Source organism: Lynx rufus, unplaced genomic scaffold, assembly GCF_022079265.1.
Source record: "Lynx rufus isolate CCGP_SWC_20201006 ecotype Redwood Valley unplaced genomic scaffold, mLynRuf1.p SCAF_3, whole genome shotgun sequence".
NCBI classification, from domain to species: domain Eukaryota; kingdom Metazoa; phylum Chordata; class Mammalia; order Carnivora; family Felidae; genus Lynx; species Lynx rufus.
In genome coordinates, this window is record NW_025814845.1 from 168,069,669 (window position 1) to 168,213,348 (window position 143,680).

A 143,680-nucleotide genomic window follows, 5' to 3' on the forward strand; every position below is an offset into this window, starting at 1 on the left:
ACATTAAAAAAATTTAATAAAATAAAATAAAAAATAAAATTTAAAAAAAAGTTAAAAGAAAAAAAAGTCTGGTGTCTCTGAAGACTATGGGCATGTCCACATTTGCCAAGATTCCTCTTAATCATCCAGAGGGTGGCTTCTCTCCACCAGCATCACCATTGCCAAGTTCAGAAGGCTTCTCATCCATTAGGAGACTGTCTCCTAAAAAAGAGTGATCTAGTTTCGTTCTTTCCACTTTTTAAGTTATAGAGATAATAAAAAGCATTATTTAGGTCTGAAAAATACAGTAAAAATACCTATAATCCTACATCACTATCACAATGACCACTTCACTCAGTCCATGTGCATATTTACATCTTTGTAAATGTCATCTTTATATAATTTTGTTTTGTTTCTTCACTCAACATTGTATCATAATCACTTCTCATCTTATGGTGTAATGTAACCACAATTTTTAATGGTCCCATAATAGTCCACTAAGATACAAATTATAGTTTACTCATCCATTCCTCTCTAGTGGAACATTTCAGTTGTTTCCAATTATTTAGTACTATAAATAATATTTTGAAGGGGAGCTTACGCATATTAAAACTTTTGTGGCACATTGCCAGAAGGGACAATGGGCCAAAAATATGTATTGGTTAAAAAGTATCATTTAAAATTCTTTTAAAAAATTAATTAATTTTATTTCAGAGAGAGAGCGTGAGAGAACATGAGCAGGGGAGAGGAGCAGAGAGAAAGAATCTTAAGCAGGCTCCACAGCGCAGAGCCCGACATGGGGCTCGATCCCCCGACCCAGGGATCATGACCTGAGCGGAAATCAAGAGTTGGTCATTCAACCGACTGAGCCACCCGGGCGTCCCCAAAAGTATCATTTTTAAATGAGTATCAACAGCTTTTGGTGAACGTTTTTTAAAAATCACCTACAGTAAAAACAATTTTTTCTCTGGCGATCACTAAACAAAGAGCTTGCTTCTTCTACCTATGACATCCTTAGCACTCATCTTGGGGGCTACTACTGGCTGCTACCCAAAATGGGAAACTGGTGCCCTTGGCCTTGAAGTCTTAATTGACAATGCTCACATCGCTGTACCTAAAACCCCTGGGGGGGGGGGGCTGGGTTGCTGTGACCTGAATCTTGGAACCAGGGTGAGGGCAGAGTCGGTGCAGATCTTCAGGATCTCCCCCACCCTTTCCTATCTCTCAAGGCACAGCTTTCCTGACCAGAAGGCTTCCCGGGATAAGGTGTCTGGTGCTTCACAAGTGCCAGGTCTTAAGCCCCAGAATGAGCACATTTAGATATGCAGATGCCATGCTTTCATGGAGGCTTCCAAAGACAGGTCATTCTCCTACTCTCTGATTCCTCCCCTTCCCCCAGACAGAGCAAGACAACATTGTTTAGGTTGAAATAAAGCAGCCTGGTTACACTTGAAGGAGTCCGTTTCGGATGAGTTTAAGAACCAGGAGAGCAGAGTCTTAAAAGGCAGGTAGACGCGATGCTGCAAGATATTACTCGGGGCCACTCTGCACCCCACCCAGAGATCAGCCTCTAAAGACCTTCCAGGCCTGTCAGTCTTGAGGAAAACGTGCTGAAAGGCGTTCTGATGACTACCCATGCCTTGATCAGTCCAGGGCAAGGTGGCGTTAGCCTCTTCGTGAGAATAAGAGAACAAATTTACCTCTATATTACTTGTTTCAGTGAGAGAAAAATTTTTGATGAAATGGGCGCTCTCCCCAACAAAGCAGCTTAGCACAGGCCCTTGAGTCTAAACTCTGTCACCTCCACGGTATATGCCCTAGTGTTGCACAAAAGGAGGTGGTGCTCCAGTGACACCGCGCAGTGCGTCCTCATTTCTAGAACTTCACTCCACACACACACACACACCCGCCCCGGGTGCCCCCCTCCCCCATCCGGCCATCATAAATGCTCCATAGATGGCATCCACAGGAACTGCCCCCACTCCAGGCCTTAGGAATGCCAACGCGTGCTGAGTAACACTGTTTGCAAAACTCCGGGCTCTGGGGGAAGATTACCCGTTGTTCCTGATCTCCCTTCAGCCCTGGGCACGTCCCTCTTGCGGTCCGGCTGACGCTGCCCAGTGACCACCCGCCCCCCTCCGCCCCGCCCGCCCCAAGGGCAGCAGCAGCAGCAGCAGCACCCTGGAGGTAGTACAACTTCCCGGGACACCCCCATGTCTTCTCTCGCCCCCGTCCGGTTGCTTGGAAATTTGCACTGGACAGTGACGTCACACAGGAAGGCGGGTCCCCACTATCCCGCACACCAATGGCGGGGCCGCGGCTGGCCTCTTCTTTTCCAGCGATTGGTGTCTGGGGCCCCTTTGCTCCACCCCAGCCCGCCATGGCGTCAGGCGCCGCAAAACCGGGGAGGTGGTTCCCACTTTAAGAAGTGAAGTTTTTCGCCCCCTCCCCCTCCCTGCCCACCTCCTGCAGCCTCCCGCGCCCCGCGGAGCTGGCGGATGGAGCTGCGCCGCGGCGGCGTAGGGAGCCAGGCTGTGGGGCGCAGGATGGATGGGGACAGCCGAGATGGCGGCGGCGGCGGCTGCAAGGACGGCGGGTCGGAGGACTATGAGAACCTGCCGACCAGCGCCTCCTTATCCACCCACATGACAGCCGGAGCGATGGCCGGGATCCTGGAGCACTCGGTCATGTACCCGGTAGACTCAGTGAAGGTGAGGCGCGAGAAGACTGTAGGCACAGAGGGCGCAGAGAGGGGATCGTGCGCGCGTGCGTTTGCATCCCGCGCAAGAGCAGCCTGGGGGAGCGCCCCGAAAACACCTCTCCTCCGGGCTGTGGCGGGCGTGGGCCCGGCGCCCCGGCTCTCGCGGCGAGCGCGCCACTCCTTCCGCCGCGCGCCGGGGCCCCGGGGGGCGCCCCTCTGCCCACGGGGGTGCTCCTGCCGGCGCCCCGCACCGCTGCCTCCGCCGCGGGCTGCTCGCGGCGCTGCGGCGGGGGGAACTGGCGAGCGCCCCTGCTCTCGGCGGCGGCGGCGGCGGCGGAGTGCCCAAGGAAGCGATCGCTGCAGCTCTGCACAGTCTTACCACGTCTGCCCACGCGACCGTAGGGCTCGGGGGGTCCTAGCTCTTCGTGGCTCCCGCCGGCGCGCCCCCTGTCCGAGCCGCGGCGAGAGGTGTCCTCTGGTCCGTGCAGGGCGGCCAAGGCTGCCCACACGTGCGCAGTTTCCGAGGGAGCTCGCCGCCGGGAAGCGCTAACCACGCTGGCGCGGAGAAACGTGGCTCCGGCTCGGCCGCGCGCCCTCTGGCCCGAGTGTGCTTCTGCTCCTGCTCCTGCTCCCCGGGTTTCTGGGGAGGCGTAGGAGTGGTAGGGGTTCTCTTGGTTCTTAGCAGCTCTCTTGGAGATACCGGTTCAGCGACGTCCTTAGGTGATCCCCTTCTCACGGGGTTTCTGCACCTCTTCCCCAGGAGTTCGGGCAGCTGAGCAGCCTAGAGGCAGCGAGCCCTGCGTTGACATTTGCCGTCTCTTTTTGTTGCAGGGAGGCGGGCAGGCAAGGAGAGCGTGAGCTCTACCACTCTTACTGTGGGTTGTGTAATAGGCACTCGGTTTACCCGTCACTTCCCCAGGTAGTTTTACATGCATTTCTGCAAGGAGGCAGCGTTAGCCAGGAGTTTTCCTGTTAGACCGAGAGCTGCCTTCTGTCCGCCTATCCAGGACACCGAGTGGCAGGAAGGTAATACGGGTATTGACACATTTGCACTTTTGTAAGCATAACTCCACTAATTCATCCAGCAACCCAGGGATTGACAGATGAAGAAACTGAGGCAAAGAGATAGCGAACTGATTAACCTGCCAGGCTGATACTCCACCTGCCTCCTCGGACTCCAGCCCCAGTGTGCTTTGGTGGCACTTATCTTGAAAGGCAGGGCTCACAGCGCTCCCTCACTGCAGCTGGTATCTTCTTGCTGATGCTGGCCCCACACTGGAGGTGTGAGGACCAGAATGTCTGACTCAGAGGGTTTTCCCTGCACTGGACAGCTCTCCTAGAGCTAGCCGTCAGTGGACAGATAGACACCAATCCAATGAGAGAAAGCGTGAGCCTTTGAGGAAAGGTGAGGTCCAAGCCTTTAACTGTGCCGCTGAGCCTGAGCCATCACACCTTTGGCTCGTCCAGCAGCCAAGCAGGGAATGAAGGGCATGGTCCTTGCTGCCAGGGTTATGGAGGGCAGCGGGGAGATCTTGCCACTTAGGCTTTCAAAGCTTCTCCAGGGAAGACCCTGGACAGATACCAGGTGGCATTTGTATAGCAAGGAATCCCTCACATGTAATAAAATTTCCCATATTTGAAGCTGTTGTCTCCAGTGCCTTTGGACAGAGTATCTAAAAAGTTAGGGGCAGGGAGGTGTTATTGGAGCAGGCACCAGACCCACAGCATCTCAGAGATGAACGTTCTATCGAGGAACTCTACCGTTTCAGAGATTTTGCGGAGTTTGCTTTAGCGCATCACTGTAGCTTATCTTTAGGATTAGAAATAATGAGTCATGCCTTTTCAACTCCCTTTTCAACACCCTAAAGAGGCATTTGTCTTACATGTTTAAGTTGTGTGTTCTGTTTAGTTTTTTCCCTGCCCCTCCTCCTGCCCTGTAGACGTTGTCTGTTTGGCTACAGATGTCACTGTGTACTTAGTGTTACTTTACTTAGCAGTTTTCACCTGTGGATAGAGGTAACAGGGTGCATGCGGTAGCTGGAGCTGGTCTGGCTGTCCTAGATAAGTCACTCGCCTTACGGGGCTTGACTGTAAACTGAAGGCCTGGGTTAGCTAATCATTAAGGAGTTCTTCTGTTTTTAAGCATGCAGGTTTGCTTTTAGAGCACCTCGCTTTTCACCACCACTTTCCCGGAAGCGGGTAGCAAGGATTATTCTTTTCATATTTCAGCTGGGAAAAAAGGCACAGAGAAAGTTAAGTGGCATGAGTCATCTCATGAGCCCGGGGGGGGGGGCTGCAGCAGAGTGCCAAGGTCTGCCAAGATCAGCAGAATTGTCCGTGCCCAGCATGACCTATCAGGGATGCGTCCATGCTTCAGTCATGGAAAAATGCTCCATTTGGGGAGACCTCGACTGTGTGCTTAAATGTTTTGGGTGATGGAGACTGTGAGTAATGGAGTCAGAAGCCCTAGGTCGGGTTTGCAGCCCTGCCCCTAACTTGCTTCATGACTTAGGCACTGTTCTGTGCCTGAGTTTTGTCATTGGAAAGTGGGGGCAGTGGACCAGTTCAGTATGTCTCCCCATTCTTAACCTGTCCCCCTTTATATGTACACAGAACACCCATCGTCCTCCTTTATGATACTTGACATTCCCAATAATTATCACGGTTGAAGCCAAGTCAGTGTGAACTGTAGGTTGGAAGAAAACGTTTTCTTTAATTTTATAAGGCACACAGTTTGAACTTTGATCATGTGACGTTAAGTGAGAGTATTGAGTGGGCCTGCTTTTTCTAGTTTTTCTGTCCTAGATGGTGGGGATCATGGAACCTGGTGCTGGCCGCTTTCACCACTGAGCCTGTCCTCCTTGCTTTTGTGGTCACAGGGGCAGAAGGCCAGCCTTACTAATGCCTTAAAGTATTATGTTCACTATGCCTTCCCATGAAGTCCCATCCCCTCCCCCCCCCGTGTCATTTTAATGACCTGTGTTTTTCAAACTGTGCGTTGTGACTCATTAATGGCATCAACATTTTAAGAAAGACAGATTGGCGAGAGTTCAGAATTTAAGTGCGTGTGGCATGCAGTAAGAGTGTTGCTTAGTGAAATTGGTGTGTGTGTGTGTGTGTGTGTGTATTCCCTGGCTGGCTGTGCAAAACACTCTTCCGACTGGGGTTTATGGCCCCAGAAAGTATGAAGAACACTGAACCTGATGGGCACTAATGCCTCTTGAGCTCCAGTCGCGACAGCCTGTGATTATTAAAGCATTATTTGGAAGACCTTCCGCAAACTTTCACTGCTTCTTCCTGTGCCTTCTTCTCTCAGTCCCCAGGGGTGGAGTGTGAGTGCTTACTAACCCATGAAGGGTCCGGCCACCCTGCCCCCCCATCCGTTCTGAGCCCCTGCATCGTACCAAGGTAGGGAACACGAGGGTTCTGCAGGGCTTTTGCCAACTGGTAGCGATGACTCATTCCTTTCCAACTGGGACTTTTGCAGCAGGTTCCCCACGATTCTCTAGCCGGCGCTCCACAGTGGCAAGGGGCATGGTCACCTAGACCAGCACGTGGGGGTGGCGGTGAAAAGCCCTGGTCGGGAACGCTCGAGACCGTGGGGAGAATGCCAGGTGGGTGGAGGAGGAAATTCCATCCAGATTAGGCACACCACTCTAGACCATGCTGAGTCCCGTGGTGGTGAAAGCAGGGGCAAAAGGAAACAGGAAAGATTTGAAGCGAGGGAACTTCCGCTGACCCTTTCTCAGACCTTCGTTTGCTTTGCTAGTCAGGGAAATGCTGCCCTTCACTCTGCTGGGAGAAGGCCTCCTGCCCAGCCGGGCCCGTGGCGCTGATGGCGAGGGTGTGAGGCTCAGGCTTCTCTCTAGGAGCCCGTGGGTGCTGAGCCTGTTGGAAAGCTCGGTTGGCCTCGGGGAGGCAGGGGGGTGGTTCCGTCGCTGGCCTTGCTGAGCTCTGAGCAGGAGTGAGCCAGGCAGGTGCCAGGAGGGCTTGGCATTCCTCACCCCGGAGTTTGCTCCACCGGGGCCTAGCCGTGCAGGCTGACTGGTAGGAAGGGTGCTCAGGCAGAGTCCCCTCCCATCCACGTCAGAGCTTTCAAAACCCAGTGCAGTTCAGTAGATGCCATTCAGCTTCAAAAGGGCGTGAAATCCCAAATTGCTCTAGTTCTTGCGAGAAAATTACAATGATTTTTCTGTCTCTCTTCTCCTGTCTTGTCTCCTTCGCGTCCCTCCCCTCCGTTCTTTTCTGTCCTTAAGTGGGAGGTGCTTTTCTAAAAGGTGCATTTGGGAGGGCCAGGGAGTCAAGAAAGGAGTGCCCTTGAACTCGGGTCCTGTTCTCTGCCTCGTGAGCACCCGTGCTGCTGCCCAGAGCCGGGATCTGCACCATGCAGGCCTGCTGCTGGAGGAGGGGGCGGATCTGACCCAGCCCCGTCTGCCCGGAAGTGGGGGAGGGGTGGGCTGGGGCAGAGGGCTCCAGGGGGCGCCCCTGGGATTCTAGTGGGCAGAGACGGCGCCTTCACCTCTAGAGAGGGGCAGTGGGGGCTTCATGGGGGATTTCACCGACTGGGTCCTTTAAAGCACTCAGGGGTGTGCACATGTCACAGGGGAAGAGAGGGCGTTGCTCTGCGGAGTGTTCTTCCCCTGCCTTTTCCTGGTTTTCATTTGGGCCTGTTTTCACCACCTTTGGCCATCTCATTCATGAGGACTTTTGTCCCATCTGCTCTTTGGAGCAATGACCAACTGTAGTCCCACTTTCCCTTTTTTTTTTTTTTTTTTTATGGGTTTTTGACCCCCCCCTTCCAACTCCAGTTGGGCTGCCCTTCCCCAACCCACTGGATGAACTGGCTTCTGTGTGTTGAATGAAGCCTTTGGCAGTCTCTCGTAAACCCCAGAACATTCTGGCTCTCTTCATATCTCTCCTAGTACCCAACATTTCCTTCTCAGAGAGTTTTCTTTTTCTTTTTTTAAACCTCAGTGAGCCCTCTGGCCTCATGGGTGCTGGCTGCAGACACATCGCTACAGTCATGCTGTTTTTTGCCGGGCGCTTCAGGAAGCACCGTGAGCCCTAAGCCGGCCCTTCCCCTCCCCTCCTCCACCTGGGGTGTTCACGGCTGACATTTCTCATAGGGCAGAAGTATCTCATCCCCTTGTCTTTATATAAGCCTTCCCTCCATCTCTTTCCGAGCCGGATGTCTCACCCTCAGAGAACTATCCTGGGGAGATTCAGAGCCCAGTCTTTGACTTACTGGTTGGGGCAGGACACTTAGCTTCTCTGAGGTGTCATTTCTTTGTAAAAGGCAGACACTAACTTTCTTGCTGCTTTCTCTCTCCTGACCCAGCTGTCCATTGCTTTCTTCTTCCCTCGTTATCGGCCAGACCCTACGGAAGTTCCTTGTAACAAGCTCCCTCATAGCCTCACCCTGTGCTCCTTCTGCCTGCCTGAGCTGAGAGAAATTCAGCTCTTCTCCTGAGGCCGCTCCTTCCTGTAGGATTCCCATCAGCTCCAACCCAGGCACCGTTAGCCACCAGCCTCTTCTCAGCCTCTCCTCCTTTGATGCTCCTCTCCTCCCTCTTCTCTCCTGTCGCCTGCTCGCCTCCGCCTCCAGCCTGACTTACGCTGAGGGGCAGGAGGCGGACTTGTGAGGAGCAGGGACCCTTGAGCCAGACTGTGTGCACTGGGCCCTGGCTCCCCTTAGTGTGGCCTTGGGCAAGTCCCTTCTCCTGTCTGTGCTGTGTTCCCTGTTTGTGAAAAGGAGGCATGCGCTACTGCTGCCTGTGAGTGACTGTGAGGGTTAAGTCCCTAAAGCACCGAGGACAGTACCTGCGGTGCAGTGAGTGCTCCCCGGGGGTCATAGGCACCAACGTGGTTTTGCAGCCCCTTCCCCCCCACCCCCGGGGCTTTGGCATCTGGCCCACAGACTGCTCCCACCTCGAATGAATGCTGTCATCACCCGAGAGTGTCCCCTCCTGGCCACTGCCCGACTAACATCCAAATCCCTGCGTTCTTTATGCCCCTCAGGCTGATGGCGTCTACCTCCATGGGGCCTCGTCCTAAGCCCCACCTTTTCCACCTGGAGGTCTTGAGTCCACATGTCTCAGCCAGGCCACTCTGGGCTAGGTCTCAGCCTCTTCTCTTCCCTCTCAGCCTGTCCCTGTCACCTTCATCCAGACCGGGGCCTATGACCCACTCCGTGCATCCACTCCGGGGCCTCTCGTCTCCTGCCTTCGGTTCTTCCCGCACCTGCCTGCCCACACCCCAGTCTTGGATGACCCGTCGACCCACGGGGCAGCCGAGCCCTTCTGGAGAAAAGCCCCATATTGCCTCCTTTTGTGCCGTGTATGCCCACGCCTCCGGGGCCCTCAGCCTGTCCTGCTGTGGGTTCTGGTCAGTCTCAACAGTCGTTCTAGACCATGCTCTTGCTTCTCAAACTCCCATCCCTCTGCTTTTTCAGCCTCTGCGCGGCATCTTGCTTGCTCTAGTTCATAGAGAAACCAGGACCCCAGTCAAGCTCACCTTCCTGTCACTGTCCTTCCAACCAGTGTGCCGTTCCCCACCTTCCTACTGTCGTTAAGGTAAGAGGGCCCTTCCTCTGTCAAAGATGAACCAGCGGGCCTAGGGAAAGGGGGTGTGTGGGGACCTTCCACATACACCTGCGTTTCAGTCCTGGCTCTGCACCTGGGGCACATTAGGGGCCTGTCTCAGCTCAGTCTCCTTGTCGGCAGAGTGGGGAGGTTAATGCCGAGGCCTACCCGGACAGAAGGCTGGGACAGACTTAAACGAGGCAGTGCAGATAAAGCTCGTGCTGCAGTGTCTGCTGCACCAGTGCTCTATGAATGGTCACAATGGGAGTCGTTTCAGTCGTCTCCTGAGTAACTCAGTTTCGGTATCTTTCGCCTTCCCCCCGACCAGCGATTCCCTCCTAAAAGCATCGGTACAGCCCAGACTTGTCCCGTCTTAAATAACAGACAGACCCCACACATCTCACCTTGACCCCTTGTGCCCCGAGGGTTTTTCTCCGTAAAATAACAAGTGTTGTGAGAGGAACGCGGGCACTCGGCCTCTCCTTCCTCACCTGTCCACCCCCTCCCCCCCTCCCCCACCGGCCAGGCCTTTGGCTCTGGGCCCACCGCTCTGCTGCACCCTCACGGAAGCTGCTGGTGATCTCCTTGCTAATAAATCCAGGCGTCGTTTTCCTGGCCCCTCTGATGTGGGGCAGCCGCCTGGTCTTCCTTGGAAGCCAGCCCACCACCCTCTTTTCTTCCCTCAGGACACGTGTCTCCGTTTCTGCCTGGGTCCTGATAACTCGTAGTTGGCGGACTGGTGTCTCCGGTCCCGTCTTCCCGGGAGCCGGCTGTCCTGTTGCCTCACAGCCGTGTCGCACACTTGGCTGTCTCGGTGTCCATGATGGCCACGCTCCCGCCTGGGCCCCCTCCCTCAGGAACGTGGCGACTGTGGTCAGCTTTCCTCTCGCCTCTGCCCACTCTCCCCCCTCCCCCTGTATGTTTCCAAGACCCTTCCGTTTCTGCATCTGTGATAGCTCTTTGATTTGTTCTGCTCCCTCCCGCTGGGGCCACCTTGGTTCAGGGGACTCACTGTCTCCTTTGCAGTGATGGCTTCCCTGACCACCCGAGTCACGACTGAGTACACCCTCCCTCTCCTCGCCCCCACTTCCCCGTTGCCGGGCTCTGCTGTTTTTCTCCACCGCGTGTGTTACCTTCTAACACACAGTGCCCTTTACTTTTATTTATTGTTTGTATTCTTTGTACATTTATTTACATGTTATTTACAGTTCGTCTCCCCTTATTTGAATGTAAGCTCCCGGTGGGCGGGAATCTTTTAGCTCTTTTGTTCTCTCGTTTGTTCCCATTGCCAGAAACCACACCCGGCACATAGTAGGTGCTCAGTTAAGGATTTGTTGAATGAATTACTGTCAGTCACTCCTGGTCATCCTCACCTCTGAGGCCGCCAACTTCTAGGCAGGCTGCAGTTTTCTTAAGCAGGGAAGAGTCACAGTGCCCGTCCTGCCCACCTTTCAGGTCCAGTTACTGCCTCTAAGAAGAAAATGCAGCCAGATTTGCAGTGAACCGCGCTTAAACAGTGAACACAATTTAAAAAGTATAAAGCTCTCTGCAGGTGCCAGGGCATGACATTATCAAACTGGGATCCTGTTAAAAGGTAAGGTTAGCTGATTGGAATGGAAAATCCAGCCTGTTCTTCAAGTGCCGCAGAGCCCACAAGGGGGGCTGAGGCCCAGCCCCATCGGCTGCCTCTCATGTCACATGGTGTCTCTCTCCTCCCACTCCCCCAGCTGTCCTAGTTGCTTTCAGAATAAAGCCTGAACCTTCAGTGGTGTGCAGATACCCAGAGCCTCTCCTGCTCTGACGTGCTGGCCAGAGCAAGACGGATAAAGGTATTCTGTTCTGTGAATACCGGTTGAATGGACGCAGGCACGGTTGTTTTACAGAGACGTGGGGACGAAAGTGCTTTGAAATATGCTATTAAAAAATGCTAGTTTTAATTTTATTTGTGTGTGTGTGTGGTTTTTGAATCCATGTGGATCTTACCCACAGAAAGACTTTCTCAGCCCTTTTGTCTTTTTTTTTTTTGCAGTAGAACTCGCAAGTCTCAGTGTTTCCCCAGTGAGGCTGTTAATTCATCTGGCCACCCACTTCATTCCCCACTTACTGAGCTCCTTCCCTGCCAGGCTCGGTGCTAGACATCAGGCAACAAAAATAAGTCCCGGCCCCTGTTCCCAGGGCATTGCTCCCTATAATTAGACCTTGAGCTAAGGTGGCAGGACTGGCTCTCTCTGAAAAGAAGAATGGCCCAACTTGGTATTTGCTTTCAAATAGGCACAAGGTCTGGAGTGTCTGGACTCTGGACCTCAGGCTGCCATCTTGCAGGTCTGGAGCCTGCCGGGAAGCATTGTTTTGGGCTTCTTTGCTGAGCAATCTTGAATTGGCTCCTTCCCCTGGAGGAGACAGTGGCCCTCAGTTGTACCACCCGCCCCCCGCCCCCCCGCCCAGTCCTCTTCCTTGCTCCTGAGGTCATTAGTCATTCTGGAAGCTGAAATCGGCTCCCAGAAGGTAACTCTGAAAACATCCTCCACCCTACCAGTAATGCCAGACGGTCGGGAAGGGCCGTTGTCTGGTCACTAAGAGGTGTTATGGTTTCACATTCATGCTTTCTCTCTGAAGAGAAAACAAAACGTGTTGAAATAGAGATCCCAGCAGCAGCTTGGTTGAAGCAAGAATTGCATAACAGCTTTAGAAATGTCTGGCCCTTGTTGGGTCAAGTTGAGGGGCTGCAGCTTTGTGTCACTTGAGGGGACTTTCTCTGGGGCTTCTGGATCCATGGGACGTATCGGGCGAGAGACACAGAGCAGTGGCACCCGAGGTCTGGCTGGCAAAAGCCCTGCCCTGATCTCTCATAGTGATTGCTTTTTTGTTCCCTGGTCTGGCTATAAGGGCTACATTTGAGATGCTCCTTTGGGCAGGGATGTGTGTGCGTTCAGGATTGTGCTGGCCTTGAGGCCCCTAGAAAGGGCACCCAATTGGGGCAGGGTAGGCCCTAGGAAGTTAAGTCCTGGTCCTGCCATTGGCCAGCTTTGAAACGTTGGCCAAGTTACTTCTCTAGGCTAGTGCCTCCTTGTCTAATAGACTAATACTAGTCTTTTCTTTTTATGTTTTATTTCATTTTATTTATCTAAGAAGTTTAAAAAAATTTTTAAATACTTATTTTTGAGAGAGAGAGAGAGAGACATAATGTGAACAGGGGAGGGGCAGAGAGAGAGGGAGGCACAGAATCTGAAGCAGGCTCCAGGCTCTGAGCTGTCAGCACAGAGTCCAACGTGGGGCTTGAACCCATGAACCATGAGATCATGACCTGAGCCAACATTGAATGCTTAACTGACTGAGCCACCCAGGTGCCCCTCCCCCCCCCAGTTTTTTTTAATGTTTATTTATTTTTGAGAGAGAGACAGAGTGTGAGCGGGGAAGGGGCGGAGAGAGAGGGAGACACAGAATCCAAAGCAGGCTCCAGGCTCTGAGCTATCAGCACGGAGTCCGACACGGGTCTCAAACTCACGGACCATGAGATCATGACCTCAGCTGAAGTTGGATGCTTAACCAACTGAGCCACCCAGGTGCCCCTATTTTTTATTTTAAATGTTTAGTTATTTTGAGAGAGCGTGCATATGCAAGTGGGGGAGGGGCCTTAGAGAGAGAGAGAGAGAGAGAGAGAGAGAGGGAATCCCAAGTAGGTTCCAAGCTCTCAGCACAGAGCTGGACACAGGGCTCAATCTCAGGAACTGTAAGATCATGACCTGAGCCAAAATCAAGAATTGGAGGGTCAACCAACTGACTGAGCCACCCAGACTCCCCTAATATTAGTCTTAGACTAACATTGCTGTTTCCCTATTTGACGGGGCTGGGATCAGGTGGGATCCCATTTGTGAGCAGCTTTTCTAAACCCTGACCTGCCCAGATAATGACAGATCGTATCAGAGGCAATACACTTAATGATTGAGGGCAGCTCAGGTTAACAGCGCAGGGTCTGGGGCCAGACTGCCTGGGGATGGTGCCCAGACAAACCTCTTTGTGCCTAATTTTTCTCATCTGTAACAACAGGGATAATAACAGGACCCACCTCAGTGTTGCTATGAGAATTATGATATTGAATTATGACACACCTAGAGTGTTAAGAATAGCGTCGGGTACCTGGTAAGCACTCAGTTCGTTTTAGCTCCTATATCGTTTCTAAAAGCGTTATTACTTGAAGGCCTGCCTATGCCTGTATGTCGTTTCTGCACTTGTATATTGCAGTATTTTTGTATTGTTTCGATCTGCATTCTGTCTTTTGATTCTCTTAGCTCTGCTTTGAAGGTGGGAAAAGGCATGTACTGTTTCACGTTTCACACATGAGAAAACTCAGCTTCAGAAAAATAGCATTTTCTGCTACACCAGAGCTAAGGGGGGAGAATGTGGAAGGGAGCAGGTGAGAGCAACAAGTGAGGTGGGGAGTAGACTCACACGTTAATGGCAGCAGAGCCCCTGGGCTGGGTTCTGAGAGGAGCAGATGATGCGGCCCCAGCCACGTTATTGGGAAGGAGGGATTGGAATTAAGGGAGAGCCAGCAGGGAAAGTGTGGTGTGGAATGCAGGGCTCCAACACATACGTAGGAGTTCTTTGGTCAGATACTCCAGTACAGAGGGCAAGGGGATGATGACAAATGGTTATTGCTGTAGGTAAGTCGTGGCTTCACTCTCTGGAGTGAATTGCAGAGGCACCTTCTCTTTTCAGCAGGGAGTTGAAAAGTTGGGCTCAGTATAGTGATTTGAATTTGGACTGGCCTGAGAATCGTTTTGCAAATCATGATGGACTGTTGGGATGAGCTCTATATCAGAGTTCCGTGATCTAGGGCAGCAGTTTTCTTATCTTACACGGGGAAGAGTAGCGATGCCTGACTTACCTTCCTGGTAGGTCTACTTAGTGCATCCAGGAAGAAAGGATGGCCAGGCTTGCAGTGAACGAGCCTTTCTGCTGCTGAAAAGGTATAAAGCTGTCTGCAGGTGCCAGGTCATGGTATTTATTATCAGACTGGGATCCTGTTAAAGGGGTAAGGTTTGCTCCCTGCAATGGAAAATACGGGCTCTTCTTCCAGCCGCTGTAGGATTCGCCGCAGCTGCGTGGCCGCGGGCACTTCACCTCTCTCCTTACACAGTGTCTCCCATCTGTTGAGGAAAGACCAGCAGGCGGGAGCCTGCTCCCGCCTCTTTCGCCGGGTAGTACTCTGAGCATGCTCAAAACAACACACCCAACACTGACTCTGTCGGGCTGGCATGGAGAGGAGCTGCGTGTGGCTCCTGAGATTGAGGCTAGTGAGTGACCAGGCCACGTGCCGGGGACGTCGGGCCCCGTTCATCTCGGGGGGTTCGCATTTTACGTGCTCGCTTGTCCTTTTTTTTAAGTGAGTCCGCCCCTTGCGTGCCAGGCAGATGGGGCTGGGGATTTTCCCATCTCGGTCCCTCGTGTCTCGGTTTTCCTTGTTTGTTCACGACTGCGGTCACAGGAAAGTAAGAGGGGAAGGAGGGAGGACACAGACGCCTTTGTCTCGAGGTCCTCCGGTCCTCGTCTCCTCGTGCTGCCCGCTTTGAGGGCAGTGCTGGCGCCTCGCTTGCCCGGGGCCTGGCCGTAGACGCCAGCAGCCCGCGGGAAGCTTGCCAGCCAGGCCTGCTCGGGAGGGGGACGCGCCAGGCCTTGCCTCTGGCTTGCACTGCTCCACTCCCCTGGAGCGGGGCATGTCCCGGGGATGTCCCAGGGCCGTCACGAGCCTGGACGAAAGGAGCTGACGGGCAGATCTAAGGAGTCCGACCAGAGCAGGGAAGCCTTCCCAAAGGAAAGACGTCGGTGCGTGTGTACGTGTGTGGCAAACCCGGGGCGTGTCTTTAACTGAAGAACTGAGTCGGTCTCTTTCCTTAGTCACTGTCTCCACGGCTTATTTGCTAAATGTGGGCTTGCGTCAGCTCGGTTCGTAGAAACGTGGAAGAGCTGAAAGGCATTTGCAAAAATGTAACTTCGGCCCCTGGACTTCACTCGGTGACCAAATTAATTAAGGAGGGGGGCACGTGGAGAGTGAGCACGGGTGCTGGGCATGAGGGAGCCAGAAGGCTCGAGACACCTCTGCGGTCTCTGCCCACGGAAGTCCCTGTGTGGCCCGGAGGACAGACGTATGGATGAGTCGTTCCTGTAGGAGGTGTTGAGCCTGTCCTCAGGGGCCCGGAACCTCATCTAGAAGAGTCAGGAAAGGGCCCCTTGGGGCAATGGCTCAGTATCCATATCTAGACCAAAGGAGACAGAGATAGTCGAACAAAACCATGTGATTCTCTCCCCTAGGCTGTCACTTCCTGTCCCCGAGGTGCCTGGCCATAAGCAGGACACTCGCACCCCTCTGACACTCTGATTTTGGGGTTCTGTCCTGAGCCTCCTGGCTGCAGAATCTGCAGAGACAGTTTTTGTTGTTTGAGGTCACCACACTGGGGCCTCCACAGGGGACCTGCGCCCCCCCCCCCCCGCTCTGAAATTTTCTCCCCCTGTTTTCTGAAATTTCTTCTTTTCCTCCCCCGTGTTCTGGGATTTTAATTCCGTTTGGCCCACTCAGCGACTGCCTGGTGGCTTTTCCTCCCTGAGTAGGAACTTTTACCGCAGCGCTAAAGCCCCGAGGAGGGCGGAAACCAGGAGGAAGGGAGGAAAGCTGTCATGTCAAAGGCATTTCTGCTCATAATTGGTTCATAATTAATGGGTAGCATTAGTGGCAAATGCCAGCAGCAGCAGCAGCCAGAGAAGTGGCTAAAAATTAAATACAGTCACATGACTCGTGGAGGTTTAGGGTTTGCCTGAATGACCTTTACTGGCACAGGTCACAGTTTGTAGGGTTATGAGAGAAAGACTCAACAAACAGTGAGATTGATCTGGAGCCCCATAGCACCTGGACCTTTTCTTGAAACTCAGTTTCTCATGTCATTCCTTAGCACTTTTTAATAATTTTTTTTAATGTTTATTTATTTTTGAGACAGAGAGAGACAGAGCACGAACGGGGGAGGGTCAGAGAGAGAGGGAGACACAGAATCTGAAACAGGCTCCAGGCTCCGAGCTGTCAGCACAGAGCCCGATGCGGGGCTCGAACCCACGGACCGCGAGATCATGACCTGGGCTGAAGTCAGACGCTCAACCGACTGAGACACCCAGGCGCTCCTCCTTAGCACTTTTTAAAGGCAACTATGTAGCTGAACACTCTACCCTGTCCTCTCTTTCCTTTTTAGCCTCTCTGGCTCCGGTGGTGGTGGTGCTTCCTATAAAACGCAGAGTACAGTCCCTCGGCTCGTCCATCAGTCTCTGGCAGTTTTGATAAAGAGCCTGAAACTTGAGGAGTGTTCCCCTGGTGTCTGTATGAGGCCAGGTTTAGACAGAAGCTCCTGGAACTCGCAGCTTCTGGAAACCGAGTCCTGTTTCTGTAAAAGGCCAGTCCGGTGACATGGACAAGAATCGGCTGACCCCGAGGCCAGCCCTCTGTTTCTGTGTCTGCGGATTCCCCTGGCACAGGAGGTCTTTGTTACCAAATCTATTTGCTGAGTGTTTTGAAGGAGGACGTGTGTGGGCCTTTTCAGTGTCGTTAGACAATGCTGAGCTGTTATCCAGAAGAAATGGTCGGGATAGAAGCCAAGATTTGATCTGGTTCAAGTTATACCATAGAAAGTGCCCGGTCGGGACAGGAGCCATCAGTGAAATGGTTAAAATCCTAAAAAGTACGTGAGACTAGAGAGCTCTCTCTTAATGTAATTGTGTTAATTTTTTCCCCCTGGAATCTTTGATAATAAACTTTTTCCTGGCTTCTCAGATAATAAACTGAATTAACGTACACGTATTCACGCAGGCCAGGAAGGGTGAAGCATACGTGAACTTGCTTTGCAAATTACTGAATATTTATGGTTGGCACTTAGAGCTTTAAGAATATCAGCCTCAAAAGTGACTTTTCACTGTAAAAACGGTGTAATAACAGCAAGGAGTATATTGACACGTTGGAAGACTCCTAGCTCCTTCGGTGCTTCTAGAAGAATCTTCCAAGTTTCCGAAGGAGGTGGAGGAGGGGCTGAAGTGCGTGCAGTTTGTGGTGATGGCGATGTAGCCAGGATGGCCTCAGGTGGTAGCACCTTCCATTACTGTCCTTCCTCAGGCTGCTGAGCCCGCTGGTGGTGCTGCCCCTGACCCTGAGTTGGAAAGTCTCGTTTCAGACCTCCCGTGGGTGTCTCTTTCAGGGATCTTTTGTATTTTCTGATAATCCAGTCACAAGAAAGTTTCTGAAATTCTCTTCTAGACCCTAAGAACCGAAAGTCACTGCAAAGCTGGACTTTTACCAGGAACTGCTTTAAATTGAAAACAGATTTCTGATCTGTGAGCAGCCAGTTTAAGGGACAGGGAGAACTTTGTCAACTCAGGACTTGAGCTTGGAGGGCAGGGAACGAACTGAGAAAAAGGCAAGGCAAAAAAGCCTTTTCTTTGTGAACACAGGCACATGAAACATTTGTATTTTAGGGTGAATTATAATTAGCTTAGGATAACCAGGGGCCCACCAGCTGAGTGACCTTGAGAAAAACATGTCACTTGTCCGAGTCTCAGTTTCTTCATCTGTAAAATGGCAAGATTCTAAATTTTTTCCACTCTTTCTTTTTTTTTTTTAATGTTTATTTATTTTTGAGAAAGAGAGACAGAGTGTGAGCGGGAAAGGGGCTGAGAGAGGGAGACCCAGAATCTGAAGCAGGCTCTAGGCTCTGAGCTGTCGGCACAGAGCCTGACGCAGGGCTCAAAACCACGAACTGTGAGATGATGACCTGAGCCGAAGTCGGACGCTTCACCGACTGAGCCACCCAGGTGTCCCTCCACTCTTTATTTCCATGGGGCAGTATTACTTTTGGGCACCCCCTTTTGACTTGGAATGTATAGAGGGACAAGCACTTCTGTTTGTAGGAGGACACCGGAAGACCCCTGCCCTGGAATGCTAGGGGGGCTGAGGAGCAGGGACCAGAGTCAGCTGCCAATATACCATTTGGGGTCCCTGCATCCCAGAGTGCCTGCCTAGAAATTATAGTCTGTTTGATTTACTTAAACCTCCAAGTACAATGCTTAAAGGCTGCAAACCATTCATTCGGGCAATTCCAGAAATGCTGAATGGTCACAGCCCCACCCTGGAATCAAGGGGAGACATGTAGCAGATGCTTCTGGAAGGCCCTGTTTATGACTCTGACTGCTTCCTGCTGGGGACCTTTTACAAGTTCACTACCAGGAAGCTGAGTCATTGAGGGGTCAGCTGGCATGGCCAAGGTCACACAGCATTGCCAGAAGCATGGATGAGTTAGCCCAGATGACCCGAGCGTTTGTGGGGAGCGTTGTGGTAAATGACAGGTTGGGGGGGGTTTCTCACTTGGGAGGCTCTCAGGCGTGTCCCCTCCTGGTGACAGGAACACCTCTGCTCCTCATGGTTGGCACTCCTATTTGGATTTCACAATGAGAAACGTTCTCCTGTGTTCTTCACCTCCTTTCTTCCTCCTCTTCTGTTTGCAAATCCATGGCAGGAGGTCAGGACCGAACAGACTGAAGGATAAAATGATGTTTTCAGGACACCCGTGGGCTCTGTGTCCTTCTGTGCCTTTCTGGGCTCATCCCCTGGAACTCAGCAGGCTGCCAGTGACACAGCCTTCTCAGGGCCTCTGGCCGCCCCCCACCTGCACTAGCTGTGCCTCACGTAGCCCCTCTGTCCTGAGCTCCACTTGGCCTGACTCACCCAGCCTCAGTTCTTGGCTTCCAAGTCACTTCCAGGACCCCTCCCCACGTATAAATTAGGTCTCGTGCCTTTGCTGTCCTTTTGCTTTCCTTCAGCGTCCTTAGGCTTTGCCATTTTTTATTTGTGCGACTTTTGGTTTACTCTGCCTGTGCCTGCCTGTTCCTTGCTAGACGACAGACTCGTTGCAGGCAAGGACCTGGTGCCCTGCACCACTCAGCCCCAGGACCCCTGTCGGCACATTGACGACGTTTATGGAGTGGGGAGAAAAACCCTGCTGTTTTACCACTTTCAGGCCATTCACTCGCGTCCCCCGTGCCGGTCTTGTGCTCTCACTTCTGGAAACCCTTCTCATCAGATGGCTTTGGCTTATATTTTTTTCATTTTTTTTTAATGTTTGTTTATTTTTGAGAGAGAGAGAGAGAGAGAGACAGATTGCGAGTGGGGGAGGGGTAGAGAGAAAGGGAGACACCCGAAAGAGGCTCCAGGCTCCGTGCTCTAAGCACAGAGCCTGACACGGGGCTTGAACCCACGAACCGTGAGATCGTGACCTGAGCCGAAGTCGGATGCTTAACCGACTGAGCCACCCAGGCACCCTAAGATGGCTTCAGTTTAAATCGTACACCCAAGTTCTCTTTTCCAGGATGAGGGTTTAGTCGGCATGAAAGCTCACCCATGATTGTAGGTTCCTGCCCTTCCCTTCGGCATCCAGTAAAACTTAAATATGACTCCCCCAAAAGCTTATGAAACAGTTTGTACATGCAGACATTTGTGCATGTGAATGGGTTCCAGAGGCTGGAATGTGAATCTTCAGGATGTTTCCTTCGGTGTCTTTCCCCTGAGACGCTTAGAACTTCAAGCCTGGTGTTTCTGGTGTTTGGTTTTCTTTCTCTGTTATTGGCTGGTGTGCAAGGTGTGTGAAGAGCACAGGAGAACATCGTCTCCGGCTGTGACCTGACCCGACCCACCTGTAAATCAGCCAGCATTATGGAGATAATTTGATCTTAGCATTTGTGTGAAATCTGGCTTTCAGTAACATCTGGGAAGTTTCCCCTGAAGCCCTGCTGAGACCTCCAGCGTATGCTGAGGATACGCTCTGGAGCTCGGCTCTGATGGGGCTGCCCCTCTATGTGGCAGGCCCCAGAAGATGATGATGTGCATCGTGCTGCAGGACACAGCACGTGGATAGCAGGACACAGCCCGGAGACAGCTGTCGGCGGGGTTTCAAGTGCCTACTTTGTATGTGCCTGCGGGTAAAATTTTGTGCACCTCTGAGTTCTCGACAATCGCGTATTGATTGTCTGTTGCAGAAAGCACACTGCCAGGGCCCTGAGATCACAAATGCCATGAGGCTGTTAATGGAAGACAGGCATGCAGACACATCACCTGATATAATTATAAGTAGAGAAATGAGCAAGAGAAGGCTGGCGACAGGGCTGCTTGGAAAAGTCTTTTCTTCCTGTGGCTAATAGGCTAATAGTGGGGCATGCTTTAGAAGGTGTGGCCTCTGTGAAGGGTGTGGAAGCTGCTGTTGCAGAAGCTGACAGGACCACACTTGACGTGAGAACTGTATGCAGGGCTTCAAGGTGCCTGGCTCCCTGGGCCTGCGGGAGTGGATTCCAGGAGAGCCGTCACCCACGGCGCTCAGGGGGTCCCCTGCACTCCCCGGCTCTGATGGCCTGCCATCGGTGTGGTCACCCGGTCCGTAACATACAAACACTTGGCTGGTTTTTGGCCTGAGCAGTTGGGGTACTGATTCCTGGGATACTATCTTTTGGGGTGGGCATGGGCCAGTGTAACAGGGAACCACTGCATCCTTGAGGCTGGGGGCCACCTATGGGAAGGGATGGAGATTCAGATTCTACATCTTAACCATTTCTGCCTTCTGTCCAGGAGTCCCCGGGCTCACCTTCCGGGTGCTTCCTTCCAAGGCGGGCTCTGGAGCCGGAAGTATTACTGTGTCTAGGGGATCACGCTGTGCCTTTGAGACCCCTGGTTGCCTTTAGCAAAAACATGCAAGCAAGCAAACAAACCAAAAAACGCTATTTCAGGGGTTAGAGGAAGGTTAAAGGTGTTAGAGGATTACGTGATTGTGACAGGATCTCAGACTGTGAACAGCATGTGGAATGAGCTATTGATTAGATTGAGGATTTTAAAAAGGTTGTGTTAAATACATATAATGTGAAGTTTACATCTTTTTTTCTTTTAACGTTTATTTATTTTTGAGACAGAGAGAGACAGAGCATGAATGGGGGAGGGTCAGAGAGAGAAGGAGACACAGAATCCGAAACAGGCTCCAGGCTCTGAGCGGTCAGCACAGAGCCCGACACGGGGCTCGAACTCACAGACCGTGAGATCATGACCTGAGCCGAAGTCGGACGCTCAACTGACCGAGCCACCCAGGCACCCCTGAAATTTACATCTTAACAGTTTTTTCTTTCTTTTCATTTTCATGAGGTTTTAAATTTTAATTCCAGTGACGTTACCATACAGTGTTATGCTAGTTTCAGGTGTCTAATACCATCCTAATGCCCTTAAGTGTGTCGTTCAGTAATGTCGAATCCGTTCACACTGTTGTGCAACCAATCTCCAGAACCGTTTTCGTCTTCTCAGAGTAAAACTGTCCCCTTGAAACAGCCACTCCCCATTCCCCACCCCACCGCAGCCCTTCGCAGCCCCCATCCCACTTTCTGTCTCTGGATTTGGCTATTCTAGGTGCCTCGTGTAAGTGAAATCATACAGTATTTGTCTTTTTGTGACTGGCTTGTCTCATAGTGTCCTTAAGGTTCATCCATGTTGTAGCATGTGTGAGAAGTTCCTTCCTTTGTAAGGCTGAATGATAGTGTTGTACAAGATACCACATTTTGTTCAGCCATTCACCCACAGATGGACGTTTGGGTGGCTTCTACCTGTTGGCTGTTACGAATAATGTTGCTATGCACACGGGTGTGCAAATATGTCTTTGGGACCCTGCTTTAAATTTTTTTTTTTTTGTTATAAACCAGAAGTGGGATTGCTGGATCATATGGTAATTCTATTTTTAATTTTTTTTTTTTTTTGGAAACCACTGTACTGTTTCCATAGGGGCTGCACCATTTTACATTCCTACCCACAGTACACAAGGCTTGCAATTTCTCTTGTGTTTCATTTCATTTTTTGGTTTCTTTTCCTTCCCTTTCCTCCCTCCCTCCCTTTCTTTTTCTTTCTTTCTTTCTTTCTTTCTTTCTTTCTTTCTTTCTTTCTTTCTCTTTCTTTCTTTCTTTCTTTCTTTCCTTTTTCTTTCTTTCTTCTTTCTTTCTTTCCTTTTTCTTTCTTTCCTTTTTCTCTTTCTTTTTTCTTTCTTTCATTCTTTTTTCTTTCTTTCTTTGTTTCTTTCTCTTTTTCTTTCTTTTTCTTTTTCTTTCTTTCTTTCTTTCTTTCTTTCTTTCTTTCTTTCCTTTTTCTCTTTCTTTTCTTTCTTTCTTTCTTTCTTTCTTTCTTTCTTTCTTTCTTTCTTTCTTTCTTTCCTTTTTCTCCTTCCTTCCTTCCTTCCTTCCTTCCTTCCTTCCTTCCTTCCTTTCAAATACAGGTAAACGTTTTAACGCTGCAAGTAGGCCTGATGGCCAGTAAGGTAGATATATAGATTTATCTCCCTGCAAGTAAAACACACCCGCACACGTTTGTTTTTCAAAGGATTCTTTTCCAGTTTCGTAGATTTAGACTATGTGAGCCAAAAAGGACATCCTTAGAGACATCACTGTTAACTCCCGTTTATCCGTTTGACAGATAATTTGCAATTGTAATAGATCCGTGAACAAAACAGAGGAAATTTCTCACCCTTTCTGGTGTTTACCTTCTGGTGGAAACCTGTTTTGATACCCAGTTAGCTAGATTGCTCCCAGTTCCTCAGGGATTTGAGGGCAGGGCTGGGCAGGAGCCTAGGTCTTCTGACTCTTGGAACAGGGCTCTGTCCCTTCATGCTCACATTTAAATGCACGGTTTGGGAGGATTGCCCCTGTTTAGGAAAGTGAGACATCCTCGGTGGAGACATCTGTGCCCTGTAGCACCACGTGGATGTATCCTCCGGAATCTGGGGGACCTGAGCACCTGCCCACACCCACAGTGGGGGCCCAAGTCCTGCAGGGTGACGGTGCACCACAGGAGAGGGGGCAGAGCCCACAGAGGGTTCTGTGGTTCCTCTTGGCCCCATCTGGCTGTTTCCCTGCAGTTCAGAGAAGAGCAAGTCCTTGAGCACAGGAGGGCCCTTTCCACAGTGGTGACCTCCAGGAAATGGGCTGCAGCCAGCAGTGTCAGGGAACCTTGGGACTTAAGGCTCCTGCTCAGCCCAGCCCGGACTTTCACACTGGTTAAAGGTCTCCAGAACCGCCCTTGCTTCTGAGTAACCAGGCCAGGTGAGCGAGCCTCCCAAGGCACTGCCATCTTGGACCCTTGGCGCCTCTGTAAACTGACACTGGTGATTTCCCCTCTCCCTTTCAGGCTGCCCAGGTTCCCTTTGTTACATAATCAGGATTAATGTAAGCAGTCGGGTCCAGTCTAGAAACCGAGAGCCAAGAAAGGTGAATGTGGAAGTGGGGTGGGAGGGACAGAGTCCCTTGTGCGTGCTGTGGGCAAGTCCCCTGGCTTTTCCGGGCCTCAGTTTCTCTTCAGTTAAGAGGGCAGCAGAACTGTAAGCTGCTCGGGCTGTCCAGATGATGACTCAGGTAATCTAGTCTCAGTGTGCAGTCATTGTGGGGGGCGGGGGTTGCTCCCTACCAGGGCTGATCTTGAGGGCACCCTGCTCCAAGGGAATGAGAATTTTAAGAAGGAATTAGAATAGAAGTTAGATCTTCCTAGGAATTCGCTGTTTCTCCAAAAACAAAACAAAACAAAACAAAACCCAAACAAAAAAACCATCCAAAAACCCAGACATGAATGAGAGCAGTAGCAGCTGTATGCCAGACCCCAGGCAAAGGGCTTTTCATTCATTTGTTACTTCCTTTAATCCTCACAGAGACGTTAGACATAGGTGCTATTATGATCTCCCATTCACAGATAAGGAAACAGGCTCAGAGAAATGAAATAATTTGCCAAAGGTGCAAAGGTATGAGGAGGAAGCAGCAGAATGGGGTTTAGACCCAGGCGGGGCCCTCGAGTCTGCGGTGCTGGCCTTGTGGGCCTGGACGCCAGTGGGAATGGGTAGGCCCCTTGCTTTTTCCAGCCTCTTTCTTTCTTTCTTTCTTTCTCTTTCTTTCTTCCTTCCTTCCTTCCTTCCTTCCTTCCTTCCTTCCTTCCTTCAGCTTATTCATTTTATTTATTTTGAAAGAGAGAGAGAGAGAGAATTCCAAGCAGGCTGCATGTTGCCAGTACAGAGCCTGATGTGGGGCTCCAACTCATAAGCCCGTGAGATCATGACCTGAGCAGAAATGAGGAGTCAGATGCTTAACTGACTGAGCCACCCAGGCACCCTCACCCAGCCTCTTTCTGATCAGAGGGGCTGGGGGTTAGGTTTCACTCCTGTCCGTACCTTGTGTGGTCGTAGGCACTGGGGTCTGTTGTGTGAGTGGTTTATAGCCTATCCTACTCTGTCATCTGATGTTCAGTTCAGACCTGCAATGAGATCCTTCGTGCCAAACAGCCATTTGTCAGCAAGCAGGAGGAAGGAAAAGCCTCACACCTTCTTGGCAAGATTAGGTCAGTTTTTGGTGGTGGTTCTTATTAAGATTTCAAAGCCATTTGTGTTAACATAGGTGGTGGTTAAGGAATGTGCTGGAGCCCTTATAAAAATAATGACTAAGATGATAAACATTTGTGGAGCACCTCCTGTACTGTGCTAGGTGATCTGTGCGCTGAAAAGTTTTCTCATGTATCCATTGCAGGAAGCACGTGACGTCGGGGTTTTCACAGATGAGGGAACCGAAGTTCAGAGAAGTTGAGTAACTTCCTCGAAGAGCATACAGCTGAAAAATAGAATAGGACTTCGATTGTGAGGTGTTCGGGGACAGGGGACATCTTTGTGTCTTCGGGCGCTAATCACAGAGTCAGTCAGGCCTAGAGTAGAAGCCCAGAATGTCATTGTTGATTGAATGGATGAACTCCGCACCCCAAGAGACTATCCGAGCATCAGGCCGGCGGGTGGGTGAACAAGGTATTTTTGAGATTTCCACAGTTGGAATCTTCAGCAAAGTGTGGTGGCAGGGCTGGGTCTGGGAGTGTTGGCCAGTCCTGGCACAGTGGTGACCAGCTCTGGGAGCTTGGGCAAATCCCATAACTGTTTCCTAGTTAGGGAAAACTAAGTGGAGGTTGGGGGATAGGTGGGTGGCAGAACTCTGAAATCAAACAAAAGCCCACAGGGAGCCCCACCACGCAAGGCCACAATGGCGGAGCGGCCAGGGCTGAAGGAGCGAGCAGGGACCAGAATGGTCGTGTGGAGAATCAGTGGCCGCATCCTGTTCGTCTGTACCCAGGTCGTCCTGGTGCCATGGGGTGGCTTTGTGTTCTTCTAGGGTACTTCCATGTGGATTCTTGCATTAAATTTGTTCTTGGATGTGGCGTTAGGGTGCTTCAGCGAGTTTACCTCTATACGAGGAAAATAAAACACTTTTGAGAATGAGGCGTTCCTTCAGTTCTGCCTCTGACATCTTGTCCTTACTTGTAGGTGGGGTGTTTATAAGCCAATGACATAGACAAGGCTGCTGAGTCAGGGAGGCCCCGGGGAGGCCAGGGAATAGCAGTGAATTAAATTCTTCCCTGAAAGCGGCCTGAACTTTGGAATATTCAGTGTTAGCTTTTGAATACTGAGAGAGCGCCAGGCTTTCATCCATCCAGATGCCCCTCCTGGCCGCAACCTGGGCGGGCAAATGGTTCAAGCTCTTTTTGAGTGACAACAGGTTCGTATCGAACGAGCCCCTATTACCCTGTTCCCCTTGGAATCAGCGGCCAGGCTGATGGCCAGCGATGGGAAACAGGGAAGCTATGCGAGCTCCATGTGATTGGGCTTGTGACTGTCTGTAAGCTGGCAGGCTGGACACAGATCCCTTAGGAGCATCGCGGTCTTAAGCAGTGAAGATTTAGGTGACTTGGACATAGTCAGGGTACTATTCCCTCTTCAAAGAGGTCGGACACATAAGGACTAGTGTACATTTATGACTTAGCATGACAGGAGAAACAGAGCACATCAGAGACAGGAAGGTAGTTAGAGATGACCTGTGATCCCTACTGTCCACCCCCCAGGGAGAGGTCGTGTGGCCTCCTGGTTCAGAGCATGGCTTTGGAGCCAATCTGCCTGGCTTTCATTCCTGTGTGTACTCTGTGACCTTGGAGCAAGTTGCTTATCCCCTCTGTGCCTCAGTTTCCTTGTTTGCAAAATGGAGATAGTTGTTGGTATGACTTTTATTACTATAATTATCTTGTGAATAGAGGCTTGGGGGCTCAGAGAAGCCAGCTGACTTGTTGAAGGCCACCGTAGTCCTTAATATCAGGCGTAGGACTAGAACGCAGGACCCTGGGCCCCTGCTCGTCTTGCTAGGGTCACCAATCCCGTCCGTGAACTCCGAGCCCTCTTACCTGGAATCTTGGGAATTTTCCCACGTGTAGGGCAGAAACAATTTAATCCTTTGGGCTGGCCGCAAACTGGATGTTTTGAGTATTTCCTGGGTATATTGGGTCTGAGCCAGGCATGGATTCTCTCATCCCTGCCTCCATCTGCTGGAGAGTTTTCTAGAGAAGGGCAGGAGTGACCAGGGTTAGCTCCTAGGACGAAGGGATGTGGGAATGCGGTGTGCCGCTGCCAGTGGGTGTGAGGTGGCCTTGTGGTGGCCTTGCCTGTGGCCGTGGCTTTGGAGAGAGCGGAGAGAGGCCAGCCTGTGATGAGACCTGGTAGGGAGGGCTTCCGTTGCCTGGGCCTGATCCCTGCTCCGGCTGCGAGAGACCCCATCTGTACTGCTTACTGCGTGCCTCTCCGTAGCTGCCGTCACGCGCAATACGTAACCGTGGAAAACACTTGACTGTAAAGTAAATTCCAAGCTCCTGAGCAAGCCGTTCCCATCGTCCAGCCCCAACCTGCCTTCCTCTCAGCAAGCGTTTATTGATTGTCTAGCGCCCAGCCACCCTCCTGAGTCCAGGGCGACCTCTCCACCTGCACCTTACCTCTGCATTTACCCTTGAACATAGCCTTGGGCCATACCTTCCCGTTTCCCAGAGCCACCCGCACAGTCGCGTCCCCCGTTGGCAGAATTGTTCACTTCCTCTCCCTGCCCTGTTTGCCTTTTATTTTTCAATCAAAGTAGCACATGCACGAAGTCAAAAAGTCAAATCGTAATAGAAGGGATCGTAAAGACAGCTCCATTTTTTTTTTTAGCAGTTGAGGTACCATTCTTCTCTCTAGGTACAGGTCCCATGGCCCCTCTTGGGCCACCCTTTCTGAGTTGGATGTGCTCTGGGGTCTGACTCCTCACACCGTGGCCTGTTCTCAGGAGAAGTGCTGTGGCTCCTTCCCTGGAAGGCCAAGGAACTTGGTTTTGGTGGTCTTGGTGGAATTCGTATTTTCTACTGAATACTGAGTCATTTTATCCCTAGAAACAGCAGTGACCCCGAAGCACACCCCTCATGGGCCCTGAAGGTTTCAGGATTTCGTCTGGCCAGTATGAATGAGAGATGTCTCAAATGCTCCGCAGGCCAGGCTCCACACTTTAGAGGCAGCAGGTAACCAGGAACGTTGGCGTGTGGCTGTTCTGAAAACGGGCCTCCTGTGGGGTGTAAGCCAAAAGGCAGAGCGGCCGCTTCGCTGGTTTGTTGTCTCGTGTGTGTGTGTGTGTGTGTGTGTGTGTGTGTGAGAGAGAGAGAGAGAGAGAGAGAGAGAGAGAGAGAAAGAGAGCCTGCCTGCTCCCTCCCCACCTCCCCTGAGCATCTGGGTGGCCTGGAGCTGAGGGGAGTCTGGACCTTCCCATGGGGGGGAGGGAAATGGATGCAAACGCGTGTTCCTACCCACTCTCATCTCTCCGCCTCGTCTTGGTACCGCTCTTCTGACCGATAGCACAATGAACTAGCCCTTTTTCTTGCTCTAAAATGCTGGTTCTCACCAGGGGCTTTCAGAATGTATGTGCCTGGAACTCCCCATCACCACACCATCACATGCTTCTTTCTCCTTCCCCCCTTTTATCTGGGGGGAAGGGAGAGGGAGGCAAGGACTTCTTTGAAGGAGTCATTTTTCTCCTGCTGGTTCCTAAACTTGAAGAAGATCAAGGGGACGGACGCCTGGGTGGCTCAGTCGGTTGGGCATCCGGCTTCGGCTCAGGTCATGATCTCGTGGTTCGTGGGTTCGAGCCCCGCGTGGGGCTGTGTGCTGACGGCTCAGAACCTGGAACCTGGTTCAGATGCTGTGTCTCCCTCTCTCTGTCTGCCCCTCCCCTGCTCATGCCCTGTCTCTCTCTCTCTCTCAAAAATGAAAAACGTTAAAAAACTTTTTAAGAGGATCAAGCTTTCCTTTTAATTAGCCAGAGAGAGACAAGGTATATTCTCTTCATGTGGACACCTTTGCCAGTTTGGGAGATTTAAAAAGACATGATTTGGAATCTTGAACTGGAGAATAAACTTCGATGTGCCTCTGCTTGTCACAAACAGCGTGGTTCTCTGTGAAGCATTTCCCGCAGTGCTCTGTTCCTGGTCAGTGTGTGCGTGGGAATGGTACTGAGGGCCATCGTCATGTCTCATTTTTGTTATGATTTCGACAGCATTTTTCAAAGGGCCGGGGCACAATCGTCCGCCTTCTGTGTCAAACATGGAAGGACGAGATTCTGAGTTGAGACCCAGATTCTGAGTCGGAACACCGGCAGTCTTGAACTCAAGAGTGCTGAAGGTTTTACTGTGTGTGCATGTTCTCCTTGATGTGGTTTGGGTTTCTTCTTTGTTGTGTGTGCCTCCTAAGGATTCTGGAAGGTGAGGATAGGACTCTCTAGGCCCTTGATGAGGTCCGTGGCTTCATTCCGGAAGGCAGTTCTTTCCCGACAAAGCACTGTGCCAAAAGGCCTCTCTCTCCCGGCTGCCCGCGGGGATCTGTGTGCCTGCATGGGAAGAGGCTCCTGGCCTGACACTCTCTGCCCTGTGTGGTTGTGGACGGGAAGCTGGAGTGGCATCAGTGGGCCCCAGTGCAGGGGGTACACAGTGCCATAGATGGGCAGGGGGTGCCAGTGGGAGAGATTTGGGCCTTGGGCCGAAGGGTGAGGCCGTGCACCTGTGGCAGGCTGGAAGCTAGGGAGGGGGCTGCAGTTGGGACCTGCAGACCTGCAGTCTGGCCTAGGCATTTCCCTGTGCTTCTACTTAGTGACTGTCCATGCGACTTGGGAACAGTTGGCGCATGGGATAGAGTTAAATTTACGGGTTTGATTGCTGATTCTGCAACAGACACTGGGTGGCAGACGCTATTACTATTTGGCATTTTCCTGGCATTCAGTGGGTGCCTGAACTGAATTTCCTTTCTCTGGGAAAAGTCTGGAACAGAGACCCCTGCGTAGCCTTTTGGGGCGCAGCCCTGGTCTGGGCATTGTGCCCACCCGTTGTGCTGTGATGTTCACACCATGAACTTGGGAGCCCCTCACATGCCCGTTGCTGCGGTGTCTCTGCACCTGCCTCAGAGTAGGAGCTTGGCAGATGCTTTTGAATGGATGAATGGGTAGATTTCGCATTATCTTCTACTGATCCTGAAAGTGCATGTTTTTCGATGCGGGCATTTTTTATATCCTTCCTTCCTTCCTTCCTTCCTTCCTTCCTTCCTTCCTTTTTCTTTCTTTCCTTCCTTCCTTCCTTCCTTCCTTCCTTCCTTCCTTCCTTCCTTCCTTCTTGTTAAAGTAAGCTCTGTGCCCAGTGTGGGTCTTGAACCCAGTACCCTGAGATCAAGAGTCACGTGCTCTACCGCCTGAGCCCCCCAGGGGCCCCCCACTTGTTCCTTATTGTTGAGAAATACTGAGAAAGGAGGACTCGGAATCCGGGGCAGGTGGGAAGGAGGACTCGGAATCTGGGGCAGGTGGGAGGACAGTGGCTGAGTGATGCTGCAGGTCCTCAGGTTGGGCCATCCTCTGCAGGAGACCCAGGGAGGGCAGAGGTCTCCCTGCCAGGCCCAGCTTGCCCCCTTTGCTTTTCTTGCTGGGTGCCAGTTTCCTGTCTGAAAAAGCAGGTGCTGGGCTCCGTGTGCCCTCTGCCCAGGGCCCCTGCAGCTCCTGTCATATGATCCTGTGAGCTCACCTGGGGCAGAGCACACATTTTCTGCTCTCTCTCCACCTGCCTCCTCTCAAGAAGAGAACAGGCCAACAAGGCAGGCTCGTCCTGATTTGTCTTATTAGGGGGGTAGTTGGGGCAAGGGGCTTGACCCCTCGCTCCATTCTGGCCTTTCCGGAAGCGTATGGAGCTGGTTTAATGCAAATACAGACTTTGTGTCATTGAAATGGAGTCTGATCTAGAATTGCCCTTCTAGAACTCTGGGAGACTTGCTCAGGTCACACAGTGAGTGGCAGAACCAGGCCAGAGACCCAGGTCTCCTGATTTCTGGCTGGGGTGCTGGAGTAACAGGCCCAGAGGCTCATCGGGCTCTTTTTCCTTGCTGCTCCCCTCTCAGGCCCGTCTTCCAGCCTACTCCTGCCAGCCACTCTGGGCCTGGGCCTCCGGGGGTCCTGCCGACCCCTGGATCAGATCTCTGTGCTTCCTGCTTCCAGGTCCCCCGCCAGCTACAGCTGTTTTCTCAACGTGTGTTCCCCAAGATGGAACTGGTTATTCTGCGAGATAAGGTTTCTGTTGCCCAAGACAAACGTTTAAGAAGTGCCTTGTGGAACAGAATCCACTGGCCGCTTTCCTGAAGGACTTCCCAGAGCCTTTAATCTGCTCATATGCATTCTGAACTTCCAAGGGTGTGGAGAATTAAAATGCGCAGGATGGGGATTTATTATAAAGAAAGGGAGAGCCTCGCAGCCAGGCCTGAGCAGGAACTGAAACCCGGGGCAGGAAAGGCAGTTGGTGAAATTCTCCGTCTCCGTCTTCTTGCTTTGTTTTGGTTGCGTTTTTTTAATCCCTGCCCTTTCTCTGTGGATCCTACAGCATTCATTTTCCTTCTCTCCACCCTCACACCCTGACTTAAGAAAACATTGCGGTGAAACACATGTGACAGACAGTGAAAGTACCATCCTGACCATTTCTGAGCGTATACAGTTCACTGGCATTAAAGTACGTTCGCACAAGTGTGTACATCTTGCAAAAGTGAAACGCTGTGCCCGTTGAACAACCCCCTTCCCCTCCCCCCCCACCGCCCCTGGCAACCACCATTCTACTTTCTGTTTCTATGGTTTTGACAAGTCCATGTACCTCCTGTTATGTGGAATCATACAGTATTGTGTGTGTGTGTGTGTGTGTGTGTGAGAGAGAGAGAGAGAGAGAGAGAGAGAGAGAGGGAGAGACAGGCTTATTTCCCTCAGCATTAATGGAGCCAGTGTCAGGAATGTCCTTCCCTTTTAAGGCTGAGTACTATTCCGTTGTCTGTGTGGACCACTTGTTTATCCATCCATCCATCGAGGGGTGCTTGGGTTGTCTCCACTCACCCCCAACTTCTCCTCTGGTCCCCAGGAAGCTAAAACAGTGCCTGGCTCGCAGTTGTACATTTTACAAGTAGAGTCACTGAAGAAGAAAGAGAGGCTACACTGGTGGTCGCCCCCACTCTGGCCACTGCCTGGCCACCTTGGCTTCCGTCAGCCTCCCTTGTGAGGGGGCTCCGGAGACCATACTGGTGCACGCTGGCCACTCCTCCCTCTTCCCTGAGCTCCCTCGTGGCACCCGGACGGTCAGTATGGGTCATTCTCCCCTCATTTCCCACATTCCTAGTTATTTTTTTTTTTTAAGTTTCTTTATTTTCGAGAGGGGTGGGGTGCACACGAGTGGGAGAAGGGGAGAGAGAGAGGGAAACACCGAATCCGAAGCAGGCTCCAGGCTCCGAGCTATCAGCACAGAGCTCGACGCGGGGCTCAAACCTGCGAACCGTGAGATCGTGACCTGAGCCGAAGTCAGACGCTTAACCGACTGAGCCACCCCCAGGCGCCCCTTGCATTCTTTGTTCTTGACTTCCCCGTCAGTTTTTCCTCTCTGCATCCTGGTGCCTGTCGAGGGTGGGCTCTCCCTGTGGGCAGGTTGAAGAAATGAAGGTGCCGTAGGACTGAAGTGGCTCTGGCCCGGAACTTGGCCACGGTGGGCCCAGAGAGGCCTTGACCGGGTCCTCCTCCATGCTCAGGGGCCACTTGTCTCTGTCCCAAGTATGTGTCATTAAACGTGGCGTTTTTGAATAGACCCCTGGGCCCCGGGGACAGAGAAGTCTACTTACTGCTTGAGCAGAGATACCCAGTTGCCCTTTTCTTTTCCACAGGGGGTGGTGCATTTTGGTTCAGTACTGCTTCCTCAGCTGCCTCGCCCCCTTAAAAAGGGAGAGGGGAGAAATCAACCTCGAATCTCCCTTGTAAGTCTACGAGGGCTGGCCTCTGTGAGTGGCTTTGTAAGGGAGGAAATTTCCCGACATCATCGTGTATGGAAAGGGTGGATGGGAGAAGGGACGGTCACGGTTGCCTGCCAACCTGGGCTGGGTCTTTCCCACAGTTACCTCACCCCGTCTGCCAACAGCTCCCCGGAGGATTATTCCACGCCCCAACATTAAGGAACCCGCTTGAGGTCCCAGAGCTGGAGTTCAGACCAACAACGTCACATTGGCTGGCCCTGAAGCTTCCTGCCTCTGCTCCCCTCTGTACACACTGCCTCCCCAGCCACCCCCTCCTCACTTAACCCAAGTGCCTGCCTTTCCGCCGAGGCTGGACACAGAATGTTTCTGGAAAGTGCTGGGGTTGAACGGGCCCTTTATTTAGTGGTTCTCCAAACTGAGTGATGATCAGAATCATCTGGGGAGTTAAAAAAAAAAAAAAAAGTTTTGAATCAGTGTATTGGAGTGGTGCCCGGAAAGACATTTTAAAACATTTCCTGGTGATTCTGGTAATCAGTCACTATTCTGACCCTGTCCTGCATTTTCCAGTTGAGGACCCTGAGGACCAGAAGATGAGATGCCATAGCCAAGGCCACTTGGCCCCATTGGAGCCTATGTCAAGCCCAGAATTCAGCCTCTCAGCTCCTCCCTCTGGGTTCTGTTTCTCACACTGCCACCCCCGCTTATAAGGGGCTACCCACTAGGACCCAAGGAGCTTCACCATAGGCTAGCCTTGCTGCCCAAGGCCAGAAATTAGGAGTGGTGGTGGGGGAAGGGGGAGAATGGACTTCTGGATCCCCAAGGACCTCTCCTCTGGGTATGGGAGTGACAGGAGCCACCCTTTATTGACAGGCCCCTGGGACTGGCTGCTTCTGGTCTGCCTGTGGCTCAACAGATCACACCTGGGCTTGAGAAATGCAGCAAAATGAGGGCTTGTTATCAATAGGGAAAGGATGGGAGCACCTGGGTGGCTCAGTCAGTTGAGTGTCTGACTCTTGATTTTGACTCCGTTCAGGATTTTAGGGTTCATGGGATCGAGCCATGTGTTGGGCTCCACGCTGAGTGTGGCGCTTGCTTGGGATTCATTCTCTCTTTCTCTTTCTCTCTGTCCTCCCTCTGCCCCTCTCCCCAACTTGTGCTGCCCCCCCCATCTAAAATTAAAAAAGGAAAAAAAAAAAAAAAACAGGGAATAGGGAACGGATGATAGGAGGAAAAGGTAACTCCAGGAAAGCTACTCATGTTTTAGGGGGAAGTGAAATAAGTGACATATCCCGTTGCCCCAGTTGGTACCCTTACTTGCACACATTTGTTTGTTCATCCATTTGTTCAACAAATATTTGTTGGGCCCCCAGTGTGAGTTAGACACCAGAATAGGTGTTGCAGCACCCCCCTCCACGGAACTTAGACGTCTGCAGGTTATATACTAGAATCGTATTACGTAGCCTCTTAGTGCCTCCTTTGTTATTACAGTAATGATGGTCCTAGACCTCTAATTTTCTTAACCATTCTGTCAGAAGAGGAAACTAAAGCTTGGAGAGGTTAACCATCTTGCCCAGGGTCACACGGAAGTGATAGAATCTGAATCCCATCCCTGTTCTCTCTATACCACCTCCTGCATTGTACTCCAGCTTTTTTATCAGGGGCAATGATAAGAAAAAGCCAGGGAGAATGCAAAGCTTTCTTTGCTCTAGAACGTGAGTGATTTCAAGTGTCTTTTAGAATTTAAAAGATAACCTGTGTTGTCCTTGGAGAAGCAGTGCTGCCCCCTCCGGAGTAAACGCTTTGCATATTCCGAGCAAGGTGGAGTATTCACCCCTGCGAGTCAGGTGCCCTCTTGGTTGACAAGTGTGTGTCTCTTCCCCTGCTCTTGTTTGCTTATAATGTATCCTCCATCATTAAGCCTCTTCAGATACTTTTGGGAACATGTCAGAATAGGAAACAAACAGAAAGGCACAGGGACACTGACCCCGTCCATTCCCACCCGGCACTCCCCTGGAGTGTGGGCCTCAGTGTCCAGCAGCGGCTCTGGCTGGGCCAGGGGGTATTTTCACTGGGCTAAAGTGGTGCATTTTTGATAAAGCTAAATTTAATTTAAAGAACGATTTTATGATCAGAGGTAGTCTTTGTTTTTGTTTCTGCTTTCTTTAAGCATTAAAAATGGCTTTTCTCGTAGAGAATGATCCTAATAGAGGGCAGTGGTGATTGCCACTCACATCATTACTGTTTGATGTCCTTTCTTGGCAAAATGAAAAGTTGCCCACGATGTGCCCATTTTCTTTGTGGTTTTTACTAAGCTGGTGAAACCTGAAAATTACTATGAATTTGAAAAATTTTTCTATTTTTAAGTTTTAAAATAAAAATTTTATTGATTTATGTTTTAAAATCCAAGTGTAATTAACACACAGTGTTATGTTAGTTTCAGGTGTACCGTATAATGAGTCACCCCTTCCACACATTACTCAATGCCCAGCACGATAAGTGCACCACTTAATCCCCATCACTTACTGCGCCCATCCCTCCGCCCACCTGCCCTCTGGCGAACACACCAGCTTGTTCTTTATAGTTAAGAGCCTGCTTTTTTGTTTCTCTGGTTTTCTTTTCTTTGTTCCTTCGTTTGTTTCTTAAATACTACATATGAGCGTTAATTTAGATCATTGGTTTTCACGCTGTTCCTCTGAGCCCTTGAGTTGCTGGGTGGGGAGGTAGGGGTGTCTCTGCCTCGGAGTTGAGACATGGGCCCAGGGCCCTTCACCCCATTCTCAGTTAGAGAAATTCTTCAGTTTTACGTGTTAGGTTTGGATATGATTTTGCTTGGTGTGGTAGAAGGATATCCATGCTAATGACTGGAGACCCTTTCCTCTAGGCTGTGTGTGTGTTGAGGGGAATGGAGGAAGGCGTGCTGTTTGTTGCTTTTGCAGGACTGAGGCAGGGTGGGTCTTTCACCTGGGAGATACTGGGTTCTCCAGAGAGACCAAGCTGTAAGAGCGATGGTGGGGAGAGTGCGTGTGTATGTGGAAAGAATTGGCTCATTGTGATTATGGAGGCTTGGGGAATCGAAATCTGCAAGGCAGGCCAGCTGGAGATTCAGGGAAGAGCTCCAGTCCAGAGACTTTCTGGAGGCAGAATTCTTTCTTCCTTGGGGGACAACAGGTTGTTTTTCTTCTTCGGGCTTTCAACTGATTAGATGAGGCCCACCATATTACAGAGGGTAATCTGTTTTGCTCAGTCTGATTTAATGGTTTAATCACACCTAAGAAATGCCTCCATAGCGACATCTAGAGTACTGTTTGCTATAGTTGGAGCCAGTGTGGGTACTGTGGTCTTGCTACATGGACGTGTAGATTAATTGTCACACCTACGCAAGTGCCCAGGAAATCTGAAGGGATAACAAAGATGGGGGAAAGCCGAGCACGGAGGCAAGGCTAGACACAGGAAGAAATTATGAACAAGACCATTTATATTTACGTGCTAACTTCAGAAGACAAAATGTGAAGTGCATTTAGAGGAGATGTGGGATGAAGCCCAGAGGGCCCCTGGGAGATTCCTGTTTGGGGCTGAACAGCAGGAGCATTCAGACCATGGAGGTCCCAGATAAGTGAGGACATGGGCTTTAGGACCAGAGTGGGAACCACAGGATAATAATACTTCCATTTGACTAGGTCTCTGAGTTAAGGGTTTCATATACATGATTTCATTTGACATTAGCCAGAATCCTGTTTTTTGTTTTTGTTTTTTTTTTTAATTGGGGGTCCCGAGGTCCAGAGAGGTTAAGGGATTCCTCAGGGGTCACACAGCTTGCCATCTGCCTCTTCCCAATCCTGCCCCCCCAACCATTTCCCCCCTTTGCTGGGCATAACGAAATCCACGTGTGTATGTGAAGGCAGAAGGAGGGAATAAATGTGTTCTTCGCCGAGAAATCCTGTGGAACTCTGAAAATGGGCCGTTTCCTCTCCCTCTCCCTGCCCCGGGTCTTCTTTTTCCTCTTCACCGTCCTTGTTAACTTCCACCGTTTTGTTTTCTCACCCTCCCCTAGACACGAATGCAGAGTTTGAATCCAGATCCCAAAGCACAGTACACCAGCGTCTACGGAGCCCTCAAGAAAATCATTCGGACTGAAGGCTTCTGGAGGCCCCTGCGAGGCCTCAACGTGATGGTGATGGGTGCGGGGCCGGCCCACGCCATGTATTTTGCCTGCTACGAAAACATGAAAAGGACTTTAAATGCCGTTTTCCACCACCAAGGAAACAGCCACCTAGCCAACGGTATTTTGAAAGCGTTTGTCTGGAAGTTAGAGAGCTCTCTCCTTCAACAGACCCTTCCCCAGGGCTCTCCTCCCTGTGACCCAGCAGCCTGACGCCTCATCTCCGCCATGCTTGCTTATGAATAAAGAACTCTAGAGTCGTGTGTGCGCACACACCCAGACACATGCACACACACACACACACACACGCACACGCTTTTTCTGTTCCCCTCCTTCGCTTTCTAAAGCCTGGGGGCAGTCGGTGACAGAGGTGTTTCAGTTTTCATTGTTGTGTGGGTTTTTCCATTTTGTTTTGTTTTTTTTTGTTTGTTTTGTTTTGTTTTGTTTTGTTTTTTTTAAACACGCAAAAGCACTTAATGATCAGATCTAGGAAAAAAAAAACCCTGACTAGAAACAAAACTTTTCAATACTGGATTCCAAAAAAAAAAAAAAAAAAAAGTTATCTGGACAGCTTCTTTGAGACTATTTAAAAAACTGGTTCAACAGGTCTCTACAACGTCAAGATCTAACTAAGCTTTAAAAGGTCAAGAAGTTTTATGGCTGACAAAGGATTTGCGGCAGCACAGGCGACCTTTCCCACCTTAAGCTTCTGGGGATTTGGGAATTTCACCCCCATTCTCTTCCGTTGGTCTCAGTGGCATCTCTGTGGAGGAGGAGTTTTCTTTTGTTGTTTTGAGGGCAAGAGGCGGGCGGGGGCTCGAGTTGGCATGGGGCTCCTACACAGCCGTGTTTTCCTGGGCCCAGCTCAGTGGCTCTTTTCACCTCTCCTGTGGGTTTGGCTTTTGTCGGGTTTCGTTTGGGTGGGGAAGGGGACTGCGGAGAGCAGCCTAAGGTGTACTTTAACAAAATTCGTGTTTCGACAGTGGACAGGTAGAGTGACCAGCGGCCAACCTTTCCCCTTCTCGTTTTGTTCTACTGAGAGTGCCCCATCAGCAAACCCTGGTAATAACAACCCCCCCCCCACCCCGGCTGGTTTGCAGACATTCGTTTCGCTTTTTAAAAACGGGCCCCTGGTTGCATTTATTAAGACAGGCGCTGTGGGCCACACTCTGATGCCGTCCCTGAGTCTGTGGCCTTGGGGTTCGACTTCTGCTGCAACTGCCTTGTGTAATGTTTAGTCCCTTGGTCACTGAGCCCCGTGGCGGTGGTTTGATGCAACACAGTTCTGCCCAGCGCTGTTACGGCTTCGCTGCGACGTATGCCGTGGTTGCATTTTGACTTTTCTGGTGGTGATTGTAAGTGTGGGTGGAGGGGGAAGGGGGCTGTGTATGCATTTCTGAAGCGTTATCCCGCTATTTCTCATTCCTCCCACCTTTGGGTGCTCGTCTTAATTGGCTGGGCAGTGGCACCTGCCTAGGGAGGAAACCCAGAGCCAAAAGCAAAGTTCCAGGCCCCAATCAGACTTGGGAAGTGCCTGGTTCTTGAAGCCAGGCCAGATGGGAGCCTCGGATGGGGTCTGTCATCCCTGAGACAAGTCCTAGCTTTGCCAACTAACCCTGGAAATCTGCCGCATGCAGATCTTCCTGATGCCTGCTTCCCCTGCCTGTTTTCTTGAAAACACCCGGATTTGATTAAGGATTTTTTTTTTAAAAATGTCTTTTCTGACTTCTTCTCCCCTCTTAGCTGTGTACATAATACCATTCCCTTTGATTGCTCCGGCTCAAGGGCAGAGGGAGTTAGTCTGTAGACAAAGGTGAGGGACAGGGGAGAATTAAAAGCTGGACAGTTTTCTGCTGGAGAAAGCCACGAAGTGTGGTTTCCGGGTACCATCCAACATCGGCGGGTCTAGCCTTTCCGAGCATTGACTACAGATCTGCAAGATGAAAATGTGGGTACCTGTGCCTGTGTTACCTTCTCCCCATTTCCCCCAACAGTTCGATCGTCACTTTATGTCTTTAAGAGTCTGTGCTCACCTGGGTGGAGCTGGTTGTAGATTTTGCTGCTTAGAAAGCGGTGCAGGGTTCCATCTGATTTTAGGTTCCAGGAACTTCCTCAGAACACCCGGTCCCTGAGGGTAATTTTCTGGAGTTTGTTTTGCAGGGATAGCTGGGAGTATGGCCACCCTGCTCCACGATGCGGTAATGAATCCAGCAGAAGGTAATGCTTCATGGTCCCAGGGAATGGCAGAAGGGGATGTGCAAAGGGGCAGGAAAAAAAGGTGGTGGCGGGGACAGAAGGTCGGGCAAGGGGACTTCCAGCCTCCAGTCAGAATAAGTAGGAGAATTCTTTACCATGTTAGCAAAGGCCTTGAAAAGAGGCAAAGGCCTTGAAAAGAGGCAAGCATTTGAGCTTATGGTGTTCCTCTTAAACAGAGCTACTGGGACTGTGATCCGTGGACCATGTTAGGAATACCAATTCTAGTCCCATCTCAGACCTGCTAAATCCAAATCTCTGGGGGTATAGACAGAGTCTGTTTTTTTAATTTAAGTTAAAAAATTTTGTTTGAGAGAGAGCGACAGAGCATGAGGTGGGGAGGAGGAGAGAGAGGGGGAGACACAGAATCTGAAGCAGGCTCCAGGCTGCTGCTCTGAGCTGTCAGCACGGAGCCCGACATGGGGCCCAAACCCACAAACCGTGAGATCATGACCTGAGCTGAAGTCAGGCCCTCAACCGACTGAGCCACCCAGGCGCCCCAGAGAATCTGTCTTCACAAGCTCTCTGGGCGATCCTTTTGCACTCCTCTAAAACCTGTGTATATGTGTATGTGTGCACGTGCGCACAGGTGCATGCGGGCGCACACACGCGCGCACACACACACACACACCCTTTGGCCCTTGTTAACCCTAGGCAAATTTAAGGGGAACCCATCAAAGGCCATCATGCGGGCTTTGGTTCAATTTACTTTTTTAAAAGAGATTTGGAATTATTATGGACACTTTGAAACGTAACACAAGTGTAGAGAGAAGAGTGTTAGGAACGACCACGTGCACATCACTCTACTTGTGAATTAACCTTTGGCCATCTTGTCTTAGCCAACTCCTCCCACATTATCTTTTTTTTTTTATTTTGAATTTTGGGAGCACTATAAAACTATGAAACAGTTGTCAGCTGTGGGGACTTGAGCCCGTAGCCGACGGGTCCGCACAGCGAGGAGATTTGGGACCTGGTATTGGGCCACTTCTCAGCTGGGCTGTTCTCTGTGTGACATGTATGAGTCTCTCCACCTTTCCCCCCATCTGAAAATGGTCCCTTGCCAGAAGGGAAAAATCAGAGGTAAAATGTTAGCCTTTCATGTCTTGTGTTCCGAGTTTGTCTGTTTTTGTCTCTTAAGGTTGAAATTTCTTATTTGCTCTCTGCTGCCTCCCATGCCCGGGCAGACAGGGACTCCTTGTTCTGACCTTCAGGGACTTGATGGGTCAGACTGGGAGGTGGGCTTCTGTTTTTATGTGTTTAAAGCAGTGTGGACAGGGACCTGGTGAGTGACCGGTTAACTAGACCATGTCATCCCGGCAAGAATTTTGTTTCTACTTTTAAAGGAGGAACAAGTGAGGTTCAGCACCCTCTCTCCTCTTTGACATAATGGTTTAAGGACTTCATTTCTTTCAAAGTAAAGCCAGCACACTGTATGTGTTCATTTGGTGGTGCGTGGGGGGCTATTCAGACCCTTAGGCCTGAGGGACCACAGCTGGCCCTCATTGGCTTCATCCTTTGAACCAGCAGCTGCCCGGGTCTTCATTGGACTTTGTCATTGAATTTGGGCTGACATAATTCCAGTGTGTCTTCCAAGAGCGCTGTGACACACAGAAGCTAGAAACGCTGAGTCCGGACCACATACAGAGAATAAAGGACAGGACGCGGGAGCAGCCGGGAGGGAGGAGGGCGGAGAGACCGGGGGGCAGGATTCGGTTTTGTGGTGGGTGTGATGCTGGAGGCCCGCGGGCTCTGGGGGGATCAGATCAGTGAATCTAGTCTGAAGTGGCTGCCTCGTTTGGGGACCACCCTGAACAGGATTCAGGCGGGAGAAACCAGGCGCTGGGGCCTGGGGCCACCTTTGGAAACGGGGAGTGCCCGGAGCTGGCTCTGGGTCCTCAGGCTGGGGGCTGCGTGTGTGCTAGCTCTCCGTGACCTGTTACCAGTGTGTCTAAACTTGCTTGTTTCTCTTTATGGCCTGGCTTCCCATTTCACTGCGACCTGGGGTGGGGCTGATCCCAACCCATTGCCTGCCCGCGGCCCCGACCACAGTCGTGAAGCAGCGCATGCAGATGTACAACTCGCCACACCGGTCGGCCCTCAGCTGCGTCTGGACGGTGTGGAGGACCGAGGGCTTGGGGGCCTTCTACCGGAGCTACACCACTCAGCTGACCATGAACATTCCCTTCCAGTCCATCCACTTCATCACCTACGAGTTCCTGCAGGAGCAAGTCAACCCTCACCGGGGCTACAACCCGCAGTCCCACATCATCTCAGGCGGGCTGGCCGGGGCCCTCGCCGCAGCCGCCACCACCCCCCTGGACGTCTGCAAGACCCTCCTCAACACGCAGGAGAACATGGCCCTCAACCTGGCCAACATCAGCGGCCGGCTGTCGGGCATGGCCAACGCCTTCCGGATGGTGTACCAGCTCAATGGCCTGCCTGGCTACTTCAAGGGCATGCAGGCCCGCGTCATCTACCAGATGCCCTCCACTGCCATTTCCTGGTCCGTCTATGAGTTTTTCAAGTACTTCCTCACCAAGCACAAGCTGGAGAATCGAACTCCATACTAAAAGAATGGGCTGTGGGCAGTGGTTCCAGAATCTTTTATTTTTAAAAGGCTTTCCCTGCCTGCCTCCGTTCCCTTGTCCTCGCACTGAGGTGATTTTGGCGGGGTGTTTGCAGGATGGGCCCTCCGCTCCCCTGATGCCTTAGAGGGAGGGGACAGCCGCTTACCGGAAGGCCGTCCGAAGGGACATCCGAGGTGGTAGGTGGGGAAAGACTGGAAGGGAAGCGAGAAATGGCTTTTTGGCCCCCTTCCTCTGGCAAGAATGTAGCTTTTCTGCCTCACTGTAGCAGTCTCCTGCCCTAGGCTTGCAGTTCGCATGAGAGGGGAGAACATGTGCAGTGACTGAAAACATTAAAGAAAAAAAAGAGAGAGAGAGAGTTCTGTATATAAAAGTTCCAGCACACAGTATAAAATAGATGGATAATGTTTATCCTTTATTTTTCTACGTAGACGTTTTTGGATTTGTGTGTGTGCCTGTGTGTGTGTACAGATAGGTGTTACAGCTGGGACTATGAAGCTGTTTTTAAAAAAAAATAGAGGGCTGAAGGCTTCCATCGGGTTAAGTTAAAAAGGCACCAAAGTGGTAAATTGCTGAATGCGGCCTAAAATTGTGCGGAGCCCCCCAGATGGAAGTTTCACTTGAATGTAAAATAATAAAGTTTATATTTTGAATTTCTCTTTTCATGGGGGAAAAAGGTACGTGGAAAATGAAATCATGAGCTATTACTTCCAGCTACTTTTTTTTTTTTCTCCTTTTGTTCAGTCAGTCACCTTTGTGCTAAAAAGATCTGGCCCTGGGGCACTTTGTCTTGCTGTATGCACGCACGCATGCGTATATAATGGTGGCACATATATAATGTGGCACGGTCACACTGGAGGTCTGTGGTCCCCAGTAGGGTTAGGATGACTAGTCTTACACCTACTGAGACCATTCCCTTCCTTGTGGTGAGTGAGGGGAACGCCTCTCTGGTCCAGCACTCGGTAGCTCTTGAAATGCCAACGTTTTACTTGTTGGGCGGGCAGCTGGGATAAATCCTACCCCATATTCCTGGGACTTCTTTCTGCTTCAGCCTTTAACTGGCACTTCAGATACTCTTGTCTGTGTGTGTGTTGGCTAAATCTGCTTCCTGGTGCCATTTTAGGGATTTTTAAAAACATTGCAAGTATGTCTATGGTATTTGTTCATCCCTCCGCCACCCTTAGTTCACCTGTCACAGAGCCTCTCACCTCACAGTGACAGAGGCCAGGCGCTCGGGCTGAGCCCAGCTGCTGAAGTGAGGCCCAGACTCTAATGCACATGTCAAGATGCCTCTCTAGAACTATCTTCAGCCTCACTTAGTCTGCATCAGCTGAGAACTCGAGGCCTCACTGCCTTGTTTTCTGAAATGGCCATCTGAGCCAGATTATCACTAAGAAAGTGCAACTTTGTTTCCTGCACCCACGCCCTTTGCCAGCCCTCTCCAAGGGAAGAGGTAATTGCCTTGTAGAGCCCTTTAAAAAGGAGCAGGAGGCACGTGTATTTTCAGCCTTCACCCTGTTGCCCCTCACCTTCCGCACGGTCGATGTAGTGCATCTCGCTCGCTGAGGCTCAGACCCAGGCCCCTTTGGAGGCTCTTATTCCTGCCGAGAAGTCAGGGACGGTTTTCCTCTGGACATGCTGCACACTGCCTCCAGGGGTAATTTTGAGGTCAGGGACAGGGGAGTGCCCTGTCAGGGAGCTCCCACTTGTGCCCCATGAACAGGACCGTGTTCCCGGCCTGGGAGGGCTCTGCTGCTGACCTGTCCACTTTGGAGTTACCCACCCCCCCCCCCACACACACACCAGTTGGAAACCAGCTGCAGCAAGCCTCTGCCCCACTGTGGGTGCAAAAAGTCCACGGAGACCACGGTGCTGTGGGAAGTGTTCACATCCTCTGTGAACATGCTGTGCATTACTGTTAAGTTCTGCAAAAGGAAGAAAACTAGAGAGAATTCTAAATTATCCAACCACTTTTTGTCCACGTAAGATAGGCTGCAAAATATTCTTTAATCTCTTGCAGGATTTTGTTTTCGATGTTATTCAGAAAAGAAACTGTTCCCCTCACTAGGAGATCTCCTTGGGATGCAAGGAGAGGCAGGAAGGGAGTTTGAGCGCTCTGGGGGCTGAGCTGGAAAGTCGGCCCATGGCTGTCCTCTCACCGTACACGTGGATTGGCTAGGAAATGGTGCCTTCCCCACTGTGTCTTTGTGAGGCTGGATAAGCCATGTTTCTGAGTTTTGAAGGTTGTGAAGCACTAAACAAATATAACTGGGCTGCGTTTTGCGGGAACTGACTTTCCTCCTTGCCCTGGGCTCCAGAGTTTGTATTGTTGCCCCGTGCAGACTGTGACTTTGACATTGAGAAGTAAATAGGAAAATGTTCTCGCTGCACCCCAGTGACGACCACCTTTGCGTGATCACAGCATGTGCTTGGACATTGTACTCCGGCAATGCCACTTGAGTACAGTGCTCGATAACTGTGCGTGCACACGGGTGTGAACGCTAAAGCCCAGACCGTGACTTGTGATGCAATCATTTGTAGACCAGAGCGTTATCTTAGAATTAAAAAGTTGATTTTTTTCAGATGCTATAAAGCTTCAATCCAGGACTACGTCTTCTTACCTTTGGATCGAATCTAGCGACTGACTAGCCTACATCCTTCTGTGTGTTCTGTTTCTGTTTTTTTTTTTTTTAACGATGATGCCTTACTCCAAACCCTGTCCTCCAACGTCCCCCTAACGCTGCATCTCCAGCCCATTGTTACGCTAGGAAGGTTTTATTTAGCTTCACTTAAGGATGGTCGTGTCTGTTGCGGGGGAAGGTACTGCTGCTTCTGACCTGTGAGATGCACCATGTGTGAGAGTGAGCAGGTGTCGTTTCCTAAATGCCTGAAGGAAATAGCAGTGTTTCTGCCGGCACGTGTTGCCAGCTCCTCGGAGCAGGGACAAATGTACGTTCATGCGTGGGGATATTTCGGGCTTGCTGCTACGGTGGTGACACTGGCGCTAGAGAAAATAAAAGTCTTGATATTTGAAGTGTTGTGGGCTCTGTGGTGGGAATATTGAAAAAAGAGGAGAATGGATGGAGAGAAGGAGCCTAATCCATGGGGCGGGTGCCTCGTCCAGCCCCGCTCATTAAAAACTGGACCCGTGGCTGTGAGAGAAAGTGCCATTTCCACTCGCTTAGAAATGGAGGCAGATCGGGGGCGCTGGGTGGCTCAGTCGGTTAAACGTCCACCTTCAGCTCAGGTCATCATCTCGCTGCTCGTGGGTTGGAGCCCCACGGCAGGCTCTTGTGCTGACAGCTCAGACCCTGAAGCCTGCTTTGGATCTTGGGTCTCTTTCTCAAAAATAAATAAACATCGCAATAGAAGAGAAATGGAAACAGATTACCACGTTGGCTGGCCCAGGGACGGTCACATTATGATGTCGGGGCCAGGGCGAAGAGCTGCCTCTGGCTTTGCTCTCCATGCTGGAGAGGGTGGCAGTTTTCTTTCCTGGTGTGGGAGTGTGAGGGTGACAGGCTGCAAGAACATGGTATGCACCACCTTGGTACCTGGTGTGTGCCTGTTTCTCTCTCTGCCCTTGTACCTGGTATGTGTGTGTCTCTCTTTGTCTCTCTCTCTCAGCCCGGGTACCTGATACATGCACCTCCCCACCTCCCGTCTTCCTGGAAGACCCAAAAGTGACCAGAATCCACACGTAGTTCCTACACATCATAGGTTAAGCCGGAGAACTAAACCCTTTCTGGAGGTAGGGGAGGGTGGAGAGAGGTCTCAGACCCCTTTGAAAAGCCAGGGACGCGTCTTGACTGTTCACACGGTTTCAAGGTCAAGGAACCTACTCGCAGCCTCACCACCGAAGGCCTTGGTGAGGGAGGAGAGTCCCAACTGAGGGCAGGCCTGAGAACCAGCCATGGCCAAGGGTGCGGGAGCTGGGAAGAGGGGCCACAGGGCGCAGAAGGCGTGAGATAAACTTGCAGCTGTGTAATCTTACCGAAGGCCAACTCGAAGTTCACCCGTGGCTGGTGGGTGATTGCGCTCCGCTGGGATAGGGGGCAGGTACGGCCGGTATGCGTTTGCAGCTCATGCGCATCCATTCGGCAGACAATCCTCTCCCTGCCCCCACGACATCCATCTGCCGCCCAGTCTGCAGTGTGTCCCTCGAGCAGGGCACCGTGCCTGGTGCTGTGGGGAAAATAGCCAAGCGTGAGATGTGGCTTCCGCCCTCTCCGGCCTGAGTTCATAGAATAGAAGGGAAGACGTGGAAGTAAAACAGAAACGAGATGCCGTTAGACCAGACTCCGCGACCGCGGCTTACTTGAGCCTCTTACTCACAGCTGTGTCCCCACCAGTGACGTACAGTGCGTTTCTTCCCAGCTTCGCCTTCGGTACTGTCACGTTGCTAGCTTGAAATCGGCAATGGTAGGAATGTTTAGCCACAGAAATAGGCAAATGATATGAATCAGGGCTGTTTCTTCCCAGCCCACCACAGCTGGCACGCAGCTCTTGGCACGTGGCAGGTGTTTTAGTAAACGTGTGCCGAGAGAAGGGAAGGAGATAAACTTGTCATGCTCAGCCTGCGTGCCTTCTAGTGCTGGCCCCCTCGGTTCCTCCTGTGGCAGAGGCCGTCTTCACCACTCAGGAGTCCTCTCCAGCACCTCCACGCTCCTCACACTCCAGCCCAAGAAAAGCCATGAAGGGAAGGGGGTTCCCTTTCCTGCTGGGCCTACGTCTCCTTTCCGTCTGAGTTCCCGTGGCCTCCAGTTGGTCAGCTGCCCCTTCCGGGAGAGACGCCAGTACTACCCACAAGAGGGACCTTAATGAACAAACAGAGAAGAATGTCGCAAGCCCAGAGTTGTACAAGAGAGAGACACAACCTCCGGGAGCAGGGAGTGCTAGTACTGCTCGCAGGGAAATGAAGAGTTGTCTTCGGTCGATTGCAGAATGCGGTGAGTGGCTTAAGAATCATGAGGACAAGTAGGGAAAACAGCTGAGTTTGCAGCCATCTGAGCATTGTGCAGTGTGCCCTAGTGGTAAATTGCAAATAGGAGCTTTGACTGCCGTCAGCTTTGACCTTTCGTCAGCAGGTAACGGGGAGCCACGAAGGGTCTTGGAGCAGAGGACACCATGAGCTCGGCTTTAGGAAGAGTCATCTGGAGGAAGTGGAGAGGATGGAGTGGAGAAGGAATACTGGGGAGGCCAGGAGACGGTCGCTTTGGTGCCACCGTGAAATTGCCCAGAAGAGGGATAGTGAAGGGAAAAGGCAAGGGCGACTGGGACAGAGTGTGCGCAGCTGATGAGAGGGTAAGTGTGGAATCAGCGGGGCTTGGGAGGTGCATGACTGTAGGGCAAGATGAGAACGAGGACTTGCTGTCTGAGAGCAGGGGTGGTGTCGAGAGGGAGAACTGGCTGGGAGAAATATCAGGTGGTGGCCGAGCTGGTGCCTTGTCTCGACATCCATCCGGCTCTCCTAGTCCTGGTTCTCCTTGGGCATGCGCGAGCCCATGGCTCCGAGCTCTTGGCTAACAGCTGCTTCTTTAGCTTCCCTCTCTTGGCTTCTGTTTCCCTGCCTTCCTCCCGGCCACCCACCTTTACGACCACCTCTGGCTCCCCTTACCAGCTTCGGTTCCTTTCTGGGCCACCTAGGGATGGCTACTCGGGAAGCTTCTGCCTTTGGGCCTCCTGTCTCTCCATCCCTGTTTGGTGCTGGTCTGCTTTCACGGCTTCAGCTGGGCCCTCTGGAAAGATGACTCCCAGATATGGGATATAGCACCCCGACTTCTCTCCTGAACTCCAGATCCCCATGTCCAGGTGCCCACTGGAGATCTCTCAGATCTTAGTACTTGTTCCCCAGCCCCAAGAGACTCCTTTCTCCTGCTGCCAGAGGCTTACCATGCTACTCACTTGCTCAAAACCTTTGAGGGTTCCCCGTGGCCTGTTGAACTTAAGAATAGGCTCCCCAACATATGCCAGTGCCCGATTTAGCTTCCTGTGTAAAGGAATAAAGAGAAACGGGATAGGATAGCAGGATGGATGTTTGAGATCCTAGGTCTCAATCTCCTGAACAGGTCAGTGCTACCTTCCTTCCAGAACTTTGTTCTCATTGGAACGTCCTCCTCCCTCTCCTGCTTCTTCCCCACTTCCCTTCTCTGCCCATCCAAGTCCTATCTTTAAGGTGCCCTGAAGATGGCACTTACTACCCCATTGCGGTCCATTCTGATTCTTGTATCAGATGTGATCTCTCTCTTTCTCATCAGCACCTGGCCTAGAGCGCTGGGGCCTACCTCACTTTGCACTTTCGTTACCGTCTGTCCGGAATGGGTGCCCCATGAGAACTGAGACTGCTGTTCATTCACTCTTGTCTCCATAGCCCCCCAAACTAACATTTCCCCCATTCTGCATAAGAGCAACCATCATTGTTAATTGTATTTAGCCAGCTTCTGAAGTCCTGTTGAGTTTGGAAGGCCTGTGGGACCTCGGAGGTGGAGATACCTACCAGAGGTGGAGAATTAATTACAGTGCTCAGGAGAAAAACTAGAACCAGGGCTAAGGATTCGACCATTACCTGAAGGAGTATGATGGCTGAAGAAGCCATGCTCACAGATGAGAGCCCAGAGAGAGAACAAGAACCTTGTGGAATGCTCATATTTAATGATGAGAGAAATAGGGGCACCTGGGTGGCTCCATTGGTTGAGCGTCCGACTTTGGTTCAGGTCACGATCTCACGGTTTGGGAGTTCGAGCCCCACATCACGCTCACTGCTGTCAGCACGGAGCCCACTTTAGATCCTCTGTCCCTCCCCCTTCTCTGCCCCTCCCTGGCTCGCACTCTTTTTCTCAAAAATAAAACATTAAAAAAGATAAATGTAATCATGAGAGAAATAGGAACTGGGAGACACTGGAGTGGTCAGAACATGATGAAGGTTGCCAAGAGGTGAGGCTTCCACGAAGGGGGAGGGGTCATCGGTTCTACCTGCTTCTTTGTAATGTAAAAATAGCTAAAACCATTTTTAAAAATTCCCAGATTTTTCTCCTTGCTGTTGTCCTCTTTGTCCTTGGTTTGTTTTCCCCTCCTTACTTTTGCCTTTTCGGGTTCCCTTCTAAACCCCACCTTTGCAGTTCAGCTGCTTTCCCTCCCACCGCCGTTCCTAATGTATCTGACATAATATTCCAGTAGCCATGGGGCACCTGGGTGGCTCAGTCAGCTGAGCATTCGACTTCAGCTCCAGTCATGATCTCATATCATGAGTTCGAGCCTCGAGTCAGTTCTGCACTGACAGCTCAGAGCCTGGAGGCCGCATCGGATTCTGTGTCTGCCTCTCTCTCTGCCCCTCCCCAACTCATGCTTTGTCTCCGTCTCTCAAAAATGAGTAAATGTAAAAAAAAAAAAAAAAAAAAATTCCAGTAGCCTCCCAAGGTGATAAGCAGAGAAGGACACTAAAATACACTTCCCAGGATTATTCATGAAAAGCTGGAAACAAACTGGATATCTATCTATCTATCTATCTATCTAGAAGTTAAATGATTTGCAGAACATTCAGGCTATCCTAGTAGTTTAGTGGGAAGGAAGGAAAATTCATGAAGGGTCTCCAGCCAGACACTTAAAATTCGGACCCCCCAGTGTGTGTATACAATTTGAGAATAATTCCAAGCTTACTTTTCTAGCCTTGCCTCCTAAAAGTAATATTATTTGGGAGAACATGTGTGCTTTCTTTGGTGAACATGTGGATATGAGGTGACACTTGAGAATTCCAGGTTTCTGTTGACAAAGCTTCGTAAGGAAGCTCTTTGCTTATGTTCTTATTTACCCGTGGCAGTCATGACCTTGCGTTTTCCATTGTTGGTGGGGAACCTGGGGGGCACCATGGGCTAAGAGAACACACATGCCATGGTAGGAGGGACAGCCCAGCCCGTGTTCACTGTTTACTGAAACTCCTCTATGAGAAGAAAGAATATAAATCCAGATGATACTGGCAGTGTTTTTTGTCCTTGACCCATGGCCATTGAAGCCTGTCATTGCTTTCGAGTCCTCATGAATTTCTGTTGTTGTGAAGGACTCACAGCTGAAAGCTCTTCCTGAATGAAGCAGAACGTAGCCGAAGCTTCATGAGGCCCAGAGCCACAGAGCGAGGCACCGTGGATATCTGGGTTCCTCATTATTGTCATACTGGCCCTTGTGGTGGCTGCCTTTAGGGAAGAGGTAGCTTAAGAAGAAGAAATGAAGAGTAATACTGTGAACATATGCTCTCATCTGTCTATGGATTTGTGGAAGTGGATTCCGGCTTTCTGCTGAATAGTGAGAATATTTTCTTGGTGGATGCCTTTAGCTTAGGTTGACAGGCGACAAATATTATCCCAAGATTCATATTCTGAGCTTAATGTAACCACGTGAGTGAAATATTTCAGCAAATTCTCTCCCTTTCCCTAATTGTAACTGTGTAATATTTGTAATAAAATAATGTGCAAACTTTACTGAAAAACCCATAATGCCCTAATTTTGTGTAGCACTGGGCTTCACGAGGTTTTAAGGAGTACCGCTTTATGGTACGTGCTTCCAATCATGAGAGTCCCAGGCAACAAAAATACCCAAGGATTGAAGGCAATGTCCAAATTTCAATTGCCTTGGGCCCAAGACTGAAAAAACATCACCAGCCTAGAAGCTGGTAAGACCCAAGTGCCAACAGCTTCCTTTGGTTCTTGCTTATGTTCTAGCATTTCCAACGATCCTATTCATGGTTTAGTTTACATCCATAATAGTGAAACTTTATGGTCAATTCACAATCTTCAGGCAGTTGTATGTGTATGACCTCATCTCTTAATCTGGTTAAATTATACATTAAGGGGTTCATGGTTCATGGTACTGAAACAGCAATCATACTGAGAGGAACAGCCAGGAAAAAAGAATGTTCTAGTTGGAAAGACTATACCAGACCCTGAGCCCATTATTCGCATGGTAGAAAAACTTCCTTCACACAGAATGGAGCCTGAGGTTCTAAGCCTCATGGTGGTGTTCCAATGAGGGAGGGTTGCCAAGAGCACTCATATGCAAATGTTCTTAGAGTCTTACCGTCATGCTTCATCTGATCCAGCTTCCTATTTTGAAGAGATTACTTTTTGCTGGTATGACTTAGATCAAAACCTTTGTGTTTATGAAGCTGTCTTGAGTTTCCACCTTGGCCTCTAGAACTCTTTTGTTTTTAAGATCAGCAAGTTAAAAAAAACACATGTGAAAAGCATACAATTATCTTCTAGTGAATGCTAATACACGGTTAATTTTATTTGTTGCTATAATGAAGTAATTTATTTGGTCTGGTGCATTTTAACCATTGCGCACACAGTAGATGAGTCAGCATGTGTAAAGGCCTGGACACCAGTCCTGCAGGTCGCTGACTGGTTGGGCAATCTTGAGGGGCTTTGGGCAAATCATTTAATCTCTCCGGTCTACAGTTTCCTCATCTGCAAAATGAAAGGGTTGGGCCAGATGTCCTGTAATAGTTCCTTAAGCTGCAACAGCTTATATTCATATCATATAGGCTCTAAGCAGTCTCTAAGTCTGTAATTAAAGTATGATTACATGCTTTTTATATGAGATTGGAAAGAGGATCTTCACCGACCTTTTAGCCCACCTGCCACAAAGAATCATTCATTATCATTTTTCTTTACCACCATTTGCTTCTCATTTCCTGTGCAAATAAAATACAGAAATCCAGGAACTTGGTGTCGGAAAAGGATGGATGGAAGTGTACTTCGCATCCTTCTCTTTCATATGCTTTCAATGGCTACATCTCTGGGCAACTGGAATTAAATAATTTAATTGCCTATATGTCTACCTAAATTCTGAGGACCCTTGCTGTGTGTTGAACTCTAGGCTCAGCGCAATGCTTGAAACAAAATAGGTCATAATGTATCAAGTGTCTGCAGCTTGGGGAATGTGATAGTAGTAATACCCTTGTTTTCACCTAGTGTATGACTAGGAAGGCACCATGTGGGTTTTCTGTGGCTTCTTTTTTATTGCAGAGACTATACGTTTAAACTTAAAATTTTATGTATCTATATACTTAATTTTTTAGAATAGTTTTAGGTTCACAGTAAAATTTTGAGGAAGGGACAGAGTTTCATCTACCACCTGCCCCTGCCCATGTACAGCCTCCCTCATTATTTTTTTTTTTAATTTTTTTTTCAACGTTTTATTTATTTTTTGGGGGACAGAGAGAGACAGAGCATGAACGGGGGAGGTGCAGAGAGAGAGGGAGACACAGAATCGGAAACAGGCTCCAGGCTCTGAGCCATCAGCCCAGAGCCCGATGCGGGGCTCGAACTCCCGGACCGCGAGATCGTGACCTGGCTGAAGTCGGACGCTGAACCGACTGCGCCACCCAGGCGCCCCTACCTCCCTCATTATTAACATCCCACCAGAGTGGTGCATTTGTTACAATTGATGAACCTACACTGACACATCAATATCTCCCAAAGACTTTAGTTTATTTACATCAGGGTTCGTGTTTGGAGTTGGGCATGGGTTTGGACAGACATAATGACGTGTGTCCATTGTTATAGTATCATGTGGGGTAGTTTTGTTGGTCTAAAATCTGGTGTGCTCTGCCTGTTTACCCCTCCCTTCCCCTAACCCCTGGCAACTACTGATCTATTTACTGTTCCCATAGTTTGCCGTTTTTTACAATGTCCTATAACTTGGAGTCAAGTGTGTAGTCTTTTCAGAGAGGCTTCTTTCACTTAGTTCATATACATGTAAGTTTCCTCCATTTATTTGCATGGCTTTGATGTCTCATTCTTTTTAATGCTGAATAATACTCCATTGTCTGGACGTACCACAGTTTATGTATCCATTCACCAACTGAAAGACATCTTGGTTGCTTCCAAATAAAGCCGCTATAAACATCGTGTGCAGTGTTCTGTGTAGAAATAACTTCACGGGCATCTGATTGGCTCAGTCGGTTAAGCGTCTGATTCTTGGTTTCAGCTCAGGTCATGATCTCACTGTGCTGGCACCATGGAGCCTGCTTGGGATTCTCTCTCCCCCCACTCCTAGTTTCTCTCTCTGCCCCTCCCCCACTCGCGCTTTCTCTCTCAAAATAAATAAATAAACTGAAAAAATAAAAGAAATAGTTTTTCACTCTTTTGGTTTGACAAGAACGTAACTGCTGGATTGTTTGGTAAGAGTATGTTTCGTTTTGTGAGGAACAGCCCAGCTGTCCTCCAAAGGTTCCTCCAAAAGAACTGCCCAGCTGTACCATTTTGCATTCCCACCAGTGAAGGAGAGTTGCTGCTGCTTTACATCCTTGTCAGTGTTCTGGATCTTGGCCATTTTAATGGGTGTGTATTTGTACCTCGTCTTAATTTGTACTTCTCTGATGGCATGATCTGGAGCGTCTCTTCATACACTTGTTTGCTATCTGTATATCTTTTTTTTTTTCTTTTTTTTTTTTTGATGAGCTGTTAAGGTCTGAGGGCTATTTCTTAACTGGGCTGTTTATTTTCTCATTGTTGAATTGTGTGGGCTCTTTGTATATTTTGAATAACAGTCATTTGTCAGATATGTCTTTTGAAATATTTTCTCCCAGTCAATGACTAGTCTTTTCATTCTCTTGAAAGCATTCTTCTCAGAGCAGAAATTTTTAATTTTCTTTTTTTTTTCAACATTTATTTATTTTTGGGACAGAGAGAGACAGAGCATGAATGGGGGAGGGGCAGAGAGAGAGGGAGACACAGAATCGGAAACAGGCTCCAGGCTCTGAGCCATCAGCCCAGAGCCCGACGCGGGGCTCGAACTCATGGACCGCGAGATCGTGACCTGGCTGAAGTCGGACGCTTAACCGACTGCGCCACCCAGGCGCCCCAGAAATTTTTAATTTTAATAAAGTCCAGTTTATTGACTATTTCTTTCATGGATTGTGCCTTTGGTGTCACATCTGAAAAGTCATCATCAAACCCAGTGTCATCTAGGTTTTCTCCTATGTAACCTTGGAGGAGTTTTCCAAGTTTTGCATTTTATATTTAGGCCTATGGTCCATTTTGAGTTAATTTTTGTGAAGGGTGGGGTGTATAGTCTGTGTCTAGATAACTTTTGGGGCATATGGGTGTCCAGTTGTTCTAGTACCATTGTTGAACAGACTGTCTTTTTTTTCCTATTGTACTGCCTTTGTGCTTTTGCCAAAGATCAGTTGACTATATTTAAGTGGTTTTGTTTCTGGGCTCCCTATTCCATTTCATTGATCTACTTGCGTATTCTTTCATCAATACTACACTGTCTTGATTACTGTAGCTTTACAGTAAATCTTGTCATGTCAATCATTTGGCTTTGTTCTTTCTTCTCCTTCAATACTGAATTGGCTATTCTGGGGTTTTGCCTGTCTCTATGAACTTCCGAATTAGTATGTTGATATCACAAAATAACTTCTTGGGATTTTGATTGAAATTGCATTGAATCTATAGATCACATTGGGAAAAGCTGACATCTTAACAGTATTGAATCCTCCTATACATGAATATAGAATATCCTTCCACTTATTCAATTCTCTGATTTCTTTCATCAGAGTTTTGTAGTTTAACTCAGATAGGTCTTGTACATATTTTGTTAGATTTAGGCCTAAGTATTTCATTTTGGGGGTTGCTAATGTAAATTATATTGTGTTTTGAATTTCAGATTCCTTTTTTTTCATTGCTGGTATATAGGGAGGTGATGGACTTTTGTATATTAACCATGTATCCCTGCAACCTTTCTATCACTTATTAGTTCCAGGAGTTTTAAAAAATCAATTCTTTCAGATTTTTTTGCACAAGCAGTAACATCATCTGTGAACATAGACACTTTTATTCTTTCCTTCCCAATCAGTGTAGCTTTTATTTCTTTTTCTTCTCTTATTGCATCAGCTAGGACTTCCAGCACAATATTATAAAGGAGTGGTGGTAGGAGACATCTTTGCCTTGATCCTGATCTTACTGGGAAAGCTTCAGGTTTCTCACCATTAATTATGAGATTAGCTGGAGGTTTTTTGTAGATATTCTTCATTAAGTGGAGGAAGTTCCCCTCTATTCCTTGTTAACTGAGAGTTTTTATTATAAATGAGTGTTGGATTTTGTCAAATGTTTTTTCTGCATCTATTGATATGATCAGTGGGATCACTGATATTTTCTTTTTTCTTCATATTTTCTTTTTTAGCATGGTAATGTGATATATTACATTAATTGATTTTCACATGTTGAACCAGCTTGGTCATGGTTTATAATTCTTTTTATACATTGTTGGATTTTATTTTCTAAACTTTCGTTGAGGATTTTTGCATCTATGTTCATGAGAGACATTAGTCTGTAGTTTCCTTTTCTTGTGATGTCTTTGTCTGGTTTTAGTATTAGGCTACTACTGGCCTCACAGAATGAATTAGGAAGAATTCCCTCTGCTTCTATCTTCTAGGAGAGATGGTAGAGAACTGGTTTAATTTATTCCTTAAATGTTTGGTTAAATTCACTAGCAAACCCACCTGGATCTGGTATTTTCTGTTTTGGAAAGTTATTAATTATTGATTTAATTTCTTTGGTAGATTTGGTCTATTCAAATAGTCTATTTCTTCTTGTGTGGGTTTTGGTAGATTGTGTCTTTCAAGGAAATGGCCCATTTTATCTAGGTTATCAAATTTATGGAGACGCAGTTTTTCATAGTAATGCTTTATTATTCTTTTAATGTCCATGGGATCTGTAGTGATGTTTCCTCTTTCTTTTACGATATTAGTAATCTATGTCCTCTCTCTTTTTCTTAGTTGACCTGGTTAGAGACTTAATTTCCAAAGAACTAGCTTTTAGTTTCATCTATTCTTATTTATTGATTTGTTTATTTCATTGAATTATGCTTTAATTTTTATTATTTCTTTTCTTCTGCTTACTTTGGATTTAATTTGCTCTTATTTTTTTAGTTTCCGAAGGTAGAAACTTAGATGATTGGTTTTAGAAGTTTCTTCATTTCTTTTTTTTTTAAAGTGATGACAGAGAGTGGAATTGATGGCTTTCTTTTCTTTTCTTTTCTTTTCTTTTTTTAACGTTTATTTATTTTTGAGACAGAGAGAGACAGAGCATGACGGGGGAGGGTCAGAGAGAGAGGGAGACACAGAATTGGAAGCAGACTCCAGGCTCCGAGCCGTCAACCCAGAGCCCGACGCGGGGCTCGAACTCACGGACCGCGAGATCGTGACCTGAGCTGAAGTCGGACGCTTAACCGACTGAACCACCCAGGCGCCCCAGAAGTTTCTTCATTTCTAATAGATGCATCCAGTGCTATAAATTTCCCCCTAGACACTGCTTTTGCTGCATCCCATTACTTTTTTTCACCTTAAATATATACAATTTTTATTTGCTGAACATACCTCGATAAAGCTGGGGAAAAGGGAGGAAAATGTGATGCAATGGGAAATTAGGAGTTTCAAGTTTGGAATACTTCTTAAGCACTCAGTAATGATTTAGTGTTATCAGAGGCTCAGTGGTTGTGATGAGAACTTTTGCATCATAGGTAGTGAGTAGTGCCTGATTGGGGTGTGGTGGTCATTGTAGAAGTCTTTGGGAAGCACACTGCCTTTGTGGAGTTTCTGTCCTGCATCAGAGAGGTCCATGGTGTGGTGTGTCTTGTTTCTATCTGTTCTGCCCCTGCTCTCTGGTCTGCAGAACCCCTTGGAAAAGCCCCAGCATCATCCTGCTCATGATGCCCTTTGTGAGAATCAGCCACCTTGTGAAGGGTGCCAACTCCTGCTCTAGCTAAGATCTGGCAGGCAGGGCCTCCCAGAGCCATGAAGAAGAGAAGTTTCTTCTAACTTTCTTTCAGCTCTATCTGAATGGAGACTTTTATCAGATGTTGTATAATAAGATCTCTTGTAACTCCATCTCACAAATTTTGATAAATTGTTGTAATTAATCTTCATTTAGTTCAAAATATTTTAAAATTTCTCTTGGGTTTCTTCTTTGGCCCATGTGCTATTTAGGAATGTGTTGTCTATCCTCCAAGTATTTTCCAGCTATCTTTCGGTCATTGATTTCTAAGGTAATTCCACTATGGTCTGAGAGCAGACATTGTGTGATTTCTGTTCTTACAGTTCTGTGAAAATGTGCTTTATGGCCCAGGATGTGTTCTACTTTAGGTAAATGTTCTATGTGAGCTTGAGAAGAATTTGCATTCTGTTGTTGGCTGAACTAGTCTATAGATGTACATTATATCCAGTTGATGGTGTTGTTGAGTTCAACTATGTCCGTACTGATTTTCTGCTTGCTAGATCTATTTCTGGTAGAGGGGTACTGAAGCCGCGAACTGTAGCAGGGGATTTATCTATCTCTCCTCTCGTTTTCAGTTTTTGCCTTATGTACTTTGATGCTCTGTTGTTAGGTACATATACATTAAGGATTGTTTTCTCTTCTTGGAAAACTGATCCTTTAATCATTTTGTAATGCCCCTCTTTATGACTGATAACTTTCCTTGCTCTGAAGTCCTGTCTGCCTGAAATTAATATAGCTATTTCTTTATTCTTTTGATTAATTTTGCACAGTATATCTTTCTCCATCTGTTTACTTTTAATCTATATGTGTCTTTATATGTAAAGTGGGTTGCTTGTAGGCAACATACAACTGAGTCTTGTTTTTGATCTACTCTGACAGTCTCTGTTTTGTAATTGGTGCATTTCTTTTTCAATTTTTTAAATGTTTCTTTATTTTTGAGAGAGAGAGACAGAGAGACAGAGAAACAAAGACACAGTGTGAGTGGGAAAGGGGCAGAGAGAGAGGGAGACACAGAATCCAAAGCGGGCTCCAGGCTCTGAGCTGTTAGCACTGAGCCCAACATGAGGTGAGCCTCACGAACTAGGAGCTCATGACCTGAGGCGAAGTCGGACGCTTAACTGACTGAGACACTCAGGTGCCCCTGTAATTGACACATTTCTAAACTTAAAAAAGTCGTCCAAATGATATTTGCAACAAGGCATGATTATTTTATATTGATTTTTTCTATAGAATAATTCTTAGTTTAGAGAAATTCTGAACTTTGCAATGCTGTCACAATCGGTCACTTATATGTGGCTAAAGACCATCACAAACGATCAATTTTACAAAAGAAAAATAATTTAAAGTAATGTCACAAAATGTAAATATTTAATTTATAAAGTATCACAAAAATAAATATTATAAATTATAAAACATTTAAAAATTGCTTCCTATGTAGACAACTTTTGGCAAAGCGTTCATTCCCTTGTTACTGAAATTTTATTTGCTCACAAAATTGTCTTTCACCTAATATCCTTGTTTCAGGGGTTAATCAACACTGGAGTTTGGGTGAGGTGACAGCCAGCTCGATTAAAAAAATAATGATAATAATAGAAAATAAATAACAGCCCAGCAGGAGGGCTTTAGGAGGCTTGCAGTTGTCAGATGTGTATGATTAAGCACTGTGGCGGTAAGACATCATAGATTAGAGCAAAGAAGTGCTTTGTGGGTTAACGTGGGAACACACTAGCCCTACTGGGACAGAGCAGATTTCTTGGAGAATGCAATTCTGTATTTGATTCCCAGAGCAATCCGTTCTTTTCCCAACGGAATTCTTGAATTTTTATTTCTGGCCACAAGGTGGCATCTGATTTTCATTAATGCAGGAATCCCACATCTCCTCTCACCCCTCACACTGGAAACCCACCTCTGGCTCAGCTTCTGGAAGCTTATTGTACCAGAACATTTTTCAAATGGCAGCATCTCTAAAGGAAATTGCATTAACTTATGTTTGTCTAGGGGTCTCGAAGCAAACCTTTTTTTATCTGGTAAGTCGTATCTGAATCAGGGCGTGCTCGTGCATTTAAAAGTTTTGCAATTGATCATTGGGTTGAGTACCTATCGTAGATTGGGAACTTTCCCCATGTCTTTCTTTGCCTTTCAGCCAAGAGAGGAGGCACGAAGTATTTTGACCTATGTGCCACACACATACCGTTTTGCTTATGAGAAGGAGGGTACGAGAAAGGCCTACTTAAATCTACCTTTCAAGCTGGGTCTATACAAGGTACATGCAAGAAATAACCGTAAAGGAAAAACTCACAAGACCAACTGTCTACGTTCCAGACCATTATTATGAGTAAGGTCTCTAGATCCACGAGGGGAGGGATCAAGCCTGACAGGTTCACCATTGCTCCCCCTTTACCTCTCACAGTACTAATGCCTAGTAGGTGCTCAAAACCAACCAACAAAAAACAACAACAAAACTTATGGAATGCTTGGGCGAAGAAGCTCGAAAAGTGTTTCATGGAAGAGTTGGAGTGAAGCTGACTCTAAACTATGAGCATAGGTCGGATGGAGAAAGTCAGGGTGGGGATGTGTGTTGCGACTTGGGGAGTCAGCACGACCACTGGGGCCCTGCTGAGGGCTGTGCCTTCTCCAGGGGGATGTTGAGAACCATTTTTAATGGACTATCAAAATGCAAAGTACACGGCGGGACATGGAGAGGACACCGAGAAAGACCCCTGGTGCCTATGTAGATAACAATACCAGGCAATATGGGACACCTGGCCTTACTTAGGTGGTATAGAGCCTGACTGGGTCTTTCAGAGCAGGAAGCCATCCACCTGGCTGATCACACCAGGGTCCCTTAGTAAGGCCTGCTCCAATCATGCCCGATATTTGAATAGCCTTTTCCAGTTTACCAAGCGTCTTTTCAAACACCAGCACGTTTGACACTGATAATATCCCTGTGATGTCAGCGCAGTTAGTATCTCTGCTTTACAGATGGGGAAGTTGAGGCTCAGAGAGGTGAAATGACTTGCCCAAGGTCACTTGGCCCTCTGCTCTGACCCTGCGTATTGAAGGAGGGGCAAAGTGAGAGTTAGCAAGAATCTGACAGACCAAAGTAAGATTTCCCCACTTCTCTTTCTGTCTTATTACAGCCCAAAGGCAGTAATAGACACATGCATGATGTTTTTGCCCTGATGTTTTTTGCCATATATGGTCCAAGGGTTTTATTTTTCAATGAGAGCATAGGCGTAAAAAATTGGTAAAATGCCATCAAGTTAAAACAACAAAGAGGAAACGATCTCAAAGTTTTTTAGTCAAGATCATGTTAATTTACAGTCGGAACCATTTACATCATTTTTATTCCCCTTTTAGGATCTTTGCACTCAAGGAGCTTGCAGTTAGTTGCATAGGGAAAGCACACTCATGCTCATTGTGGCAGATCTTATGACCTGGGATGCGTGGTACCAAAAAAGAGACAACCCTTAGCTACCTCGGGGCTTTCTCTGAAGCCGAAGAAGGTCACTCGGCTGTGACAGGTATGGCCTGGAGGACAAAGGTGGGGGAGTTGAAGCCTCCAAGGAGACAGGACTCCTTGGCCACAGGCCCCAGCCTCTCCTCTTTATTAGGACAATGCTCAGCACGCACTCCATGGTTCCTCAGAGGGTCCCCGTGGGTGTGAGGTTTATAATGCGTCCTTGGCTGCTTTTCTTTCTTCCACTGTCCACTGGGGGGCACACTGGCTTTGAGGGGGGCGGGTCAAGGGAAGGCCATTCTAGGAGACCTGGGACCATGGTGAGCTGGAGCTGCAGGTTTGGAAAAGAGCCAAAAGAGGGCTGCTTGGCTGGAGTAGAAGGTAGACTAGGGCAAGGAGATGGGTTTTATTTATTTTATTTATTTTTAAATTTTTTTTAATGTTTATTTATTTTTGAGAGAGACAGAGACAGAATGCGAGTGGGCTAGGGGCAGAGAGAGAGGGAGACACAGAATCCGAAGCAGGCTCCAGGCTCCGAACCGTCAGCACAGAGTCCGATGTGGGGCTCGAACCCACAGAGCTGTGAGATCATGACCCGAGCCGAAGTCAGACGCTCAACCGACTGAGCCACCCAGGCGCCCCAAGGAGATGGGTTTTGGACTGGGGGGCAGACTGGGGTGTGGCTATGTTGGGCCTTGAGCGCAGGTGGCTTTCTTTGTTCGCGATTCTATTACAGGTGGTGGCAATGCTTTTATTTGGAGTCAGGCTGCGGAGGGAATTCTTTTTCCATTGCCAACATTTTCCTGGTGAATTTTTTTTTTCTCGTGTGTAAGTACTTTTAATGTTGTGTGCATCAAATCATAGTAACATGACTACAAACAAGGTGCCGTCCCTCTATTTTCATGCACAGCCCAACAGGTTACAGTAAACCCAGTTTAGATTCCACCGTCAAGTGTGGCTCTCCCATTAGTTCACCTTGTGACGGGTCATTAAGAATATCTTCAGATCCGATAGTCTCATCATTACCCCTCAAAATATCCAGTGAGAGGTGTGAGCTTGGAGGAAATGGAAGACGCTGAACCTGCTGCATTGCCTGGAATTCCGTTTGTAATTCGAGCAGAGCAAACAGACCCTGGATGATCCTCAGGGTGGAAAAATTCATTTTATCTTGGTTGCGCTGGAAATGTCTTTTCCTGATCATTCAAGAGGATGGCGAGGCAAAAGTTCACTTTTCACACAAGGAAGACCTTTCCGAAGATGATGATGACTTTCCAAAGGTCCGCTTGCTGAGAGTTCGGTGACTGGAATACTGTCCTTTAGCAGAGACCAAGTCCTGTGGCATTTATCTTCAACTTGCTCTGTGAACAGCCTCTCAGCCCGGCCCCACTGCTCACCTTTTCCTGGTGAATTGTTAAGCCCAGATTTACTAGTTGGAGAATCTGATTTTTCCCTTCCTTTCCCTTCCTGTCCCTTCCTTCTGGCCGAGGAGCCTCCTTCCCTGTCAGGTTCCCCTGTCTCAATTTCCTCCAGCTTTCATCGTGCGTTAGTCCCTTCTTCATTCAGACAATGTGGGGCTTTCAGAAAGGATTCGGCAAAATGCCCTCTTAGTGTATTGGCATCTGTGTTTGTACCTGTGATGCCTTCTTAAGGTAAGCGCTGAGGGCAAGGTGCCTGAGTGTTGGCAATACCTCTCAGAACATTCTAGGTGCTTGGCAATCAGACAGTACCACTCAGGGGTTGAGTTCCAATCTCATTTCTTGAGAGGGCCAGGAGGCTCACAAGGGTCTCACAAGGGTGCAACCGCCTGACGTTTTTTCCTTGCTCTCCTGGGACCCAATTACTGACCTGGCTGTCGCATCATAGCTGATCCATTGGCTCACTCACCTGCTGTGATCTTGGGAAGCCCAGCACAGGAGTAGTCAAATTGTTACAGTCTAGGAACTTTCTCAGTTTGGCAAACGACCCCAGGAACCTGCTTTTCCTGTCAGCGTCAGTCAGCAATACTTTTGGCTAATCACCCACCCTGCATGCGTGCGTAGTACTTTCTAGATTGCAAAGCACTTACATATGCATCAGCTTGCTTTCTCATCTTTAGCTAAGCAGGGTAACTATTGTTTCCATGTTATAAATAGACTTGGAAGTTGGGTGACTTTCCCAAGGTGACACAACTGGTTAGCTTTGCAGAGGGAATTGGAAACCAGGGCTAACTTACCACTAGACCCCCTGCTAAGGGAGACAGCAAGAAGCATAAGACCCCTGGGGTCCAAGTGACAAATGAGTTCAACAGATGGTGTGTGATGTAAGCATCCAGTGGAGAAATTCCTCATAAGAGGTAAGGCTGAGAGACAGAAGAGAAGGTGATTGGAATCCAGCCCCTTAAAACAAAACAAAACAAAACAAACAACACTTGTATTAGGAGTACCATTTAGAGCTTAACAAAGTCATTTTGGACAAAAAGATAAAGACAGGAAAAAGATGAATGACTTAGCTTTTAAACAATGTAAGCAGACCTCCGAAGGACAGAGTATTAAGTACTCATTAAAATTGTCAACACTTATGTAACTTTAAATGTCAGGAAGGACAAGCTGTGACTTTCTGCAGGAGATGGACTCAGTTAGAAACTGGATTTGGGGGCCATGCGCCCTGGGTTCAAAAGTCTGCTCTGTGGCCTTGGGACCTTGGAGAAGTCACTAAGAACTTTTAGGCTTTATTTTCCCTCTCTTTACAGGAGGATGATAATTCTAAACACAAAAGAGTGTTGTGAAAACGGAATAGATAATATAAATTAAACTGACGGCCAGTAGGTGTTAGAAATCTGATGTCTTCCTCATTTCAAACATTTTGGCCCATGGTTGGTGAAGACATCTTGAGCTGGACATACCACATATTTGGTCCAGCGCTGCCATTTCTGTGTTCCTCTGTGCAAGGCCATTGTCGGCATTAAACACTGCGTTCAGAGGACCGGCTTTGTAGGGGACAGTGGGAATGTTTGGAACCCAAAAAGAAATGTGTTCGTTTCAAACTGTGAACAGAAAAACACCAACTCAAAAGTGGTTGCTTCATTAAATGTCTATAAAACATTGTATCAATGAGTTAACTGCTTCTAGCTCTTGTGTGACCATGTGGAAGTCCTATATAGTGTGGGACGTGGGTAAATTTAAAATGTTCGATTCGATGTAGGATGAGGACACAGGAAGTCCGGCCTATAAAGGTGTTCAAGCCGGTCTGCTCCTACGGCTGGTGCAGTCACGGGGTCTTTTTTTTTTTTTAATTTTTTTTTCAACGTTTATTTATTTTTTTGGGGACAGAGAGAGACAGAGCGTGAACGGGGGAGGGGCAGAGAGAGAGGGAGACACAGAATCAGAAACAGGCTCCAGGCTCTGAGCCATCAGCCCAGAGCCCGACGCGGGGCTCGAACTCATGGACCGCGAGATCGTGACCTGGCTGAAGTCGGACGCTTAACCGACTGCGCCACCCAGGCGCCCCAGTCACGGGGTCTTTAAGGATGAGCCTGGCTCGGCAGCCAGATGAAGCAGGGTCTGCAGATGTTAATGAGCCCTCCTGACCTGTTGTTACCCCCCTTCAATGGGTAGATCAGATAGCATAGGGTGAGCCCGGAACAAGATGAGGAATGGGTTGGACCTTCCTTTGTAGCGGATACTCTTTGGCTTGTCAATAATGTGATTAACAAATTAAATTGGACTTACACTGGACTTTATTTTAACGTTTTAGCTGTATTCACTTATCCCTTCCAGTTGGAGTGAGAGCCCCAGAAAAAGAAAATAAACTCTAGTTGTGTTTTGGTTCAACGAGAGGGCATTTATATTACAATCGGTGTCTTCTTATTTACTAACTGCACGCTTTACTTAGTATGCCCTCCTTCGTTATGCCACTACCTTCTTCTGTGGAAGTGGGCGCTGCTGGATGGGGCCAGGAGACCGGCAGCAGCAGCTGTGTGCTGCAGAGAGAAGAAGAAATACTTCTGCCGGGAGCTTGGAGCTCCCGGGAGTGGTTTTCATATCCAGCAGTTCAGTTCAGGCTTATGCCTCCCAGAATCACTGTATTAAATCATAGGTAAGTTTAAGAAGCCAGGAGAGTGACCATGAGACTCTGCACCAGATAAAAACCCCACTTGGTGCCAGTAAGGATTTAGTAGCTAGAGAAATTGGTGTGTGTGTGTGTGTGTGTGTGTGTGTGTAGAGGGGTGGATTCGCTCCTTTACAAAAGGAGACTTCAATTTGTAGAAGGAGCCACACTGGGCTTGCTCTATAGGGAACTCCCCTAGGCATTTCTCGTGCTCCATGATTGGTAACAATGAGATTTGCATCCATTGTTTTTTCAGGAAGTTGTTGAGCCAAGTGAGGAACACTTTCCAAGTGGGGGCAACGGCAGAGCTGTCCGAGTTTTTTGAAAGACCACTGAACCTGAAACACAGCTTGGGAAAGTGAGACCCGAGCAAATGTGACCAGGATGTGCAATGGGAGGGCAGAGCACCTGAGCTAACTGTGAGGCTCGAAGGCAGCCAGAACAAGGTGCGCAAAGTTTACCTGGTTTGTTGAACAGATGTCATCTCTGACATACATCACTAACCACCAAGCTGAGACAAAGGGGACTTCCTCCTTCTCATGGTGTTGCTGTTTGCACTTGATATCTGGGCGTTCTGAAGCTGGCACAGTGAGAGCAGGGATGTGGCCGTGATCCGGCTCAATGGGGCTCAGGCCCCAGTGACCTTTGGCTGCAAGCACCGTTTGACAAAGGACGAGTCCTGGCCCCCTGGGCCCCCTGGGCCCCTCCTTCTGGTGTCCTCTTTCATAAGTTAACAGCATGGGTTTCTCCAGGGGCAGGTCCTGGGGGAATATGAACTGCCTGAGTGCGCTCTGACTCTTTCTTCCAGTCGTGACATTGGGAAAGGCTATGAGAATAACTCACCCAACCCACTCTTGGTCAGAACTATAGAGAAAGAAAGAAGATCCTGAAAAATCTTGGTGTTACGTATTTCTTAAAAACTTATTTATTTTTTTAATTTACATCCAAGTTAGTTAGCATATAGTGCAACAATGATTTCAGGAGTAGATTCCTTAGTGCCCCTTCCCCATTTAGCCCATTCCCCCTCCCACAACCCCTCCAGCCACCCTCAGTTTGTTCTCCATATTTATGAGTCTCTTCTGTTTTGTCCCCCTCCCTGCTTTTATATTATTTTTGCTTCCCTTCCCTTATGTTCATCTGTTTTGTATCTTAAAGTCCTCATATGAGTGAAGTCATATGATTTTTGTCTTTCTCTGACTAATTTTGCTTAGCAGAATACCCTCCAGTTCCATCCATGTAGTTGCAAATGGCAAGATTTCATTCTTTTTGATTGCTGAGTAATACTCCATTGTATGTATATACCACATCTTCTTTATCCATTCATCTGTTGATGGACTTGGTGTTACACACTTACCTCCCTTTAATCAGATGATGAAACTCAGAACTTTGGTTCCCATAGATAATACTGAGTATCAGATTACCAAGTTTACTTTGCAGAAGATTTCACACTAAGATTCTTATTGAAAGGGAGCTCCCTTAGTGAATTTTTACATATTTAAATTTACAAGAGTCCAATCTGCATTCAGCTTTTAGAAATATGTATGTTGACTTAAGGGAGAGACCTTAGAAATAGAAGGCATTAACAGACTGCTAAATTTTTTTTAATGTATTTAGAACTTTACATAAAGGATAATGAAATGTCTTGGTGTTCCGTTCCGAGTTTTGAGAAACGCATAGAGTCCTGTAATCACCATCATGATCAAGATACAGAATAGTTCCATCGCTCCCCCAAATTCCCTTGTGCTGCCCTTTTGTCATTCGACCTCTCCCTCCACCCCTAACCCTTGACACACTTCTTCATCTCTACAGTTTTGCGTTTTCCAGAATGTCATATAAATTGTAGACTATTGTCTACCGTATGGGTGTACTGTGCTTCCTGTATCCACTTGCCAATTGAAGGACATTTGTATTGCCTTTAGTTTTTGGTGATTAGAAATAAAACCACTCAACACATTATTTTTACATACTTAACAGTTCTCATTTCCCTAGGGTAAATACTTTGGAACAGGATTGCTGGGGTTTGTGGTACACATATGGTTGACTTTCGAAGAAACTGTTGGATGGTTCTCTCAAAGAGCTGCATCATTTCTATCCCCACCAATTCCAGTTGCACTAAACAATATGAAATGGTTTTTGCTGTCAATGATCATACATATTTTTAAGAACTTAAGACAAGAAAAATAGTCTGTTTATCTAGATTTTTAGAATTTCTGTGGCTCTTCATCTTTTTTTCATTTCCAAAGTTCTAGGTTTCCCTTTAATATCATTTCCCTTCACAGTCATTTTCTTCGATGTTTATTTATGTTTTGAAAGAGAGAGACAGAGAAGACAGAGTGCGAGTGGGGGACGGGCACAGCGAGAGGGAGACACACAACCCGAAACAGGCTCCAGGGTCCGAGCTGTCAGCACAGAGCCTGACGCGGGGCTCGAACTCATGGACTGCAAGGTCATGACCTGAGCCAAAGTCGGAAGCTCAACTGACGGAGCCACCCAAGCGCCCCACTATCATTTCCCTTCAGTTGGAAGAACTTCCTTTAGCATTTCTTGTGGAGCAGATCCTCTGGTGACAAATTCTTAGTTTTCCTTCATTTGAAAATGTCTCTATTTTGCTTTGAGGGATATATTCAATGTACATAAAGCCTGGTTGACAATTCTTCTCTTTGAACATTTCTCTGTTCCCTTGTCTTCTGGCCTCTGTGGTTCCTAGTGAGATATCTGCAGTCATTGACTCGTGTCTCATATACACAATATGCCATTTTCTCTGGCTGTTTTCAAGATTTTTTTTTTTTTTTGGTATTTTGTTTTTGTCCATTTGATTATGATTTGTTGGTTTTCATTGAGTTCGTCTTCGTCTTGCTTGGGATTCACTGATTTTTTTTTTTAAGAATTTTTTTAATGTTTATTTTTGAGAGAGAGAGAGAGAGAGAGAGAGAAACAGATCATGAGTTGGGGAGGGGCAGAGAGAGGGAGACACAGAATCCAAAGTAGACTCCAGGCCCTGAGCTGTCAGCACAGAGCCCGACGCAGGGCTCGAACTCACAAACTGTGAGATCATGACCTGAGCCAAAGTTGGACGCTTTACCGACTGAGCCACCCAGGCGCCCCACTGATGTTTTTGAATGTGTAAATATATATCTTTACAAAATCTAGAAAATTTTCACCCTTATTTCTTCAAATATTGTTTCTGCATTGATCTCCCCTCATTCTGAGATTCCAATGATTTACATGTAGAACTTTTAATATCCCATAAGTACCTAAAGTTCAATTTGTTTGTTTTACAATGTTTTCTGTTAAGATCAGAAAATTACTATTGATTTATTTTCACGTTCACTCACTTTTTCCTTTGTCATCTTTATTCTGCTATTGAGCCCATCCAGTGAATTCTTTGTTTCAGATATTATTTTCTTTTAGTCCTACACTAAAACTTTCCGGCTCTTAAAAAAGTGGGTTTTTTCCTCTGACAGAATGTCTATCTTATGTTCTTTTCAAACCTGTATACTTGTATCTCATGAAGTATAGTTATTAAACTGCTTTCAAGTTTTTGTCTGATCATTCTAACATTTCAATCATTTGAGGATTGGCATCCATTAATTATATTTTCTTAAGAATTTGCCATATTTTCCTGATTGTTGGCATGTTGGGTAATTTCAGATTGTATTCTGAACACTTTAAATATTAGATTGTGAGACTCTGAGTCCTATTAAAATCCCCTGAAGAACATTTATTTTGTTTCAACGGGTAATCAACCTGATTATGTTCAGACCGTAAGTTCACTTTCAACTACTTCAGGTGATGGGTCCAACGTTAGTTTGCTATTCAAAGCCTTTGCTGTGCTATGTGACTCTTCCCCATGCATATGCTCCTCAGAGTTTAGTCTGGTACTTAGTGTCTATGTCATAGTTCAGTTCTACAAGCTTTTTCTGTTTCTTTTGGTCTGTTCCACACATGTGTAGCTCAGAAATATAGGTGTCTCTAAGAGTTTTAGTATAGCCCTTCCCAATGCGTCTGTGCTGGCTCACAGTTCTATGTCATGGGGCCACTGTAGGGAAACGTGGCAAGAGAAAAGAGAGGAGATAATAGTAGGGATTGTCCCTACTTTTTTTGGTCCCAATCTTAGGATCAGAAAAGCTTCTTTCTCCAGTTTTCTTGTCCATACCAGTCCTGTCTCTGCAATGAGGGTAGGACAGAGAGGGAAAGAAGAAAGTGAAAGCAATGAGAGTTTCTTCCACCCTTTCTGGGCCACGGGGCCCTTTTACCTGGTCTGATGGCCAGAAAAAGGGGATTTCTCTCAGAACTTCTGCTAACTGTACCTGCTGTACAGCTTAAGCAACTCTGACCACCCTCAGGTCAAAGCCAGGGGACGAAGGAGAAAACAAAACAGAGCAAACAAAAACCCGGTAAAGTCACTGTCATTTAAGTCTGGACTTCCCTCCCCAATCTGCCTGATATGATTTCCTTTTCAGAGCCCTCAGGTATTTGCTTTTTCTATTTTGTCTAGAATTTTTGTTGTAATCAGTAGAGTAGAAAGACTGTAGTGAGCACACTGCATTTTGGCCAGCACTGGAAGTCCTTGGGTTGCTGAATTTTAACACACAAAGAGGGACTTATTGCTTGTGAGCCTCCTGGATGGGGACCCCCTTAGAAGAATAACCAATTCCTGTTGCGGCAACTCCTCTCCAGCTCCACACTTGCCTGTACACCTTGGGACTCTGACCTTGCTCCTTTTGGAAACTTTGCACCAACTAACATGTCCATGTCACATAGCCCTGTCATCCTTGGCCGGGTCCCAGTTGGAGACTTCCCTGACCACTTACCCTCTCCGATGCTCTCATGCCCATAGTGGTGGGAGCCTCTTTTCCATGCCCCAAACTTCTATGGCATCTCTCTCTCCTAAAGATTTCTACAGTGCCCGTTTAGAACACATGCTCTTATGTCCCGTCTCTTCTCACATCGTTGCTTTTATCATCTCATCTTTAACTAAAACCTGGCTCTTAACCTGAGAACACTTATGCCTCTGCCATCCTCCCCAGAATGTTCAATCATCCTCTTCCTTTACCTCACCATCCACACTCTCTAAGAAGACAGTCTTGCCTCCCACTCCACAGAGATATGAACCATCATAGGAGAAGGCCTTCAACTCCCTGCCTTCTCATTTGCTACTTCTCTGAACCTATTTGTCCTTCCTTGTTGCCCCCGAGGAAAGGGGCCTTCTTTCCTTCTGAGGTGAAGCCCCGGTGTTTGTACACTTGATTCCATGTTTTTTCTACCTTCTCATTTCTGGCCAATGGAATAAAACAAAGGATGAAAGTAAGAGCAATAAATACTCTTTCTTTTTTTTTTTAATTTTTTTTAACGTTTATTTATTTTTGAGACAGAGAGAGACAGAGCATGAACGAGGGAAGGTCAGAGAGAGAGGGAGACACAGAATCGGAAACAGGCTCCAGGCTCTGAGCCATCAGCCCAGAGCCCGATGCGGGGCTCGAACTCATGGACTGCGAGATCATGACCTGAGCTGAAGTCGGACGCCCAACCGACTGAGCCACCCAGGCGCCCCTCTTTCTTTCTTTTTAAATATTTTATTTTTTAAGTAATCTCTACACCCAACATGGGACTCAAACTTACAGCCCCAAGATCAAGAGTTGCATGGTCCACCGACTGAGCCAGCCAGGCACCACAACAAATATTCTTTAAAAAGGAGACAAAATTACCACTATTAAGAAACACAAAGCAAACATAATGGCTTCCCTAGGAACCCAAGAATATCAGCTAAAAACACCAGTGAAAAAAATTGTTAATTAAAATATGAAATTGTCCCCAAAGTACCAATGCTTAAAAGCAGATCAGTGTAACAGAATAGAAAGCCCACAAATAAACCCAAGTATGAATAAAAATTTCATATATAATAAAAGCAGAATTGCATACCAAGATTAAGGGAAGAATTAGCCAATGAAAGATGCTAGGATATTTGGAAATGCTCATAAAAAAGGAAAAATTAAATTCTTAAATAGTGAGGTATCACTCTCCATATCATATACCAAAATAAATTGAGATGAATTAAAGAATTCAGTGTAAAAGAGGCAACTGAAAAATAAGTCAACAAGATAGTTCTTTTTTTCCTGCAAAAGTTGGTACAACAAGCCAAAGATGGATAGAGTTGACTACATAAAACATTTTCAATGTCTGTATGTAAAACATATGGAGTATTGTTAGGAGCAGGGGAACTCTGTTATCTTTGTAACTTCTCTAGAAATCTAAAGTGATTCCAAAATAAAAAGTCACCACAGATACACAATATCTATCAGAATTACAAATCTACTTCTGAGAATTTGCTTTTCAGATCTACATGCAGGATGACCATTGTGACAAGCTTCTCCTGGACTCATTCTTGCCCAGTTATTATTTTTTAATTTTTTTAAGTTTATTTATTTATTTTGAGAGAGATGGGATGTGAACAGGGGAGGGGCAGAAAGAGAGGGAGAGAGAGAACGCCAAGCAGGCTCCACACTGACAGCACAGAGCCCGATGTGGGGCTTGAACTCACGAAATGTGAGATCATGACCTGAGCTGAGATCAAGAGTTGGTTGCTTAACCGACTGTACCGCCCAGGTGCCCTGCAAGTTATTTGTAACAGCAAGATAATTTATACAACCTAAATGACAATTATCGGAAACTGTTTTAAAAATCGTGGTACATTCATACAATGGAATCTCATCTAGCTGTTTGCTAATAGGGAAACTTCTGATATGGAAGTGGGTCAGACACCCATTTTTAAGAAAAAAGATGTTTTAATTTAAAAAACCACACTAATAAACAAAAATAAAAGAAAACAAAGTGCTACAATATGTTACTTTTGAGTATAGGAGGGAGGTGAGAATGCGCATTTATATTGCTTGTTTGTGTGAAAAGAGAAGGTAGAAGGATACACAGAATATGAGGGACAACGGTGGCGTGAACCAACAACAACTGGGGTGGGGTGCGGAGTCGGGGGAGGGAGGGAGACTTTCATGTGTATCAATTAAGAGGTTACATCTATAGTCTCCCAGCCATGTGGATGCAATACCTATTAGAAACAATCTCCACCCAGAAAAATACTCTAAAATGTCACAAACAGCGTTGAAGACCCATAGAGTGTGGCTGTAACGGCAGGATTTCAGACCCCAGATACCTCTGTCAGGGGTGTACATGAAAGAAATGTTTCTAAATCCTGGGATGCTCCCTTAGAACTCGGAACCTCTGATCACGTCAACACCCATTTACTCTGCCTTCCTGAAGGTTCTCATGTCACTTCTGCATCAAGCTGGGTATTCTGGATGTCATCAGGACCAGAACCCCCAGGATGTGAAACTTCCTCCATCAGTGAAACTTCTCTCCAAATGTAGCTGATGAGTGTTCCCATGATGAGCAAACTGTCTACGTCTCTCTCCACTGTCTAAAAAACACTCAAGATGTAAGCAGTCAGGAGTGGGATTTCCAGCTGTCCAGATGTGAATGTGTCCTCCTTATAAACTCAGTAAATCCAGTCTTATACACACACACCAGTGTTTCCCAAGAATGACCAGCTGGTGTTGGGGGTGTCCAGCAGAGGCATCATATTTGCAACAAATCAATATTTCTTTAACTTAATCTCCTCCTCAAAACTTTGGGTATTCTTTTTTTTAATTTTTTTTAACATGTATTTATTTTTGAGACACAGAGAGAGACAGAGCATAAGTGAGGGAGGAGCAGAGAGAGAGGGAAACACGGAATCCGAAGCAGGCTCCAGGGTCTGCACTGTCAGCACAGAGCCCAATGTGGGGCTCGAACCCATGAACTGTAAGATCATGACCTGAGCCGAAGTTGGACGCTTAACCGACTGAGCCACCCAGGCGCCCCAAAACTTTGGGTATTCTAACCCCTCACGCCTTCCTTTGGTCCTTCAGAATTCCTAGGATTTTAAACAGTTCAAGAATGGCCATCTGGATTTGCTCATCTTATCCTCCTTGTCAGTAGCCCTGACCTCCTAGAGCAGCTTTCATCCTCTCTGCCAGAATACCTACCCCAAAGTCCTGTGGTGATGCTGGGTCCCCAGATCTCGAGGGGCTACCAACGGTCTCTGCATTCTCGTGGCCTTGCTGCACTTTCATTCAGTGCTCCAACAGGTGAATGCAAGCGTGGAACCCACCTTCTACCTTTACAACCTTGAACTTGATGGGACCGCGAAGCTCTCTGCTCCATGTGAATACCAAGACTGATGACCCTAGGCCCCCAGCGTCAACCCCTAGAGACTGGTCAAGAGAACAATTCCAACACATGCCCTGCTGTACTTAAAGTTGTCCTTTCCCCAGCACCAGCCACTTCCCCCAGAGAGTGCTGTGATCCTTGCCTCACCATGCCCCTGCCCTGATGATTTTCTTCTTTATCCATTGCCTTCCAGGTGAGTCAAAGGGCAGTTCTTGTTACAGGAGGTTTAAGAATCTTTGTCCGGAGGGCTGCAATCAGACTCAGGACAAAGACTGGAGATCACTGGACTTACAGTGGCAGCAAGACTTTGGCCTTCCCACTGTGTGTCTGACACACGCGCATGCAGGCGCACGCGTACACACACACACACACACACACAAGAATTCAACAGTTATACACTCACTTATGTATTCACAAAAGTGCAGTTTCCAATAGCGTTTATATGCATTAATGCATGACATATCACTAACATCTAAAATAACTTTCTCATTTTTTCCTCCTTTTCTTTTTCCTGCTTATCTTTAGATTTAGCACTGGATTGAGACATGTGGGCATCCAAAGCAGGCCAGTAAATGGACATCCCTTTAAACCATTATTCTTTAAGTGTTTAGCATGTAGTTAGAGTCTGAAATTCACGTTCGGAAACCTCACATGTGCTCTGTCTTCAGCAGATCAGGAAAGCCTCATGTTAAGTCTGGGATGCACTGGGAATTAAGTATATTTTCTGCAGTGGAATATCTTAGTATTATACCTATTATCACTATAATAATCTTCAAAATGTGTCTACTCTCTGCCTTGTCCAATCACATTCATCCCTTGAGTCCCAAAAAAGTGCACTTAAAATAAATAATACCGGGTATCTCCTATGTGGCACTGGCTGGGCCCTGGGGAAGGGCAACCTGGAGAGAGGTGCCATTCCTGACCTTGAACCTAGGGATAGGGAGGGAAAGGACATAAATACGTCGGTAAATAGTTAGAATACAAAGTTTTAGAATATAAGAATTATATATGTGGAGTGACCACACCATGTAGTGTCCTAATCTGGGCATTTTTGAGAACAAAAAGAGAAGATTATTAACAAATAATGAGGAACCATCAGACATAACCCAGGACTGTCCCAAGCCAACTGGAATGTAGGGTCGTCCTTGTCATTCACGAAGTGACACTTGAACTTGGAAAACAGTGTACAAATTCAGATTGAGAAGATGGCAGAAAACCTAACTAAAGAACTGTAGCTTTTCAGCTGGAATTGGAATAGATATGCTCATGGCAGCAAGTGTGGGCCTTTCCTGGGAAGCGGACACAGCAGGGACATTTAAGGTGAATCCCAGGAATACATAGATGGAATATTCCAAAAAGACCTGAATGCAAGGTGTGAGGTAGGGATGGGACAGGTGGCTCAGGAGAGCCGGGTCAGATTCTGGTGGTGTAGTGTCCTGAAGGTCTTACGAGGTGTTTGGATTTAAAACTTTCAAGAGAGGGGACCTGCCAGAGACTAGTGAGCATGAGCAGGAATGGATCAATAAGGCTGGGGAGGGAATAAATTAGACAAGTTGAAGGCTGCCGTCCACGAAGCCGGTTGGACTAGAGGTCCAAGCAGGGAATGCGAAGAGCGCAGAGTTCTAGCCTAGAAGTCTTGGCTCAGTTGACTACGAGGAAAGAGGGGAGAGATCTCTGGCCTGGTGGATGACCTTAGCGCTGCCGTTGGTTGAAGCGATGAGCATTGGAGGATCGGGTCGTTTCGGCTGACGGAGGGGTGAGCTAGCACTCCGTGTTAGGTATGCTGAACTTGGTGCTGCTGGTGGTGTCTTCTGTGCAGAGACAGAGACAAGCCGCCCCACTGCCATCCCGGGGTTTGAGGGGGTGAGGGTGGGAGGGGCCCTTTGGGAGCTACCCTCTGGTGGCATGCTAAGAGAGAGCAGTGCAGCCTAGTCCCGGGGCCTTTGGTGGTTCTAGAAACCACTGGCATGAGGATGCATGGAAAGACCATCGGGAGAACGCGCCCTGTTGTTAGGAGTTGCTGCTGGCCCCGGGCACTGCGTCTATGCACAGTGTCACAGGGAGGTGGCCGAACACTTGGAAAGGGCTGCAGCTGACAGAGCTCCGTGCGGAACAGCCACCAGGGACTGCTGAGGAACGTCACCCTCCATCCACCCAGTCTGGGCTCCCTCTGTCACCATGACACAGCCACCAAAGTCTTCATCGTCAAGGGCGGATTGTTGCATTTCCCTTATGCTCTATGCCGAGGAGCAAGCAGATCTGGTGGGTTGGAGGCCTGGGCGCTGTGTAGGTCTGAGCCTGGCTTGACAGCCCACAGATGCCCTGGCCGCCTGGATGCCTAGCTGGGGAGCTAGTCCCTAAAATGATCAAAGGTGAGACCTCTGTGTTCTCAAGGGCAGAACAGAGGCCTCGGTATTTATTGTTTAGACTGGCTGCCACTGGCCTGGTCCAAGGGCTACCGGGCAGGCTAAAGTAACATAACTAGTGCCAAGGGCACAGTCCAGAGGTGGTACAGGGGGTGCCTTATTCTCTGAGATACAGAGCCAGGCCAGTCCCCGTCCTTCTGAGAGAGACAGTACATTCCTAGCCTGATGCTCCAGATGCTGATGTCTCCTTCACATCTACGAGAAAGGGAATTGTGGTCTCCGGAAAACTATCAACTGAGAACCCAAACCTGGTGTGGAGACCTTGCGTCTTAGTTCAGGCTGCCATAACCAAATGCCATCAGCCGGGTGGCTTAAACAGTAAACATCTATTTTTCCACAGTTCTGGAGGGTGGGAAGTCTAAGAGGAAGGTGGTGGCAGATTCAGTTCCTGGTATGGCCCACTTCCTGGCTTGCAGATGGCTGCCTTCCCTCTGTGTCCTCATGGTGCAGAGAGAGAGAGAGAGAGCGCACATGTGCACACAGAAGAGCGCATTGGCACAGGATTGCCTGCGGGCCCCTTCCGCTTCTTACAAGGGCACTAATCCCATCATGGAGGCCCCACCCTCATGACCTCATCTAACCCTCATTACTTCCCTTGGGTCCCGCTTCCAAACACCATCACACTGGCGGTTAGGGCTTCAGCATGTGAATTTGGGGGGACACAAACATTCAGTCCATAACACCCATGACCTCCTTTTAAGCCTTATATTGTCACTTCCTCCAAGAGCAAAGCAGCAGGTGCGATGGTGCTGGGGAGTGTCACGGTTCCTCCTGTGTACTCTCTCTTTAAAAAAGAACCCTAAACAGTACCATCAAGATTAATCCCTATCTTAAGTGTGTCTCTTAATTGCACCAGAACATGCTTTAAAATGGGCAAGTCTTATCCCTGGAATGTACGTTTAGGATTAGGATCAATTTTAGACATGTCATTTCTTTAGCTAAAGTAAAGGGAAAACAAATTTTACTTGATCTTCCATAAGATCTTTCCTTGGCATCTTTTACTTCTTCTCCTGCCATCAAATTCTTACCTTGATTGAAAAGCCATATTCAATGCAAGGCAAATTCTTTACCTCTTTGCACAGAGATTAGCAATCTCTGGGCGATGGGAGCATTAGGTGATGGATGGGCTCAGTGCTGCCAGTACTAGAGGCGAGACCCTAGAAAAGTTGCTACACTTTCTGTTCCTCCATCTCTACAATTACAGGTCATCTCCGTTACTGAAAACCATGGCTGCAGAGTCTACTTGAAAAGTTCCCAAAGAGTGTCAGGAAGTAGGTCGCTAAGAATCAAACTAAAACTCTTAAAAATAAGTTTATCTTGTTTTGTTTCTTTTTTTTTCTTTTTATAATTTTTAAAATGTTTATTTATGTTTGAGAGAGAGAAAGAGAGACACAGAGAGGGAGCAGGGGAGGGGCAGAGAGAGAGGGAGACACAGAATCCAAAGCAGGCTCCAGGCTCTGAGCTGTGGGCTCAGAGCCCAATGTGGGGCTCGAACTCACGGAATATGAGGTCATGACCCGAGCCGAAGTCGGACGCTCAACCGACTGAGCCACCCAGGCGCCCCAAGTTTATCTTATTTTGTATATAAAACATGTATTTAAATGAAAACAGTGTTTTATTCTTAGCATGAACAAAGAATGACAGAGTATTCATTCTCTCTTGGAGTGAGTTTTTCTGAAAGATGGGTATGCTGGCAGAATACAATGGCCTCCACTTCCTGTTTGAGTCTCATCCTACAATTATAAAGAGGAACGCTTTTGAGAAAATATTCAAGAATGTTATTAATTTTCTCAGGATCTTCTCTCAATTCAAGGATACTCAGACCGTTCTTTTTCGGAGTAGCTTTTGTCATCATTCTATTTTCTCTTCTTCCATTAACCATTGTGTTTCTAGCAGCACTTCATTGATCGACAGCTTTGGGTGTGGTTCAGCAGTGCTCCAACATAAACTTGATTTATTTTATGAATTCTTTCGGGAAGAGATCCAATTTTATTTTGCAACCAGTCGGCATTGTGTTGGTCAGTCAGACAAAGACTGACCAACAAAAATGGTAACCCAAAGGATGAAGGTGAACACCGTGCTGAGTGAGAAGGGATGTTTGAGTGGGCACTAATTTTTAAGTGGAAATTCATTTAGTGAACATTTTCTTTTTTTTTTAAAGTTTATTTATTTTTGAGAGAGAGAGAGAGAGAGAGAGAGAGAGAGAATCCCAAGCAGGCTCCACACTGTCAGCGCAGAACCCATGAGCTGTGAGATCATGACCTCAGCTGAAAACAAGAATTGGTTGCTTGACCGACTGAGCCACCCAGGTGCCCCCCAAACTTCCTTTTGAAGCTGCTTTTGCTCCCTTATGCAGCATCAGAGCTCAGACACCTGGATAATTCACATTGGGATAATGAGGATCCTCCTTAGTTCCTAGGATCTGAAGTACATTACTGCCATCCTCCATAAGTTAAGATGGTTAAGAAAGATCTTTTTTTTTAAACCCAAGAAAGTATTAAATATAAATATTTTTCTAAGATCCAACTATAAGCAATCTTGAATGTACATGTGAACGTAAACTCCTTAAGAATTGTTTCCATCTCGATAAATCCAGAGGCAAGAACATGCAAGTTCTTAGCATAGACAAGACATTCAACAAAGTTTCATCGAATGTTCACTAAGGTAGAAGCATCCGTGGGGATTCTTCCACTAATTAGCTATGACTTTTTCTTGATAATCTTCTGATCTCTCAAAATCTCCACTGTAAAAGGAAGAAATGGGACTTGATAATCCCCAGTACTTATGTAGAGCTCTAATATTCTATGATTCTATTCTCTCCAAGGTAATAGTTAGAGAGAATCACTTTTTACCAAATTTTCTGGGATCCCAGGGTAAGTCATAGTTTTTGTTATTTGCAATCTTAGAAATATTAGCAGACCAATGAATTAGTAGCATTAGAGTGAGCATTTATTAATGCGTTTATTGTTTTTTAAACTTGATTTGAGAGAAGCAAATAATATTTAAACTGCATGGAATTTTATTTTCTTTTAAAAAATGTATATATATTTTTTTCTTTTAGAGAGAGAGTGTGGGTCGGCGAGAGAGGCAGAGGGAGAGAGAGAGAATCCCAAGCAGGCTCCATGTTCAGTGCTGTGCCCAGTGTGGAGCTCGATCCCGCAACCCTTAGATCGTGACCTGAGCCAAAGTCAAGAGTCAGATCCTCAACGGACTGAGCCACCAAGGTGTCCTGGAATTTGATTTTTAAAACCAGAAACCGCAGGTACAAATTGGAGGATCCTAACTAATTGCAAATTCTTGTGCCTAGAGTGAAAACCGATCTCACACCAGTTCTTGAAAAGAGAATGCTGCCCAATATCAAGGTGGCTGTGCTTTTCACTAAGAAAATTTGGCACATATCCTGCACATATAAGTGCACATTGTTTTTTTTTTTTTTTTTTTTTTTTTTTTAGAGAGAGAGAGGGAGGGAGGGAGAATCCCAAGCAGGCTCCACGCTCAGCGCAGACCCTGATGTGGGGCTCCATCCCATGACCTGAGATGAAATCAAGAGCCAGATGCTCAACCAACTGAGCCACCCAGGTACCCCTATAAGTGCACATTTTAAGAATCTTCCAGCAGAGGATGTGGAGAAACGGGAACCCTCTTGCACTGTTGGTGGGAATGCAAACTGGTGCAGCCGCTCTGGAAAACAGTGTGGAGGTTCCTCAAAAAAATTAAAAATAGATCTACCCTATGACCCAGCAATAGCGCTGCTAGGAATTTACCCAAGGGATACAGGAGTACTGATGCATAGGGGCACTTGTACCCCAATGTTTGTAGCAACACTTACAACGATAGCCAAATTATGGAAAGAGTCTAAATGTCCATCCACTGATGAATGGATAAAGAAATTGTGGTTTATATACACAATGGAATACTAAGTGGCAATGAGAAAGAATGAAATGTGGCCTTTTGTAGCAACGTAGATGGAACTGGAGAGTGTGACGCTAAGTGAAATAAGTCATACAGAGAAAGACAGATACCATATGGTTTCACTCGTATGTGGATCCTGAGAAACTTAACAGAAGACCATGGGGGAGGGGAAGGGGAAAAAAAAGTTAGAGAGGGAGGGAGGCAAATCGGAAGAGACTCTTAAAAACTGAGAACGAATTGAGGGTTGATGGGGGGTGGGAGGGAGGGGAGAGTGGGTGCTGGGCATTGTGGAGGGCACCAGTTGGGATGAGCACTGGGTGTTGTATGGAAACCAATTTGACAATAAATTTCATATTAAAAAAAAAAAGAATTTTCCAGCATAACTATGCATGACTGCTTGCTTATCTCTGGCTGTCGTTTGTTCTGGGAGAATGGCAGATTTAACATCCTCCAGCTGCAGTGTGTTTTAGTATCTGCCCAAATGTTCAGGCCTAACTTTGAGTTTGTTTCAGCCGTGACTCTACAGAGGTGTTAAGCTATATCCAAGCAAGGATGTAATAGGAACAAAGCTTTGAAAAATCTCTCATAACCCAACTTATTTGGTGGTGTGGTTGTGTCACAGTGGATGGGCTAAGAATCCTTATCTCCCACCTGCTTGGTGGGTGTTATTGGTGCCAGGAACATTCCCTCAATGCTTGTTATTCAACCAGTGGGTCCCTGGAAGAGACGGTTTTGGGTTTTGGATATTTTCTCATACTTTGGGTACCTTGAAGCACAAATTTCTATAGGCCCTATTTTTGTTCCTTGGCAAATACTCCATTTAGTACTTGGAAACTACACATGGTTTCACCTCGTTTGAAACTCCATCAACTGGGTAGCTCTTGTCTCTTACCACCGAGATCTACAACTCCTCCAGGGCAAGAAATGGGTTTTCTACATAGGTACTGTACTCACAGCATTTCTAAAGTTGATACACATAGTCTTGTATGAGGTATTTTTTTCTTGCATTTGTCAAGGTTAAAATGTGTTTTATTGTCACATGTATACAAAGACAAATGTATGAAATACCCAAGTTGGATTATTCTGTCGGGTTCTATCACTTTGGTATCCTCTCCCTCACACAGCCCTACATTAGCTTTATAAGAGACACACAACAGACTTGTTGACCTGTTCCAGAATTTTACAGAAGAGTCAATCATAAGTTAATACTCTTTTTTCATTCTAAAATATTTTGTTTTCAGAAAGCATCCAATGAAAATATTGTTTTGGAGGTGCTTGGATCCTTGACCCCCTAATTTCTATTTCTTAAGCTATTTTTAAGCACCTAATTGGCTACAGGAAACTGTAAAAAGTCATTACGAAGGTACATTTCACCAGGACACTAAAAACATGTAATATAAGACAACCATATGATGGGAACATAGAAAGAGAAAAGAGAAAATAAAATATAGATCTTAAACCCAATCTATAAACTATTCCCATCACATATGAGTCAGAGATCAGAGAAATTCTGAATTTTTTTCCCCAGAGCAAGGACATTTTGAAAAGAGCATAGGATCAAACGCCATGGGAGTTTGCGATCCACTCCTCATGGGATTGAAGAGAAACCATCAGACCTTTTCAGGAAAATCTTCGGAAATTTGTGGGATTTCAGATATTATTTGTGTAGGGAAGATTGGTAAATTTTTTAGAGACAAAGGATGGCACTCCCGGGCATGTAATGCAGCTTTGAAGAAAGCACAGGGATCCCTAAATCAATAGTAATTCAAGTACTTCTGGAACCACACCACACACTAACGTCATTCATTCCGCCAACATTAATCGAAGACCAGCTATGTGCCAGGCTCTATCTAGACATTTGGGTCCCTCCCCTAAATGACACCCATGTGAAGGTGGTGTCACTGGTCTCACCATATAGATGAAGATGATTGTATGGGAGGCACAGAGACATATATGACCTGGTCTTCCCCTCAGGTAGCTTCGGTACGGTTAAGAACACAACATTTACACATATGAAGCAGCTGCTAAATAAAATATACTATAGTAAACATCAACTTTCCAAAACTGTCCAAGGTTGAGTCATTCTGGAGAAATCCATCCAGTTTTCTGGACATGTGGGAGGTTGTCTCTTAAAACATAAGACAGTAGCATTAATGAGATTAGTAATCATACTTCGCTCCAAAATACCAGTAGTTCCCTGGGGACCTATTGGAAGTATGTGTGGGACAGTTTACTTTCTACAATAAAATCCTTTGTATTTTATTGTACCTGTATTTTATGGTTTTTCTACCCCTTCCTTTGTAATTGGCTTGTCAGTACCTTTTAATTTGCTGATGATTATCTAGCATGGGCTTGAGAACAAATTAATCAATCTTACTAGGTTTGGATATAAAGTACCCGATGAGTTAACCCTAAGTAAACATAAGGATTTCTTCTTTTAGAAAAAATTCTCCAGTCTTTGAATAGACTGCTCAGAGCCCCTGTCCTTCTCCCTATTTCAAAGCTTTTTATCTGATCCTTGATTTTATTCTGGAGAATTGAGAAATAGAGAGCTCTGAGTGCTAGATGGATGAGGTATTATTGTATATTAAGGCTACTAAACTGAGTATAATTGAGCATTAAAATATTGCAGACATGATTTTTGAAGTGATGAATAGAAGGCAGATGACCAGTTCTAAGTAATGGTGTAAAAAGGGAGTAGTAAATGCGTAGAAGTCTTGCCTCTGGAAAGTAATGACTCAGATTTTACTGGAAACACTTTAAGAATTATCAATCTTTACTTTTTTGAAGGATGATATTACAGCCAACGATGGTAAGCAATTTGTTCCCTTCTTCAAGCTCACACAGAACCAGTTCTAAAATCTGGTCATTTGACTCCTAAGTCCAGTCCTTGACATATTTAATGTCACTGGATAAATGAATGCTTCCAATTGAACCAAAGAGAGTCTATCAAGAGTTCCAGCCTCAAGCCTTCACTCACTTGACAGAAGAAGGAGAGGAAAGAAAAGCCTGGAAGTCCATGCTTTGCCTTTTCTTGGACACTCTCCATTGAGAGAACCCATGACTGCCATTTCTGGTGGTGGGGCATTGGGACCAACCATTCAGAGCTGACGTGTGCTAAGGTATTACTAGGGCTAAACAAGGAAGGGAAAGAGGAGACCTGGAGAAATGAGATGGTCATAGAAGCTGATTTGGGCCAAAAAAATGTTTATATCAGCTTTTTTGAGGTACAATTTACATTAAATGAAACCCCTCCATTAAAGTTTTTTTAACATTTGTTTATTATTGAGAGACAGAGCATGAGCATGGGAGGGGCAGAGAGAGGAGGAGACACAGAATCCAAAGCAGGTTCCAGGCTCTGAGCTGTCAGCACGGAGCCCGACTTAGGGCTCAAACCCACAAACCGCGAGATCATGACCTGAGTCAAAGCGGACGCCTAACTGAGCCACCCAGGTGCCCCGAACCCCCTCCATTCTAAATGTACAGTTTGAAGAATTTTGGCAATGTCACATAATGACTTCCATTATTAAGGAATTTCACATTTCTCCCATCACTATTTTGTATGCCAGCAACTAATATAACGTTAAGTGTTAATTATACTTCAATTAAAAAAAAAAGAAATGTAACATTTCCATTATACCCCCTTGTGCCCCTTTGCAGTCCATCCCCTCCTTCCATCCCAATCCCAGACAATCACTGATCTGCTTCCTGCCATTCCAATTTTGTCTTTTCTAGAATTTCATATAAATGGAATCATATGGTGCAGAGTCTTGCATTAATGTGTTAATGTGGTGAATTATATGGATTGATTTTTCAAATGTTAGACTGACATCACATTCCTGGGATAAACAATACTTGCTTATCATTTATTATTATCCTTACTGACCGATGGATTTGACTTGTTAATATTTTGCTGAGCATTTTGTATCTCTGTTCATGAGGGATATTAGTCTACAGTGTCCTTGTCATGTCATGTCATGTAATGTAATATAATGTAATGTAATGTGACATAATGTCTTGTAATGTTCTTGCCTTATCTTGATAGCAGGGTGATGTTGGCCTCGTAGCATTTTGAATTCTATTTTTTAGAAAAGTCTGTATAGACTTGGTTTTATTTCCTCCTTAACTGTTTCATAGAATTCAGTGAAATCCTTTGGGCCTGGAGTTTTCTTTGTGAAAGTGCTTTTGATAATGAATTAAATGTATTTAATGGATGTAGGCTACTCATATTATTATGAATGTTATGTTAAGAGCTGGATTTTGTTTTATTACTTTCAAGAGTGTCTGACCTTAACTGAGGTTACATTAATGTGAAGTTACTTGTAGGTCTGCTTGATCCTTTTGAGGCTTGCCTTTTTTTGTTTTTGTTTTTGTTTTTGTCTTTGTTTCTTCCTAGGGTAGATTTTTCCTAGGACAAATTTACTAAACTACTAAAGCACGGTTCTTTCTAAAGACCCTACTCCGGGCTCAGTGATGTGCTGGTGAATATTTACCAACTGGTTCTCTAAGAAAAATAAAAACCCAATTGACAGTGTTTGTTTACTTCCTATTACAGCCAGCTTCAATCTGCCAATGTGACACCAAACAGCTCCCAAAATCCCTGAGATGTAACAATCAGCTGTCTCAAGTTTGTACAAGCCCAGGGTAGCACAGCACTGCTGATGCTCGCATATTAGGAGGTCTCTCCCCGCCCCGGACTGGTCAAAGCAGGGACGATCTCTAGCTTTGCCTATACTCTAGAAAGTGTTTCTGTCAGCTGCTTTCTGGAGATTCTTTTCTCATCCACGTGGCATCGCGGTTCACACACGTGCAGCTAGGTATTCAGCCAACGACTCAGGGAAAGTCCTCTGGGTATCCCAGAGCTTTCTTCACTCTCTCTTTGTTCAGCTCCCTTCCAGTTATTGGAGATGCAGATATGACTAGTAGACGGTTCCTACAATGTAGATTCAAACGTAGACCTTATAAATAGATAGTATTGGTATGATGTGGCAAGTGATATGATAGAAGAACGCAGAGGCTGTCTTGGGAACTCAGACAGTGAACAAAGAGACAGACACCTGGCTCAGCTCGGGGGGCGGACAGGAAAGCGTTCTGGTCTTCAATGATGAGGACACTGTCTGCACCTTCAATGCTGCATCCAAAATGCAAAGATATTGGTGCTTTGCAGTTTGCATTTATCATCCTGAGGAAGTTTCTCCTTGTCTTCAGGAAAAACCTGAATCTAGTGGAGATTCCTCCCAGATTTTAGTATTAGAGTGTTACTAAGTGTCCATTTTCATTTTAGTTTTCTGAATCTCTTTGCATATGTTAATGGGAAATTGACAGAATTAGATACTGTGTCCGATTACTAAGTCACTATCATTGTAGTAGGATTATGCTTCTAAGGACTGGGTTTTCTGAGTGGGCGTGCCCTTTATGATTTTGGATGCTGTGTCAACACAATGTAAACAAAATAGTCTTAAAAAAAAAAAACCCGAGGGTTGCTGGAGGGGTTGTGGGAGGGGGTATGGGCTAAATGGGTAAGGGGCATTAAGGAATCTACTCCTGAAATCATTGTTTCACTATATGCTAATTTGGATGTAAATTAAAAAAAAAAAAAAAACCCAAACACAGTGATTTCCAATATTTTTTTTTACCACCAATGACCCCTTTTATTTTTTCTCCCTTGTATAAACCGGGTGTTAAGAGACATCTCAGAAATAAGAGGCGCCTGAGTGGCTCAGTCGGTTAGGCGTCCAACTTCTGCTCGGGTCATGATCTCACGGTTTGTGAGTTTGAGCCCCACGTCGGGCCCTGTACTGACAGCTCCGAGCCTGGAGCCTGCTTCCGATTCTGTGTCTCCCTCTCTCTCTGCCCCTCCCCTGCTCATGCTCTGTCTCTCTGTCTCTCAATAATAAATAAACATTTTAAAAAAAAAAGACATCTCAGAAATAAACTATTTAATAATGACTAAAAATTAGTTTGAGACACATACCATTGCCAAGTAGAATTTCTGATTAGTGTAAAATATTTTATTGGACTTCATATAATTTAGCTAAAAGCAAGAAATCATAAGAAGCACTCACTGAGCGTTTACCGTATGCCAGACCCTGCCCTAAAGGCCTACCTTGCAGCAACTCAGGTAAGCCTCACAACAGTCCTAGGAGGTACATACTGCTGTCATCCTTATTTTACTGATGAAGAAACTGAGGTTCAGAAAGGTTGAATAAATTGGACAAGGTTTCAGAGCAAGCAGGTTGAATTGCAGGCAGTCTGGCTCCAGACTATAAAATCTTAATCTTCAGGATGCATAGGTGATGCTTGAATCAGACCACTGGTTTCTAACAGAAACGGATGATTTCTGTTAAGTTTTATGAAACAAGGCAAGTAGCACATAGACATCTGTTACTAACTCTGGGGACATGTAAGCAAAAGCCGCTGCTCTAAGCTTAGAACACTGGTTAGTATCCTGAACTTTGCATTAAATAAATGTTGCCCAGTCCACATCACCCTTAGAGAGCCCAAAGGATGCCAAGACGTGGTCAGACACAACCACGATAGGTTACCCGGTAACACACAGAAATGAGGGCAGCCTTCCCCAGTGTGCTTGTAACCTAACCAGAGTCTCCTTTTTAAAAACTGGGCTTATTTAAAAGAGGAACATCTCATCCAATGGTCTGTTATGCTGCAAATATGTATTCAGGGACATTTGAAGTTATTGTATTTACCGAATCATTACTAATGGCTACTTTGGACCTATGACAGCTGCACGTGTAAATATGGCTCTTAGATCTTTCTCAAGGTAGGATACTGGTCCAGCAGACCGTAGCAGCTTCTTCAGAGAACAGGATTTCCTTGAAGCAAAATCTGTTGAGTACCAGACCGTGCTCCGAGTGCGTTAGGGCTTTCTTATTGCGGCTCTCATGCTGCTTTCCTTAGAGCTGAATGTCAAGATTTATCAGGAAATTTGGGTACCGCTAAGATCTGCGCGTCAATCAACATGAAAGCCAAACACTGATTTTTTAAAAATGAAAACAGGGTCAGCGTGACTCTTCATGGACAATAAATAAAGGGCAAGGAGAAGTATTTAAAAAAGGGTTTGTGCAGCCAAGCCCAATACATCGGGTAGCAAAGTTCTGATAATACGGATTACTAGATAGTAAAATAGAACTTGCTGATCTTATCCAGGCGGAACACAGATAGTATTCCAGTATATGACAGCATGTTGAGAAATGATTAACTTGACCGGTAAACACTCCTCTGTGATCCGATGTCATACAAAGAATCTCCTGCTCGTCTGCTTTGCCTGTGGCAATTCAGCAAAGCTTGCGAGACCCTGTTCAGCTCCTGTTTTAGTTTCCAAGGGCTGCTTGAACAAAGCGCCCACACTGGGTGGATTAAGACAATAGAAATCGGCCTCACGGTTCCGGAGGCCAGAGCTCTAAGATTAAGGTGTCGGCTGGCGGTGCTCCCTATGAAATCTGTGGGGGAGGACCCTTCCTTGCCTCTTCCTAGCTTCATGGTTGCCAGCAGTCTTCCTCATCTCATGGTATTTCTGTTCGTGTGTGTGTGTGTGTGTGTGTATTGTCTTCAAGTAGCATTCTCCCTGTGTTTCTCTCTGCCCTTCTTTGTAAAAAAATATTTTTAAGTTTATTTATTTACTTTGAGAGAGAGAGAGAGACAGAGCACAAGTGGGAAAGGGGCAGAGACAGAAGGAGGAAGAATTCCAGGCAGGCTCCACACTCTCAGTGCAGAACCTACCTGGGGCTCAAACTCATGAACCGTGAGATCATGACCTGAGCTGAGACCAAGAGTTGGCCACTGAGCCACCCAGGCGCCCCTCTCTCTGCCCTCCTTATGAGGATAGTGATCACGGTGGATTAAAAGAGCCCACCCAGTGTGACCTTATTTTAACTAATTACCTCTGCAAAGGCTCTTTCCAGATCAGATCACATGTGATGTCTTGGGGGTAGGACTTCAGCGTATCTTTTTGGGGGACAGAATTCAACCCCTAATAGCTTCAAGGGGACTTCCTAAGTCACTCTTTGATCTGTGTTTTTGTGTTTTTGTTTTTGTTTCTTTTTACAACTTGTAGGTCTCTAGCTACTCGTTTGTACTGTACCAAATCTCCGTTCCTTACTCCATGCTGTCTCGTATTATCAGCTTTTATTGACTGCTCTATATCTTACCTCCCTGATTGTATTTGTAAACTCTTTGACTGGTAAAGAATTCATCCCCAACCTTATATCCACAGAGCACCGAAGCAGTGAGTTGAGGTTAGCAGCTCCTTCTACTCCTCGAGCAAGTTTATACTTCTCAAAATTCTTTCACACACATAGAAAATATCCCTGTGCAACAGATTGGATCACTGGCATTATCCTAATTTTATGTCCAATAGAATTCAGGGTCAGAGAGGTGAAGCAACAGATCCAATTAATGAGATCTGTGGCTTGGAATGTCTCCTCTGTCTCCTCATTCCCCGTAACGTGATTGTCAGTGAGTTGAGACTCCTCTGGAAAAACACCCTCCTTGCTGGGAAGGCCAAGCAAGTGAGAGGAGAGAGAGAAGAAAACGCATATGAGTCTAAATCCTCCTCTTCACCAGCACCAGCAGGCTGTAAGAAAGTCACGGGGCCATCCAAGCATCCTTCTGTGTCCTCGATCGGTGGTCACACAAAAATGTAAAGTCTACACTTTCCTTACATTTCTGACCCCACCCCCTATTCTCTCAGGCCAAGACCGCTGCTCCTTCCCTGGCTTTTGTCCTAATAGAAAGTATCGGGTAGAAACTCCTTCCCCGTCTTTCTGTCCACCTGACAAACGGCTAGAAGTGGGGAGGGAAGGAAGGGCGGTCTGTGAGCAGGGACAGAAATCAATGGCTTCCTGAGCAAGGAGGCGCAGCCGCTGGAGAGACGGCAGCCTCTGTGTGCCCAAGTGTCGGGGTCCCCGGGCTCCAGCCCCTGGAACAGAGGGACGGATGGTGTAGATGGAGGAACCCCTGATTGGGAATGGGCTCTCACACTGGGAAAGCCTGCTGTGGACACCTGTTTCCACTGTCTTCCTTTCTTTCCCGGGACTCACAAAGGAGAGCTTGGGAAGTCATAATCAGCTTACAGAAAATGAAAGAGGTCCCCTCTGGTGGGAAGGGGAGGGGAGAGAAGGAGAGGGAAAGGAGAGAGTGGGCAGGGGAGAGGGGAGAGGAGAAAGAGGTCAGAAAGTAAGCGATAATGAGAAAACCTAAGGAGAAAAACAGAACAGCTCTTCTCTGAGAAGCGGCTAGGAGACAGGTTAACCATGAGACGATGCTTGCTACTTCAAATGGATGCATTATAACCAGAATTTTACAGACGCATCGATTTTTATAGTACATCTGAATTTTTTAAAAAAAATTCTGAATCCTCCTCAATACTTTTGGCTCAAGACTTTCCCTCTGTTCCTGGAGGCTAGACATCACCTAGCAGTACTAGTAAGGTGACTTAATCTGAGAGAGAGGGAAAGAGAGAAATAGAAAGTAACTGAGAGAAATGATACCAACGATAACGGAACAGCTTCAGTTGAAAGACCTTCCATGGTACAATCTGTCTGCAGGGACCAGGAGTGAAAAGAACAGTTAAGTTCTTGTGTGACAGGCCAAGTGGGTGGCCGAGGCCCTTAGAAGAGTACTAAAACCCTAAGTAAAAAGATAAGTAAAGGAGAACCTGGGTGGCTCGGCTGAGTGTCTGACTTCAGCTCAGATCATGATCTTGCGGTTTGGGAGTTCGAGCCCTGCGTTAGGCTCACTGCTGTCAGCCTGTCAGCACAGAGCCCGCTTCGGATCCTCTGTCCCTGTCTTTCCGCCCCTAGCCCTGCTTGGTGCTCTCCTAAAGTAATAATAATAATAATAAGACAAGTAAAGAAAAAAGTCTAGTAGAAGGGCAGGATGTATGTGCATGCCGTGTGACTCTGTCTGCCCTGGAGACCCCCCCTGTCCTCACGCTCTTAGACCTGGGTGCCAGCTAGAATCCAGGAAGGATCTCTCAGCAGGACCAGGGCCGGAGCCTCCACTGCTCTGGGTCAGATATCATCTGAGGATCCCCATTCCGAAGTGAACAGGGAGTCTTGAAAAAAAAAAAAAAAAAAAGATGTTGCAAGTCTTGAGGATTCCGGGAGGCTTAGAACTCTAAAAGTAATGAGGGACTCAGGCCATGTGTCCCTGTGCTGTGCTACGATGATCAAACAGATCAGAGTTAATAAAAGGTTACTGGAAAAGCCAGTAGAGGGCTGGAGCTCAGGAGGCCTGAGTGCGACCCCGCCTCTTCTCTAAACACAACACTGTCCTGTGTATCTGTTTCCCCTGCTGCAAAGTGAAACATGTTCTCTTGTGCTTTAAAGGCAGTGCTTCTCAGACTAACAGTCAACCTGGAATTTCGTTAATGGGAAGGTTCTGACTGAGTGGTTGGGGTGGGGCAAGGGCTTGAGATTCTGCATTTATAAGATCTCAGGCTGCCAGGGGACTTTGTGACAACCTCTGCCTGAATTAGGAAAAAGGTGCTCCCAGATGCAGCCCTGAAGTTGCCTTTGCAAAAAGAATCCTTTCCTGCACCCAGTAGTGATAGGCAGGCTGGATTTCAGCCTGTGCACTCTTTCAGATGGTGCCTTTGAGCAGCGCACAAGCTGTCCAGCTGTACAGGGCACTCCTGACCGGGCAGGCAGTTTTCTCCTGGACGGCCCTGCGTATGATCCATCAGAGATGGTCTGCTACTCTCTCTCCCTCATGGCACAACTCAGCCCAGCCCATTCTCTCATTCTCACCTAGGAATCCCTGTTTTTCTTCAGAGACTGCCAGAATGACATGTGGGCATGAACTGATTTCTGCTCTACTTAAGAAGAGAGCTTGGCGTCTGGTTCCTCATCCTCCAACGTATCCTTACTGAGCCTGGAGCTCTAAGTAGGGGCTGTCTTGTTCCCTGGCCACTGCTTCTGCTGGAATCCTTACATTTGGACTTTTATTAATCCAGGATCTAAACAATGAAGCTCCTGTATCTATTCTCAGTACGTGATGATTACCTGGTTTGCTCAAATCTTTTGTTTCTCGTCAAATATTACATCCTTTTATAGGGGATCAGACATAAAGGCAAAGAGCCAAGGGCCTGAAACTTCACTCGGCTGTATGTTTACCTTGGATCACGGGGTACAGCGCAGTGCTGGCTCTGAGGTTTTCCTGGCCACACCCCCGCCCGGGCTGCCTTGTTCTGTGCTTCTATCACCGAAGGGAAACCCAAAAGATGTGTTTGTCTACCCAGAGTTGCTGAACTCTTTCCTTTACAGAAGCTTAAGGTCAAGGCTGGGAGAGCCGGGGAAGCAGTGAGGAGACTTGCCCCAGCAAAAGCGAGCTCAGCTGTCCCGGGCTTTCTTCAAAGGGTTTGGAGCTGGCTAGTCACATATCTTTTGAAAAGAAACTTTCAGCCAAGGACAGAAAATTCTGGTTTCTCTAAATAGCAGATTAAAAAGGAGCAACAAAATAGAATACAAAGAGCCCTGGACTAGTAATCTGGAGGTTTTTCTGTTAACTAATTCTATTAACTAAGGCTGCTTGCCTTGATTTCTCTCAGTTAAACCTATACAAAGAACCAATAGAGCTAAATAATGTGCAAGATTCTTTCTAGTCTTCACGTGATGAGTTTAGTGGCTTTAGCAGTGTATTTTCTTGTCTGCTGAGCTAAATTTATGAAGTTAAAAAAATGCTGTAAACGGTGGAGTTGACTTGTCCTCTAAATACAATTACATTGTATTTTAATTCAGAGATAGTGACCTGTGGGCTTTTACAAGTTTTGATTCCATTGTTTTTCAGCCCCCACCCCCAATTTAGATATTGCCTCCTTATCTGTAATAAAAGACAAACAGTCCAATGGGGGGGGGGGAGGAAGGAAAGGATACAAATGGGCTGCTGACAGAAAGGAAAATACAAAAGTCTCTTAAATACATGAAAAGATGTTTGATTTCACTCACAATGAGATAATTGCACCTAAAACTACTCTGAGTTATCATTTATCACCTATCCGATTGGCAGAGATCAGGAAGTTTGACCATACAACCTAAATTATCTATCATAAGGGACCGTGTAAATAAATTATGGTACATCAGCACTATGCGAAGTGAGGGAGGCCGTGTTCACAGTGTGGAAGGCTCTGGTGTGCTGCACGAGGTGTCCATGCCTCTCCAAAGGAGCCCCCTCTCCTTCCACTTTCCCTCCGCGTCTGCCACGGTGGTATAGACTGGAGCCCTTTTAAACATGCACCTGCTGCATGTTCTTTAGTCTCTCCCAGTCACACTGAGAAGCCCCCAGTGCAGCTAATGTAGCTTGCTGTGTTAAGACTGCCCCTATATCCTGAGTGAGTGTGGGGATAGGAAAAACTTAAGTGGTCCTGCTATTCCAGAAAGAGCTCCAGAGCTCAATTTGTTAATCAGAGGGGAGCAGAGATTTAATAAGAAGAATACATCTCATTGATAGAAATACTGGGAACTGGGGGAGCCCGGGTGGCTCAGTCTGTTACTTCGGCTCAGGTCATGATCTCACGGTTCGTTGGTTTGAGCCCCGAGTCGGGCTCTGTGCTGATAGCTCACAGCCTGGAGCCTACTTTGGATTCTGTGTGTGTGTGTGTGTGTGTGTGTGTGTGTCTCCCCCTCTCCTGTTTTGTGTTTTCTCTTTCTGTGTCTCAAAAATAAATAAACATGACAGAAAGAAAGGAAGGAAGGAAGGAAAGAAAGAAAGAAGGAAGAAAGAAAAAAAAGAAAGAAAGAAAGAAAGAAAGAAAGAAAGAAAGAAAGAAAGAAAAAGAAAGAAAGAAGTACTGGGCATATATTACAAGGAAACTGTGAGCCAGAATGTAGAACTTTTTGGGTCAGCCAAAGTGGAGAAGAGAGTTAATTCCCTTTCATTATGGACCCCGATAAGTGCCCCATGGCTGGCCATTGCTCTGCCCAGGTGCCCAAGCCTGGTGGTTCTCTGAGATGCTCTTGGAACGGATTGCTTTTGCTTCCAGTGGTTTGGCCTGCGACTTCTTTGCTTTGCTTTTTCTGATCACACAACCTCATTTAAAACAAAATGATTTCCAGCGCTATTATTTCTATTCAACAGTCTCCCCCCTGCTCACCAATTTTTCTGACCTTTCAAAGAGCTGTGGGAGGGAAGAGGGTTATCACTGAAAGAAGTTTTTCTGGCATAATTGTGCATCTTCGGAGTTCACCATACAGGTGGCCAGAGGGACAGGACGCTGAGGTGCTGCCTTTCCCGGCTCCCTCTCTGCCAGGCGGCTGCATCCCTCTCTGGAAGGCATTGCCCTGTTTGCAGACCTCTCCATTCAGCTGCCAGCACCCTCTCCCTCCACTTTCCCTTTAGGCGCTGCCTAGTGAGGGCCACCCTCTGGGCTCTTGCTCCCTGTAGGTGAGTCTTTCTGGCTTTCCTGAATCCCGCTCACTCCCTCGTAAACAGTTCTTCACCAAACTCTCAAATTACCCCTCTTGAGAGTGCCTCATGCTTCCTGCCAAGCCCCAGACTGATACAGACTCCATAGAAGGCAAAGAATTATAAGATTGTAACATTCGTAAGATTTTTGGTGCAAACGGTTTTCTTTAAAGCAAAGTCAGTTATATTACCCAGACTGCACAGGGTTGGAGGAAATATTTTATTTCTGTCTGGAAACCACGAGGTAGAGGTTAAAGAGATTCAAGGCCATTCGTTCACACATTTGTTGTGCAAAGCACTTCCTTGGCCCCTGTCATGCTATGAGCTCTGATTAGATCTCTGGGTATATAAAAGGAGTAACGTGCAAGGCGTCTGCCCACCATGTGTTTCCAAACTATTGGTGTAATCAAGGCAGAAAGAAAGAAAACAAGGCAATGTATGAGCTCATCTACAGATGAGATCCCCGTGGTGAACTAGTCCAGGCTGTCCGTGTATTATGCCATGAGGTTTATCTAAGGCAGGGCTATGGCTGATTGAAACTTTCCATAAATATACAAGAACTCATCGGCATTTGAATCATAAAAGCTTTCTGTGTTATTTTAACAAAACAGCAGCCACAGTTACTCTGTAATCACAGGTGTGATGTACAACGTAACGGGAGGGTCGGGAGCCACAAAGAGGGGGTTGACCTTCCACCACGCTGGAGAACCCCGCTGCAGTAGCTCCCGGCGTGGGGCAGCTCTTTTTCTGGCTCCAGTGGGGCACCTGGTGGCATGGCCTCTTAGAAGTACACCTCCCTGTGTGGATGCATCACTGAGGGGATCTTCCTGTCCCCCCTTGGGGCTTCAGAAATATATGTGTCTCTCGAGACCAGTCTAAGAGCTAGAGAGCAGAAGCAAGGACAAATGCCTTCCTGAAGGTCACCGTCGTGGCCAAACGCCCACGCTCCTTTGTGGCGGTCTTTCTAATTAGAATCCCGCTTATGGGCACCTGGGTGGCTCGGTCGGTTAAGTGTCTGACTTCGGCTCAAGTCATGATCTCGCGGTTTGTGAGTTCGAGCCCGGTGGCCGCCTCACCGCTGTCAGCACAGAGCCCGCCTCAGATCCTCTGTCTTCCCTCTCTCTCTGCCCCTCCATCACTTGCACTCTCTCTCTTTCAAAACTAAATAAATTAATTAAAACATTAAAATTAAAAAAAGAAGAATCCTGTTTGTTTTCTTCTGGGAGTTCTTCTCAAGACTGCAGAGAACTCCTGTCATTTCCTCAGAGACTTTCTGAGGACTGTTGGCCTTTCAGATGTAACAACAACATCCAGGAGGAAAGCGGCATTCAGAGATCCCACAAATGGCTCCAGATGTGACTGACACCAGCCGAGCGGATGACAGTCAGTTCTTAGAGAACCTTCTCTGCCCGTACGTATGTCCCTGAATCCATGTGTGACAGCTTTGGCCATTCTCCATGACCTCAACAGGGCCCCTCACGGCTTGGCTCACAAGATGTAATTGGGAGACAGAGTATCAAAAAATATTTACTGGGCGCCTCTGAAAGAGGGGTTATGTCTTCCTCCCATACATAAAATTGTAGGGTTTTAGAGCAATACCATTATACAGGGATGAACATGAAACTTCATTTTGCAGAAAGTTTAGGCTCAGAGAGGCTAAGTCAGTGCTGACCAAATTTTTTTTTTAATGTTTATTTATTTTTTTTAATTTTTTTTTCCACGTTTATTTATTTTTGGGACAGAGAGAGACAGAGTATGAACGGGGGAGGGGCAGAGAGAGAGGGAGACACAGAATCGGAAACAGGCTCCAGGCTCTGAGCCATCAGCCCAGAGCCCGACGCGGGGCTCGAACTCACGGACCGTGAGATCGTGACCTGGCTGAAGTCGGACGCTTAACCGACTGCGCCACCCAGGCGCCCCTAATGTTTATTTATTTTTGAAGGAGAGAGAGAGACAGAGTGTGAGCAGGGGAGGAGCAGAGAGAGAGGGAGACATAGAATCGGAAGCAGGCTCCAGGATCCGAGCTGACAGCACAGAACCCGACGCGGGGCTTGAACTCACAAACCGCGAGATCATGACCTGAGCCGAAGTCGGACGCTTAACCGACTGAGCCACCCAGGTGCCCCAGTGCTGACCAAATTTTAATGTGCACACCACTCACCTGCAGATTTGTTAAAATGCAGGATCTGATTCGTTGAGTCTGTGTCAAGGCCTGAGATTCTTCATTTCTAACAAGTCCCCAGATAACGGCCAGGCTGATGGTCAAGAGCCACGGTTGGATTAGCAAGGGGTTGCATTTCCTGCTTAAGGGAAAGAAGTGGACAGAAGTAGGACCACATTTCCTGACTCTCACTCTACATGGTCTTTCCCTCAAGGGGCAAGAGGTGGAGTTCTCCCCCTCACCCCCCACAAACAGGAACAGGAACATTAAAATGGGGGGTGGGTGGAAAGAAAGAGAAGGTACAGCTGCCTTCGCAGTAACAGGCATGGCAGATAAGAACTCTCTAGAAAAGAGATCTGAATAGGGAGGGAGAAGAGAATATGAAGAGATGAGTATGGAATTATCGAGGCTATTCTGGATTCAGCGCCCACCCAGCCCATTTAGCTTACTTTTGTTATGGCCCAGAAAATGATGCCTCCAAGTTAGCTGGTCGACATTGTGCAATGCTGCCCTCAAACAGGAGGATAAAAATAAATTCCCATCTCATTTTTTTTTTTTATTTTTATTTATTTTTTTTTTAAATTTTTTTTTTTCAACGTTTATTCATTTTTGGGACAGAGAGAGACAGAGCATGAACGGGGGAGGGACAGAGAGAGAGGGAGACACAGAATCGGAAACAGGCTCCAGGCTCTGAGCCATCAGCCCAGAGCCCGACGCGGGGCTCGAACTCACGGACCGCGAGATCGTGACCTGGCTGAAGTCGGACGCTTAACCGACTGCGCCACCCAGGCGCCCCCCATCTCATTTTTTGAAAAAAGAAATTGCCGCTTTAAAATTTAGAATGTTGGAGCATCAGTAAAGCATCCGACTTCGGCTTAGGTCATGATCTCACAGTTCATGGGTTCGAGCCCCGCATCAGGGTCTGTGCTGACAGCTCAGAGCCTGGAGTCTGCTTCGAGTTCTGTCTCTCCTTCTGCCCCTTCCCCGCTCGTGCTCTGTCTCTGTCTCTCAAAAATAAATAAACGTCAAAATTTTTTAACTTAGAATATGTATCTTATTTTTTTTTTTAATTATTTTTAAGTAATCTCCACGTCCAAAGTGGGGCTTGAATTCATGACCCTGAGATCAAGAGTCATGTGCTCTATGACTGAGCTGGTCAGGCACCCCTAGAATATGTATCTTATAGGAGTAAACCTTACAATTAGCTGTTTCTCTATTGGTCACAAATATGCACTATAAAGTCCCACAAAAATATACATAAAATAGAAACTGATGTAGGGGGCGCCTGGGTGGCTCAGTTGGTTAAGCATCCGACTTTGGCTCAGGTCATGATCTTGTGGTTCGTGAGTTCGAGCCCCATATCTGGCTCTCTGCTGTCAGCGCAGTGCCCGCTTCAGATCCTCTGTCTCCTTCTCTCTCAGCCCCTCGCCCTGTCTCTCTCTCTCTCAAAAATAAATAACAAACATTTTTAAAAAAGAAATTGTTGTAAAAACTTCTATGTCAAGTAGAATCTTTGCAGTATCACTAATTAAATCATGATGCATACCAATAAAATAAGGGCATAGAATGTGCCATGAAAAATGAAAAAATTGGAACAAGAACATGCTCTTGGGAACTAAAAAAATGTGGTTTCAGAAATTAAAATATCAGTGGAAAGAGATGGAAAAAAAGGGGATCAAGTAAGAATGTTCAACATCAGATTAATAGAAATTTAGTCAAAGTATTTAAAGAAGAAAAATTTCCAGAGGAAAAATGAAGTATGAGCCTTCCAAATGCAAGAGTGTGCCCAGAGCTGAATAGGACATATGACTAGAGACCTCACTTGATGCATCACTGGGCAATTTCACAGCACAAAGGATAAGGGAAAGATGGTAATAAACCGCTATTGAGAAAAAAAAAAAAGCTGAAAAATCAGATCAGTATCAGAATTTTTATCTGCAACTTCTTGTTAGCAGTAATCAATGTTAGAAAACAGTGGGTCCAAGTATCCAAAGCTCGGGGGGAAAATATATTTGTTGTTAGAATTTTATACCTAGTCAAACTATCAGTAAATGCAGGAGCAAAATTAAAATCGCTTTCAGACCGAAGAGGAGTTTCTGAGATAATTTCTGTCCAGAAGACAATATGGAATCCAAGAAATGGTGTCTCTCACTCAGAAGCTCAATAAAGAGATCCCAGGATGATTTTTGAACAGCAGTATAAAATTAAACCTGTCAAATTAGAATCAAAGTCAGTAAGCTTTAAAAAGAAAGTCTTCAGGAAGAATGGAATCCAAGCAATGGATAAGAGCAGAGGTCAGCAAACTTCCTCTGTAAGGACCAGATTGTAAGTACTTTAGGTGGAACTGGGACTAGGGTGAGGCAGGCACCTTCTTTGGGTACAAAATTTACTAAAAATCTCAGTCATCAAGATAAGTAATATTTACGCAATATTTTGTAAAAATCTGCATTAAAGCAAAAAAACTATGATGAGCAAAATATTACAATTTTATTTTTATTTTTTTATTTTTAGAGAGAGAGGGAGTGTGTGTGGGAGAAAGGCAGAGGAAAAGAGAGAGAGAGAGACTCTTTTTTTTTTTTAATTTTTTTTTCAACGTTTATTTATTTTTGGGACAGAGAGAGACAGAGCATGAACGGGGGAGGGGCAGAGAGAGAGGGAGACACAGAATCGGAAACAGGCTCCAGGCTCTGAGCCATCAGCCCAGAGCCTGATGCGGGGCTCGAACTCACGGACCGCGAGATCGTGACCTGGTTGAAGTCGGACGCTTAACCGACTGCGCCACCCAGGCGCCCCAAGAGAGAGAGAGACTCTTAAGCAGGCCCCACGCTCAGTGCAGAGCCTGAGGTGTGGCTCAATCCCATGACCCGGGATCATGACCTGAGCTGAAATTAAGAGTCAGACGCTCAACTAGGTGCCCCAAAATATTAAAATTTTAAATAAAGACAGGATCCACCCCTGCCTTTGCATGAGCCTGTCTCATTCTAATCCTAACCCTGGTTCCAATAAAACTTTACAAAAACATGCCATAATTTGCCAATTTTATTTTTTATGTATTGTGTTAAAAAAAAATAGCACAGAGCTTTCTCGCTTCTTTAAATTCTAACGTGAATGTGTAAGGTGGGGAAGTCAAGGATGAATACACGTTTTTTTCTCCTGAGCAACCAGAGAGCTCAAATCATCACCAATTTAGGTGGAGAAGACCACGGACTGGGTATATTTTTAGGGGGAAGATCTGTTGATTGTGTACATTGAGGGAGACTACAAAAAATGGACACATCCTTATTACACAACGCCCCCTGGCACTGTGACTCTGCCCCTCCTGTTGTCAAGGGGTGAAGGCCACTTCTCCACCCCGTGACTCCAGAATGACTTTGTGACCAAGAGAGTGTAGCAGAGGTGACACCATGTGACTTCTAAGCCTAGATTCAGGGGCCCTTGCTGCTTCTTTCTCCCACTCCCTTGGAAAGCTGCCCTGAGACCGCCACACAAAGAAGGCTGGTCTGCCTGCTTGAGGATAGCAGATGGGGCAGAGCAGAGACCGTCCCCCAGTGAGCCCCCACCCCCACCCCGATCAGCCCGCCAACAGCCGGCACCAACCACCAGATGTGTGATTGAGACGTCCTAGATCACCCAGCCAGGTTGAGATTTCCATGGTATCATGCTGTCTGTTTCCTTTGTCATCCTTTTATTCTCATTCAATGTCACTGCCAGGTGTGGTGGTGAGCAAAGACCTCACCTGTGTGGGCTACATCGTTGGGGTTCCCTCCTTCTGCCTTCTGATTAGTCAAGGCAACAGGGTGCTCCGGCTGGAAAACCAAGGCTGTTTTTGTAATATATTTGTTGAATGAGTGCTTATTTTTAAAATTCTGGTAATTGAACATAAAGTAGATGCAACACAATACATAAATATAATAAGTATGACCCCACATCCGGTGTAATAAACATTACATTACCATTCCCTTTGAAGTTCCCTGAACTTCCTGAACCACATCCTATTTTCTTACACTCAGAAGGGAATCCTGCCTTTTTATTTTATTATCCCTTAACTTGTCTTCACAGTTTCACCAAACACATTAGCATCCCTAAACAATATGTTGTTCAGATTTATCTTTATTTGAAGAATATGTAATCATTACATGATACTGCATACCCTTACATGAGACTGTGGGCACTCTTTTTTTGACTTGTTTTTATTTTTATCTTTCATCTATGTTTATTACACTATTTCTTTTTTTTTTAACTGTGGTAAGAGCATTTAACATACCCTCTACCCTTTCGCCAGATTTTTTTTTTTTTAAGTTTTATGTATTTTTGAGAGACAGAGCGAGAGAGAGCATGAGCAGGGGAGGGGCAGAGAGCGACGGAGACAGAATCCAAAGCAGGCTCCAGGCTCGGAGCTGTCAGCACAGAGCCCAGCACGGGGCTCAAACCCACAAACGGCAAGATCGTGACCTGAGCCGAAGTCAGTTGCTTAAGTGACTGAGCCACCAAGGCGCCCCTCACCAGAGGTGTTCAGTGCAGTATTGTTAACTACAGGTGCAGTGTCTTCCAGCAGATCTCTAGAACTTACTCACCTTGCATAACTGAAACTTTATGCCTATGGATCAGCAGCTCCCCACTTCCTCCACCCCTAAGCCCTAGCAACCGCGATTTGACTCCTGATTGGCTTTCCTGCTTAACATCACGTTCTTAAAGTTCAACCTTGTTGCAGCATGTAAACGGTAGTTCATTTACTTCTCTGCTCTATAGTAGGTCACTATAAGAAAATGCCCTAATGTTTTAATAATGATGCCTTTAATGAAGACTTGAGTTATTTGTGCTTTGCTGTTCTTCAAGACGCCTACTAGCCATTCTTTCCCCTCTCTCCCCTGGGCTTGCCCGAGTTTTCTCTAGGGTGCAGATCTAGGAGCGAAACTGCTGAGTCACAAGGTTTGTGCATCTGTGGCGTCACTGAGGATGTCAGTTCGTCTTTCAAAGAATTTGTATCTGTTTGCCCGCCTCCCAGTGTTCCAGTTGCTCACATCCTTGCAGGAACCTGATGTTGAAAGAATTTTAAATTTTTGCCAGTCTTGTAGGTGGGGAATCTCTCTGACTGCAGTTCAGATTTTCATTTCTCTGATTACTAACGAGGTGGATTATCTGTTTTCTTGCCTTTACTGGCTCTCTGGCTTTTCTCTTCATGAGGTGCCTGCTTGAGACTTTTGCCGCCCCCTCCGCCACTTTTTTGGATTATTTTTACTTTTCTTTTTAACGGTTAGCAATTCTTTAAATATTCATGACGTAGATATTGAAACTGACGCATGTGTTCAGTTTAGGTTTGCTTTTTTACTCTTTTAATGATGTTTTAATGTTTTAATGATGTTTTAATTAATAGAAGTGCTTCATTTTACCATCGTCCTTTATAATTTACACTTTTGTTTTGGGGTAAGAAATCCTCTCCACCCCTAGGTATTAACTATATTCTCCTACATGGACTTCTGGAAGTGTTCTAGTTTTGTTCTTCACATTTAAGTCTTTAATCGGCCTGGAATTGATTCTTGTGAATGGTGTGAGATAGGGTCCAATTTCAATGTTTCTATACGGATATCCAGTTTTCCCATCACCATCCATTCCCCGCTGATCTGTAGGGCCAGTTCTGTCATGAATCAGGTTTCCATAATTCTGTTCTCTTAGTTTGTGTATCCATTGCCTTAACTATTAGAGCTTTATATTAATTCTTGATATTCAGAAGCAGGTCCTTCCAGTTTGTTCTTCAAGACTGCCCTGGCTATCACGGGTCCTTTGATCTTCCATTTACATTTTAGGATCATTTTGTCAAACTTGACAACACTTTTAATGTATGAATTTTTTCTCTCCATGAATATAGTATGACTTTCTATGAATGTAGATATCCTTTAATGTCTTTCAATAAGATTTTTGTATTTGCTCTACAAAGGGATGGGCATCTCTTGTAGATTTATTCTTAGGTACATCTTTAAATTTTTTAGGGTATTGTACATGTCGCCTCTTAAAAATTTTTATTTTCTCTCTGATGGCTGCTGATGTCTAGAATGACAATTTGTTTCTTGGAGTCCCAATTCAGATCCAAGATTTTGGAGTTATAATGGATTTTTTAAATCAACTATTTTTTAGAGCAGTTTTAGGTTCACAGCAAAATTTAATGGAATGTCCAGAGTTCCCATACATCCCCTGGCCCCACACATGCACAGCCTCCCTCACTGTCAATATCCCCCACCAGAGTGGTACATTTGTTACAGTTGATGAACCTACATCTGCACATAATAACCACCAGGGTCCACGGTTTACATTAGGGTTTACTCTTGGTTTTGTCCAATCTGTGGATTTTGACCAATGAAAAATGACACTGCTCATCATTCTAGTATCATACAGGGTAGTTTCACTGCCCTTCTCTTTCTCTTTCTCTCCAACTACTTTCGGGGGGAGTGCTTTTCCTGTATTTACCCCCCCCCCCCCACATACATCTCTGTTCTCTCTCTGCAGAAACCGCTCCATACCCTCCACGGCTTCTCTCTCCCCCAGTTCACCTCTCGCTGCCGTGTACCTGCCGAGTTCTGCGGCTCAAGTTATGCAGACTGTTGTGTTAATCCTCAGATCAATTTTCTAGGTGTGCAAAATGGTTTGGTGCTGATTCAGCTGCATTTCAGGGATGAGAGAAGCAGAGAACTTCCATGCTGCTCCTCCAACTTGGTCTTACTGCCCTGAAAATCCATTTTGCTCTGCCTATTCATCTCCCCTCCTACCCCCACTGCTGCACATCCAAATCTCTGGAGACCACTGACCATCTTCTTATCTCCATGGTTTCGCCTTTTCCAGAATGTCATATAGTTGGAATCCTACCACATACAGCCTTTTGAGATTGACTTGTTTAAATCAGTCATATGCATGTAAGTTTCCTCTATGTCTTTTCATGACTTGATAGCTCATTTCTTTTTAGCCCTGAATGCTATTCCATTATCTGGGCGTACCAGTTTATCCATTCACCTACTGAAGGACATCTTGGTTGCTTCCAAGTTTTGGCAGTTATGAAACTGTACATTATCACCTATATGCAGGTTTTCATGTGGATGGGATAATTGAGTAAGTATAATCTGTTAATAACTCATAATTAATTTCTTAATAATATTCCCTTAATATCTCTAGATTTTTGTTGTTTCTACAGTTACATCTCTCTCTCTCTTTTTTTCTTTCTTTCTCTCTTTTTTGGTGATTATATCCTGCCAGTGGTTTGCCAACTTTATTAGTTTTTCCAGGGAAACACCTTCTGGCGCTGTTGGTCTTCTCTATTGTATGTTTATATTTGTTAATTTTTGTCATTAGTATGTCTTTCTTCTACTTCCTTTGGGTGTATATTGTTTTACTTTTTCTATATTCTAGAGATGGCTTCTTAGATTCTCGTTTTCAACCTTTTCTCCTCCCTCGTATTTACTTTGAAAGCTCTACATAATTATCAGTCAATAGCTACACTCATAAATTCTGATATTTAATATTTTTTATTGTTCAGTTCTTGCTATAGACTGAATCGTGCATGCCCAAAGTGACTGTGTTTTGAGACAAGGCCTATACGGAGGCAATTAAGGTTAAATGAAGTCATAAAAGTGGGGCCCTGATCTGATAGCATTAGTGTCCTTATAAGTAGAGACACCAGACCCAGCTCCCCTCCCTTCCACCCCCCAGCCATGTGAGGACACAGCAAGAAGGTGGCCATCAGCAAGCAGGGAAGAGAGCTCTCATCAGAAACCTAATACTGCCACACCTTTATCTTAGACTTTTCAGTCTAAGAGAACTGTAAGGGAGCACATTTCTGTTGTTTAAGCCATGTAGTTCATGGCATTTTGTTATGACAGCCCACAACTGATTAATACAGTTCCAATATTTTCTAATTTCTATTCTCTTCTTGGAGCCATGAAATATTTGGAAGTATATCTTCTAATTTTCAAGCCCATCAAATGTTTCTACTGTTCCTCTGTAATTGTTTTCCCACTGAATTACACTATTGTCAAAGACGCAAATCTTTTGAAATTTGCGGAGACTTACCTTTATTTACATCTGCACCTATATCTATGTTGAGAGAGGGATTGTGATTTATTATAAGCAATGGCTCATGCAGTTATGAAGGCTGGCAAGTCCCCGGCTCTGCAGGGTGAGTTGGTGAGCTGGAGACCCAGGGGAGCCAAGGCTTTAGTTCCAGTGTGAGCATGAATACCTGAGAACCAGGAGAGGTCATGATGTAGTTTCAGTTCAAAGACCAACAAGGTTGAGATCCAGGGAGAGCCAATATTTCAGTTTAAATCCAAAGACAGGAAAAAAATTCAGTGTTTTAGTTCAAAGACGATTGGGCAGGAAGAATTATCTCTAGGAGGAGGATCAGCTTTTGTGTTCTATTTGGGTCTTCAACTGATTGGATGAGGCCCACCCACACTAGGGAGGGCAATTGGCTTTACTCAGTCTATCAACTTAAAGGTTAATCTACCCAAAAACACCCTCACAGAAACATCCAGAATAATGTTTAGCAATATTGAGGCATCCCGTGGACCAATCAAATTGACACATAAAATTGACATCACGATCTGTATGTGGTCAATTTTCATAAATACTCTATAGGTGCTTGAAATGAATGTGTCTTCTGCAGTGTTTTATTTTTATCCAGTAGATCAAGTTGATTAATTTTGTTATTCAGGAGTTCAATATCCTTTCTGATTACTTTTTGTCTGCTTGATCTGTCTACTGATGTATGTTAATTTACCCACTATTGTAATTGCTTGGAAATTATGTGCCATTTCTATTCTTTTAGATGTTACTCTATAAAATTAATATGTATAGGAGTGCCTGGATGGCTCAGTCAGTTGAGCATCTGATTTCAGCTCAGGTCATGATCTCACGGTTTGAGTTAGAGCCCTGCATCGGACTCACTGCTGTCAGTGCAGTGACACTTCGGATCCACTGTCCCCCCCCCCGCCCCTCCCCCACTCCCGCTCTCACTCTCAAAAATGAATAAACATTTTAAAAAATTAAGATGTATAATTTAACTCGCAAATCTAAAGTTAATCAATATCTACCGTCTCCCAAATCTATATAAAAACCTTAGAACACGAATGTAGTAAACTTCTCTCCTGACTAACAAGCTATTATTTTTGTTTAAAACCCACTGACGTGATTATTGTTATTTTAATCAATATTAAGATTTACTCACATATTGCTTTCTTTGCTTGTCATTCTTTTGGTATCTCAAAGCTTCTGTTTGGGATTTCTTTTTTCTGAATTACGTAGGGGAGGGAGAAAGGCAGAGAGAGACACACACACACACACAGAGAGAGAGAGAGAGAGAGAGAGAGAGAGAGAGAATTTTAAGTAGTTTCCATGCTTAGCGGGAAGCCCCATGCAGGGCTCAATCTCATGACCTTAGGATCATGATCTGACCTGAAATCAAAAGTCAAAAGCTCAACCAAGCCACCCAGATGCCCTTTTAAAATTTTCTTTCTAAGTGTTGCCTTCCCTTAGGCATTTTAAAGATATACTTTATTGGCTTTTTGGCTCATTTTAAGAAATTGGATGTCAACTTTATTATTATCCCTTTGAAGTTAATCTTCCTGAATTCTTTGGACTAGGGTCTTAATCTGTTCAAGTTGCTATAACAAAATACCCTGGCCAGGGGGTGCTTATGCAACAGAAATTTATGCCTCACACCTCTGGAGGCTGGAGGTCCAAGATCAAGGTGCTGGCAGATTCAGTGTCTGGTGAGAACCCACTTTCTAGTGCATAGATGGTGTCTTCTCACTATGTCCTCACATGGTAGAAAGAACAAGAGAGTTGTCTAGTCTTTAACAAGGGCCTCTAATCCCATTCATAAGGGTTCTGTCCTTATTACCTAATCACTTTTAAGACCTCACCTCCCGCCATCACACTGGACAATAGGTTTCAACATAGGAGTCTAGGGGGACAGAAACATTCAGAACATAGCAATCTGCTTTCTATTTTCTTTTAGTTTTTTAAAATTAAATGTTATTTTATTTCTGGAGTTGTAATGATCTTGTCTTTTGTATTCTGCAATTTCCTCGTGATGCACGGGGGGGGGTGGGGGATATAGATTTCTTTTTGGTTTTTTATGCATTTTTCTTTTTTTCTTCCTGAAGATTCCGGGCTACGGTCTTTTTATAAGTTCTGGAAAATTCTGAGAATTTATCCCTTCAAATACTGTCTCCTCTTCTTTTGGAACTCTGATTACACATCTGTTAAATCTTCACACCTCGTCTTCCATGTCTCTTAATCTCTCTTTTGTACGTCATGTCCCTTTATCCATTTGTGATGCATTTGGAGAATTTTTAAGATCTAAGTTCACCAAATCTTTCTTCAGTGGTTTTTGATATGCTACAAGTTTCTTCGTTAAATTTTCATTTTAAACCTTTAAATGTTTTCACTCCTCAAAGTTGTACTTGGTTCTTTGTCAAAAGTGGTTAAAGCTTTTGGGTCTGATTTAGCTGTGCCTTGTTTGTGCTTGGTCTCGCTCATGGTGCCTTGTTTTCTTGTGTATTTTGAGACTTTTTTTTTTTTTTTTTTTTTTGTCTGAGTCATACCCCCTGGAAGTTTAGCTTAGGGAATTCCTCGAAGATTGGGCTGAAGGTAAATTCCTTAAAGGAGGAAATTCAAATTTGTTTCGTCCAAGCATTTGGAAGATTCTACCAGGTCAAAAACATTCTAAAGAAACGTTTGGCTTGAGATATATTGGTCTATCCCAAGAGTGTGCTTTCTGGCTGCAAAACAAACAAGCAAGCAAACAAACAAACACTTTCCTGAGGCTATTAATTACCAAGGGGTATTTTCTTTTGCTCCTCCACTGAGCATCAAGTTTTGAGACAACTTTTCAAGTAGTTCCCTGTGGAAGCACTGGGAAAAGCAGGTATCTTTCCTTTCTTTTCTTTTTTTTAATTTTTTAAATGTTTGTTTTTGAGAGAGACAGAGAGAGAGCGAGCAGGGAAGAGGCAAAGAGAGGGAGACACAGGATCCAAAGCAGGCTCTAGGCTCTGAGCCGTCAGCACAGAGCCCTACGTGGGGCTCAAACCCACAAACCATGAGACCCCGGCCTGAGCCGAAGTCAGGCACTTAACTGACTAGCCACCCAGGTGCCCCTGAAAGCAGGTTTATTTCTAATTCACCCTTAACTGAAGGTGGAACCCATCGGGGTCCTACTTTTATACAAGAATTATGCTTTTAGAGTTTCCAAATCGGGCTTTCTTTTCTGCCTTCCGTCAGCCTCGGGGCCACATCAACCAAAAGTCAACTAAACCAGGATCAGAAAATGGCAGAGTCCAGGTTCCGCACGTCTCTTACCTCCCCAGATCCCCACTCTCATTTAGCTTTTGGTACCTGACCATCCTTACTCATCTGACAATTCATCCATACACTTAGGAAAAAGGGATTTTTAGGCTTAGTTTTTATTTTCAATTGAGGTATAATTTATGTGTAGTAAAATCTACCTCTTACTGGTGTGCGGTTCTGGGTTTTGACAAATACATAAATTGAGAATCAACCGCAGTGAATCTAAAGAAGAGTTCTAGCACCCTCCAGAATTCCCTCATGTTGCCCCTTTGTAGTCAGCCCCTCCCCTGGTGAACTTTTTACTGTCCCTGTAGTTTTGCTATTTCCAGAATGTCATATAAATGGAATCAGACAAGATGTAGCCTTGTGAGTCTGGCTTCTTTCACTTAACATGATACACTAGAGATTTACAGGAAAATATTTTTAAATATTTCTTAAATTTTATTTGATGTTAAGTTTTTTTTTTTTAATTTTTTTTTTCAACGTTTATTTATTTTTGGGACAGAGAGAGACAGAGCATGAACGGGGGAGGGGCAGAGAGAGAGGGAGACACAGAATCGCAAACAGGCTCCAGGCTCTGAGCCATCAGCCCAGAGCCTGACGCGGGGCTCGAACTCACGGACCGCGAGATCGTGACCTGGCTGAAGTCGGACGCTTAACCGACTGCGCCACCCAGGCGCCCCTGATGTTAAGTTTTGAGAGAGCAAGCGGGGGAGGGGCAGAGAGAGAGGGAGACAGAATCCGAAGCAGGCTCCAGGCTCTGAACTGTCAGCACGGACCCCACCTCAGGGCTCGAACTCACAGACCGACCACGAGGTCATGACCTGAGCTCAAGTCAGATGCTTAACCGACTGAGCCCTCCAGGCGCCCCATTTGTTTATTTTTAATTGAAGTATAATTCACATACAATGTTTTATTCGTTTCAGGGTTAGGTTTTAAAATATTTTATCAAGCCCTTTTATTTATGTTCAGAGGGAGGATCTGTGAGGGTAGGAAGGTCCAGTGAGAAGGGCCAGGTGAGTGAGGTTTAACTGCCAGGTGAAGGCCCACTGTAGACTCTAGAAGTTTCTTTCTCACTTGAACGTCTGTTATACTTAACATGTCCAGCATATATATTGGGTGCTAATTGCTTTTCACATCAGTCTTATCTTACTAACTAGTAAGTTAGTTGAAATCAGAGACCGTGTCTTTTGCCAGTGTATTCTCAAAACACTGCTTTGCTGAGTCAGTTCTCTGCTGAATATTTGTCAGTGGATATAAATTGCCCACATGGGAAAACTTTGTATTGACTCATGTGATGGGTGATTAGGTTATTAAATTTCAGTGTATTTTTTTCCATTGCTGTGATGGTCCTAATAAGTAGAAACTAATTCAGGAGCCCTGTAATTTGAAAGTTGCCTCATGTTCCTTCTTTAATATTCCTTTCTGACTCGACTTTCAGATGTTTATAATTGGGGCACAAATCAAATGGCTTTGTGTTGAGTTAAAAACCTGGTAGAGATAACACATAAAGCCATTATCAGTCTTTTATATATGATAGTAAATGAGTTTATCATTTCATGATCTTTTATTATCTTTATTCATTATCTTTTCATGAAGGAGAGTTTTGCTCAAAGGATTATGAGGGAACAACTGGGCATAGGATGCTGAAAAAGCACCCGACCCCCCCCCCCCCGCCCCCAACAATTGGATCAAAAGCATGAACCTGAGGGAATTTGGGAGAAAAGCCATGACGGGGAGATGAAGAAAAGCACATTTTCCCCACCTCATAATTTTGCTAAGCTTGGCTTGGGTTTTGTTTAAGATACCTAAGCTTATTGTCTTCTAGGTCATGCTATCCTGCCTCAGTTTACTCACAGAAGAAGAACAAGGTTTAGAATAGAAACCATGAGCCCAGTTCATCAGCCGAACCAGTCTGAGGGAGTGGGAAGGAAGTACCTCTGTATTTGGGGGGAGGAGGTTGACTGTTTCAAAAGTGCACTGGGCTGGACTGGGGAAGTTAAGTAAGTTCGCTCAGGAAGTGGCTGAGAGGATAAATGGAGAGGATCAAGAGGACCTTCCTTCAGTGGGTCCAACCCTCTTTCTTGGACGTGCGTTCTTAGCAAAAGAAGGCGTGCTGGTGCTCAGCTTGGGAGGAGGCCCTTGCCAGGTGTTGGAGGGCTCTGCCTCTCTGCACCCTTTCCGTCTCGTCTGCCCTTGCCAGTCTCCCAAGCCTTGTACTGAGGCAAACAAGCCCACTTCACCTCTGCCACTTCCTTGGTAGTCACCAGTCAGCCAGCTTGCTTGCATTGAAAGACTATGAGTTTGGAGTTCTGAGGCCAACTTCGCCATTTGCCCATCTGCAGAGCAATATGGAAAAAATGGAAGAACTCTCTGAGTTTCTCGCTCTAGAAAAATATGAGTAATTATGGTACGAGGGTACTCTGTCTATGTAATGGCGCTGGGACAAGTGAATGAGTCTTCCCAAGTGTTAAGCACATGCTTAGAACATCGAATGTATCTTGTAAATGTTGGTTAAGAGTATTTCTCTCCTCTGCAGGCTTCTCTGTTCCCATGTGTCTAGGTACAGGACCCTGAGACTCTACCTCTGGCTCCAGTCTTCCTACAGAGAACTAGAATCCCTAACTGCCCACTAGACATCTAGGACGTTCTGATACCACGTCCAGCTCATTACACAGTAGTCCTGCCTCTCAGTGGGGGATGCATTCCAAAACCCCCAGTGGATTCCTGAAACCATGGATACTAGGCTTTTTCCTATACGTACATACCTAGAATAAAGTTTAACTTATACATTAAGTACAGTAAGAGATTAACAACGATTAATAATAAAATAGAACAATATACTCTAATAAAAGTTACGTGAATGTGGGCTCTGTCTCTCTTTCTCAAAAATATCTTCTTGACTGGACTCACCCTTCTTCTTGTGATGATGTGAGATGATAAAATGCCTCCCTGATGAGATGAAGTAGGGATGACACAGGCGCGGTGACGTAGCGTTAGGCTATTATTGGCCTTCTGATGATACGCAACAGGGAGGGTCATCTGCCTCCAGACCACGGTTGACCACAGACAACTAAAGCCAGGGCGCCAGCACTGTGGATAAGGGGGGGGCCTCTGTCTCCCAAATCAAACTTCCAAATCTTCCCAACTTTATTTCGGGAGAAACCCCGGTGCTACTTTTTAGTCTAGAGCCGTTGGCCCTGTTGCTCACAACCAACAAGCCACTTTTGTTCGGTGCTTTTTCCCTGGCGTTCTGCCTTCCTTCTTTTATCCCCTCCCCTGCTCCTGCCCTCACTGTGTCCAGCAGAGACCATTGCCTAGCCTCCCAACAGACTTATTTTAGTTCTTCTCTCCTTTTATCGGCTTATAATCCAGCCCTAGAACATCTCCTCGAAGACTTTCTGAAATGCTCCAGCTTCAAGAGATTGGTGTTGCTTTTGGACCCTTATGGTGTTTATTTTTGCACCCTCCCCCAAAGTGCTAGCGCCTACTATGTGCCACCTTTCCTTCTAGTTGCCACTTTGCGTGTAGGTGTCAGTCCCTAGCCAAGCTGCCAACGCGGACTGAGTCTTAGTTTGTTCCATCCCTCCCAGTACCTACGTATTAGTTGCCTGATAAACATGTGTTGATTGATCGAAAGTGAGTTCTGTCAGGGTTCTTACCCTTGAGACTTAGAGAGAAGACTGTTCTGAGTGTAGGGGCTATGTATAGAGCTCTATTTGACCTGCAGATATGGGAAATGAGTTAATTTCCTTTTAGTTGAAGTATTAATATCAACTCAGAATTTTCAGTATTAAAAACACTGATTTTCTTCTGTATTAAGGGCACTCACCTACAACTTAGCCTGGACAACGGTCATTACAACAAACATCTCAGCACAGATTTATATTCTGTCCTTGGAATCAAGAGCTCCTTGGAGTGGAACAGAGAATAGTGGAAACAGTAAAGACCTTCAAACACTGGTCTTGACTACATGACTCATCAGTTTCTCTTTTTTTTTTTTCTGTTTGGTAGGTGACTTTGGGCAAGTTACTTGACCTTTATGAATGTAAAATTTCAATTAGAATGCCTATTGCTAATTAAGCCAAGTAGGATATTGCAAAGTGCCATTACTGTGTCTAGCACATAGTAGGCGTTCAATAAACAGAGTTTGAATTTGAGCTGAACAGCAGCAGTCAGGGAGGCTATCAATTTATCTCCGAGATAAGCACCAAGAGTGACTTACAGGACTCAGGGAAAGCTCCTCCTTACTTTTGTCCTCTGAGTATCTCCTCCATCAATGCCTGAAATTCCACGTTGAATATTCATTCTTTTGGCCTAGCATGCCTTCGTCAAGCTGCTGTTTTTAAAAACTTTTCCTAAAGTGCTTTAAAAATGTGCAGACTTACGTATTAAGTCCTGATGCCATAATGTTATTCATTTACAGGGAAACAAAAGCAAATCACTTACAGGGAAACAAAAAGCAGGATCTTAGGCCCTGGGCAGCTGCGAGAATTGGATATGGGGGGCACAAAAAGGAGGAGAGAGGAGTATGGGGTTGGAGGAGGCAATCCAGGCTACCTATACAAAATTTCCCTTCTCACTATTTAAAAAAAAATAGACTTTTTTTTTTTTTTTTGTAGCAGTTTTAGATCCACAGCGAAACTGAGCAATTTCCAATATACCACCCCACCTCCCACACAAGTTGCCTTCCTGACTATCAACACCCCCACCAGAGGGGCACATTTGTTACAACTGATGAACCTACCCTGACACATTACGGTCACTCCAAGTCCAGTTTACATTAGGGTTTTATTCTCGGTGCTGTGTGTTCTATAGGTTTGGACAAATGGCTAATGACATGCATCCGCCGGTATAGTATCATGCAGAGTAGTTTTTCACCGATCTAAAAATCCTGTGTGTTCTACTTATTTATGCCTCCCTCCCCCCCTCAACGCTGGCAACCACTGATCTTTTTACTGCCTCCAAAGTTTTGTCTTTTCTGAGATGTCATATTGTTGGAAGCATACAGTATGTAGTGGTGAGACTGTGATTTATAATCAGAAATATATATTGGGTCTTTGCCCCATTTCTGTCACAGAGCTCCTAAAATCCTTGGAATTTTCTAAGCATTGAGAGCAGTAAAGGTGCCTTTTGTGATGTTGATGAGGCAACTTTTGGAAAAGTACCTAATGGAGGGGTCCGGTTCCCAGGCAACCAACCTTGAATGGAGGGCTGGAACTTTTAGTTTCACTCCCTTGACTTCCGGGGAGGAGAGAGGGGCTGGAAGGTGAATTAATCACCAATGGCCATAGATTTAATCAATTGGGCCTGTGTAATAAAGCCTCCATAAAAACCCCAAAGGCAGGGATTCCAAGAGCTTCCAGGTTGGCGATCCAGAACAATTCCACATGCCACTGTGGCCGGTTCCGAGCTCCACGGGGACAGAAGCTCCTTTGTCCAGAAACTCACCCTGCGTATCTCTTCCTCTGGCTGTTGATTTGTGTCTTTTAATACTATCCTTTGTAATAAATAGGTAATCTAGTCAGTAAACTGGTTTCCTGAGTCGCGTGAGCTGCTCTAACAAACGAATCAACCCGAAGGAAGGTGGAAACCTCCATGTCCGATGTGTAGCCTGTCAGAAGTACAGGTAACAACCTGGCATGTGAAACAGAGGGCCATCTTGTGGGACCGAGCCCTCCATCTGTGGAATCTGATGCTATCTTCAGCCAGATAGTAGTGTCAGAATTGAGCTGAATTGTGAAACACCCCGCTGGTATTAGAGAATTGCTTGGATCCTGCGGAGAAAAATCCCCACACACGGGGACTCTTGGTGGCTTCTTCAGACTGGCTTCTTTCATTTAGAAATATGCATTTAAAGGGTGGCTTGGTGGCTCGGTCGGTGGAGCGTCAGAGTCGAGCATCAGATTCTTGATCTCAGCTCAGATCTTGATCTCACGGTCGTGAGTTGAGACTCCGTGTTGGGCTCCGTGTTGGACTCCACGTTGGGCGTGAAGCCTACTTAAAAAAAAAAAAAAAGTATGCGTTTAAGGTTTCTCTGTGTCTTTTCGTGGCTTGAGAGCTCATTTGTTTTAAGTGCTGAATAATACCCCATTGTCTGGACGCAGCAGTTTATTCATTCACCTGTCCAAGGACACCTTGGTTGCTTCCAAGTTTGGGCACTTATGAATAATCACCATTTTTAAAGATGGTTCTCAAAAGAGGTCAGTTCGGTACACAGACAGGAAACTGGAATGGAGAAAGCACTGACGAGTCTGGATCTGTCCATCGGTATGAATCACGGCCAATCATGTGACCTTGTTTCTGCCCCAGGAGCTTCATGAGAAATGTGGATAGAAACCTTGAGCTCACGCAGCAGAGTGAAAAAAGCAGTTCAAACCCATGTGACCCTTTCACTGAACATACACAGCATAAATACCTGCCACCCCGATTCATGTGTGAACTTCCCACCTCCAGAATAGCACTCTTCAGTGTGGGATGAATCGTTTTATGTTGGGAACCGCTTTTGAGAATCCCCATGCCGTGGTGGGTAGGCGTGGGCTTTTGATGAACAAGGATGTTTGATAAAATTCATCATCGAGCCATCTTCCCGGTGCTTTTGAAGGGGGGCAGCGGTAGAACTGCTCTTCAGAAGTCAACAGCACAGAGTCTTGCTTGGACTTGGCTTGGGACAGGATGCCAGCACGGGAGAGGGTTAGTCTTCGTGTGCCTGGCGCCCAGCTTCCACTCAGCTCTGCCACAGCCAATGGGGTGACTTGGGGAGTCCCCCCCCCGCCCCAGTCACTGAGGCCCCCAACCACGCCACCTGTAATATAAGTTGGGGGGTGGTTCTGTATTTTCCAAAGGCTTTCTCAGCTTTAACAGCCAGCTTCTCCCTCTAACGAAATGAAAGCTGTCGGGCACCTGATTAAATGAAGTAGATTACGTGAAAGTACCTACCACAGCACCTGGGCCCAGTGTGCCCTTGAGAGACACTGGTTACCATTTTCCCTCTCCAGGATAACTTTTGGTTTGAGCAGCTTAGGCAGTCTGAAGGGCCTTGAAGGTTGAGTGTCCCCAAATATCTCCCCAAAGCTTTGGTCTAGTGGGAGTTCCCTGCCTTGAGATCCCCACCATGCCCTCCAGTTGTGGAGGTGAAATCTTTAGAGCATCTTGGAGACATTTCACACTAAACCTTTCTCTCACCAGTACTTGCTGAGCAAGTGAGCGTCACCCAGAGCCCTGGGGACAGGCGATGCTTAATAAAAACAGTGGCATTAGGAGACAAAGGCTGAGAGCACCTATATCAGGAAGGCCAATTTGGGGAGTTCTTTAGAGGTTAAAGATACCCAAAATAAGAGAAGGGAGCCCAAGGTTAAATTGGCCCCCCTGACCATTTTGATTCTGCATTGTCTTAGGTTTGCACAAATTCTTTTTTATTTTAAGCATTTTAACATTTGTTGGAATGTTTTCTTAATTTCTTTTTGAGAGAGAGACAGAGACAGAGCTGTTTTCACCCCATTTGTCAACTACCCTCCAAAACCCAGGTGACACGGGCAGGACACACAGTGGGAGACTGAATCCGGTGGGCTACGTCTCCTGACTCTGGGCCAAGGCACCTTCCACTTTACCCCGCTGACTCTCTTTAAATGAGATGCACCCCAGAGAGTGTCCCAACTGAGGGTGAACTGGAGGGAGCCATTAAGCCTGACCTGATTTTGATCCCCACAGAACTTTAGCCAAAAAGTCTGCCACAGGAAGCCTCTTAAATGAGCAAGTTCATACAGCGTTTCAAGCATGGCCTTCCTGAACACCTGCGCTTCAGCGTGTTGGAAGAAAGTCAAGGAGATGGTAATGATTTATGCGCAGTGATCCTTCGTTGGCGTGTTTCATGCCTCCTACGGAGCCCAGCTTGCTGTTAACAGGAGGGCGGTGAGGCTTTCTTCAGATGATTGGCCCGTCTGGTGGGGTTTCCAAGGGCCACAGACCATCCCATTCTCCGGTCTTATCGGAAATGAAGCTCTCGGGGAGAGGTGTATCCCTAATGAAATAGCAAGAGCATTTTCTGTGCGGTTCATGGGTTCAAGCTCACGGGTTAGCCAACAACCTACTATTCAATGTAATCTCTCCACTTGGACTTGGCTTCGTTCTACCAAAAGCCTTCCTTTCCTGTGTGTCTTTGAAAAGGGGTTTATACATACAGTGGCTTCTGCTTTCAGTGCCCGGGGGCTGGCGTGCAAATCAGACACTCCATCCCAGTAGGTTCACCTGGAGAGAGATTTTATTAGGTAAACAGCAGTGAAGTCACCTTTTCATCAGAGTAGACACAAGGATGTTTGACCTTTTGTCATTTTTCCTCTTTTGCCAATGGAAACCATCTACTCCCCTCACTGAATTCTTCCTCCTGCAGCTTCACAGGAGGCAAGACGTTCTGAGCCTGGGGCAGGGGGGTGGGGTGGAAACGTGTCATTTGCTTACAAGGAAAACTCGTGGGTGGAGGTTTTTGGTTTTAACTTTGTTGGCTGGAGCAGGTAGCACTTCTCGGACTGTAAAACTAGGTAAATTTACAGACATGCTCCTCCGGGAATGAAAAACTGAATCAGTGCCCTCAGGCCTGATGTGGAGAGGTGGCCACTGAAGTGAGAAAGGCACCATCAGAAACCAAAGAAAAAAAAAGATCTCAGACTCCGATGTAGGTAATGAACTTGTAACCACCTGAATACATCAGAGGTAAAGTGAATCGTTCTCTCAGGCTGTGTGTTTTGATTATTTTTCCCCTTTAAGCTTCTCTGGAAGCTCATTTAACATGTTTCCCTTAAGTAAACATATTGTGGAGGTGAAGAATCAGATAGCGGCATGACGTAATTTGCTTCTGACCCTTGCAGCCTCTTGGGGCAGCTTGGGCCCTAGGGACATGGGACAAGGTGGAATGGGGAAGAAGGCAAATCCCTGCTCTTGCTACCTGCCCGTGGGGACAGGAGAGGGGACGGGAAAAATGGAGTCTCTTCTGGTGGTAGTTGCTGACACAGAAGACCTGTATTAAGATGACTTGTGGCTGATCATGTTTCTGAAGTGCTCTAATCGTCGAAAGAACAGTGGTCTAAGAGAAAGGGAAAGTGACAGAACAATCGACCAATTCTGCCGCCCTTGTCCCTTCCCAGTCCCAGCCAGCTGACCGCCCATTGGGCTGACTTTGCAGTCAGGGGTAAGAAGAATGTTTTGTCCACGGAACTGAACTCAAAACCTGACCGCCATTTCTCACAAAGGCGAAAGAACTCCAAGGAACACCTACAATTTCTAATAGCCAAGCCTTTGGCAGATAAATGTCATTACTGGTTTGCCTGGTTTTATTTTTTTCTTTCACTAAATGTTGCCGCTTTTTTGTTACAAAAGTGCCTACATAAGCAATCCTTGCTCTTGGTAGCCTGCAAAGGGATGGTGTTATTGGGAGGAACTCTTTGAGGAACCTCCATACTGTTTCCCAGAGTGGCTATGCCAATTTGCATCCCCACCAACAGTGCACAAGGGTTCCCCTTTCTCTGTGTCCTGGCCAACTGTCTGTGGCTTCCTGTGTAGTTCATGTTAGCCATCCTGACAGGTGTGAGGTCCTATCTCATCATAGCTTTGATTTGCATTTCCCTGATGATGAGTGATGTTGGACATCTTTTCATGTGTCTGTTAACTATCTGGATGTCTTCTCTGGAGAATGTCTATTCATGTCTTCTGCCCATTTTTTAACTGGGTGATTTGTTTTTTGGGTGTTGAGTTCGAGAAGTTCTTTATAGATTTTGGATACTAACCCTTTATCAGATATGTCATTTGCAAATATCTTCTCCCATTCTAAAGGTTGCATTTTAGGTTTGTCAGTTGTTTGCCTCATTGTGAAGAAGCTTTTTATCTTGATGAAGTGCCAATAGTTCATTTTTGCTTTTGTTTCCCTTGCCTCAGGAGACATGTGTAGTAAGAGGTTGCTACAGCCAGTGTCAAAGAGGTTACTGCTTGTGTTTTTTCCTAGGATTTTGATGGTTTTCTGTCTCACATTTTGAATTTATCTTTGTGTATGATGTAAGATATTTTTGTGTATAAGAGAATTTTGCATGTTGCTGTCCAGTTGTCCCAACACCACTTGTTGAAGAGACTGTCTTTTTTCCATTGGATATTCTCTCCTGCTCTGTTGCAGATTAGTTGACCATATTGCTGTGGGTCCATTTCTGGGTTTTCTATTCTGTTCCATTGATCTATGTGTCTATTTTTGTGCCCGTACCATACTGTTTTGATGATTACAGCTTTGTAATACAGCTTGAAGTCTGGAATTGTGATGCACGAGGTTTTGTTTTTCTTTTTCAGGACTGCTTTAACTCTTCTTCAGGGTCTCTTGTGGTTCTATACAGATTTTAGGATCCTTTGTTCTAGCTCTGTGAAAAACGCTAATGGTATTTTTGATAGGGATTTCATTAAATGTGTAGATTGTTTTGGGTAGTGTAGACATTTTAACAATATTTGTTCTTCCAATCCCTGGAAAGTCAACATTCTTGAGTAAGAAAAACACTTTAAAAGTCAACTGTATTGAGATATATTTAGTATACCATCAAATGTACACATTAAACAAATCTTTAGAGCAGTTTTAAGTTTACAACAAAACTGTGTAGAAAGTACAGAGATTGCTCAATTACCCCTGCCCCTCCCCCCATGCACAACCTCCCCCACTCTCAGCATCCCCCACCAGACCAGCACATTTGTTACAACTAATGACCCTACACTGACACAAAGTCCACAGTTTATATTAGGGTTCACTCTTGGTGTTGTGCCTTCTGTGGGTCTGGGCAAACATGTGACACCATGTGTCCACCATGATACTATCACACAGCATTGTTTCATTGCCTTAAACTCCCCTGTGCTCCACATGTTCTTCTCTCCCTCCCTCTAAATGTACCCATTTTAAAGGTACAATTTGGGGCTCGTGGGTGGCTCGGTCAGTTGAGCGTCCGACTTCGGCTCAGCTCATGATCTTGCAGCTCGTGAGTTCGAGCCCCGCTTCGGGCTCTGAGCTGATAGGATAGCTCAGAGCCTGGAGCCTGCTTCAGATTCTGGTCTCCCTCTCTCTGTCCCTCCCCTGCTCACACTCTCTCTCTCTCTCTCTCTCTCTCTGTCTCTCTCAAAAATAAAATTATAAATTTATAAAAAAATATAAAAAAATATCTCTCAAAAATAAACATAAAAAAAAATTTAAAGGTACGGTTCAATAAGTACTGGCAGCTAGTAAACTTACGTAACTACTGCCACAATGAAAAAACAGAATATTTCTATCACCTTGTAAAGTTCCCTTGTGCCCCTTCTCAGTCAGCCCCACCCCCACCCCCAGACTCAGACAAGAAATGACCTGACTTTTGGCACTTAATAGATTAGACTTCTCTTCCTTTTGTTTTTCCCTGTTATGAATAAAGCTGCTATGAGCTTTCATGTATACGTCTTTGTGTGAACCTATGTCTTCATGTCTTGAGTCAATGCCTAACTGCGAAATTGCTGCATTGTCTGCTAAGTGTATATTTGACTTTAAGAAACTGCCAATTTTTCCAAATTTGTGCCGTGTTCTATTCTCACCAGCAATGTGCGGGTTCTGGTTGTGTCTCGCCTTCACAAAAGCACCAGTGGGTATGTGGTCGTATCTTATTGTGGTCTTACTTCACATTTTTCTATGACTAGTGATGTGCATCTTTCCCTGGGTAATTTGTCCATTAGCATAGATTTTCTGTGAACTGTCTATTCACATTTTTGTCCATTTTTTTTTCCATCGGGTTGTTTGTTGTCTTGTATTGAGCTCTAAGAGTTCTTTATATTTTCTTGTATGGAAGTCCTTTGCCGATACATGTACGGCAAATATTGTCTCCCAGTCTATGGCTTGCCTTTTTATTTTCTCAATAGGAGTTTTTTGACGTGCAGATATTTTGAATTTGATAAAATTCAATTTGCCATTTTTTATTGTATGACTTATATGAAAAAAATCCTTCTAACATTAAAAAATCTCACGGATCCTTGTACAATGGTAGGTATACTTTAGAATCTATCAGTTCAGAAAAGCCCTAATACAAAGACCACTCTTATTTCTTCTTTTTTACACAGCTTTATGAAGATATAATTTACATACTATATAATCCACCGATTTAAAGTATACAAATTCAGTGGTTTTTACTATATTCACAGATATGTGCAACTATCACCATGGTCAACTTTAGGATATTTTCACCATTTCCAAAAGAAGCCCCATACATTTTGGCTATCACCCTCCCATTTTTTTTATTCTCTTCCCCCAGGCTTATGCAACAATGAATCTATTTTCTGTCTCCATAGATTGCCCTATTCTCATCATTTCACGTGGATGGGATAATATACTAGGTCTTTTACATATAGTGGAAGCCAATGTATCTTTTAATATAATAGAAACCAATAGACTGGTTTCTTTCAATTAGCATAATGTTTTTATAAGGCTCATCCATGTTGTAGCATGTATCAGAACTTCATTCCATTTTTATGATGGAATTATGTTGATGGACATCCACGTTTTGTGTATGCATTCATCAACTGATGAATATTTGGATTGTCTCCATCTTTTGGCTATTACTAACAATGCTGATCTAAATATTCATGTACAAGCTTTTGTGTGGACACATATTTTTATTTTTCTTGGGTACATGCCTAGGCGAAGAATTGTTGGGTTACATGGCAACTCTGTGTTTAATCATTTGACGAACTGTCAGACTGCTTTCGAAAGTGTCTGCACCTGTTATTTTCCATCAGCGGTGTTCTGATTTCTCCACGTTTTTGCCAACGCTTATTATGATCTGACCTTTTAATTTTGGCCACTCTAGGGGATGTGAAGAGGTATCGCATTGTGGCTTTGATTTGTATTTCCCTGAGGCCTAAAGATGTCAGGCCCATTTCTTTATATGCTTCTTGGCCATTTGTATCTCTATCTTGGAGAAATGTCTATTCAGATTGTCTATTTTTTACAATGGGTTTTTTTTTATTAATGAGTTGTAAGGGTTTTTTAGTAGTATAGATGAAAATCGTTTATATATAGGATTTGCAAGTATTTTCTCCCATGTTGTGGGTTGTCTTTTCACTTTCTTGATGGTGTCCTTTGAAGAACAACAGCTTTTATTTGTGATGAGGTCCAATGTGTTCACTTATTTCTTTGTTTCTCATGCTTTCCGTGTTCTGAGAATCCTATGCCAAATTCAAGGTCATGAAGATTTACCCCTGTATTTTCTTCTAAGAGTTTTATAGCTTTAGTTCTTACATTTAGAATTTTACTCCAATTTGAATCATTTTTGTTTATGGTGTTAAGTAAGGGTCTGATTTTGTTCTTCTGCATGTGGCTATTCAGTTGTCCCAGCACCAATTGTTGAAAAGACTATTCTTTTCCCATTGAATGGCCTTGGCACCCTTGTTGAAAATCAGTTGAACAGAGATGTATGGGCTTATTTCTGGACTCTCAGTTTTGTTCTATTAGTCTGGATGTCTATTTTCATGTTAGTACCACATGGTCTTAGTTACTGTTGCTTTGTAGTGAGTTTTTAAATTGGGAAGCGTGAGTCTTTTTCTGTTTCGTTCTTTTTTTCAAGATTGTTTTGGCTATAGAGGATCTCTTGCAATTCCGTATAAATTTTGGAATCAGCCTGTCAGCTTCAACAAAGAAGTCAGCCAAGGTTCTGGTAGGAATTGCATTAAATCTGCAAATTAATTTGGAAAGTATGGCCATCTTAACAACGTTAAGTCTTCTGATGCATGAACAGGGGATATTTTTCCATTTATTTAAAACTCCTTTCATCACTTTCAACAATGTTTTATAGTTTTACACTTGTTTTATTAAATTGATTTCTAGGCATTTCATTCTTTTTTACGGAATGTAAATGAAATTGTTTTTAGATTTTTATTCTCAGATTATTCATCTCAAGTATCTAGAAACACAATTGATTTTTGTTCACTGATCTTGTATCCTGCAACTTTGTTAAACTTGTTTATTAGCTCTAATAGTTTTTAGTGGATTCTTTAGAGTTTTTAATATATAAGATAATAGCATCTGCAAATATAGATAGTTGTACTTCTTTTCCAGTCTGGATGACTTTTATTTCTTTTTCTTACCTGATTGCCCTGTATTGAACCCACGGTGCAATGTTGAATAGAAGTGACGAGAACCAATAGTCTTGTCTTATTCCTGATCTTAGGGGAAAAACATACAGTCTTTCACAAGTAAGTATGGCCTTAGCCGTGTGGTTTTTTGTACACGCCCTTTATTAGGTTGAAGAAATGCCATTGTATTCCTTGTTGTTCAGTGTTTTTGTTGTAAAAAAAAGTGTTGAATTTTGTCAAATGCCTTTCCTACGTATCTCTTCAGACAATTATGTGCTTTTTGTTTTTCACTCTGAAACTTTTGGTAAATTTCTGTTAGTAATTACAAGGACATCTCCCTGTTCAAGAAACATTATTTCCTCGGTGTGCAGACTATTTGGTTCACAATGGGATTCTCAGTTAGTTTGAAATCGTGATGCAAACCCCAAGTATCTGTAACTACAAGTTCAGAACCATTGATCAAACAACTGGCTGTCTGCAAGATAACGTGGAATGCTCACTCTTTTATTTTGTGAACCGGGCACTATGTCAGCTTACAGGGTGTTACGGAATCCTAGAGTTGGAAGACCCTTAAATGTTTAAGTTATCCCATCTTCTGTCTGTTGCAGAAACCTCCTCCACGGTATCCCAACAGGTGGTCATCAGCTTAGAACCTGCTCTTGGGAATTAAAGCAGACCTTCTGGAAAAGCCTCTGGGCCACTCTGTTATAAACCGTTTTCCACAAAGACACAGGCTTGGTTTTCTGTATTTCCTTACTTGCTAGACTGAGTCAGGGCTCAGCTTCCGTCTTGGCCTCAAACCTGACTTACTATATAATCCTAGCCAAGTTCCAGCTCCGCTGAACCTCAGGTTCCCCCTCTGTTAAATAGCAATAGCAATAATAATAATAATAATGATAGTTACAACATGTTATGTTGATGACGTCAGTTATATCTGTCCCAGCTTCTTTACAGATACTGGAAGGGGGGCTCTAAAATAATTTATATGAAGACAATTAAAGAATATAAAATTACGTTATACATTCCAAACATTAATAGCAGGCTACTTTGGTGCGATCTGGAGTACAAGGAACAGGAATTAATGCCTGAACGGGGTAGGCGCTCACTATTTATATTAGTTCCTTAAAAGTTCAGAAAAGCAGAGCACAGGGATTTCGTTTCCCTTGGCATACATGAAAAGCTCAGCAGACACCCGGGCTGGAGTTGAAACCGACCTGAGCAGTGTTTGCTGCAGAGTGGAAGAGAAGAATGGTCTGGAGCAGAACTGAGTCCCCCGACTCCGTTCCAGGGCAGAGCTCTTCTCTGAAATTCAGATCCTGCAGGCTCCGCTCCCAGTGTGTGGCCGTATCAGTACAAAGAAACCATCTCCACAAAACGCTCATACTGGCAACATTACTTTGGCTGCCGCATTTAAAGTCTTGAAGGAGGATTTTAAATAACAATCTGACACTAGCAGAGAGTGGTTTTGAAGACTAGCTTTGTAGCTACTTACTTTAGAGATTATTTATTTCTGTACTGACCTTCCCAAGAAGACTCCTAGAGCCAGAGGCTTTGGGTTTCTCCTGCTCTTGTAGATCTGAGGGCTTCAAGTGTTGACATTTGCTCTGAAGGAAAAATGAGAGCTCTTGGCATATGTGTATTTCAGCAAAGAGGACTATAAACCTCCAGGACATTAGTTTCTCCAATTTTCCCTTTTCCCTTCTATTCAAAAGACTCCCAAATCTAAGGATTCATATGCTCCCATCCAATGTAGACCTTAGGCATTTCTCTGAGGAGCCATGGAAATCCGTGAGCTAAAATCTTCCAGGTAGATCAATATCACCGTCAGAATTCACTTGGTTTCCCCTTTCAGGTACTAATAGCAGAGGAAGACAGATTTGAAAAGCCAGAAACGACTGTTCTTTCCCAGAGTTCCAGGATGTTTTATGGCAACCTTTTCCTGTCCTGGCAAATTACTTTTTGGGGGGAGAAGAGGGCAGCAGAGAGCCCTGCTTCTTGACCCACAGCAGCAGGCTCTGGTTTGAAAATAGCAAGTCGGTAGCACTTGCTGGGATGGTCATGTCAGCTGGAACCCTCGCTCCCCTGAGGGGCTGAGGTTAGCAGTTTTGTTTGTTACCCTGTTGCTGTCCAGCTAGCTGGAGAACAGTCCAGTATTATAAGGACCCTGGCACGTGGGAGCTGAGAGCTCTCGATAGGCACTGTAATTAAAAGGGAGCACAAGTGGGCTGAAAGCAGAACACATCCCTGCCAGGGTCCTTTGCCAGGGATGAGAGAGTGTATTGTCTGCACTTTGCTACTTTACTCTGATGGGAGAGTTGGCCTTCTCTGGGTCAGTAGGAGGCGTGGAGCCTTGCAAATGTAACCAGCCCAAGCCCCTGGGTCCTATTTCTGCATTGTCTTGGTTTAGGGACCAAACTGGAGTTGATTGCTTGGTTTCCTTTTCCAAACATTCAGGGTCCCGTGAAGAGTTTTCAAATTGGGCCTGCATTCCAAGTGGTTCCAGAATGTCCTGTCTCTGCCTGGGTAGCTCAGCTGGTTGGAGGCATTCATTTAAAGAGGCAGAGTGTGGGTCCTTGTCCTTGTAGGCCAGTCAGCTTTGTTCTGTTTGGGGGCTGTAGGCTGCACCTCTAACTCCAATCTGGTAGAATGTCACGGATAAATTAATGCAAGTTAAATGCCGAACATCGTATACAACTTATAGAAGATATTTAATCTATGATTGGTCAGTGAATGAACTCAGACCCATCAGAGAATCAGAGAACGATAACGATAAACGTGACTTTAGAGACCACCTGTTCCATCCTTTTACAATATTATTTGTCAAAGGAAAACACAACTTACCGTCAATGTTGGACTTCTCATTTGGAGGGCAGGGATGGCCTCTTCTTCTCAGCCCCAGGTGCCTGGCCTGGCAGCTAACTAGAACTCGAGTGGTGGTATTTAGTGACCTTCAGCCCTGAATGGCCCTTTCTAATGGCTTCCCCGTGCAAACACCGCACTGGGTACAAAGGCTATCAAGATTACAGGGTATTGAGTAGAGAAGCCTATAATCTAAGAAAGAATTCACCCAGAGCAGTCCTTCCTCTCCCGGGAAGAGAGCTCCCAGCGAGCATTGTGGCCATTTTGGAGCTCAGAGGAGGCCGGGCCTATAGGGTTGCTGCTTGAGAAGGTCCCTGCAGGTGAGGGTCTTGGGACCCCCGGGGTGACGTGAGAGCAATGATCTTTCCAACGTCTTGGGGACCCATATAGCAAAGTGTTTCTTTTGAGAAGAGCCAGAGTCCCAGTGGCACCCTCCGCGCAGAGGGGCAAACCTGGGGGCTCTAACACAGTAGAGAAAGAGGCAAGTTCTAGGAGGGCTGGGGATTGAGGACACAAACTTACAGAAGGGCAGGACCGACTCTAATCACCCAGGCTGGGAGGGAGTCTCCCTACTTAGCAGACACCCTACTCAGGAAGCCCCAGCCAGGGCCAACAGCTCTGTTAGCAATTCAAGTTGTGGGGTGTGTGTGTGTGTGTGTGTGTGTGTGTGTGTATTTAATCTTGATTTCTTGGAAGTATTTGTGGGTTTGCTGGTATGAGGCATATATTTCCACGTTGGTGTGTTTGTGTGATAGGAACATGTAGGCCTTACTCCTAAAGCAGCTGGATATAGTCGTGGCAGAAGCCGCCCAGGTCTAGACTGGACGATACCTAGCAGCGTTGAGGAGAGGCGCATTTTACGGGAGGCCAAGGATGAGGCCAGCTGTATCAGCCCGCTTTTACTCACAGATATCTCTCTGCTTTAAATGATCTCCTTTCCTCCTTACTTATTTCAGCTCAGATCTCTATGCTGCCGTGTAAACCGCCTGGCTGTCGGGAGACATCTTCTAACCTTCTATACTGCTCCTCGCTGCACAAAGTAACTAAATATTCAACTTGGTCATCAGAATGGGTGAGTTCATATCCCGGCTCTGCCATTACCTGTATGACTTGACACATTACTTAAGCCCTCTGAGACTCAGCTTCCTTATGTATAAAACAGAAATATAACGGCAATAATAATAGCACCTCCAGATGAGGCTATTGTGAGCATGAAATGAGACAATACAAGTAAACTATTATTAACATTTTTTTAATGTTTATTTTATCTTTGAGAGAGCGACACAGAGTGCCAGCTGGAAAGAGGTAGAGAGAGAGAGGGAGACACAGAATCCGAAGCAGGCTCCAGGCTCTGAGCTGTCAGCACAGAGCCCGACGCGGGGCTCGAACTCACAGACAGTGAGATCATGACCTGAGCCGAAGTCGGACGCTCAACAGACTGAGCCAATCAGGTGCCTGTAGACTTTAATTTTTGAAACAGTTTTCTTCTTCAAGAAAACCAAGAAGCTAGTAGAGTTCACATATACCTCACTTCCAGTTCCCTCTATTATCAACATCTTATGTTACCGTAGTACATTTGTTACAGTTAGTGAACGGACATTGACACGGAAGTCTCTATATTCTTTCAGGTTGCCTTAGTATTTTCCCAATGTCTTTTTTCTGTTCCAGATCCATCCAGGATACTACATTACATTGAGTCCTCATGTCTCCTTAGACTCCTCTTGGCTGTGAGTTTCTCAGACTTCTCCCCCTATGATGACCTTGACAGTTTTGAGAGTTTCTGATCAGGTATATTGTCGGATGCCCCTCTGTTGAAATTTGTCTGATGTTTTTCTCATAAGATTGGAATGTTGGGTTTTAGGGAAGTGGCAAAGTACCATTTTTTCACATCATATCCAGGATGCAGTCAACACAACTTATGACTGTTGATGTTGACCTAGATCGTGTGCCTGCAGTAGTGTTTGTTATGTTTCTCCAGTGCAGAATAACTCCGTTCCCCCTTTCCAAACTGCACTTCTTGAAAGAAGTCATTATTCATAGCTCATACTTAAGGAGTGGGGAGGTATGCTGCTCCCTCCTTGAGGGCAAAGTATCTACATGGAATTCTCCTACACAGGAGATTTGTCTCTTCTCCTAATTTACTATTTTTACGATTTATTTTTATTTTTATAATTTATTTTTCAGAGAGCGAGAGAGAGAGAGAGAGAGAGCGAGAGAGAGAGAGCAAGGGAGGCGCAGAGAGAGAAGGGACAGAGGATCTGAAGCAGGCTCCATGCTGACAGCAGAGAGCCCAATGCAGGGCTCGACCTCACCAACCATGAGATCATGATCTGAGCCGGAGTCGGATGCTTAACCCACGGAGCCACCTAGGTGCCCCTACGACCCCAATTTATTTATTTATTAAATCATTCACTGTTATCAGTATGGACTCCTACGTACTTATTTCATACTTTACTAATACAACCTATTAAAATACCTTATCTATTTCATTGCTTAAATTGGTCCGGCTTTGGCCATTGAGAGCTTTCAGTTGGATCCTGTGTCCTTTTGATGTACCCCCATCATCGTGGGGTTTTTTTGTTTGTTTGCTTTTGTTTTTATTTTGGTGCTTCCTTACTTTCTGGTACTACAGGATGCTCCAGGCTCATCTTGTGTACTTCCTGTTCCGGTCCTAGAATTAGTCATTTCTCCAAGGGGCCCTGGTCTCTTGTAGTGAAGAATGGCATTAGAAACCAAGATCTGAACGCTAGGTGTGCACATTGCTAGGTGTGCACTGTCATTTCTTCAGGCCCTCTAAGCCAACACAGAAAAAAAAAAAATTGTGTATATGCTAACCCATGCATATACATATCTAGGAATATTTCCATATATAACCTTGCATATGCACAGTAAGCTAAACGTGGGTCTTACTGAGGTTTCTGACTCCCGTAGGGTTGCACATAAAACATCTCAGCCTGTTCCCTGTGCTTATCTCTGTCAGTGGGGAATTCTTAACTCCTAGAGGGAGAGACCTGGCTCTCAGTAGCTGCCATTCATTTACCTAATTGTTCGGTTCCAGCACACTTGTACAGCAACATCAGAATTTTTTAACTGTACCCCCGTGGAAACATTATTAATGGGAATGTAGTATTGGGGAGCCTGGGTGGCCCGGTCGGCTAAGCATAAGACTTCGGCTCAGGTCATGATCTCACAGTTCCTGAGTTCGAGCCCCACATTGGGCTCTGTGCTGACCGCTCAGAGCCCGGAGCCGGCTTCAGATTCTGTGTCTCCCTCTCTCTCTGCCCCTCCCCCACTCGTGCTCTGTCTCTGTCTCAAAAATAAATAAACATGAAAAAATTGAAAAATTAAAAGAATATAGTATCTATGTGTAGTTCATTACCTTTCGTATTTTTTCAACTTTTTTATTGTGGTAAAATACACATAACAAATTTGCCACCTTAAGAATCTTGAAGCATACAGTTCAGTGATATTAAGTATATTCATTCTGTTGGGCAGCGATCACTACCATTCATCTCCATAGCTCTTTTCATCCAATAAAACTGAAACTCTATATCCTTAAACAAGAACTCCCCACTCCTCCCTCCCCCAGCCCCTGGAAACCACCCTTCTACTCTTTCTATGATTTTTACTATTCTGGTACCTCACGTAAGCGAAATCATACAGCATTCGTCTTTCTGTGCCTGGCTTCTTTTACCTAGCAGCATGTTCTCAAGGTTCATCCATGCTGTGGCCTGTGTCAGAACTTTCTTCCTTTTTAAGGCAGAATAATACTACATTGTATGCACATCCTACATTTTGCTTATTCCTTCGTCTGTTGTCAGACCCTTGGGTAGCTTCCACATCTTAGCTATTATGAATAAAGCTGTTTTGAAGATGGGTGTACAAATATCTATTCAAGACCCCGCTTTTAATTCTTTTTGGTATTGACCCATAGAATTGCTGGATCATATGGCAATTCTACTTTGAATTTTTTGAGGAAATCTCCTACTATTTTCCACAAAGGCCGTATACTTTACATCCCCATCAACGGTGCACGAGGATTCCAATTTCTCCACATCCTTACCAACACTCGTTGTTTTCTGTTGTTTTTTTTTTTTAATAGTAGCCATTCTAATGGGTGGTACTCATTGTGGTTTTGATTTATATTTCCATAATAATTAGTGATGTTGGGCATCTTCTCATGTGTTTGTTGGCCATTTGTGTATCTTATTTGGAAACATGTTTATTCAAGTCTTTTGCCCATGTTTAAATGGGTTGTTTGATTTTTTTTGTTGCTGAGTTTTAGGAGTTTTTTAAAATTGTAGATTCTAGATATTAATTCCTTATCAGCTATGTCATTTAAAAATAGTTTCTTGGGGCACCTGGAGGGCTCAATCGGTTAAGTGTCCGACTTCAGCTCAGGTCACGATCTCGCGGTCCGTGAGTTCGAGCCCCGCGTCGGGCTCTGGGCTGATGGCCCAGAGCCTGGAGACTGCTTCCGATTCTGTGTCTCCCTCTCTCTCTGTCCCTCCCCCGTTCATGCTCTGTCTCTCTCTCTGTCTCAAAAATAAATAAACGTTAAAAAAAAATTTAAAAATATTTTCTTCCATTCTGTGAATTGCCTTTTTACTCTGCCTTTGATGCCCTAATTTTCATGAAGTCGAATTTGTCTTTTTTTTTTCTTTTGTTGCCCAATCTTAAATGTTGATATGCAAGCAATCATTTCAAAGTCGAGCGTCATGAAGATTTTGCTTTCTGTCTCCTTCCTAGAGTTTTATGGTTTTAGCTCTTCTGTTTAAGTCTTTGATCCATTTTGAATTGATTTTCGTATTTGGTGTTAGGTACGGGCCAGCTTCCTTATTTTGCATGTGGATATTTAGTTCTCTCAAAACCGTTTGTTGAAAAGACTGCCCTTTCTCCATTGAATAGTCTTGGTACCTTTGTAAAAAATAATTTGACCTTAGATGCAAGGGTTCCTTTCTGAGCTCTTTTGTATTCCGTTGTTCTATGTGTCTGTCTTTATGGCAATATCACACTGCTTTGATTACTGCAATTTTGTGTTAAGTTTTTATTTTATTTAAAAAATTTTTTTTAATGTTTATTTATTTTTGAGCCAGTGTGAGAGACAGAGTGCAAGCGGTGGAGGGGCAGACAGAGGGAGACACAGGATCCGAAGCAGGCTCCAGACTCAGAGCTGTCAGCACAGAGCCCGATGCGGGGCTCAAACTCACGAACTGTGAGATCGTGACCTGAGCCGAAGTTGGATGCTTAACCGACTGAGCCCCTCACACACCCCTGTGCTGTTTTTAAATAAGGAAGTGTGTGCTCTCAAACTTTGCTCTTCTTTTTCAAGATCACTTTGGCTATGGGTCCCTTGAGATTCTGCAGGGATTTTAGGATTAATTTTTTTTTAAGAAACCTTTGTTTGGATTTTGATTGGGATTGCATTGAATCTGTAGATCACTTTGGGTAGTATTAAATACATTTTAACAATATTAAGTGTTCCAATCCATAACATAGGACACCTTTCCATTTATTTATGTCTTCTTTAATTTCTTGTAACATTTTGTAGTTTTCATTGTAGAAGTCTTTTACTCCCTTGATTAAGTTAGTTCCTGAGTATTGTATTCTTTTCGATGCTATTGTAAATGGAATAATTTTCTTACTGTCTCTTTCAGGTTATTTGTTGTCAGTGTATAGAAATATAACTTTTGGGCACCCGGGTGGCTCAGTCGGTTAAGTGTCTGACTCTGGCTTCAGCTCAGGTCATGATCTCACAGTTCGTGGGATTGAGCCCAGTGCTGACAGCATGGAGCCTGCTTGGGATTCTCTCTCTCCCTCTTTATCTGCCCCTCACCTGCTCATGTGCCCTCTCTCTCTTTCTCAAAATAAATAAATAAACATTAAAAAAAGAAATATAACTCTTTTCTGTGTGTGTTGATTTTGTATCTTGTTTGTGTGTGTGTGTGTGTGTGTGTAATCTTGTAGAGTTTTCTACATGTAAGAACATGTCATCTGTGAACAGAGATAATTTTACTTCTTCTTTTCCAATTTGGATGCTTTTCTCTTTCTTTCTTTTTTCTGAATTGCTCTGGCTCAGACTTCCAGTGTTTTGTTGAATACAATTGGTAAAAGCAGGCATCCCTGCTTTGTTTCTGGTATTAGAGGAAAAGTTTTCAGTCTTTCACCACTGAGTATATGTTCCCTATGAAATTTCACATATGGCTTTCATTATGTTGAGATTGCTTCCCTATTCCTGGTTTTTTGAGGGTATTGATCACGAAAGGGTATTGAATCTTGTAAGATGCTTTTTCTGCATTGAGATGATCACGTATTCTTTCTCCTTTAATTCTGTAATAATTGGTTGATTTCGGTATGTTGCATTCCAGGAATAAATCATACGTGGCCATAACGTATAATCCTTTTAATATGTTGCTGAATTCGGTTTGCTAATATTTTGTGAGGGTGTTTGCATCAGTGTTCATGAGGGATATTGGTCTTTAGTTTTCTTATAATGTCTTTGGCTTTGGTATCAATGCAATGATGGCCTCACAGGATGATGTTAGGAAGTGTCCCTCCTCTTCAATTTTGGGGAAATTTTTGTAAAGGATTAGTGGTAATCCTTACTGAAATGTTTGATGGAATTCACCAGTGAAGTAGTCAGCTCCAGGGCTATTCTTTGTCAGGAGATTTTTGTTTGCTGATTCAGTCTCCTTGCTAGTTATAAGTCTGTTCAGATTTCCTACTGCATGATTTGTCTTGGTAAGTTTTGCGTTTCTATGCATTTGTCCATTTCATCTAGGTTATCTGATTTGTTAATGCACAGTTCTTATAGTAGTCATAATCCTTTTTATTTCTGTAGAATCAGTAGTGATGTTCCTATTCTCATTTGTGACGTTAGGAATTTAGGTCACAAATTTCTGGTCAATTTCTGGTCAATTTAGGCAAAGTTTTGTCAATTTTGTTGATCTTTTTGAAGGACCAACTTTTGATTTCATTGATTTTTACAATCGTTCTTCTCTTTTTATTTATTTCCCCTCTGCTTTTTATTATTTCCTTTCTTCTGCTAACTTTGAGTTTAGTTTGTTCTTCTTTTTCTAGCTCTTTAAGGTTGCTGATTTGCAATCTTCACATTAAAAAATATAAGCATTTATAGCTACAGTTCCCCCTTTGTGCTGCTTTCACTGCATCTGGTAAGTTTTGATCTTTTGCATTTTGTTTTCATTTGTCTAATTTTTCTTATAATTTCTTCTTTGATCTACTGGTTGTTTAAGAGTGTGTTGTTTAATTCCCCCAAATTTGTAAATTTTCCAGTTTTTTTTTTCTTATTGATTTCTAACTTCATTCATTTGTGGTTAGAGAATACACATTGTGTAATATCTATCTTTTAAAATCTGTTGAGACTTAATCTGTGGTCCACAGATGGCCTATTCTGGAGAATGCCTCATGCGCATTTGAGAAGAATGTCTGTGTATTCTGTTGTTGAATGGACAACTCTGTATGTGTCTGTAAATCTATTTGGTTTATTGTATTATTTGAGTCCTCTATTTCCTCACTTATCTTCTGTCTGGTTGTTCTATCCATTCTTGAGTGGGGAGTACAAAGTCTCCAATTATTGTTGAACTGCATATTTCTGCCTTCAATTCCGTCCATTTTTGTTTCGTATATTTCTAGGGTCTGTCATTAGGTGTGTAAATCTTTAAAATGGTTATACCTTCTCTTCTTGCTCTATTGAAACCTATATTAATCTCTAATGTCCTTTGACTCTTGTTTGCTTTTTGGATTTACAGTCTATTGTGTTTGATATCGGTATAGCCACCTCTTTTCTCTTGGTTACTATTTGCATGGACTACCTTGTACTTTTACTTTTTGTAAAAAAAGTTTGTACCTTTTACTTTTACCTTTTAATCTATATGTGCTTTCGGATATAAAGTGAATTTCTTATAGAGGGCATATCCTTGGATTATGTCTTTTATTTTTTTTTATTTAAAAATTTTTTTTAACATTAATTCATTTTTGAGAAACAGAGAGAGACAGAGCATGAGCGGGAAAGGGGCAGAGAGAGAGGGAGACCCAGAATCTGAAGCAGGCTCCAGGCTCTGAGCTGTCAGCACAGAGCCCGACGCGTGGCTCGAACTCACGGACCGCAAGATCATGACCTGAGCCGAAGTCGGACGCCCAGCCTACGGAGCCACCCAGGCGCCCCATTGGATTATCTCTTTTAATCCATTCTGCCAATCTCTGATTGGAGAATTTAATTATTTAATTTAATGTAATTACTGAAAGGGACTCACTCTTGTCATTTTCCTGTTTTCTTTCTATGTGCCTTGTTGCAGCTCTCGGTCTCTGGTTTCCTGCACTACTCTCTTTTTTTGAGGATAGTCGATTTTTGTGTGTATGTGGTGAAATAATGCTTCCCTTATTTTCTTTTGTGTATATTCTGTAAATGTTTTCTTTGTGGCTTACCATGGGAATTACATTTAACACTCTAAAGTTATAACATTCTCATTTGAATTGATACCATCTTAAATAACATACAAAAACTCTGGTCCGTTACAACTTTGTCCACACCCTGTCTTTAACATCACAGTCTCCACTCATTTCCAAGCTACTTAGGTCAGCACCTCCCCTACCCCTCCTCCTTTGGTGAGTTGTTTCATACACTCGTGACAGAGTTAGAATCTCTCACCACCCTCTGCATTCCTTCCTGGGGTCCCCTGACCTCCTAAGTACTTTTTGTTTTTAACTTACATCCATTAAGGATCTGTCTTAGTAATGTGCGGTTCTGTGGGTTTTGATAAAACCATGTCATAATCCTCTATTACGGTATCATATAGAACGTTCACTACCCTAAAAATTCCCCATGCTCCACCTATTCACTCTTTTGGTAATTAAATAAAATCCCGTTGTATTGTATTGTATGAATTTTCTACACTTTACTTATTTACCTACTGGTCACTTCCACTCTTTGGCAATTACGAACCAAACTTCTGTAAGCATTCGTATGCAGGTTTTTGTGTGAACATGTATTTTCAAATCAATTGGGTCAATGCAGAGGAGCACAATGACTGGATCACATGGTAAGACAACGTTTAGCTTTGCAAGAAACTACCATACAGTTTCCCAAAGTAACTGTACCATTCCGCATTGTCACCAACAGTGATGGGAGGTCCTACGGCTTCTAATCCTTGTCAGCATTCGGTATTGTCGATTTTTTGGATTTTAGCAATTCTAATAGGTATGTAGTGGTACTTGGTTTTAATGTGAAATTCCTTAATGACAAATTATGTTTAACACCTTTTATGTGTTTATTTGCCATCTATATACCTCTGGTGAGGTGCCTGTTCAAGTATTTTGCTCATTTTTAAATTAAGTTGTTTCCTTATTAAGTTTTAAGGATTCTTTGCATATTTTGGATACAAGTCCTTTATCAAATATATGAGTGCAAATATTTTCTCCAAGTCTGTAGCTTGTCTTTTCATTCTCTTAACAGTATTTTTCACAGAGCACACTTTTTAAATTTTTTTTTAACGTTTATTTATTTTTGAGACAGAGAGAGACAGAGCATGAACAGGGGAGGGGCAGAGAGAGGGAGACACAGAATCTCAAACAAGCTCCAGGCTCTGAGCTGTCAGCACAGAGCCTGACGTGGGGCTCGAACTCACAGACCGCGAGATCATGACATGAGTCGAAGTCGGCCGCTTAACCGACTGAGCTACCCAGGCGCCCCCAGAGCACACTTTTTAAAAAAATTTTTAAATGTTTATTTTTGAGAGAGAGAAAGAGAGAGAGAATGAGCAGGGGAGGGGAAGAGAGAGAGGGAGACAGAATCCAAAGCAGGCTCCGGGGTCCAGGCTGTCAGCACAGAGCCCAACAAGGGCTCGGCCTCACGAGCCGTGAGATCATGACCTGAGCTGAAGTCAGATGGCCAACCAACTGAGCCACCCAGGCACCCCTACAGTAAGTCTTGAGGTCAGATAGTGTCAGTCTGTCCACTTTGTTCTTGTCAGTATTTTATTGGCTATCCTGTGTCTTTTGCCTTTATATTGTGTTTCAAACTTTTTTGACTCAAAAGGCCTAGCTTAGAGTCTTATGTAATCAGAGGTTCTAAATTAATTGTTCACTGCCTACCACTGGGTACAGCTAAAGCCATTGAAGATACTTGAAAAGATTCTTCTTTTTAATTTTTTAATGTTTATTTTTGAGACAGAGAGAGAGAGAGAACACAAGTGGGAGAGGGGCAGAGAGAGAGGGAGACAAAGAATCTGAAGCAGACTCCGGGCTCTAAGCTGTCAGCACAGAGCCCGACGCAGGGCTGGAACCCACAAACAGCAAGATCATGACCTGAGCCAAAGTTGGACACTTAACTGACTGAGCCACCCAGGCACCCCAAAAAGATTCTTCTTTTAAGTGGCCTTAACTTTTCTATCTGAAACTTTCCCAACATTTTGAGTATTATATGTAATGCAAATGGACAGTTATCATTATTAGGCACCAGAATTATTCTTAGGGAAAAATATGCCATTTTTTGGAAAAATACATGAAGGCACGAGACAAAACATAAATTGTAGCTATATGCCCTGGTTGAGACAAGGAGAAGACTTTTCCAGTTTCCAAGAGGGAGGATCAAAGAAAGAGGAAAGGAAAGATAAAGAAAGGAGGAATTAACAGATGGAATGAGGTCGCGGTCCACATTTGCTAAAGCAACCCCTAGAAATTCCACAATTTAAGATCAGGGATTTCTGATGTTTAATTTGAAAATCTTCATGTTGAAGACACAAAGAAATGGAAAAATGTTCCATGCTCATGGATTGGAAGAATAAATATTGCTAAAATGTCAATACCATCCAAAGCAATCTACACATTCCTTGCAATCCCAAAGTTGCACGAGCATTCTTCTCAGAGCTAGAACAAAGAATCCTAAAATTTGTATGGAAGCACAAAAGACCCCAAATAGCCAAAGTAATTTTGAAGAAGAAAACCAAAGTGGGAGGCATCACAATCCCGGAATTTAGCCTCTGCTACAAAGCTGTAATCATCAAGACAGTATGGTATTGGCACAAAAACAGACACATAGACCAACGGAATAGAATAGAGATTCCAGAATTGGACCCACAAATGTATGGCCAACTAATCTTTGACAAAGCAGGAAAGAGTATCCAATGGAAAAAAGACAGTCTTTTTAACAAATGGTGCTGGGAGAACTGGACAGCAACATGCAAAAGAATGAAACTAGATCATTTTCTTACACCATACACAAAAATAAACTCAAAATGGATGAAGGACATGAATGTGAGACAGGAAACCATCAAAACCCTAGAGGAGAAAGCAAGAAAAGAACTCTTTGACCTCAGCCGCTGCAATTTCATGCTCGACACATCTCCAAAGGCAAGGGAATTAAAAGCAAAAATGAACTATTGGGACCTCATCAATATAAAAAGCTTCTGCATTGCAAAGGAAACCATCAACAAAACTAAAAGGCGACCGACGGAATGAGAAAAGATATTTGCAAATGACATATCGGATAAAGGGCTAGTATCTAAAATCTATAAAGAAGTCACCAAACTCCACACCCGAAACACAAATAATCCAGTGAAGAAATGGGCAGAAGACATGAATAGACACTTTTCTAAAGAAGACATCCAGATGGCCAACAGGCACATGAAAAGATGCTCAACATCACTCCTCATGAGGGAAATACAAATCAAAACCACGCTGAGATACCATATCATGCCAGTCAGAGTGGCTAAAATGAACAAATCAGGAGACTATAGATGCTGGAGAGGATGTGAGGAAACGGAACCCTCTTGCACTGTTGGTGGGAATGCAAATTGGTGCAGCCGCTCTGGAAAACAGTGTGGAGGTTCCTCAAAAAATTAAAAATAGATCTACCCTATGACCCAGCAATAGCACTGCTAGGAACTGACCCAAGGGATACAGGAGCACTGATGCATAGGGGCACTTGTACCCCAATGTTTATAGCAGCACTCTCAACAATAGCCAAATTATGGAAAGAGCCTAAATGTCCACAACTGATGAATGGATAAAGAAGATGTGGTTTATATACACAGTGGAATACTACTTGGCAACGAGAAAGAATGAAATCTGGCCATTTGCAGCAACGTGGATGGAACTGGAGGGTAATATGCTAAGGGAAATAAGTCAGAGGAAGACAGATACCATATGTTTTCACTCATATGTGGATCCTAAGAAACTTAACAGAAGACCGTGGGGGAGGGGAAGGGGAAAAAAATTTACAGAGAGGGAGGGAGGCAAACCATAAGAGACTCTTAAACACTGAGAACAAACTGAAGGTTGTTGGGGGGTGGGGGAGAGGGGAAAGTGGGTGATGGGCATTGAAGAGGGCACCTGTTTGGATGAGCACTGGGTGTTGCATGGAAACCAATTTGACAATAAATTATATTCTTAAAAAAAGAAAACAATTAAACCATGATTTTACTGGTGATTTTATTAGGAAAAAAAGAAAATCTTCATGTTGCTGTGGAATAACATTCACTTTCGATCCCTCACCACCTCAACTATTTTCACTGCAGCCTAGCACACTTACAAATGCTTTGTGTGAAAGTTGTGTTTTGTTTTAGGAATTCAAGGACGAACTTGAGTTTCACTTCTGCAGAGAAGAGCAGACATAGCACCTGCGGAAACTGAGAATGAAATGAGCCCACTAGGAATTAGCAACCACGTTGTTGAAGGTTTGGGTTTTGACAGGGCATGAATGGGAGTTTGAGCTCAGCTTATCTGGCTTTCAAGGAGCCAGGAGATCCCGGCTCAGCCGGCATCTGCATTACACATATTACAGGAAGGATTCCTTTAGAGTTCTCGGATTACCCTAGCAGCATTCTTTTTTCCTTTTTTAATTTTTTACATGTTTTTATTTTTTAAAATTTATATCCAAATGAGTTAGCATATAGTGCAACAATGATTTCAGGGGTAGATTCCTTGATGCCCCTTACCCACTTAGCCCACCCCCCTTCCCACAATCCCTCTAGTAACCCTCAGTTTGTTCTCCATATTTAGGAGTCTCTTCTGTTCTGTCCCCCTCCCTGTTTTTATATTATTTTTGTTTCCTTTCCCTTATGTTCATCTGTTTTGTCTCTTAAAGTCCTCATATGAGTGAAGTCATATGATTTTTGTCTTTCTCTGACTGACTAATTTCACTTAGCATAATACCCTCCAGTTCCATCCACGTAGTTGCAAATCGCAAGATTTCATTCTTTTTGATTGCCAAGTAATACTCCATTGCATATATATATATATATACACCACATTTTCTTTATCCATTCATCCATCGATGGACATTTGGGGTCTTTCCATACTTTGGCTATTGTTGATAGTGCTGCTATAAACATGGGGGTGCATGTGTCCCTTCGAAACAGCACACCTGTATCCCATGGATAAATGCCTAGTAGTGCAATTGCTGGGTCGTAGGGTCGTTCTATTTTTAGTTTTTTGAGGAACCTCCAAACTTAGCAGCATTATTTTCTTTGATTCTATCAACAGTCATGTGATATATATATATATATATATATATATAGTAGATTGTACAAATTTAACACAACCTACAATGGGCTGGGCATTGTGACATATTGCTGGGAATATGCTTGGATGACATCTTATATGCAAACTTCACTTTGACAATTTAATTTATTCAAACTGATGGTGATGGAAAGGGTTTGACATCTTCAAAAATGGAAGAGAAATCATTAAAAATAGACTGTCCTTAAAGACTATGGCATAGGTGAGGATTTCAAGGTAAAGGGAAGTGAATAACTTTCCTAGGGATACACAACCTTTGAGCAGTAGATTCATTCACTGGATCGATTCAAAGAGGAAGTCTTATTTTCCTAGTTAATGGAGTTCTTACCTCTCAGTACTCAGAGATCTACCTTGGCCATGTAAGAAAACTTGGCTAGCTCTTTTCTCTCTTTTTCAAAAGAAATGAAAAGAAATGGGGGGGGGGACCACATCTCCATGGTCATAACACACTGAATTTTGGCTAGCTCAGAGGCTCTCTCCCTTGTCCAAATTTTGGAAGGCTTTAGTGAACGAGGCACTGGCAGAGAGCAAAGTGGCTAGGGGTAGGCTTTTTCCCACTCCATGCTCCTCCCAAGACTGGGGATAGTCAACTGAAAACCAATCAATAGAAGTTTCTTTTTTTTTTTTTTTTCTGTATAAATAGTTGTCTTATCTGAAATGACCTTTTCCAAGAGCTAATAGCCATAAATTTTTGCAGCTGGACATGTTTAGAAATGCCTCTTAGCTATTTTTGTTGATTTATTTGCTTTGTCTGTATTTGTGCAATCCAGCTTTGGACATGGAAGTGAGCAGTCCTGGTCTCTAGTCCTCCACCTCTAATGACATAAATTCAGGGAACATAGTTCTTCCCTGTGGGAAAACCTCCGTATGGAATGGAATCCCATGGAACCATAATAGCTCCGTGTAGGAGGAATTACTACATCTTGGAGAATCGTCTTCAGTTCCTTTTGTGGTAACTTCAGTGAGTGTGCATTTTCCCTGGCCTGTTTTGAAATCTGTCCGCTTATCTGTCTATCTATCAACTGTCTATCTATCTATCTATCATCTATCTATCTACCTGCCTACCTACCCTCCAATGCTCAATAATAAGGTGCTAATATAATACGGAGTAGTAACTCACTGCCATAACAAAGGCCACAAAAATGCAAATGACTTGCTTAAGGTCATACAGCTAACAAAAGGATGTATCCAGTGTTACAGGTCAGTCCTAAAGCCAAAATCCATGCTATGTTTATTATACCTTGCTGCATTTATAGTTATGACATTTTTGGTTAAAAATAAAAATAAAAATAAATGTGGAGATGTTTTTGTTTCCCTCTGTATTCACTGGATCACTGATTTCTGGAGGGAAGGAAACATGAATGGCACAATAGAGAGAACTCGTCATTCCTCTGTCCTTTTGCTTTTAGAACAATGTTACCTCTTTCTGGACATCCATTTCCCAGGCAACAATATATATACCCTGAGGTCTAAAGTCAGAAGTCTTCCATGAAAAGAATGCAATGCTTTGAGCCTTAGATGTAGAGCAGAGCAATAAAGCAATCAGTGTGGGCAGGGCTAAACTTAGATGAAATTTAGAAATAGAAATTTTTTTTTTCTCTTCAAGCTTCCAGCGTTCTTTCTTGTGCTTTCCCCTCTGTTTTATAATGGCCCCTTTTCAGTATCACAAGTTGGTCTCTGTTGACATTAATAAACCTCTTCAGATGCAGGGATAAAGGGTTCACCAATTTTAAACTAATTCACTAGTTTTTCTCGGGAAGATGCATAGTTTAGCTGGAGATGGGTTCTTAAGCTTCAAGAATGAATCTTGAAGGGTGGGATTTCAGATATCAATTATAAGTATCAATCAGTTAACCTCCAATCTATCATCAATCAATTGATCTTCGTTGGCCCCGAAGTCCCACCATTGTTTGTTTCCCTTATGAATCAGAGATGGGACCTACAGAGATGATTTGATTGAGCTTACCACCACGAGGACTAATTTCTCCATTCAATAGCTGAAACCAGAAGAGCTGGGAGACCTGTCCCTCACCTCACAGTTAGTAAGTGGTAGACAGTCTACAATCAATACTTCTTCCTAGGATTGTAGAACCAGAGGGCTGGCATGGATCTTGAAGTTGCACCATGCATGTCCAACCTCTTCATGACCTTGTTGCCAAACAGCTGTCACCTCCCCAGTGGCAGACAACCCACATCAGCCCAGTGATTTTTCAGAAATTACTGATCTGAGCTCTGTGTCACTTTGATGATTCCACCTAGGACAACACAGAAGTCTGTTCCTTCTCTCCTCTTCTCGGCTCACCCTGGCCCTGACTTTCCTCTTCTGGACTAAACATTCTTAGTTTCCTCAACTCTCTTCATGCGATGTTTCAAACCCCTGCGTCCTCTGAATTATGCTTTTCTGAACTTGCTATAGTTTTCTTCCAAGTATGGGGCTCAGGGCCAAGTGCAGTGCTCGCGGTGAGGTCTGGGCTCATTCATTCGTTCATCCACTCAGCAGACATATGTATTTGATTGGTATCAGACTTCTCTCAGTTCAGTGCAGGGGAGGGAGGGATGCTTAGCTCCATTGCCTGGGACACAATGTATTTTTGGTTGCTGCCCCAAATCAAATTAGTTCTGATTTTTAGGGGCTTACGGTCAGCTATCTCCTTAAGTCCTTTCCCATGGCCTCCTGTTGTAGCACGTACCTCATTCTCTACCAACCTACTTCTCTGTGTGGGAAGCCCATCCCGTTCCTCTGGGGCGTGTGCCTACACAAGCTTTTATAAAACCTACCTGGGTTGTAATGAGAACCTTTCCTTAGATCTAGGTCCAGGTATGTTCCTTCCTGATGCCAAAGTTGACATGCTCCCAGTCTGTCTCTGCAATAAAACCTCATCAGTAGGACACAGAGCCATCTCCCTGCTCTGGGGTCAATCAGGAGCCACCGAGAGGGGTGGTGAGCTCACATGTGCAGGAAGATGCTTCCATGGGTCATGGAAAACTACCCATCCGGTGCCTCCCCACCGCTTCCTCCGTGCAGTTGAGCTGACTCAGAAGGGAAAAAAGGCAACAGCTCCGTAACGGGGCACACAATTGAAGTCAAGGTCTCAGAGGCATTTATCTGGAGTCGGGATTCTGGAAATGAGGGGCTGCAGCACTTTGACATCTGTACCACTGGCGTCTCTCAGGTCTCTTTCCGCACCCACACCATCCCGCCTCACCCCTTCCTATTCCCTTCTCGACCCGAAGAGTTCCTTCCAGGGGAATTTCTTGATGCGACTTAAACATTGACAATAGGTCTCAACTACCTATTAATAAGGTAAGGAAAATTTAAACCCAGGGACATCACTTGTGTGAGTCACACTGAGGGGGACCTTCGTCCTAAGCCTCCATCATCAATTTAACCCCGTCAATTTGTACATTTCACAAAGGGAACAACAAAGGAAAAGTCTGCAGCCTCTGTGAGTGTCTTGCTTCTTTAATTTCATTCAGACGTCTCTCCTGCTGCCATGTCCTTTATGCTGGGCTTTGTGGCAGGAAGATGTGGTCCTTCCAACCAGAGTTCTGCTACCGGCAAATAAGCACCTCCCCTTTGCCCATGGCCTTCCTCAGGACCCACTCCACACCTCACTTTGCAGGGCGCAGGACCTGCGCGTAAGAGCCTTTGATGAGTCAGATCTTCCTTGAAGGGGAAAAAAAAATCATCAAGGATCTAAGTATAAACAAACTCTCGGCATGGAGTGAAGGAGAGATTCCAAACTTTTCCATGAGAGAATGACTTCTCCTCCCCATCCCCCAAGTTCATGTTATGAATATTCCCTGCATTCTTCTCCATAAAAGAGCTCTACAGAGCGACCTCGCGTCCAAACTCCCATTTTCAGATGTTGTTTAGGGCCAGTTTAAGCCGTCCTGGCTTTGAGCACGAGTTCTGACACCAGCTCTGTGTTTACTGTATGCAAATTTTAGTCAGAAACTGCGTTGCCACCAGGCATGTTCCCTCCCTCACCCTTGAACCATCCTCTTGCCTTATGCACTTTGCACACACACTTAAAAAAAAAAAAAAAAGCTTTATATTACCAATTTGGCAGAAGGAAGTGTAAATGTTATGTCAGTGTTAAGACATGACTTAATCCTGATAGATGCGTTGTCAGGGAAGCGTGACGCTCATTGACAGATTTAAAGGACGCCCCTAAAAAAATAAATAAAAGACACCCCTGTCCCTGGCGGTGCACAAATAAGGCTCTGTCCTTCCAGCACAGGTGAGATCTCCTTGGCAAGAGGCGAGGATGGAATTTTCTTTCCTGTCTTCCGTGGGCAGCTGGAGTATGTTGTCAGTCTGGGTGGACCTGGGTTGGAGCCGGGTAATGTGTTTCTGGATTACCAGGTTAGCCAACCCCCCGGCCTTTTGGGTCCCTGCAGCTTTGAGTGAGGGATTAACCGGAATGAGCTGGGCTCTCCCGGATTGTGGAGGGCCTTTTGATGATGTCAGACATTCCAAGACGAGGAGGTTTCAGAAGAAAGTAAGAAAAAAAGCTAAACATCTGTTCCCTGTAAAGAGAGAGATCAAGAAAACAAAACAAAACAAAAACCCCAAGCCACTCTTCCCTTCCCGGCACCTATGAGGCTGAGGAGGCAAACCCAGCTGGAAAGGAGTTGAGCAAGGGGTTTATAACCTTGGGCATCGGTGTTCCAAAATATTGATGGCCAAGCCCTACTTCCAGAGATTATAGGGCAGCTGGCGTCGGGCTGGGCCGTTGACGTTTTTGTGAAGATTCCCGGGGTGTTCCAACACGCAGACAATGCTGGCGACCACGGGCCCAAGGAGCAAATACAACCGAGACCACAAGGACGCCTGTTCTTGAGACTCAGTGCCGCCGGAGTCCTACCTTCACGACAGCAAAATCAGCGCTTACTCCCCACACACCACCAGGGATTTCCAGGCCTTTAAAAAACTTCTACAAGTGTCCTACAGTCACTCCAGGGAGAATACGGGACTCTCCTCTGTGTCACCCCTCCTCTGTACCCCGTTATCTCCCCAGTAAGGGTTATGCCTGCCCCTGGATTGGCCGGGAACAGGTGGTGACGACCCAGGTAGAAAAGGCCACACGGGGACCTATGTTAGACCTCTCCTAAACCCCATGTCAGGCCCAAAGCAAGCTCAGGGAATAAGCGAAGGTGGCCTTTGCAGAGGTGAGAGGAGGGCACGGTATGGAAGCTGAGAGATTCTCTCGCAGACTTTTGACGGGGTAGTCTGCCTGGGAAAGTTTGCATGAAGGCCAAGTCTATGACTAAACTAGGAGCTCTTCATATCCCGGGACTATCGGCCCTGCCCCTTTTCTTGGGCAGTAAATAACTCTTGACCTTGAAAAACAAGCCCTGGTGACACATTCGTGATGGCTGTGGGAGAAGCAGAGTCTGCATGTCTCGGTGCAGAACTCAGCGCTTCTAAACCTTGTCTGACCCTTTTGACTTGGCTTTCCTCATTGCAAAAAATGGCAGTGAGTACGGCCCTGAGAGCCAGCAAGGAAAGGGCCCCATGTCTCACGGTGAGTTCTGTAGTGCTCCATCAAGCCCCCAATACCAGGGAAACGCACCCTCCCAGCTGCTGGGGATATTGACGCTGACGACCCACACTGTGTCTCTCAGGGGCCACCACCTTACCCAGAAAGGAACTGCATTGCCCAAGGTTACTCCACTTTCAGGAAGTCGCTGATGCTGCGATACAAGTGCCCATCCCCTTTCCTCAACCCGGGACACATCAGCTTTAGAGCCTCTTAAAGTGTCGCGTGGGGCCTCGGTTGCACCTGCATTATGGGTCAGCTTCCTCAATGTGCTGTCCTCACTTCCTCTTGGGTGGATTTTCGGAGTGCACTCTCGGTAAACCTGCACGCAGCTCTCTATCCCAGGGCACCTGAGCTAAGTGACTTTCCCTTCGTGGCCCCTGGTCCCTCCGAGGTCAGCTTGAAGATGTGTGGCATGAAGAGCACCCTGGAAAGACGCTTTGTTAGGAACGCGTTTTGTCAGGTGTAGCTCTGGGCCGTTCATTTCCTCTTCTGGCGGCTCCGGCCTTCCTAACGAGGCCTGGGGAGGACAAACGGGGCCACCGGTGACAAAGCTGGTGACGCTAGCAATTTGCACCTGAAGTAACTTGAGAGATAGATTGCAAAGGAATTCCAGATACCAGAAGCATGTGGTATGCTCAGGAGAGCTGCTGGAAGTGGATGGGTGTGAGATTAGCAGAGATATTGAGGGAAAGTTGGAAAAGCGACGAAGAAGAGAAGGCAGAGAACCTTCTCTAGAGAGGAGAGATTTTTAATTTCCTGGATTACTTTTAATGGTTAAAAAAAAAAAATCCACATCTGTTAATTTACTGTGAGAGCCTTTGTAATTTGAGAGCTGATGGCCTTCTCGGGGAGGGGAGGATGGCTACGGATTTGTGCAAAGAGTTAAGTCTCATGATTCCAACATGCTACGGGAGGCCCCACCTGTGTGTACAATGTACTTAAGGGATTAGAGCAAACTTTGAAATTATGATAGGTTTTACCTGGAGTAAGCACCTTACTCTTTAAGCTTCTATTTCCTTGAAGGAGGGAGGGGGGGAAAAACCATCACTTTTCTCTGGTAATCAGGTGCATGAGACACTCTGCTTGTGGGATTTGATGAAGGCTTAAGTGCAGGCAGATGAAGGATGTGTTATGTATATATTTTATTTTAAACCTATTTTCAATACTTGGTGACTGTTCAAAGGTGTTGCTTCCAAGGGGTCTACCTGCCCTGAATGGAGGTGACATTTCCAGGGAGAGGAATGTGCCAGAGAGCCCCGGGAGCCCCCTTGCAGTGGGGAGGGGTTGGTGGCAGATGAAAGGGTAATTTTATTTTATTTTATTTTATTTTATTTTTTTAATTTTTTTTTTCAACGTTTATTTATTTTTGGGACAGAGAGAGACAGAGCATGAACGGGGGAGGGGCAGAGAGAGAGGGAGACACAGACTCGGAAACAGGCTCCAGGCTCTGAGCCATCGCCCAGAGCCCGACGCGGGGCTCGAACTCACGGACCGCGAGATCGTGACCTGGCTGAAGTCGGAGGCTTAACCGACTGCGCCACCCAGGCGCCCCATGAAAGGGTAATTTTAAAAGAAGTTTCGCTGTGCTCTCCATATTCCCTTCAGGGTCTTCCAGAAATGTGTGTAAGTACCTGAGGCTCTCTAAACGAAAGGGCAGGGGCTGGAGCAGGTGATTTCTAAACCGAAGGCATCAATTTCTTCCCTTTCCACAGGATTTACCAGGGTGCGTGTGTGCACGCGCATGTGCGTGTGCGCGTGTATGTATGTGTGTGCGTGTGGATGGGCAGTGCGTTTACAAAAAACGCCTGTCATCTGCCATTGGCTAAGCTACCGTCTTTGATTATTTGGTCTCCTTAGATTTGTCAGGCGGGCTGAGGGAGGGAGAACACGGTAACCCCAAGTGTGCAAGCTCAAATAGGTCAAACCTATTGACCTCAAATAGGTCAAGCTCAAACCACACGCAAATAGGTCTAATAAAGTCACAGTACTTTATTTTAAAAACACTCCTGTTGGAAAAAAAAATACATAGAAAAATAAAGTTTGGCTGGGGTCCTTTACTAAATGTCAAGTCACAGGCTTTCCCATCGCAGGGTTTGATACGCATGTGGAGAACCCAAACTAACGTACGAAACGGAAAACAGGCTGTCTGGGTGAAGTGGTCAGGGGCGCCCTCGAGTTCACCCACCAGGTACCCAACGGGAGTTCTTCAAGTGCTTGTTCCGCCAGTTCAGATGTGGGTGAGTGCCTCGCTCCAGTGGAGGAAAAGCAAGACGGATTCACAGACCAAATGACCTTAAACAAAGACTTTTTTTTTTTTTGCAACACAGCACGCCATCATGGTACAATGTTCAATATTTGTAGAACAGC

General features: G+C 45.6%; 1 protein-coding gene and 1 pseudogene across 4 annotated transcripts; one reads left to right on the forward strand and one right to left on the reverse strand.

Moving 5' to 3' along the window:
- The first annotated feature begins 2,418 nt into the window (after positions 1-2,418).
- SLC25A37 (solute carrier family 25 member 37) lies at positions 2,419-42,121 on the forward strand. 4 transcript variants are annotated; one of them, XM_047091691.1, is made up of 5 exons: positions 2,601-2,690; positions 9,132-9,252; positions 36,523-36,751; positions 38,791-38,847; positions 40,933-42,121. In XM_047091691.1, exons 3-5 carry the CDS (start codon positions 36,529-36,531, stop codon positions 41,451-41,453), a joined length of 801 nt encoding a protein of 266 aa, XP_046947647.1. In that variant the 5' UTR covers positions 2,601-2,690; positions 9,132-9,252; positions 36,523-36,528; the 3' UTR covers positions 41,454-42,121. The 4 variants fall into 4 exon arrangements, with proteins under 4 accessions (XP_046947646.1, XP_046947647.1, XP_046947648.1 ...); XM_047091690.1 differs by lacking the exon at positions 9,132-9,252 and having other exon boundaries at positions 2,419-2,690; XM_047091692.1 differs by lacking the exons at positions 2,601-2,690; positions 9,132-9,252 and having other exon boundaries at positions 36,665-38,578.
- Positions 42,122-60,618: 18,497 nt separating this feature from the next.
- On the reverse strand, positions 60,619-62,631 carry LOC124521212 (proteasome maturation protein-like; annotated as a pseudogene).
- Positions 62,632-143,680: the final 81,049 nt, after the last annotated feature.

Coding starts and splice junctions, on each gene's coding strand:
- SLC25A37 (XM_047091690.1), top strand. CDS start 2,478: ATGGAGCTGCGCCGCGGCGGCGTAGGGAGCCAGGCTGTGGGGCGCAGG. Junction 2,691..36,522: donor ACCCGGTAGACTCAGTGAAG/GTGAGGCGCGAG, acceptor ACCCTCCCCTAG/ACACGAATGCAGAGTTTGAA. Junction 38,848..40,932: donor GGTAATGAATCCAGCAGAAG/GTAATGCTTCAT, acceptor CCCCGACCACAG/TCGTGAAGCAGCGCATGCAG.